We start from the raw sequence: 144,179 nt of genomic DNA, 5'->3' as shown, positions 1-144,179 counted from the left end.
TCAGGTGACGATTGCTTCCTGCCTTTTAAGGATAACTTATATCGAATTTTCTTTTTTTTTTTTTTTTTTTTTTTTTTTTTTTAACCCCTGGACTTCGTCCAGCTTATACCTCCTTTTCCCTGGACTTCGTCCAGCTTATACCTCCTTTCCCCTTTTTTTCTCCTTTATTCTCTACTCCCTAAGCATCAAGTGGTAGCCCATTTTTATAAGTTAGCTCACAGTGTTTAGGCTTATAACTCACTCTTAATGTGGGGCTTCACAACTAGGTTATCTGAGGCTTTTTCCATCGTCCCAACTTCATCCAAACCATTCTGAATTTATTAGGAAAAAGGGGCATCAAAGTTGACATATATTCTCTCTTCAATCGCTCTTACTAAGGGAAACTTGCCTTATTATCTTACTAATTCATGCGAAACACGCAACCTAAAGACTCTAAGACACAAAAACAGAAGCTATACTTACTCCCCCCCTCCCACTTCACTCGAGCTTGTCCCCAAGCTTTCCTAGTGAAGGGGGGAAAAGAAGTAAGAACATCAGACAACAAAAACAAACAAACAAACACACAGACAAAACAAAACAAACTTCTTACTTAGACCGAACATCGTGCTAAGCGGGAGAAGAAACAACATACAACACAAAACATGCTATGACATAACAACCCCCTTCTCACACCATGCTTCTTAAGTCCACTGGAGCACAGGGTCCAGGAACTCAAGAGAACATACAGTGCTTTAGTCGTTGGACACTCTCAACTCCCCTTTCAAAAAATATATATAAATCCCTCAACCCGAATACTATGAATTAGTGTAGGGAAGTGGGGTCGATCCCACAGAGATGGACTCGCAAAGTAGTGCTCAGAGGCTTTGGACAAACAAATGGCTGCTGCCACGCAAAAGGGTTGAGAATTTTAAACTAACTCTAGACCTAGGCAGGAAATGTAAATGCTAGACCTAGGACATGTTAACTTGTAAATTCAGACTTCGACAGCAAGAAACACAACCACTTCCTGGACAGTGTAAACAACTACCTAATCTAGCTAAACAGAATATAACTGAAAGTGGGGACCATCATTCAAAAAGTGGCAAGTACAGAAAGGACTGCAGACAACAAACTTTGACGCTAGCTCGTAGCACAATGCATCCTCTCAGCTGGATTAAACTTGCAGATGAACAAAACAGAACACAAAGCGAGATTCGAACAGAATATAGAAATTTGCTCGTCGGAAACTTGCCACAAAATGGAAACACATCAGATCTGCGTACACTAGACGGAATGAAAGAAAAACACGTAAACTAGGCATAAAAATCAGATCGAAACTACTTCAGATTCACGCCAGAATACTTGATCCACTCCGGATCCAAGACATCCGAACTCAACAACAAACAAATTCAGCAGATCAAACACGGATTCCTCTACAATCCAACTCCAATCTCCCAGATCTGACCATTAACCTGCAATGACTCAAAAACAGCTGGGAAACGCATCCAACTCAGACAATTTAAAACACCAAAATCTCAACAACGAAACAATCAAACTAGAAATCAACACAATTGCCATAACAGAAAATCAAACTTGCATTAAAACCAGAGATTCTTCGGTAAAAACAGCGAACCGAGCTTCGAACAACGAAGCTCGGCAGAGTAAGTAAAATCCGGAAAGCGAAAGAGAAATTGTTTCTTCGCCCCAAATAAGAGCGGTGTTACACACTATCGAAAGCTAAGATGAAACCCCGGACGTGTGAACTGAAATCTCCGCAAATTAGTACCAAGTGTGTGTATGGAAAAATGAACTAAGCAACAGGCTGTGGTGAGGTCTCCACCGAGAAGATCCCTCCAGCTTGCATGCTTCTGCCTTTTATAGATGCAGACATAGCCCTCGAGTCTTCGTAGAAATCCCTATTCTACCCTTCAACTCTAGAGCTTCCTCCGTCGAGCAATTCTCTTCATAATCGTTCACTAAATCGCCATTTCCTCGACCCTGTGATTTTTTGGTCTTCTTTCCTGGATCTGGCGAATTCCTTCACACACCTGGCTTAAAACGTGCGTTAGCCCCAATAAAATCACGACTTAAGTCCCTAGACCCATGCATGAAATTAGCCTTATCAGGGCCCCTTTGATATCTTATGTCGCTGATTACTTGACCTTATGGCGGGATGCTCATGGCTGCGGAGTGAGGCACTATGAGGGAATCAAGATATTGATTGATGGACTACCGACACCTTGGAATAGGTGGGCCGACGAGGCTTCACGGTCATACGTCTGGCATAAGCTTCCCGACCACAGCATGCAGGGAGACATGCATGGTTTTGTGAAGGTTCTCTTGGAAGCACTGGTCGATGCTCGTGATGGACCGCCACCCTATGCTCCTCCTAGGAAGGAGGCGTCCTCATCGAGCCGCAGTCCCTACAGCGGGGGTCGGTACGAGAGTGAGACGCCCCAACCAAACTGCCCTAAGAGGAGAAGACTTGGGATGCGCACCTCCGCACCTCCCGCGACGGAAGTCCTGGTGGTTGATGAGCATATCGACGTCGCTACTGATGTGCGGGAGAGTGATGAGGAAGAGGAAGAAGATCCCCTTGAAGACGATGATGATCCTATGGAGGATGAGGAAGACCCCGAAGAAGAGCCCCTTGCGAGAGAGGTTGAAGTTGATAGCGAGCAAGGGGCGAATTATGAGAGAGCTCCCGAGGAGTAGTGTTCTTTTACTGTTTTGTTAGTTTCGAATGTTTTGTTTTGACGAACTATGTGGTAGTTTCTTTTGACGTTTGTTTTTCCTTCACTGTTTCATAGACCTTGTGAAACACGTACTTGTTGGTTTTAAGATAATTAAGTTTCCGTTGTTTTATCGTTGTGTTCGTTTTACCATGCTGTGTATGGAAAGTTGTGTTATCGTTTTGGAAAGGTTGTGTGGAGTGGTGATGGTAAAGTTGGTTTCTATACTAATGCATGTGTTGAACAGAATGCATCCCCGACGTGCCGCAGTTCACCACGAGAATGGGGCAAGCAACGAGACCCAAAGCAGTGTGGGTCCCGAAGGACAACCACCACCACCACCTCCACCACCGCCACAGCCGGAATGGAACTTCGAGAAAGAGTTCCGAAAGGAACGTCCTCCCGTGTTCGATGGAATGGGAGATCCAACCAAGGCCGAGACTGGATTCGGGCCATAGAACGCATCTTTAAGTTCTTGAGGTGCACTGACCAGGAGCGCCTATCGTGCGTGACTTATCAGCTCACCGGGTCCGCAGAATTCTGGTGGGAGACGAAGCAGCGGACAATGACGCAGGAACAGTTACACACCCTGACGTGGGAAGACTTTAAGGAGGAACTGTATGACAAATACATTCCAAGGAGCTACCGTAAGGCAAAGGAGGCCGAGTTTTACAATTTAAAACAGGGGCGGATGACTGTGACAGAATATGACTGTGCCCTATGTGACATGTCTCGTTATGCACCCGAGCAAGTAAACACCGACGAGAAGATGGCGGAGAAGTTTTGTGCCAGCCTGAGGCACGAAATCAGGATGGCGTTGGCGTGCCGTGGTAGACTCTCGTATGCCGAGTCATTATCTCGTGCATTGGACGTGGAGGAAGCGATGCCACGGGAAAGGACGGTTACACCCACTACTCCAACACCGCCGACCTCACAGCAGAATTTCCGGGATAAGAGGAAATGGGACGGGAACCGCGCACCCTTCGACAACAAGAGGTTCCAGAGTACCCCAAACTCTTCTCAGGGAAAAGGAAAGCAAGCTGCTCTATTCCAAAGTGGAGATTTCCGTCAGAGAGCACCTCCTTGTGCCAAATGTCAGAAGAACCACATGGGAGAGTGCAGAGTCGGGACCAACGTGTGCTACAAGTGTGGTGGGGTTGGACACTTCGCCAAAGAGTGCCCGAGCAACAACAATACTGGAGGTGGGGGAACGCTGAACAGACCTCGAGGGAATCCTACACCACCTCCACAGCAGCAGCAGCGTCGCCAGTCATACCCGACTCAAGCTAGGGCCTATGCCTTGGGACGCAAGCAAGCAAAAGCCCCACAAGGGGAGCCGAAACAAGAAAATCTGGCAGGTATGGGAACATTATTTGACATGCCTGTTGCTGTTCTGTTTGATACGGGTGCGTCGCACTCTTTTATATCGCACTCCTGCGTGAATGCTTTAAGACTGCCTGTTGATGAAATTGAACATAAGATGAATGTGAACTCACCGGTAGGAGGCCTTGTAGAAATCTCACGATCTTGCTCGAATATAGAACTCACGGTGGGAGAACTTAGTTTAGTGGCGTACAACTTGCACGTTATGCCGATGGATTCTGGGGATGGACTGGCTAGCTGAAAACTATGCCACTATCCGATGCCAAGAGAGGCAAATCTCGTTACAAACCCCGAGGAAGGAGCCCTCTACCTTCCACGGAATTTCAATGAATCAACAAACCTGTATGATATCGGCACTTCAAGCAACCACGATGATTAGAAAGGGGCGTCCGGCCTATCTGGTGTATTTACAGGGACATGACAAGAAGGAGAGGAAAGTTGAAGATATGGCGGTGGGACGTGAGTTTCCCGACGTATTTCCCGATGCGTTGGCAGGCCCTCCGCCTGACCGACAGTTGGAGTTTACTATCGATCTGGAACCAGGAGCCGCACCTGTATCGAAAGCGCCATATAGGATGGCACCGAAGGAGTTGGAAGAACTCAAAATCCAGCTACAAGAACTACTGGACTTGGGTTTTATCCGACCCAGTGTGTCGCCATGGGGAGCACCTGTGTTGTTTGTGAAGAAGAAAGACGGGACGCTGAGAATGTGCATAGACTATCGGGAATTGAACAAGTTGACTCTCAAGAACAAGTATCCTCTGCCGAGAATAGACGACCTGTTCGATCAACTCAGGGGAGCAGGAGTATTTTCAAAGATGGATTTAAGGTCGGGATATCATCAACTGAGGGTACGAAGGGAGGACATACCCAAGACGGCATTCCGAACGAGGTATGGGCATTATGAGTTTGTAGTAATGCCGTTTGGACTGACAAATGCTCCGGCGGTATTTATGGACTTAATGAATCGAGTATTCCATCCATACTTGGACAAGTTCGTCCTGGTATTCATAGATGATGTGCTAGTTTACTCGAAGGATGAAAAGGAACATGAGGAACATCTAAGGTTCACACTGGAAACACTCCGAACAGAGAAGTTATACGCCAAGTTCAGTAAGTGTGAATTCTGGCTAAAGGAAGTGAATTTTCTGGGGCATGTTGTGACAGCCGAAGGGATTCGAGTTGACCCCGCAAAGGTGGAGGCCGTACAACAGTGGAAGGCGCCAAAGACCCCAAACGAGATTCGGAGTTTCTTTGGTCTGGCGGGATACTACCGAAGATTTATTGAAGGATTTTCCAAAATCGCAAGGCCAATGACTCAACAATTGAAGAAGGGGACCAAGGTCAATTGGACACCGGAGTGTGAGGCTAGCTTCCAGTTGTTGAAAGAGAAATTGACCACCGCACCTGTTCTAGCCGTGCCGGAACCGGGAGTAGACTATGTGGTTTACACTGATGCATCGAAGATTGGACTGGGGTGTGTTCTGATGCAGAATGGTAAGGTGATTGCCTACGCTTCGCGGCAGTTGAGACCACACGAGTTGAACTACCCTACTCATGACTTAGAACTAGCGGCTGTGGTACACGCATTGAAGATTTGGAGGCACCATCTCTATGGAGTTCGGTGTGAGATTTTTACCGACCACAAGACTCTGAAATACTTCTTTGAGCAGAAAGATTTGAACATGAGGAAACGCAGATGGCTCGAGCTAGTCAAGGATTATGACTGTGGTATTAACTATCATCCGGGTAAAGCAAACGTGGTGGCGGATGCTCTGAGCCGGAAAGCTCAACCGCAATTGGCTGCATTTCTCACTCAGGAAGCGGAGTTGATTCGCGAATTTAGCAAGATGCGATTGGAGGTGGTGAGAGCTTCGAAAACTGTGAAGGGAAAGATTGCCACCTTGGTAATTGCATCCGATCTACGAACTAGGATAATAGAAGGGCAACGCAACGATGAAAATTTGGAGAAAATTCGACTGAAGGTGAGGAAGGGCGAACAAGAGAAGTTTCGAGAAGAGGCTGATAATGCTCTCACCTACGAGGGGAGACTATGTGTGCCAGGCGACGAAGGACTTCGTAATGAAATTTTGACCGAAGCACACGAGACTCCATACACCGCCCATCCTGGAAGTACAAAGATGTACCAGGCCTTGAAGGGATCATTTTGGTGGGATGGAATGAAGAGGGACATAGCTTCGTTTGTAGAGAGATGTTTGGCATGTCAACAAGTAAAAGCTTTACATCAACGACCCTATGGGAAGTTGCAACCGTTGGAGATCCCGGAGTGGAAATGGGAACATATCACTATGGATTTTATGACAGGCTTACCAAAGACCCGGCAAGGGAATACGGCCATTTGGGTAATCATAGACCGCCTCACCAAGAGTGCGCATTTTATACCTATCCCTATAACACATGGATCCGACAAACTAGCTCGGATTTATGTGAAAGAAATCATTCGGCTACATGGAGTACCAGTGACAATCACGTCGGACCGAGACACCAGGTTCACTTCAAGATTTTGGATAAGTTTGCAACGAGAGCTTGGTACACGACTGAATTTTAGTACTGCTTTCCATCCACAAACCGATGGACAGTCCGAGAGAACGATTCAAACTCTTGAGGACATGCTGAGAGCCGTGGTGCTCGACAGAGGAGAAAATTGGGAAGTAGTACTACCATTGATCGAGTTCGCCTATAACAATAGTTTCCAGGCGACAATAAATATGGCCCCATATGAAGCATTGTATGGGAGGAAATGTAGATCACCACTTTACTGGGATGAGGTTGGTGAAAGAAGAATACTCGGGCCAGATTCGGTCGAAGAAATGATAGAGATCATGCGACAAATTCGACAAAGGATAAAAGAAGCTCAAGACCGACATAAGTCGTATGCTGATGTTCGGCGTACGGATTTACAGTTCAATATGGGAGATAAGGTGTTCTTGAAAGTGTCTCCGTCGAAGGGGATAACGAGGTTTGGTGTAAAGGGGAAGTTGAAGCCACGATACGTAGGGCCTTATGAAATCCTTGAGAAGGTGGGACCCGTAGCGTATAGGTTGGCACTACCACCAAGTTTTGGGACTGTGCACAATGTTTTCCATGTGTCACAATTACGAAAGTACGTGTTCGATCCTAAACACGTGGTTCATCAGGAGGAAATGATTCTGAATCTTGACTTGAGTTACGAGGAGAAGCCCGAAGCTATTCTAGACAGGAAAGTGCAAGAGTTGAGGAACAAATCGATCGCATCCGTGAAAGTACTTTGGAAACACCATGGCCACGAGGAGGCTACTTGGGAACTCGAGGATAAAATGAAAGAGAAATACCCGGAACTGTTCGTTAGAAATGAGTAAATTTCGGGACGAAATTTCTGTTAAGGTGGGTAGAATGTAACACCCGTACCTTAAGTTTGAAATTTACTTTTATGTAACTGAATAATTGATAAAATTATTTCGAAATGCTATGCTTCTCGATAAATGTGATATGGGAAAAATTATGGTTTATGGGTTTGATGGGAAAAGGAATGTGTTTTCTTTTTAAAAATGAACGTTGGGAGACACGTTTAAGGTCTCGTTGAAAGGTCGATGATGAAATTGCTATTCTTTAGCAAGACGAATGAATTAAATGGAAAGAAATATTTGTTTTATGGATAACGAGGCGCGTAAAGCAAGGAACGGTTGAATGAATATTATATTTGGAACAACACCAAATATAAATTATGTACGATTTCGGAAAGAAATATATGTTTTATGGATAACGACGCGCGTAAAGCAAGGAACGGTTGAATGAATATTATATTTGGAACAACACCAAATATAAATTATGTACGATTTCTCGTACTTTAATTTTTTGGTTATGAAGAACGAGATAACAAAATTTAATAAGGGACCGTGAATTTTAATTGATGAAGGAAAATACGAAAAATATATAAATGTATGAATTTATTTTGGACTTTCCAAAAATAAATTTGAAGTCCAATTAAATATGAAATAACTTGAATTTTAATAACTCTTTAAATCCATTCTAGCTTGGGCTTGTAATTTAATTGTTGATTTTAGCCCAATTGGAAATTAAATCATGGGAGCCCAAGTATGGATTTATTTTAGCTAAGCCCAAATTAATTCTTCTTCCCCCCACCACGTCCGACGGTTCTTTCTTTTCCCCCCATGATGTTCACGGTTTTCACCTTCCCACTTCCCCATCAATATCTACACCCCAAAAGCCACCCCCACCTTCATATTACACAACAAAAAAAAGAGAGAGAGAGACGCGGCGAGAGGAAGTGCCGAGGAGAAGGAGGAAGCTTTGAGCCATCCATCTTGTGTTTTCTTCCATCTTTTTCAATCTTCTTGGAGGTATAATCTATTCCTATCATAAAGCATGTGTTGTTTTAAGCTTTACATGCATATAACTTTGATTATCCTCCATAACCAATTCAAGTAAGAAACCAACTAAGAATCAACCGAACGATCGCCGCGCGTAACCGAAACTTAGAAAGAACTTAGCTTTATGTTCATAACACGTGTTGCGAGCCATTGCGGAGTGTTTCCGGTCGGGTTCGGAGGGGGAGAAGCCGCCGCCGGCGACGGGCAGCGGCGGACAGCCGCGCTCGACGTTCTCGGTGCGGATGACGGCGGCCGGTGACGAGACGGTGAGGCAGCAACCCCAGCGTGGCGAGGCAGCAGCCCCAGCCGCACGGCAGCGGCGACGTGGACTCTCCTCCGCGGCAGCAGCTCCCGCCGGCGAGCAGCGAAGACAGCAGCTTCCTCGGCGGCTCCAGCTGCGGCGGCAGGCGGCTCTAGCCGCGACGGTGGCAAGCCGGAGGGAGAACGACGACGACGGCAGTGGTGGCGGTCGGCTGATGTGTGATTGCCGAGAGAGAAAGAGGGAAGAGAGAGAGAGTGTGTTGGAGAGGGAGATGATTTTGGGCCAACATTTTTTTAAGTTTGGGCCATGTACTTCTTTTAATTTGATGGGCTTCCTAATTAAATTTTTGGAGGAATAAGGTGGGCTAAGCTTAATCTTATGGGCCGGAAACTAAAATTTAATCGGAAAAAATATTTAATTAATTTCAGGAAGACTTTTTAAAGAATGAACAATTTACCTAAGTATGAAATGATACCTTTTTTTCAATGGTAAATAATTATGAAAATTTAAAGTATACGCTTGAATAATTTTTAGAAATTATTTTCGACGTTATGGAAAATACGAGAAGCCAACGAAGGAAAGAACGAGCGTAAGCGGCCGACCGGCGTCGCACGCGACGCCTTGGGCGGCCGCCGAATAACCGAAAATGCACGGAAATCGAGAAAGAGAATTAAAAGATTTGAATTAGAGTGCATGCATTCCAAATATCGTCGTTACTGAGAATTGATATGAATTTTATGTATTTTCCGAGAAGGTGGTCCGCACGCACTCTAACAGTCGGAACGAGGAATTCTTACGGAAACCATAAGCTTTTGAGGTGGGCTTTATTATTTAACGTTTATTTTAAATAAATATGTTTACGGTGTTATAAGGATATTTCTATAAGTATGTCATGCCGAGTTTATGTTTTGAAACTGCCTATCTGTTTGTCTACTAGAATAAAACTCTACTAGACTTTGATGGTTAACGAATTCGGGTCTAACTAGGGTCTACGCCCTACTTAGACTAGTGCACTGATGGGGATCGTGAGCCGTCCCCTAGGTCGACCGGTCCAGTGATCGAGATTGTGGCCACAGTCTCGTTTCACATGATAGTTCAGATATGGTATATGATGGAGGATGATGTTGGTCCGCGCGGACACTTTTTAAGGAAATGAACTTTAGTGTCTCTCGGCCTTTTTAAAGTAAAACCCGAGATTCATTCGATGATGGCTTGACATATCTTAACGGTGAATGTTTTTGGGCATGAGTTCACTGGGTGCACCAAGTACTCAGCCCCTGCATATGTTTTCCCTATGTGCAGGTTGAGCGGGGTCGGGAGGCGGATGATGTTGAGCGATGATCCAAGAACGTATTAAATCACTGTTCCGGTTACTATTATGTCTTCATGGATAGTAGTAGCTAAACTCTCAAAATTGCTTCCGCTACTCAATGTTTTCAGAATTTTTGTTATTTTCTTTGAACTGTTGAACTCTGTTACTTCCTTTATGGTTGAACTCTGTTATCTTTCATTATGAGACTTGGGTTTTGAAACGTTGATCGATTTAAATGGAATTTCCTCTTTGATTGTTAAGTTGTATTGCCTTGAATTGATTATTCCCCCTTCTTCCCCGCTTCTTAGTTCCCCCACTAGTCACGATTTTCCCGTGCTTCCTATCCTTAGGAAGTGCGGTCGTGACACTAACCTTCCGAACCTCCGTTCTCATTTCTTCCATTTCCGTTCGTACTCCGGCAACTTCCTTCCTCATTGCGTCCACTTCCACGACTGGCTTCCTGGCTTCACCCACGTCAGTAACGTCCTTCACTCCCGCCACCTCTTGTTCCTGTTTGATCTGGGCCTCCGACTTACCAACTTCGTAAAAACAGACATCCCTCTTGTGCATGATTAACAGCCCCTTGTTGAAGAAGTACTCCATATTGAAAACCTCGGGGGGTAGACACATCTTCACTTCCCGGCAAGCCTTGTGGATCTTCATGATCACATTGCACTGCAAATAAGCCCCCAGAAGGTGGCATGTGTATAGATACCGGGAGGGGTTGGTAGTTACTTGGTGGCAGGCTTGAGCTAACCAGTAACCCAAGTGGACACGTACACCCGTGGCCATGCACCAGGTAAAGTATAAGTCTGCGGTTGTCAAGGCGGTGTTGGTTGTGCCCATCAGATTGTAGCTAATGAAGGTTTGGGCGAACCTCAGAACCCTGTCTTCGATATGGTGAGCCTTCGAGCAACTAGTTTTAAATTGACCCACCCTCGGGTGAGTCAAGAACTCCCATGCGCTCTGTGCTTTGAAACCTGGTGTGAGCTTTGGTGGGCCGACCATTCTCTCATTCCATAATCTTTCGTCATCTTCTGTACGCGTCAGCAGACCCATCCGTAGAGTCCACTCCCTGATGCTCATCACATGCTCTTTATTGAAGAGCCTGAAGTTGATGGAATCGGCATCCAAGTCGGTGGTGGATTTAAACCGGAAAGTCGAGAAAAATTCCCGCGCCACGTCTATCGGAACCTCAATGGTGCTATGCTTTAGCAACCAGTCAAAGCCGATTGCCCCTATATACCCCCGAAAATCGTCATTGCTTGAGATCCCCTTAAGCTCGGTCGAATCGTACATCTTCCCAGATTTGGCATATTTCCCCACGGCGCTCTTCTCCGCATATATTGCTGTACGTTTTGGGTCCTAAAACTTCCCCATCGCGTTCAGCAGTTCTAGTGATCCAGATTTCTTTCGGCTCAAAATTGAGCTCCACTTCTTGTTCTTCCTCGGAGTCACTGGACTCATTAGGGTTTTCCAACTCGGCATCGGACGGTACTTTAGCTGGTGGAGAGGGAGAGTGGTCAGCGGACTTCCCTTTTGCTTTTTTGGTCGAGGAAGGAGCAATCTGCTTCCCCTCCCTCTTCCTCTCGACCGCGTGTCTGCGCTCCTCCTCCGGATTTACTGGCGAATTGGTGTCCCCCAGTTAGGTCTACGAGCAAATTCAACCCGACATCGACGGGTTCTTGAGCATTCTCAGCATCGAGGGCCTTTCCCTCCTTGTTCAACAATGGGGTTGCCCCCGAAATGTAAACAGGGGTTTCTGTCCCCTCAGACTTCTCAGGGGTTTCCCTTCTCTGACATCTTTCTCACCAATTTGGGCTTCGGCGCCCCCAACCACTTCTGAAACATTACTATCAACAACAAGGGTTTCCCCCATAGCAAATTCTTCCAAAACAGGGGTTTCCCCCTCTGTAACTCCTACAGCCGGAGAAAGATCTATACCCACAGATGCATTCAGGGTTTCCTTCTCAGCAAATATCACAGTGGCAATAACAGGATTTACCTCCTCAGTGACAGAACTTAACCTGGGTTCACTTACGGCCAACAACTCCAACCCCGCGGTCAGATCTGCTTCTTCTTCGCGAGTTTCTGCGGCGGTTGGTTCTTAAACAGTGACGGCTTCTTCTGGTACAACGGGGGTGGGTTCTGCGGCAACCACCGGTTTGGGTGTTGAAACCCCTGAAGTTTCCGATTGTGATACGACAGATGTCGAAACGGCTGGTATAGATTTCCTCATTACCGCCGCGAACATGGCAAACGCCTCCATTGCCTTGTCTGGCCCCCCAAATTTTTGTAGTATATCCGCCATAAACGCCGCCGCACTTGAATCGGCGGATCCTGAAGTGTTTCCGGTACTCTGCTTGTTATCCATGAAGAATTCTGTAGAAGTTTTGACAAAAACTTGGACAGAAATTTCTTTGATTAGGGTTAGAGAAAGAAAACCTAGAGAGAAATTTGGGGAATTTTGGATGTAGAGAGATAGTGAGTAAGGAAAAATAAAAGGAGAACACGGTTATTAGCCGATAGGTATGGGAGAGGACAATTTGCAGGCGGTTGCAGGCATGACGCTAGCGACTGTACGCCTCCCCATAAAGGTGTCCTTTGAAATTTGAATCGGTGCCATCTCCCTCCAAAATTTTACTTCTCAACTCCTTGCCCTAGCAAATTCCTTCTGCGAAACCATACTTAGGAAAAACATTAAATAAAAAAAACTGAAACGCCAGACTCCCCTTTTCTAGGATATAATAGTATCAAAAACATTCCTAAGGAGTCTGGTATTTCGAAAATATTTTTGGAAGATTATTATTATTTTTTTTTTCTGAGTTTGTTTGGGTTTTTCTTGATTTAAAGAAAGCGATTAAATATTTACAATTTATGTTCAAGTGTTCTCAAGATTTCCTGGGTCAGGGTATGGTAAAACTTCCTTGAATACTGGACCTAGGAAAGCTTTTAAGAACACTCACTTCCCAGACTGATTAGGCGAATTCAGGGAGTGCGTGTAATGGCATTTCGTCCACTACACGCATCTCCGAGTTATCCCTAAATACCTTTACCCTATGACCATTGATAAGAAAAGGAGTAGAGTTTGAAAAACTTCCTTGGATCTCTACTGCTCCATTTGCACGCAAACTCACAACAGTGTACGGCCCAATCCATTTGGATGTTAACTTATCGGGCATTAACTTGAGTCGGGACTGGAACAGGAGAACCTTCTGCCCAACTTGTAGTTCCTTGGTCCGGAGATTTTTATCATGCCACAACTTGGTCTTTTCCTTGTACCACATTGCTGACTCGTAAAACTCAAGTCGCAATTCTTCCAACTCCTGGAGCTGCAGTTTCCTCTCTCCCTCACAAGCTCGAGGATTCATATTAATCTCTTTGACCACCCAGTACGCGCTGTGCTCAATTTCCACCGGTAGGTGACACATCTTGCCGAATACTAACCTGTAAGGAGACATTCCAATGGGTGTTTTATATGTTGTTCTGTATGCCCATAATGCATCATCAATTCTCTTGCTCCAGTCTTTCCTCGACGGATTCACCGTCTTTTCCAGGATCGCTTTGATTTCTCTGTTTGATATTTCTCCTTGGCCGTTGGACTGAGGATGGTATGGTGTGGAAAGGCGATGGTGAACTCCGTACTTTCTCATTAGAGCTTCAATAGTCCGGTTGCGGAAATGTGTCCCATTGTCAGATATTATAGCTCTGGGCACTCCGTACCTGTTGAAAATGTTAGCTCTAAGGAACTTTGCTACCTCTTTAGCTTCACACGATGTGGTTGCTTTTGCCTCTATCCACTTCGAAACATAATCCACTGCCACAAGTATGTAGGTGTTCCCGTATGAAGACGGAAATGGACCCATGAAGTCCATCCCCCAGACATCGAAGATCTCACATACAATTATGGGAACTTGTGGCATTTCGTCCCTCCTGGAGATTCCCCCAGTCTGTTGACACCTCACACAGTTCTGACAAAATTCAAAAGCATCCTTATTCAACGTAGGCCAGTAAAACCCATTGTCCAACACCTTCCTTGCGGTCTTCCTAGGTCCAAAGTGACCTCCACACGCTAGGGCATGGCAATGATTCAGCACATCCCTCTGTTCCCACTCCGGGATACATCTCCGGATTACTTGGTCGGCTCCCATTCGCCACAAATACGGGTCATCCCAGAAATAGTACTTGGCCTCGCTCTTCAATTTCATCTTCTGGGCCCGGGAGATTACTTGGGAACTGGGCACCTCTCCAGTGACTAAGTAATTTGCCAGGCCCGCGAACCATGGCTCAGCATTTGTCTGACATTTCCCTTTCTCGACATCCCCTGGACCTATTAATGCCATGAGTTTTTCCCAATTGATGGGTCTAGGAAATTCTTCCAGATAGTACAAATGTTCCTCGGGGAATGCATCTGGAATTGTTTCCTCGGTCTCCCCTTGAAAAATACGACTTAGGTGGTCAGCCACCTTGTTCTCAGTTCCTTTCTTGCCCTTAACTTCCCAATCAAATTCTTGTAAAAGTAATACCCAACGGATTAATCTTGGTTTACACTCCTTCTTCGCCAGCAAGTACTTAATAGCTGCGTGGTCCGTGAAAACGATCACCTTCGACCCCAGCAAGTACGGGCGAAACTTCTCAAATGAGTATACCACCGCCAGCATTTCTTTTTCGGTGGGGTCATAATTCTTCTGAGCTTGATTCAGTGTTTTGGATGCATAAAAGATCACATAGCTTTTTCCATCAATTCTTTGACCTAACACCGCTCCCACGGCATAGTCGCTTGCGTCACACATAATTTCAAAGGGTAGATTCCAGTCGGGCGCTCTAATAATGGGGGCAGATATTAGTCTATCTATCAACAACTGAAAAGCCTTTTTGCACTCCTCATCGAACACAAACTCCACATCGTTATGCAATAAGTGAGTGAATGGTTGAGCAATCCTCGCGAAATCCTTTATAAACCTCCTATAAAATCCTGCATGCCCTAGGAATCCTCTCACCTCTTTCTGATTCGTCGGGTAAGGCAGTTTTGAGATGACATCGATTTTTGCTTGATCTACCTGTATGCCTCTTTCCGATACCACATGCCCTAGGACAATTCCTTCAGGGACCATAAAGTGGCATTTCTCGAAATTCAAAACCAAATGCTTTTCCTGGTACCTCCTCAGCACTATATCCAAACTTTCCAAACACGAGTCAAATGAATTCCCGTACACCGTGAAGTCATCCATAAAAATCTCAATGCAATCCTCTAGGAGATCCGAGAAAATACTCATCATACACCGCTGAAAAGTCCCTGGCGCATTGCAGAGACCAAACGGCATCCTTCTATAAGCATACGTTCCAAAGGGACACGTGAAAGTTGTCTTCTCTTGATCCTCGGGATTCACATAGATTTGAAAATACCCACTATATCCGTCCAGGAAACAGAAATATTGCTTGTCCGCCAGCCTCTCCAACATCTGGTCAATGAAAGGTAACGGGAAGTGATCCTTCTTAGTAGCCTCGTTCAGCTTCCGGTAGTCTATACACATCCTCCACCCAGTAACAAGTCGAGTGGGGACCAATTCATTTTTATCGTTCTTAACTACCTGTATACCTGACTTCTTGGGTACCATATGTACGGGACTAACCCATTCACTGTCTGGTATGGAATATATGATTCCTAGGGATAACAGCTTCAATACTTCCTTCAGCACTTCTTCCCTCATGTTCGGATTCAACTTGCGTTGCGGATCCCTAATGGCCTTTGCTCCTTCTTCTAAACGAATGTGATGCATGCACATATCTGGACTGATTCCAACCAAGTCAGAGAGCGTCCACCCAATGGCTTTCTTGTTTCTCCTGATTACATTCAACAGTTCCTCTTCTTGTCCCTCGGTCAAGCTGCTGTTAATAATCACCGGGAAGTTTTCGTTCTCCTCCAGATACGCATACTTGAGCCCAGGTGGAAGTGTTTTCAATTCTTTCTTGGGGACATCTTTTTCCTGGGGCAAGGGGTTTTGTTCTGTTGTCATTCCCTTCTTAGACTCAGTAGAATTGTCCATGCTCGCCACATAAGGTGTCTTCCTTGACCTAGCTAGCTCCGGACTTGAACAAAATTCCAGAATTGCTTCCGCTAGTTCCTCATCCGATAACTCACTTGTGTTCATCGTTTGACACCAACTGGCTACTTCTCTATCAATGGCATGACTCATCTCAGAATTCTCGATCTGTTCCTGCATTAACTCTGTCTCAAGATATTCCTGGACCAAGGAGTTAATAACATCTATAGCATGCAAATTTTCAACGTCAAGAGGTCTTTTCATTGCCTCATCTATGCTGAATGTATATTTCTCCCCATTGTAATCAAGGCAGATAGTACCGTCAAAAACATCAATGATAGTTTTAGCGGTACGCAGGAAAGGTCTCCCTAGAAGTACTCCGCCAGACTCTGCAGACTCATTATCACTCATCCTAATCACATGGAAATCAGCTGGGTACAAGAAATCATGTACCTTCACTATCACATTCTCAAGCACTCCTTCAGGACAAATGCATGACCTGTCTGCCAATTGGATCACAACTTTCGTGTCCACCATGCCTACCCCTACTAACTTCTTGTATATAGACAGTGGTAACACATTTATCGACGCACCTAAATCACACATAGCATGCTCGATCTTCACATCACCAATAGAGATGGGTAAGGTAAACATACCTGGATCATTGCATTTCGAAGGCATCCTCCGCTTCTGAATCACTGCCGAGACATTCTCGCCTATCAAAATTTTCCCACTGGGTCTAGCCTTTCCAGCTATAAATTCCTTGATGAACTTGCTAAACACCGGCAATTTCAAGGCATGCAGGAATGGTAGATTAATTTCTAGTTTCCCAAAAATGTCCATGAAATCCACCGGCTCTTCCTTCTTCTTCTTGGCTTCCCTCGGCTTGGGAAAGGCTTCAGTCGTTTTCCTGCTCCTGGAGAGCCTTCGGCTGAGAATTCTCCAGTCTCCTCCCTTACTGCCTCGTTCTCAAACACTGGCTCTGGATCGATGAAGAATGGTTCAGTTGACTTAGGCAAGGGTTTCTCCAAATCTCCTAAGGTCATCCTTGACCAAGGAACGTTCTCCTTCCGAGTCCCTAGATCTAGGAATTGTATCCTCTTCCTTACCTTCCTTGGGGCTTATCGCTTCCTTCGTTCTTACCACTGACCCATCATATGCCTTCCCGGATCTCAAGGTAACCTGACTTATATTCGCCCTATCTGGTGGCCTTACGGAGGCGGGAATATTTCCCTCATTTCCCCTCATATCACTCAAAGAAGTGGCTATCTGGGACAATTGTTTAGCCAGCATATCCATGGCTGCCTTTTGCTCCCTTGATTATTCTGATTTCTGTTCCCCCAGCTTGAGTGGTCTCCTTGGTTACGATTGATCCAGCTGCCCTGCCCCTCTTGATTCCTTCCTGACCAGTTACCTTGCCTTTAGGGCTGAGGTGCAAACTGCTGACTTTGTTGTGGTGCTGGCTGATTCTGCTCATTGTCAGTCCATCTGAAATTCGGATGATTCCTCCAAGGTGCATCTCTCTGTCTTCCTGGATTCCAGCTCCCATCGGGATTCCAACTACCCATTGCACTGACCTGGGCCTGATAATCTCCTTCCTGGGTCCCGTAATATTGCTGAATTTGATTATCTCCTGGACTAGGAGATTTCTCCTTCCCTTGTGAAGTCAGTGGATTCGTCTTCTCAATCCTATCAATCCTTGCCTCCACTTTATCATCTTCTCGCTCTCTTACGGCTTGCACCGACCCTCTTCTTACTCCATTCCTAGGGTTATCGTACGCCTTCTTAGCGTCGATCAACTTTCCCAGGATTTCCCTTGCTTCACTTCCCCTCTTTCTTGTAAAATTCCCCCCCACTCGAGGAATTCATTAAGTCCTTTGACTCAGAAGTCGCTCCTTCGTAAAACAGAGAGTAGGTCTCTGCCTCTATCATTCGGTGGTTCGGGCATTCATCCAACAACCCCTTAAATCTTGACCAATACTGACTCAAGGATTCGTCGTAATCCTGCTTACACTCTAATATTTCTTTCTTCAGTGCATTCGTCTTGTTGGATGGGACGAAATAATCTAGGAACTCCAATTTGAAATCCCTCCATGTGCGGATAGAATCCGGGGGCAACCTTAATAACCACGTGTTAGCTTCCCCCTTCAAGGTAAACGGAATCGCACGTAGGCGATAATCCTCCTCTGTTGCATCATTCGGCCTCTTCTGAATACCATACAACTTACTGAATTCATTTAAGAACTCATACGAACACTCATTTCTACGCCCAGAGAACGTCGGCAAGATGCCGAGCACGTTTGTCTTGATCTCAATAGTTCTCTGGCGTGGATTCATCACTATGGCTTGTGCTGGCTCTCCATCTAAGTGGGCAGTGAGAGAGCCGATCTCTGGATCTGGATCTACTACCTGCGCCATGACTACTTCCTCTGCTTCCCCTGTTTCTGACTCTGTTTCTGATTCGGATGGGGACTCTAGATCTTCGCGTCCTGACGACATCCAAGATTCGTCGCTAGTGAATTCACTCGGAAACGGATCTCCTGTGGTGAACCCTGATCTGGTGGTCACAGTAGAGGTTGTGTCCTTAACCCGCCAATTAAACTGGCCGTGCTTCCTCCCAGACGAGTCGCTCCAGTAGGTAGATCCTGAGGCTCTGCTCATAAACTACAAACAAAAGAGAAAGAAAACAAGTAAAAAATTATTTACACCACAGACTCTGAACACTAACACTAAGCACGCCCTCCATCCCCGGCAACGGCGCCATTTGAAGTGGGACAAGTCGGATCGTGTCTTCGTGTGCTTACAGGGAAAACTATGCAAGTGCTTGGTCAAGACACCGCGCTTCTTAAATCCGCTTGATCACTAGGTCCAGGAACTCAAGGAACACAGAGTGTTTTTGTCGTTGGACACACTCGACTCCCATTCAAAAATTAAATCCCTAAACCCGAATACTATGGATTAGTATAGGGAAGTGGGGTCGATCCCACGAAGATGGAGTCGTGAAGTAGTGCTTAGAGACTCTGGAAACAAGCGGCTGCTGCCACGCAAAAGGGTTGAGGTTTAAACTACCACTAGACCTAGGCACGGAAATTAAATGCTAGACCTATGACACAGAACACTTATAAAATCAGACATCAACGCCGGAAGAAACAATTACTCACTAGACCGTGTAAATGACTGACTAAATATGACTAGGCAGAGAGAATTAAAAAATGGGGACCATGACATTCAAATAAGGTAAGTACGGAAAAAGCTGCAACTAACAAACTCATGCAATTTCCTAACCAACTCAGACGCGTAAATGAAGAAAACAGAGCATACTCCTAGATTCGAACAGAATATAGAAATCAGGACGCCGGAAACTTGCTACGAATCGGGCGTACGTCAGATCTACATAAACTAGGCGAAATGAAATGAAAACACGTAGGCTAGGCATAAAATTAAATCAACACGGCTCAGATTCACGTCGAATGCTTAATCCACTCCGGATCCAAGCCATCCGAACTCAACACCCAGCAAAATCAACTCCATAACTCCGATTCTCACAGATCTGCTCAGATCAACTCCAAATCCCAACAATCACAGACAGCCTTACAACATCAGCAAGTTAAAAACCCGATTCATCCACAAACAAACTCCATTCTCCCAGATCCAACCACGAACCTGCAATAATCCAGAAAACAACCTCGAAAACAACCAACTCCAACAATCCAACTCAGAATTCAAGTAAACATAATCAACAAACAAAGACCAACACAATCGGCATAAGCTAAAACGAAACTTGCATAAAAATAGAGAAATATCCAGAAAACAAAGTGGTCCGAGCTTCGAACAGCGAAGCTCGGCGAATTCAGCAGAAATGAAAACGGAAAATAAATTGTTTCTTCGCCCTAAAGAAGGACGGTGTTACGACCAGATCGAAATGTATGAAAACTAGAGGTGAACCCCAAGTACGCCCTGAATCTCCCCACGAAAGAACCCAAGTGTGTGAAAAAGTGAACTAAGCTACAAGCTGTTCTCGAGGTCTCCCACCGAGAAGATCCCTCCAGCGTGCATGCTTCTCCCTTTTATAGACGCGGACATAACCTTCTAGAGTCTTCGTAGAAATCTCTATTCTACCCTTCAACTCCGAGGCTTCCTCCGTCGAGCAATTTTCCGCATAATGTCCACTCTTTCGCCTTCTTCCTAGGTCCACGCAACTGTCTCCCTCCTTTGCTGGACCTGGCGAAAATCTTCACACACCTGGCTTAAAACGCGTGTTAGACCCAGAAATTTCACGAATTAAAGCCCTAGACCTATTCATGAAATTAGCCTTATCAGTCACCTTGAGAACATCATCTCAACGAGATCCTTTAGGGATCATTAAAAGTCATAGACTTAACCTCACCACTAGGCAAGTTTTTCAACACTCTATTGCTCTCTAGGGAATAAATATAGATGGGTGTTTCACACAAACTCTCATAGCTTAGTTTTCCCATTGAACCAAGTTCTTGGGATCTCCAGTCATCATGGTTGGGTTACCACTATGACAATTCTTTAGTTTATGGATTTCAAACCCATTCCCTCTACCAATTTATTCATTTGATCAAGATTTAACCTTTTGGTTAGCGGATCCGCTAGATTATCCAATGACTTCATGTAGTCAATTGTAATCACCCCTGTTGTGATCAAATGTCTCAGGGTATTATGTCGTCGACGGATGTGTCGAGACTTACCATTGTACATGCCATTGTTTGCTCTCCCAATAGCGGCTTGGCTATCACAGTGAATTAACACTGGAGGCATGGGCTTTGACCAATATGGAATGTCTTCAAGGAAGTTTTTAAGTCATTCGGCTTCTTTCGCAGCTTTATCTAAAGCTATGAATTCAGATTCCATGGTGGATCGGGCTATACTTGTTTGTTTCATGGATTTCCACGAGACAGCACCACCCCCAATAGTAAAGACATATCCACTTGTCGAAAGTGTGTCTTTGTTATCGGATATCTAGTTTGCATCGCAGTACCCTTCAAGTACCAGGGGGTATCTCGAAAAGTGTAGCCCATGATTTTGAGTATATTTGAGATACCTCAAAACTCTTATAAGATCTTTCTAATGCTCTTTGCTTGGATTGCTCGTATAGCAGCTCAACTTGTTCAGGACGCAAGCAATATCAGGTCGAGTGCAATTAGTAAGATACATAATGCATCTAATAACCCGTGCATAATCTTCTTGTGCAACGGGCTCACTCCTGTTCTTCCTCAAGTGAACATTGAGCTCTATATGCGTTTTATCCGGGATGCCACCACTGGCATTGAACCTCTTTAATACTTTCTCAACATAATGAGATTGTGTTAAGGTGGTTCCTTTGGATGTTCTTTGAATTTTCATTCCAAGAATTACATCGGCTAGACCCATATCCTTCATGTCAAAGTTTCTCTTTAACATGTCTTTCGTGTCGTTAATCACTTGGGTGTTACTACCCATGATAACTTATCATCAACATAGAGACTCACTATAACGTATCCATTATCAGTGTTCTTAGTGTAGACACATTTGTCACATTCGTTGATTTTAAATTCATTTGATAACATCACCTTATCGAATTTCAAGTGCCACTGCAACGGCGCTTGTTTCAATCCATAGAGGGATTTAACTAGTTTGCATACCTTTTTCTCTTGTCCAGGTACTACAAAACCTTCAGGTTGTTCCATATAGATTTCATCTTCAAGGTCACCATTTAAAAATGCAGTCTTAACATCCATTTGATGAATCTCAAGATTGTGTACAGCAGCAATCGCGAGAAGCACTCAAATTGATGTAATCCTCGTTGTAGGTGAGTAGGTATCGAAGAAATCGTACCCTTCCTTTTGTTTAAAGCCTTTGACTAGCAGTCGAGCTTTATACTTGTCCACTGTTCCATCGGCCTTAAACTTTCTTTCAAGGACCCATTTGCATCCTAAAGGTTTAGCCCTTCAGGTAGATCAACCAACACCCACGTGTGGTTTAGCAAAATTGAATCAATTTCGCTTTGAACGGCTTCTCTCCAATGCAACCCGTCTGGGCCAGCAAAGGCTACTTGTATCAATGTTGGTTCTTCATCCAACATAAATGCAATATAGTCAGGACCAAATGTCTTCGGTGTTCTGACCCTGCTACTACGTCTTGGTACCGCATCGTTTGGATCAGGCCTTGTTCGCTTGCGCGATACTGGCTCTTCATCCACTGATTTAGAACTATTGGTTTCATCCTCAATTCTTGTTGTCTCAGAATTGGGTGCAATATTTTCCTTGTCTTTGCGAGGAAATATGTTTTCAAGAAATACAACATTTCTTGTCTCGATTATTGTTCCCATGATCACAGTCGGTATTTCAGGACTTATGGACAACAAATCGATATGCACTACTATTAAGTGCATACCCAATGAAGATGCAGTCAACCGTTTTAGGACCGATTGTAACTTCTTTGGGCGGATGAACCATCACCTTTTCCAAACATTTCTTTGAGGTATTTGCAGGATGGCTTCATTCCCTTCCACAACTCATAAGGAGTAACGTCCTTACCTTTGCGTGGGATTTTGTTTAGGATGTAGTTGGCTGTCAAAACAGCTTCCCCCCACATGTTCTGGGGCATCCCCGAACTGATCAGTAACGCATTCATCATCTCTTTGAGAGTTCGATTTTTGCGTTCTGCAACACCATTAGATTGTGGTGAATATGGTGCAGTCATTTGATGAATCATACCACTTGCGTTGCATAATTTCTCAAACGGGGCTACGTATTCACCTCCTCTATCACTTCGAATCATTTTGATTTTACATCCAAATTGATTCTCAACTTCGTTCTTATAATTTTGAACGCTTCTATTGCTTCGTCTTTACTTCTTAAAAGATAGACATAACAATATCTTGTGCAATCATCTATGAATGTGATAAAGTATTTTTTACCACCTCTTGTTTGCACCAATTTTAAGTCACATACATCCGTGTGAATTAATTCAAAGGGTTTTGTGTTCCGTTCAACCAATGAAACGGTAACTTAGTCATTTTCGCCTCAAGACAAGTTTCACATTTGTTTTGAGTTTTTACTTCATTTGCCTTTAGTAAGTCTAAACTTACTAATCTTTTAATGGCATTTCGATTTACATGTCTCAATCTATTATGCCACAAGTTAGGACACTCAGCCAAGTAAGAAGAAGTAGATGCATTCTTATTATTAGCCAACGGCTTAAGGACATGGCGTGTAGCTACACTAAGCTTGAAAAGTCCGTCGGTTACAAAACCTTTTCCGAGTGACTTTCCAAACTTGTACAAAGAAAATCTATCGGATTCGAATACAAGTTTAAACCCCTTATTCACTAGTATTGATCCTGACACTAGGTTCTTGCGGATGTCCGGGACGTGCAGCACATCCTTCAAAGTGTTGGTCACGCCGGACGTCATCATGAGAATCACTTCCCCAATGCCGAGGACTTGAGACGAGGCTTGATACCCCATATTGATTTTCCTCCCTTCAACAGCGGGTAGGAGGCGAACTTGCTCTTATCGGCACAGACGTGGGCAGTAGCTCCAGTGTCGATGTTCCAGCCACCTTTGTTATCAACAAGGTTGACTTCTTCCGTGAACACAGCAACAATGTCACTTTCATCCCAGTCCTTGAACTCTTTTTCAACAACGTGGGCAGCCAGCTTCTTCTTCGGCTTGCGGCAGTCTTTGGAAAAATGGTCAGGTTTGCCACAGTTGTAGCAGTTGCCTTCAACCTTCCTCGCAGGTTGCTTCCTCTTGCCCTTGTCCTTTGCAGTTGGACGGGAGCGTTTGTTGGAAGGACCGCCCTACTCCAACAGATTGGCCTTTGCAACAGGTGGGCCATGACCCTTAGCTAAATCATCGCGTTTGCACACGTCTGACTCGATGCACATCTTCACGATCAAGTCTTCAAGATTCATCTCCTTTCGCTTGTGCTTAAGGTAGCTCTTGAAGTCCTTCCAGCCGGGTGGAAGATTTTCAATGACCGTGCCCGCCGTGAAGGCTTCAGGCATGGCCATTCCCTCGGTGGCGAGGTCGTGGATGATCAGCTGGAACTCTTGCACTTGGTCCATGATTGGTCGGGAATCGACCATTTTGTAGTCCAAATACTTGGCTATTACAAATTTTTTAGTGTCTGCATCATCACTACGATACTTCTTATCTAGCATTTCCCACACTTGTTTTGATGTGGGAATCGTACAATACAAGTTGTACAGACTATCGTCTAAAGCACTTAAAATAAAGTTTTTACAAAGATAATCTCCTTTGCGCCAAGCATCATACTCGACGTACATCTCAACACGTGCCTCGTCCTCACTTGGTGGGGTTGGCTCGTTCTCCTTGAGGAAGTTCACGACGCCCAATGTTGTTAGGTAGAACAACATTTTATGTTGCCATCTCTTGAAATCCGTTCCCGTGAACTTCAATGGCTTCTCGGCGGGTGGCATAATCCTTGGTGCCATTGGTGCCGAGTTTGTCCCATGAAAGGGACCAAGTCCGTTGCCCCCGTAGAAGATAACAATTGGGTGGGACACAGTACCCCCCATAGTTGCATGGAGCATGGAGGCCCCCGTATTTGTGCCGACCCCGAAGGATCCAGCACCCGTGCTGACCTTGATGGATCCAGCACCCGTGCCGACTCCGGAGGATCCAGCACCCGTGCCGACCCCGAAGGAGCTAGCACTCATGTTGATCCCGAAGGATCCAACACCTGTGCCGTGCTCGAAGGCCACGACACTCGACCCCAAGAAGGATCCAATGGAACCACTGAAAGTGGAACCGACCGATCCACTCGAGGTGAATCCGGTAACCGTCCCAAAGGGGTTGTCAAACACCCAAGGGGTTGTTGGGGAAGAAGTTGAGAAGCCAGGAGTCGGAATCATCGTTATGTCCGACGACGTGTTAACGGGTACAACGGGGGACACAGTGGATGGAACGGTGGCAGTGGCGATAGACGGGTCAGTCGACATCTCCGAGCAAAGGTATTGGTTAAGTTCAGTTGGTGTGTGTAAACTCCTTTAGTGGCAAGAATATCTCGTGTTGCGATTGTTGGAAAATTTGAGATACAAACTTGCCAGGCGAAAAATACACGGAAATAAAAACAAGGAAATTACACGGAAACAACTGAAAACAAAATTACACAGAAAAGTCTGTGGAAAGCGGTAAGCCGAGTCGAGGAGTCCTCTTTCCACAAGACGAGATACGCCCTGGTAGCAGCACCGCTAGCAGCAGAGCTCCGGTGAACGGGAGTAAGGCCGGGGCAGAGCTTCGACGAGAAGATTATGCAGAGAGGGAGAGAGCGTGTATGCAAAAATGCTTGTGTATGTTCTGTATGTTATGGTTAGTATACTGAAAAGCATGTTTCGAGCGAGTTTACGATGTTTCGAGTAAGTTCGCACGAATAAAACGTTGCTTGTATACGGAAAAACTCTACAATCCACTTTTGACCCGATTCAGTATTATTCGAGCCGTTTGCACGAATAGAATCAGTATATTATTACATTGTGTTTGCTTGTGCGTTTATAAGATGTTTTATAAATATTTAAATGCATAAGAAGTAAACAAAGCCTAAGTCTTTTGCTTAGTAGACTGGTTGTGGGCGTCGTCCACTTTAAGATAACTACAGTCGGTTCTATGCAATGCTTTGCAAAAGAAAAAGAAGAATTTCACAACCTAGATGGGCTTTGGCTACCTTTCGTGAAAGGTTGCAATGTCAGTCCGATTATTTCTAAGCCTTATTGAAATAAGATGACGCTGGTGTGGTATAGCACTGAAGGGATCTAACAGCAAGACGTGTCTTTATGCTATCTACTGAAAGACGAGGTCTTGATAAATATCTATTTCTTAATCAATGTACGTTAGCATTGAGCATAGGATATTGAGTATCTACTACTTTGACTTACCAAAGGTGCGGGTTTTTCATCACCCAATGATCCATGTATATTGGGTAGTGGTGATCATTATCTAGCGGTGCTAGGATTGCTATTATGTTGAATCGTGCGCGAGGTGAGTCTCGTTTGATAACGTCCTCAAGAGGAGCTTGAACAAGGTTTTATTATTCGGAAACTGGCCAGTTGGAATTTAATTATTCCATGAATAATAAATAAGTGTTTCTTGCTAAGTCCACTCTTGGAATTAATAAGATGTTAATTAATTAAGTCCATAGCAGACTTTAATTAATTAATGGACATTTCTATCTTAAGCGCCGGAAATAAATAATAAACGAAATGGAAACTCGGATTACTTGTAATTTCGGATTTGGAGAGGGAGTTCAATATTACGTCTGTAGTGGTTGCTCGTAATATTCCAATATAAGCTTGTATTAAATTGTGGGTTCAATTTAATTAGTAAAAAGCTAATTGGGGGAACCCATATCCAAAGCCTTCCATAGATCTCTGACTGGGCCCAATATGAACTATTATAAATAGGAGATTAATTGAGACAGAAAAACACAATTAATGGACATGAAAATTTCGTCCATTCCTGATTAATGAAAGGGACGATTTTTTCAAAGGGAAATTCTCCTCCGTGAGTTTTCAGCTCCTCCTCCGTGAGAAATTTGTGTCTTCTTTATTCGAGTCCTAGTATTTCGATAAGATCAGCCCACCCTGATGTCGAGATACAGTTCGGGACACCAGTCAGAAGATCTGTGGTCTAGTATTGAAGATCATCGTGGAGAAGGCGCGAGCAATCGACGATTCTTTGGAGAATTAAATCGGTAACTCTAAATCGTAGAATTCATGTTTAGGATTTATATTCTATGAGCATGAATTATTTGCGTTCTAGCATGCAATTCTGTGTTAACATGTAAATTGATTAATCCCATAATCTGTCAAATAGATTCTACGTCTGATTTATTTGTTTTGTACAAGTCTTCCGCTGTGCAAGGGGCTCAAAACCCCAACAATTGATATCAAAGCCAATTTTTGGCTCTGATTATGTGGATTAATTTCATGTTATGTGAGTTGCTTGAGTGCGTGTTTTTCTTCGTTGCGTGGTTGTTATTTTTTGAATATTTTGACATAACGCCTAAATGATTATATGAATCTTTGCGCCTAAGGATTACATCTCATTCTTATATTAGTTTTGACGGATCAAAAAAATTCCCAAGTAATGATTACATGTAATATTTTTTTTACCTTTTCTTACGTGAATTGGAGATGGAAATTTTGGGAATTGTGATCAAAGCGATGGGTTGGGCACTTTCAAGAACTGCCATGTTCGGCTTGATTGGAACGGCTGCTCTGGTTAATCGTGGCAGCAGCGACCGCTGCAACGATGGAGTAGCGGCAGCCGCAGAAACGACGCCGCCAACAATTGCAGTCCGAGTGGGAGCCATTCGGGGCAGTTCCCAGGCTCGAAGGACAGCGTCCCTTCGTGAGCAACGGCGTCGGAGCAGGCTGGGAGTCATCGCGAAAGCACAACAGGCTGCGCAGGCAGCGACGCAGCAGCAAGGCAGCGGTGAGGTCGACGTCGCAGCTGCGACGACGACTCAGAAGCAGCGCTGGCGAGCAAAGTCGACGCAGCGGCGTCGGAGACGTCAGGCTCGTCGAGCTGGCGAGACGAGTGGGAGTACGATGACGCAAGATGAGGGTTTCCCTATGCGTGATGTCGCATCGTCTCATTCCGTGACTTCGCTTTCCAAATTTGATTAGGATTTCCAAATCCTTGGATTCAATATTGGAAATAATTCAAGATAAATATGAATATAAGATTTGAATATATCTTTTGTGGATTTTATATATTATATAAGATTTGATTTGGTATCAAATCATGGATTAATAAGATTCTTTCCTTATTTAATGGATATATATGGATTTTATTCCTAGATTAATCCTAGTTATATTTGGAAAATAATAATCTAATATTTATCTATATCCTATGGATTTATTCCTAGATATATCCTAGTTGGATTTAGATAATGATAATATTATTTTATTCTTATCCTATGAATTTATTCATAGATAAATTCTAGATGGATTTGGATAGTGATAATATAATATTTTATTCTTATCTTATAGATTTATATGGATTTATTTCTAGATAAATCTCATATAGATTTGAATAATAATAATATAATGTTATCTTATTCTATGGATTTGTATGGATTTACTCCTAGATAAATCCTAGATGAATTATGATAAAGATTTATATTAATTTATTTTATCCTATGGATTTGAATAGATTTAATTCTATTAAGACTAATCCTAGATGGATTAAAATAAACATTAATCCAAGTTATCCTTATCTTTTGGATTTACATCCTAGATGGATTAGGATAAAGATGATATATAAGAAAATCCTTATTTAATTGGATTTAGATAAACTTATTTATCTAAGAAATCCTAAGTAATGTTCGATATATTCTAGATGTCTATAGAATTAAGATTTGTATAAATCTTTGTTGATTGGATTTTATTTATCTTATGGATTATGATGGAATCATTTCTATCTAGTAATATCCTAGAACGATTTAAATAATGATAATCCTAGATCAACGTTATCTTGAATTGAAGGATTTGATTTTATCGAAATAAAATCTAGAATGATCCTAAATGGATTTAGATAGTTAACACTATCTTGATAAATCCTAAATGATTAAGGATAATAATTATCCAAGATAAAACATAATTATTTAATTGATTCTCCCTTGACTAGATTAAATAATTGTCGTTAATTATCCAGTGTGTTTAAATGCCATGCATTAAATGGATTTATCTTTTTATTTGGTGTTTATCTTTATAAGTGGATTATCTGCCTTATCTGCTTATGTGATAATTATACAAAAACCATATAAAATATCTAAGTGATAATTACAAGTGCGTTGTATATGGTCTCCATAAATTGGTCTGCAATTTATGAAGCTTTTTTCTAATATTATCGCCACCTGCACTGTGGGGACAATAATCCTAAGAAATAGCGAGTTCATGAGGGCGGATTTCTCGAAAATAAATAGTATGAACTAGAATGTGGTTTCCAATATTATCGCCACCTGCTCTGTGGGGACAATAATCCTAAGAAACTGCTAGATTCAGGAGTTCACACAGAATTTATGAGATAGCTTGATCTTGTTAGCAGCACATGAGCATTGTTATGGGAGTGTGTTGTAGAAATGAGACTCTGTAATGCTAAATTCGGTGGTCTTGCTTAGGCAACATTAGGCGGCCATGCCACACTTGTGGTCTCTGGACTATTCGTCGGTGTTGTGACCAGTAAAATTGTAAGATTTTAATGCGTATTGACTTCCTCTAGAGGGTACAAAATTTTAATTTTACAGTTGCAAAATATATAATTGTTTTGTGGTTATTTGCGATTATGTATTGAGCATAAGTATGTGATAATAAGTTTATTTGCCAAATCTTCATTATGTCATTCATATTTTGTCTGCGATCTTAAAGGAATAAACTCGAATGCCAAAATTATGTAGACTGGAAATGTAAATGGATAAGATTCTCATCGCTAAAACTTGGAGTTTATACTCACTGATTCATGTCCTCCATTTCCTCGACATAGTTCCACGAAGATTGTTCGAGAATGCATCTTGTATGTACTTGACAAGTTATTTGGGGAATAAGGTCAAGCTATTTTTTTTAAGTAGCACGACAAGTCTTGGTTAGTGACGATGAAAGATGGATATCAATAGAATCTATCAAGATGATTCGATTGGAATATCCCAAAGGGACAGAATATTTTGAGGAATCTTTTGATCACTCAAATAGTTTCTGACTCAAGCCATCTCCTGGAGTAATAAGAAATGACTAAAAGAAGGTTTAACCGAAAAGTAGAAAACCTTCAGAATATTAGTCGTTATATTACTGTTAGAGGAAAGTAACATGACAGATGACGAATTCGTATAGGCTACATTTTTCATAAGTCCTAGTTCATTTGAACAAAAGACTAGATATGGAAATGAGAGAGCCTGAATTGTCATCAAAATTTGTTTAAAGCGAGTGAAGATGCTTTGTAAGTTGGATTGACCTCTTTTAAAGAAGGACAATGGCTTACATAACAATGCAACTTCTAAGTAAGAAATCTTGATCCAGTTAGGTTTTGTTGCAGTGGGAGCTGTTAATGCTCAATTATTGTTTTATGGTTGATGTTTAAGGCATCATAGTATTGAAACGATATAGATGCAACAAGATTGAGTACTAAGCAACACATCAACTTCTTATACCATGAATGATAAAGTATTTATGGCTCTTAGTCTTAAGGCCAAGAAAATACTTAGCTATTGTTCAAACTGATCTAGACTATCAAGATTTTAACAATTTGTTAAATAGCTTGAAAGTCGAGAATGTCTATTCGATGCACTATGAGTTAGAATCATTTGATTCAGAATACTTATAGAAGTGCAACGTAGAAAGACTAGCAAGTCTCAATGGTTTACACCAATAAGGAGACGAGCAAAGCGTTAAGATCAGTAGTGGGAGTCTAATCTCCATTAACGAATCCAAGCATTCTTTCAAAGAATGAGATAGTTATGTAAGAAGGAATCGAAGTCTTTCTAAGACAAGTTTGATCAAGTGATGAGTTGTACTCATGAAAATCTTATCATTGATGGGATAAGCGTTAGATATAATGAGATACACCTTAAAGAAACTACCATCATCAGTATCTTCTACAAAACACGAGTTGTGGACTAGAGTGACTCTACTCTAGCACATCTCAAGGTGTAATGTTGTTCCAACGCATGTTGGAAAGGTATCCAAGTAATTGGAGTTGAGTACTGAGGTATGTTTTAAGGTTCTCCCAAATGATGTAAGATTATAAGTTCTGTAATCTTCAAAGATATAATTCTTGTATGAAGATCAATAAAGGAACTAAAAGCCTAACAGCGTGATAACTCTCAGGACAGAGAGAGATATCAAATTTTCCACGTTACCAAGGACTAATACCATTAGAAGCTTATGCACTAATAAAATCAACTTCAACACCTAAGATTGTTAGAACCATGTCGTAGTGGGAGCGTTCCTAGGAATATAACAAGTTCATGGGTCTAAGAGTGTCGCAAGACTCGGTCTTAGATTAACTTGAACATATTCCCTTTAACTACAATGTAGAATTGGTTCATTAGGATATTCATCCTTGGAAAGGTGATAGATTCCAAACTACAATCTTAGATAGACAACATGTTTTACAAGACTTGCAATACTACCTACAGGCTGTGTCAGTCAGTGGGAGCTAGTACATTTGCAAGTGTAAATGTGGATCTCAAATGGCTAGACAATGACAATGGGCTATGCCCATTGAGAAATATCATCTTCTCGCTGTCGTTGTGCCAAGATTTGTTCGATCCTTCTGTCTATCAGCACTTACATAATTAGAATGTATGTATCATGATTGTCAAGACAGCTTTCTATTAATAGAAGTCTTGAAGAAATCATCTATATGGAACATCCTAATAGGTATGTAATAAAGGGCCAGAATCACATGATTGAAAGCTTATGAAGACATTTGTGGTCTTAGGCATGCATCTAATTCAGGGTATGTGTTTTAGCGAGATTGTCAAATGTTTGGAATTTGACATGTGCCCTTAAGCGTGTTGTAAGCACAAGGAAGTTGAAAGTGCATTAAATATGGTATTATTGGTACTCTACGATGATGAAATCTACAAAAGTTGCAAATAACTAAGATTGACATCTAGCGTAGGAAACTAGTTGTCTACCCAGTTTAAGATAAAGGATTATAGAGAAACTAATTACATTCTAAGCATCTAAAGTCTTTAAGATTGCTAGAAAGAATGTTGAGATTCTCTTAGCAATCTTATATCTATACAATGCTTGGAACATTTTAGCATTGGAAATTCCATGCAAAGGTTTTTACCTTTCAAGATGGAATTGTCTTGTCTCTAGTCAAGTGTCGTTTGATGCTTAGTGAGAACAAGAATTATGAGACTAGTTTTGGAGATAGATGTCTCATGTATGCTATGATGTGTTCCAAGTTTGATATTAGTTGTGCTTTTGCATAGCAAGTATATATTATATTAACCATGGCAAAGGACTTTGATTGAGGTAATGAATATACCATAGTACTTGAGAAAGACTAATCGCTATATTCTAATTTACCAGTCATTCATGCAATGTCCTTGGGGTTACACTGACTAAGTCTTATGACTAATCAGTGATCGAGCAAGTCATCTTCAGTATATGTGTTTACATTAGGAGTATACTCCTAGTAACTTTGATCGTAAGTTTGAGTATGCCTATGAGTATTTTTACTCTAGCAAAGGCTAACTCAAAGGACACACGAGATCATAAGCTAAGAATTCACATAGAGAGATGAAATTAATTAAAGATCAAGTATGCAGCAAAGACATAGTGATGGAAAAGATATTATCAGAGAACAACCAAGCAGATTTTTCACTGAAAAATGCCTTTGTGGCAACATGTTTCAGACATGATGTGAAATGAATGGTAGTTCGATATATCTAGCTCCAATACCTGCTTTGTGTATAAGTGGGAGAGTTTTTGGCAGTGGGTATACTCGAAAGCATGTTTTGAGTATAAGTGGGAGATTGTTAGGGTTAATACACTGAAAAGCATGTTTCGAGCGAGTTTGCGATGTTTCGAGTAAGTTCGCACGAATAAAACATTGCTTGTATACGGAAAAACTCTACAATCTAATTTTGACCCGATTCAGTATTATTCGAGTCGTTTGCACGAATAGAATCAGTATATTATTACATTGTGTTTGCTTGTGCGTTTATAAGATGTTTTATAAACATTTAAATGCATAAGAAGTAAACAAAGCCTAAGTCTTTTGCTTAGTAGACTGGTTGTGGGCGTCGTCCACTTTAAGGTAACTACAGTCGGTTCTATGCAATGCTTTGCAAAAGAAAAAGAAGAATTTCACAACCTAGATGGGCTTTGGCTACCTATCGTGAAAGGTTGCAATGTCAGTTCGATTATTTCTAAGCCTTATTGAAATAAGATAACGTTGGTGTGGTATAGCACTGAATGGATCTAACAGCAAGACGTGTCTTTATGCTATCTACTGGAAGACGAGGTCTTGATAAATATCTATTTCTTAATCAATGTACGTTAGCATTGAGCATACGATATTGAGTATCTACTACTTTGACTTACCAAAGGTGCGGGTTTTTCGTCACCCAACGATCCATGTATATTGGGTAGTGGTGATCATTATCTACCGGTGCTAGGAATGCTATTATGTTGAATCGTGCGCGAGGTGAGTCTCGTTTGATAACGTCCTCAAGAGGAGCTAGAACAAGGTTTTATTATTCGGAAACTGGCCAGTTGGAATTTAATTATTCCATGAATAATAAATAAGTGTTTCTTGCTAAGTCCACTCTTGGAATTAATAAGATGTTAATTAATTAAGTCCATAGCAGACTTTAATTAATTAATTGACATTTCTATCTTAAGCGCGGGAAATAAATAATAAACAAAATGGAAACCTGTATTACTTGTAATTTCGGATTTGGAGAGGGAGTTCAATATTACGTCTGTAGTGACTGCTCGTAATATTCCAATATAAGCTTGTATTAAATTGTGGGTTCAATTTAATTAATAAAAAGCTAATTGGGGGAGCCCATATCCAAAGCCTTCCATAGATCCCTGACTGGGCCTAATATGAACTATTATAAATAGGAGAATAAATGAGACAGAAAAACACAATTAATGGACATGAAAATTTCGTCCATTCCAGATCAATGAAAGGGACGATTTTTTCAAAGGGAAATTCTCCTCCGTGAGTTTTTCAGCTCCTCCTCCGTGAGTTTTTCAGCTCCTCCTCCGTGAGGAATTTGTGTCTTCTTTATTCGAGTCCTAGTATTTCGATAAGATCAGCCCACCTTGATGTCGAGATACAGTTCGGGACAACAGTCAGAAGATCTGTGGTCTAGTATTGAAGATCATCGTGGAGAAGGCGCGAGCAATCGACGATTCTTTGGAGAATCAAATCGGTAACTCTAAACCGTAGAATTCATGTTTAGGATTTATATTCTATGAGCATGAATTATTTGCGTTCTAGCATGCAATTCTCTGTTAACATGTAAATTGATTAATCTCATAATGTGTCAAATAGATCCTACGTCTGATTTATTTGTTTTGTACAAGTCTTCCGCTGTGCAAGGGGCTCAAAACCCCTACATTGTATGGAATGCAATGAATGCATTCCGATTTATAGGCCAAGTCCACCCCCTGGGGCATTGAGAACATGACGTGGACCAGACCCGTCGGGGATAGCGTGGAGTTTGGGGTGGTCTAAAAATAATAAGCGGGGCTTGAACCACGCTCAACGACCAGCTCCAAAGAACAACCTAAAGATCCAAGGCGCACGGCACATGACACCCGACACCCGGCGCACGGGGCACGGTGCACGGTGCGCGGCTCGCGGGCGGGCTGCGGCGGCGCGCACGTGTGCGCGCGTGTGGGCTCTGTCACCCGTCTTGTTCCACGATAATTATTACACATAATAATTCATCTTATTAAATACTTCATCAAAGAAGTTTATCATCCCCAATGTGGGATAATTAACACTTAGTTAATTAATCCCATACTTTTTCCCATAGCTATTTTTGGCTTTATTGTGACCAACTTTAATATATTATTTCTCACTCACCGGGAATCAGATTTGAGAAAATGAATATACTACGGTCATCTACTCGGAACGTAGATCGTCGCTATTGCATTTAATTTCACAAAATTAAATGTCTTGTAACATTTATTATTAGTCAAAGTCGTTTGACCAAGCACGATTCCAACATAAAGGAGTATATTTTTAGCACTGCTTTCTTTCTGTGTCAACCCCTCTCTCTATCATCTTCGATCCATCAGCATACAATCACATCCGACGACAACAATTCAATACTTTTGCTCTATAGCTTTAAATTTATATTTACGTTTCTGAAATAAAACAAAAATTACACTGACATCCTATCGCTATTCTTCTCATCATTGCAATTGTTTGGATGAATATATTGAATGAGAGAGAACCGTTATGAATTCTTGGTGTCGAAAGATATAATTGGAAATTTATGAATAAATATATTTTTTTGTAACCCATTTTTTCGAACAGTTCGAGAATTAAAAGCATTGATTTTTTTTATTAGGGCATCCGCACTGCGGATGTCCCGGCGGAATTCCCCGCGAAATTCTCACTACTACGTCATAAGAACTTCTCACTACTCTGCCACGTCATACAGAATTCTCTTTGCACAGTGGCGGAATTCCCCTGCGGAATTCCTGACGGAATTCCCACATAAAAAACATTCACAAATTCACAAATTAACCAATTTCCGGAAGTAAAGAATTTACGAAATTAAAATTTCGACGCGAATACGGAGAAAACGAACACACGTTATTTTTAAAAAACATACTTCATTAAAAAAAATACATAATTAATTTTTAAAAAGTACATTATTTTTAAAATAAAAACCGGCTCCTCACTCCTCGGATTTCTCGCCGCCGGTTCCCTCGCCGTCCCCGCCGCCACCCCTCTCGCTGTCACCGCCGCCGCCACCCTCGCCGTCGCTATCTGTCATCGCGTCGAACCCCAAGTCGCGGCGCATAGTGTTGAGGAGGGGTCTAAGCTTCCGCTTGTAGTGGGGGTCGGTCGCCGAGCGTCATTCCTGCATCGCACGTAACAAGGCGTCGTGTGCGGTGATGCGGGCATAGGAGGGGTTCTCGGGATCCGGCTCGTTCTGGGTGGGTGCTGTCGATTGGGCCTCGGCGGAGGCGGATCTTCTGGGACTTCCCCTCGACAAACGTGCCGCGGCCCTTTACCCAATCGGGCGGCGGGCGGAGGATGTGGGAGTGGGGAACTCTGAATCGGCGGGGGAGAGTTCAGTGGAACTAGCACTGCTGCTGTAATCTCCGGATGCGCTGATCCTCGTCCGCTTCGGCCAGCTGGATTCCACACCCGCACTGAACTTGGGCGAATCCTGCACCGCGAGATACACATCCCAATATTTGAATTCCCCGAAGCCCTTTTCGGAGTCGGGGAACTGCTGGTGAGACAGCAGCTTCACATCCTCGGCGGACATGCCGCTGGTTGCCGAGCGGAGGTAGTTTGTGTAAATGCCGGCAAATCGGCTATAAGGCTTCTTCAACCGATCCCACCGTTTCCGGCATTGCTCGGAGTTGTGGGGCTTCCCCGCCGCTGGTTTGAACTGGAGGTAGCTCTGGCTAATGCGCCACCACATCCTGTCGATGTGCTGGTTTGCCTCGACATATGGATCCTCAACAACACTGATCTACGCCTTCGCTAGCGCGACGCACTCGTCCGAGCTCCAGATGGTCCGCTTGGTCCCGCTGGATCCCTCCTCCACGTCGGCAGCGTACGTCGGGACGCCCCATCCTTGCCCCTCCCTCGCCCTAGCCTCCCCCTCCTCTCTGTCGCCGGCGGAGTCTCCCGGATCGGAGAAAGGCCCAACTCATCGAACGAGAACGTGTCGACACCAGCGAACTGAGTGTCGAGAGGAGGACTCACCGGGTTGTCCGTCGACAGTAAGTCCATAAAGGGCGATAGACGTTGTCCACCGGCGATTGGGGGACCGGCGGCCTACTCCCCCCGAAGCGTCAGGCGATCCATGCATCATCCCGGGCATCATCATCCTCGGCATTTGGGGCATCATCCCCGGCATCTGGGGCATCATTCCCGGCATCTGGGGCGTCATCCCATACCACTGTGGGTACATGTTGTAGTACCCCGGCATCATACCCAATGGCATTTGAGATTGGGGCAGCATCCCCGGAATTTGGGACATCGACTCGGAAAATTGCGTACTCCTGTTGATGGGAAAATGCGGCACTGGTGAATCTCTCGAGGCGGGAGAAGAATCGCTATCGTGGTGCTCCTTTGATGATTCGAAAGAAATGTATTTAGAGAGAGATACTCGTTAAAACAAGTGGTGCGAATGAAATGAAGTTCAACAGGATGTATTTATAGAAAATCAAAAAAAAAAATTTAATGCAAAGGCCAGAATTCCGTGCGGAATTCCGTGACAGTCCACGCAATGGCGGACGTCAGGACGGAATTCCGCACGGAATTCCGCACGGAATTCCGCACGGAATTCCGCGAAAGGCCGCGGATCTGAGACGTCCTCTTCCGAATTCCGTATCCGCACGCGTGTGGCTTAATGGCGGACGTCCGCCACGGAATTCAGCCACGTCCGTGGGAATTGCGCGTCGAAGTCCGCCATTGCGGATGCTCTTAGAGTATCTGCGCCATTAGTCCCTAACCTTAAGATTGTTACACCACAGACCCTTAATAAAAAAATATCCCCATAACCTTAAGGTTTTGTATAATCATGAATGCGATTTTTTAGCCACTTTTCGAATGAAAATGCCTAAATCACTTGAAGGGCATTTTTGGCAATCCTTAAATTCGCTAACATACGAATTTTGTCATATTTCTGTCAACAACTTCTTATTTGATTTCCTAATAAGTTTTGATACTTCATACATGATTAAAGTTTTGTCATTATTTGCACAGAAAAAAAAAACTTCTTATATCCTCTATTTCTAGTTGGTTGTAACAATATAATAGTCATATTATGTAGAAAATTCATTGAGAAACAACAAAAATTATGGAAAAGTGAAGTTATTTATGCAATAAAATTTGAATCAATACTACACAAAATAAAAAATATTTTGCATTAAATTAAATTATACAGTAATTATTTTCTTGAAAACACTGACATTTAAAATATTATTTCATATATAAATTCGAACTAATTTGTTACTCTAAACCTAACTTTAAGACGATTTTTTATGGGTAATATTTTATTGGAAATTTTAATTTCGCTTCAACTGAAATTTTCAACATCATATACATTCAATATTTAAATATAAATTTGCATAGTTTCTTGTCATTCATTATAAAACTAAAAAATGAGTAATAATTTGAAATATTCAAGCATGAGATATTAGCTATTTAGCTCTTGGGAATATTTTTTATTAAAACTGGTATTTAAAATTAAGAGAATGTAAATTATCAATTAATACAAAAAAATTAGGATCTTTTCATTATAAATAAAATTGATCCGTAAATTCAACTAAAAACAAATAAAAACTAGGAGAAATAGAAACGTAGAAAAATACGAGTAAATGGGTTTTATAAGGATGAAAGGATGTCATTTTATTATTTTCATATTAATTAATGCAGATAATGATAAATCATAGTACTATATTATAAAAAAATCGAAAGTATAAATAATGACTAAACTTTAATCATGCATGAAGTACCAAAACTTATTAGAAAATCACATAAGAAGTTACTGACCGAAATGTGGCATAAATTATATGTCAGTAATATAATGGAGTGATAACAATTCCCTTATAAGGCCTGAGAATATTTTAGCTAGAAAAAACCTCATTCGTGATTATATAAAATGTAAGGATTATTTGGAGATATTTTATATTGTTAGGGTTTATGATGCAACAATCATAAAGGTCAAAGACTATTGGAACAGTTCACTCTTCTTATTAAGTTTAAAACAAGAACTATATTTCTTTAGGTCTATTCCATTCCCAATTCCCATCGTCCTTTTCTAGCATCATCTAGAGGAACTAATAGAAATTCAGGACTTCGTTTTTTAGTAGTTTGTCAAATGATTCTTTTCATTTTTTGTTTACATCTTCATGTTCACAAGATTTAACTCACAACTTTGTAATCGAATCCGTTAATCATGTATATATACAATGTTGAGAGAACAATGAAAATATTTATTTTTTCATGAGATTTTCTATCCAAATTTCATGCGAATATGACAGACATGGGAATTTTTTTTATAATAATGAATAAAGTGGAATATGAATAATGGAAATCATAATGGTTTTCAATTGATTCGTTAAATAAAGGATGAGATAAAGTCGACTATAGAAGCAGAAGAACTACAAAAATTGTCACATTCCGTTTTCTGAAAAAAAAATTAGACATTATTTAGTACACTAAACCACTCTCTCTCTTTTCATTATTACTTGAATTTCCTTTTTCTATCTCTATTCATGCATTCAACTACTTTACCTCTCTATTCAAAACATAAAACAACATTTTCTAAAAATCTCAGATTATCACATAATTGTGACATATATTCTGATTAAAGGGAGTAATTTTTATTTTATCATGATACTCATAAATCATTTTTTTATTATAATCAAATTGTTATCATATGTTAATATACTAAAGGAGTAGTAAAGCTCCTTCTAATCTAAAGAGTAGTTAGAGAAAGCCTTATGTTTCTGTTCTCTTGCTAGGTTGCAATCAGACCAATTCAATTCAGTAAAGCCTACAGGACAACCCAAAAAAGTAAGAACAATTATTATTAAAAGAGAATATAATTTTCTTAAAAACTATAATTGCTCATATTTTTTGAACTTCTAAAATGCAAACATATTAGTGAGGTATCTAGAGCAAATGAGTAGTCTTGAATTACTACATCTTAATTCACATAGCCAACTAACATATTAAATGTAATTTTCTAGAGTAATGGGAAAAAAAGATTATTGCCCAGAGATGGCTCACCACAACTTCCAAGATAAGGCCTTGGACGTTCATCATGTCCAGAATTTCTTCGGGAAGGGCGTCTGCAATGAGAAACATAACAATAAAAGGACAATGGAGATAGGAAGTGCAGTATCAAAAAGTTAGAAGATCTCACTTTCAATTTCCAAATGGTTAACTGATTGGACAAACATCAAGTAAAGCTCTATAGTCTAGACAAACTCATGAGCTTTTTGGCCTGATCCCTCAATCTATTCTTGCTTATTAGGATTGGTATACTGAAAAGCATGTTTCGAGCATGTTGCACGGATAAATATGCATGTATACGATAAACTCTATAATCCCCAACTCTGTAAGAGTCCCACCATTTCTATGGTCGACAGCGCCACAATACGGCATTTGAAACAAGCCTCAATGATTTCTTCTTGTACTCTCTTGGACATAGTCGTGTAAGCATGTTTCTTGAATGGAAAATTCGTGGCCAATATTGGCAAGGCAGTTGAATCTTCGTAGTCGAACTTTGGAGCAAATATTGGAGCAGGACTTCAAAAGGTTTTTGTAGAAGCTGTTCTGACTAAGATATGGATGTAGACCTTATTATCGAACCAAATGAAAAATCCCTGAAGTATGCAATATCCAGTACTCCTTAAAGCCAAACATTGTGTTGAACCACTCCATGTCTTCCAATCTATATAGTTCGATTATTCTATTCTATAGTTCTTTGAATTGATCTAGTTATAGTAGGTCTCTCCAAACACGTGCATTGAATTCTTTCTTGAAATAATCATCCTTGAGTAACCTGTTAGGAACCTTGGTTGCCAACTTGTACATAATATGCCACATATACCATCTATGTCGAGTGGCAACAAGAACCTTCTCAATCGCTGATCTCATTCCCAAATCTTGGTCGGTTATAATCATTTTTAGTGCAACACCCATGCACTCAACAAAATATTTGAATAACCACGCAAATGAGCATGTTTTCTCGTTAGAAACCAAACCAAACGGGACTGTTACTGGTTTCCCGTGATTGTCATTGCAAGTGAATGGCGTGAATGTCATACAGTTCTTGTATTTGACAAGCATGGAATAATGTAAACCTTTAATTTATAATACAATCTACAATATGGATGGTTTTAAATTACTACGCAAGTCTGTTTACATTATTCAAAATTAAAGGTTTACATTATTCCATGCTTGTCGAATACAGGTACTGTATGATATTCACGCCATTCACAGGCAAGGACAATCACCGAAAACCCGTAACATTCACTACTGGTTAAGTTTCTAACGAGAAAACATGCGTTTTTGCGTGATTATTCAAGCATTTTGTTGAGTGCATGGGTGTTGCACCAAAAATTATTGTAACCGACCAAGATTTGGGGATGAGATCAATGATTGAGGATGTTCTTGTCGGCACTAGACATAGATGGTGTATGTGGCATATTATGTACAAGTTAGCAACCAAGGTTTCGACCAGACTACTCAAAGATGATGATTTAAGAAAGAATTCAATGCATGTGTTTGGTCCGACCTACTGTAACTAGATAAATTCGAAGAACTGTGGAATAGAATAATCGAACGACATAGCTTGGAAGACGTGGAGTGGTTCAACACAATGTTTGGCTTTAGGGAGTACTGGATACCTGCATACTTTAGGGAGTTTCTACTTGGTTCGATGATAATTACTGCGTCCATATCTAAGTACAACCGCTTCTACAAGAACCTTTTGAAGCCCAATCCAATATTGTCGAATTCTACTTAACTTTCAATAGTGCTTTGAAACTTCAATGAAATGCTAATGCAAAGTTGGACTACGAGGATTCAATTTCCATGTCAATATTGGCCACGAAATTGTCATTCGAGAAACATGCTTCCGTGTACACTACACCAACAGTATATTCAAGAGAGTAGAAGAAGAATTCGTTGAGGCTTGCTTCAAATGCCATATTGTGGTGTTGTCAACCACGAAAATAGTGGACTCTTACAAAGTTGGGGACCGCTTTCGCAACGCATAAGTTGTGACTCATGACAAGAATGACGAGTCATACGCATGTCAATGCAAATTGTTCGCTAGGCAGGGAATTTTGTGCATACATATATTTTATGTGTTCAAGAACAATGAATCGAGGTGGATACTGCGAAAGTAGATGGATGAAGACTCTGTTATCCAAAGCTATCCACGGTGAGTTTGATGACATTTTACCTACTAGTTCCCGCGTCGACGTGAATCTGATTGTTTCAGATCAAGCGATTGGGGATGTTTTACGGTTTTCTTTGACGGTTCGAGACAGACATTGAAGTGTTACGTGCTTTTGTAGCTTGTGTTAAAGATGCTTGTAATTCTCTTCAATCTGGTACACCTACTACGTCTGCCTCGAAAAAGGGTTGAATGGTTGAAGAGTTTTATGGAGTGGCAAGACCTGAAGTAGTTAATGTTCACTCTCCAGATGTTGTGAAAACTAAGGAATTAGGTAGTTACTCTGATGTATCATTTCAACGAGGGAAAAGGCTATAAAGGAGGCGAACTCAATGCGGGTTTAAGAAATATGAAGGAAAATGGGTTGAAAATGTCTCACAATATATATTGATTTTATAATAGAATATGAATTTCATGAGTTAGTGGAAAGGAATGTCCGTTTACCAAAAGTATCTTTTTATAACGTGGATGGCCAAAATGCAATACAATTTGTACCTTCTTCTTTTTGAATTATTGAAGCTAATGTTTGTTTCAGCTTTCGACGCATACTGTTGGAATAAGGAAATCAATTAATTGGAGAACAAGAAGGCAATGGATGAAGTTATGGCAAAAATAAAGAAGGAAAACAATTAAAGATTATGAAAAATCAAATACAAAGGATATTAGTATAATTAGAATATATTTTCCATGTATAGCTAGAATTAGAGACTATAAAAGGTTGTGTAACCATTGAGATAATAAAAAATTCAAGTCATTCACAATGTAGTCTTTGAAGTTCTCCCCTTCTTTTACTTTTTGCAATAGTCTTTTATTTTCCGCATTGTATTTTCTAACATGGTATCAGAGCAGCTAACGATCCTTCGCTAATTTGTTCAAAACCAAAAAAAAAATATCGTTGGTATTCATCCTTGAACCCCAAAATCTCCAAAAAGGTTGCACCAATTATCATCACGATATTCTGCTGGTGAAGAAATCAATTTTACACTACCACATACTCCCCTTTTCACATTCAAAGCCGAGAGCAGGAGAGTAGAAGAGAATGAAAGGAGCTGCTTTGCAAAAAATCAAGTTAAGAAGCCTCAATCAAACTTTCATCAAGGAGAGAGGGCTTAGCTTCGTTTCCTTGGACAGCAAGGCCGGACACCAAGCAGCAGGTATGGACGACGGTGCGGACCGCAAGCAAAGGAGACCCTGACAAACAGCGATATGACCACTTGTTCTGTTCGAGCGGCAATGGAGCCCAGAGAACTAGCAAGCAAGGGTCGATTGGCCGCTGGTGGGGAGCGTCAATCAGGAGGAGGCAACAAGCAAGAGATGATGGCTCCAAAGATGGAGTTAGTCAATTGTCCAGCCGAGGGGAGAGAAAGCACACAGCCTAATGATTCCTCTTCGAACTGAGGAAAGAACCATCTATGGAAGAACAACCACAGTCAAGAGTCGCTGGTGGTCGCTGATGGAGCAGCATCGCACAGTCAAGAGAAGAAACAAGGAGTCCAAGGTTTGTTTGGCGCGAGGGGGAGAGGAAATATCTGACAATTCCTCTTGAATCTATGTTGGTAGAGAAGGCCAAAGACACCCCCGATGAGAGGGTGAGAAAGCTGCAGATAACGAAGCCATACCCCAATGCCTGGAATGAATCTTGGAGATGCATTCTGAACTAGACCAAAGAAGAAGAAGCCAAGGCTGCCAGAAAGGGAGTCGAGAAAGCAGCCATCTAAGAAGGATCGGAGAAGGAGAAGCCAAGCCAAACCTTATATTTGGAGGTCGTTAGATCCAAAATAAAGTCTTTATATTCAATGAATCATCCGAAAGAGAGGGAGAGCACTACCCTTGTCGGATGATTCCACCTACCGCCAGAGAAGGCGAGGGGTAGGCTTAAGGGCGCCTGGAAGAATGCTGAGAAGAGAGCAGCAAAAGGAGCCAGTAGAATATGGACCGCCGAGAAGGGCGAGGCGGTGACCGAGTATATGCAATCGAGAAAGCTGCAGAGCTAAGGGCCGGCGATTCTCCCATATGCAGCCAAGGAAGCAGTCACCGAGGAGGAATGACCAAGAATGCTGCTAAATGAAGACCAAAGATGACCGCCGGTAAGAGGGCGAGAATGCTGCTTAAGTACAGCCCACACGCCGATGGAGCGTCAAGAATGTGACGCAAAATGATCGATGGAAGAATGGCCCCAAGAGAAAGCTTAATAAGAGAAAATAGTATATTAACTAGATCTGTGTCACAATATTCAATAATGCAAGATGAAAGGTCCAGTATTAAACATCTCTCCACATCAGTAACAGCACTCTGCAGCATTCTCCCAGAGACAGCTTTCTCCTAAACAATGAGGAGAAGCTCAGAGAAAGCCATGATGAAAGCACCTCAGAGAAAGCAACATGCTACTATAATAAGCTAGCTGTAGTAAAGCTTGCCATGAAAGAAAGCACAACCGACAAAATGACCAGAGAAGTCTCCCAGAGACAACTCGTGTCAGCTTCTAGAGTGGAAGTCATCACAGGTTTTCCCTGGAAAGCTAAGGTTGTGGAAGCGGTCACTAAGAAGGGGACCAACGGCGGTGGGGATTGTCTATGGCCGGAGAAGAAAGCAGTGACCGGAGGAAAAGAGCTACGGCTACTCAACCATAGAATTATCATCCACTGAGAAAGGAGACATTGATGGAGGAACCAACGAAATGGTTGACAGAATCTTGAGAAGATGTTGGCAAGTGCATTGCCGCCGGAGAACAGGTTGTTCTCCGAGATGAGCAGAGGAAGGAGACGTTGTGATATGTCTGCTTCATTGTTAAGTTTCCAAAATGAAAAAGTAAATTTAGGCCTAGTAGTTATTAGGCTCAAGAAAGAAAAGAAATGAATGGGCTCATAGTTTGAGCTGGAATGTGGGCCGAGAATGGTCTAAATTTGGCTCCTAGATACGAGCAAAAACTGTCTAGATTAGCTCCTTGACATGAGTCAAAACTGTCTGGATTAGCTCCTCGACAAGAGTCAAAACTATCTAAATTAGCTCCTCGACAAGAGTCAAAACAGTCTGAATTATCTCCTCGACACGAGTCAAAACTATCAGACAGAAAAAAAAATGAAGTGGCTCCTAGATACGAGCTAAAACTATCTAAGATGGCTCCTTGATATGAGTTAAAACTGTCTAAGATGGCTCCTGGATACGAGCTAAAACTATCTAAGATGACTCCTTGACACGAGTTAAAACTGTTAACCAAAAATTGAAGCTCCTTGACACGAGTTAAAACCGTCAACAAAAATTCAAGAGCTCCTTGAAACGAGTCTAAACTTTCAATAACTTTTTGATACGAGTATAAACTATCAATGATGAATTGAAGAAGCTCTATGATACGAGCATACACTATCAATGGAAATTGAAGAACTTCTAAATACGAGTATAAACTATTTATCAAACTAAAGATCGTGCAAGTTAAGTGTCGAAAAACTCGATACTTAACTTGAGGGGGAGTGTTGGAATAAGGAAATCAATTAATTGGAGAACAAGAAGACAATGGATGAAGTTATGGCAAGAATAAAGAAGGAAAGCAATTAAAGATTATGGAAAATCAAATACAAAGGATATTAGTATAATTAGAATATATTTTCCATGTATAGCTCGAATTAGAGCCTATAAAAGGTTGTGTAACCATTGAGATAATATAAAATTCAAGTCATTCACAATGTAGTCTTTGAAGTTCTCCCCGTCTTTTACTTTCTGCAATAGTCATTTATTTTCCGCATTGTATTTTCTAACACATACTCTGTCATAGGTACTCCCCTTGTAATGATTGTCTATTATAGACTTTTTATCTCACATTTTTCTCTCTCCTTTTGGCTACAAAGGGTAGCAACTGTTGTGTTTTAATAGGGTTTGGTTTGGGTTTGAAGAATAGGTTAAATTACAATTAATAAAATGGGTCTCATTTATATGGTTATGAACTTATGAAATTAAATGGATCTAGCTTTACTAAAGTCATATTATATTTTCTATCCTGTCTATATTATTTCCTAATTTATTGATTTAATATTTAGCAAACGTTTTTTAAAATGATATTCTATCCAATAATATTAACAGATTTAGTTGTGTTTGTTATGTGAAAGGTCTCACTCATCATTGTGCCTTTCTGGTTATTTTAATACCATGCGTAGTGTATTTTCCCCTACACATTTCTACCATCACTCATACTCATTTAGAATCCACACATATCAGCAATTCAACAGTCAGTTCAACTTTTTTGTTCCTATGAGTAGTCATTTACTAGGCATGCATTTTTGAGCTGATCAAACAACAATTATTTTACCTCATCTGACCTTTTAATTTGTTTGCAGTTTTGTTCCCTTGATCCTACTACCAATTGTTGTTCCTCTGCCTTGATATGCCTTTTCATATATTGAAGTCATTTTTGTAGTTTAGTCAGCTCTTTTGGTGAGTATATGAATAGATTAGAGATTTGTTAACAGTAATCTTAACTAATCAATTACTGTTTACCTGATATCAAATTTGCATGCTATGTTTCTTCATTTTTGCCACCGACATTGGTTATTTCTGTACAATATTTCCAGCAGAAAGTATTAATTCCGAATTATATATACATGAAATTTTATTTGTTAACAGAGAAGACACACCTTTTGAACCTGTTTAATGTTGCATAGAAGAATGCATCATCTTTCCCTGTTGATTTCATTGATTTAAAAATCATTTCCTGCACAGACAAATTAGTTTTTTTATAACATATTACTGCTCCTGATTGTTCTGAAAAATACAAAATTAAGGAGAGAACGCAAAAATATTAAAATTAGTGGAAGAGAACATAAAAATATGGAGTATGGGGGAGAACTTGAGGGAGAGAATATGGATGCAGATTGTGCAGAGAGTGTTGAAAACCGATGGTGGTAATTTTGGGGAGGCGCCGCTTTAACCATGGTGAAAAAATGATTTTATATATATAGGGTCGGTCATTTTAGGGTTTGTATTTGTGTTGGGCTAAAGTTTTAAACCCTAATCCTTATCCTAATCGTTATTAATGAATATTGATAATTCAAAACTTCTACTACCAGATTTTTTTGTCCAACTCTCATTACTTGCAAAATTTGTTTTCCCCGAATTTCACTACTTTCTTTATAACGTTTTTATTTAGTTTATTTAGACACAAAAATAAAGATGGGAGACTATAGTTTTGTAGAAATGTATATATCCATACAGAGTGGTGATCTGGGGAAACCACTACTTAAATGCATAACTAGAGAACACGGATTTAATTCGCTATAAGAGTGATTTAGTTCACTACAGGAAGAAGTGAACCAAAACACCTTTACAGTGAACTAAACCCTTCACGAAGTAAATACTTCACTATAATGGCATTTTAGTTCACTCCTTCCTGTAGTGAACTAAATCACTCTTATAGTGAACTAAATCGCCCATATAATTAACTAGATCATTTTGATCTAATGGCTGAGATTTGTTCTCTAGTTATACACATAATATTAGTTATACTTTGATCATCTCCTTATTCATATGGCCTAAATTATTGGCTTTTATCATTAAATTTAATACATTTAAAAACCAGCAAGGACAAAAGAGAGAATCACTAATTTGGTTGTTATGGAAATTTCCATGATTTCCTCCTTTGAAGATCGTTGAGGTTATTTTTTACAATCTCACGCTCTAGAATTTTTTCTCTCCCTACTCCCTCTCTGCACTATTTCTTTCGCCCGTTTAGACGTTGCAATTCGACGCATGCTCAGTATTATAACCTTGTTTTGTCGGCGTTGTGGCAATCGTCTTTCTCTCAATAATGGAAGAAGGTAATCCGGCGGTTTCCGTTCTTGTTTATGTATCGGAGGTGTTAAATTCAATTCAGATATGTCCCAGTATTCGCTCGTTGTAGAGCAGGCAATTAGTGTATTGCGTTGTCGTGTCTCACTATGTTTTATTGAAACATGATTGCCAATTTTTTATAATGTGGGGTTTAGGGTTCATTTATTCCCCTAGGGTTGCCCAATTCTGGGGGCTAGGGGTGTAGTATAGTGTGAGAAACACAACCTCTACGAAGGACCGCGAGATGAGGCATTCCTTTAGGATTTAATTTTCGGCGTGGCTAGGTTAGTAGTTTAAACCGCTACAAATAATGCGCCAAATGTTAGTAGATAATGGATGGTATTGATTATATAATGCATGATATGTGAACGGCAATGTATAGGTTTTATGAGCGGGTTTGTTTGTATATGTTATAGAATTTCATGAATAGGTCAGTCGTTAAGGGTTTAGGGTTCATTCATTCCCCTAGGGTTGCCCAATTCCGGGGGCTAGTGCGTAGTATAGTGTAAGAAACACAACCTCTACGAAAGACCGCGAGTATTAGTCCGTCCTTAAGGGTTTAAATTTTGGCGTGGCTAGGGTAGTAGTTTAAGCCGATACACATAATGCACCAACTGTTACTAGATAATGCATGTTATTGAATATATAATGCATGATATGTTAACTGCAATGTATTGATCTTCTTAGCCGTTTTGTCTGGTTTTGATTATTTGGGGTTTATGGTTCATTCATTCCCCTAGGGTTGCCCAATTCCAGGGGCTAGGGTGTGTTGTATAGTGTAAGCAACACAATCTCTACGAAAGACCGCGAGTATTAGTCCGTCGTTAAGGGCTTAGATTTTGGCGTGGCTAGGGTAGTAGTTTAAGCCGATACACATAATGCACCAATTGTAAATAGATAATGCATGTTATTGAATATATAATGCCTGATATGTTAACTGCAATGTATTGATCTTCTTAGCCGTTTTGTTTGTTTATGTTATACAATTTCTTGAATAGCTCAGGGTTGCCACTGTTTGATTGTTTGGGTTTTTGGTTCAATCATTCCCCAAGGGTTTAGAAATCTGTGGGGCTATGGTGTAGTATGGTTTAACCAACCCATCCTTAACTACAGTCCACTAGGATTAGTGCTTCATGTAGTGTGTAGTTTTAGTTGGTTTTTGTTTTACAATAGCTTTTATGGTGTGTGATTTGTATGTGTTTATTTTTTGCAGCAATTTTCATTTTGATGGGGTACGAACTAAACCCTAATGGCAAGCCCAATAACAGTGACGGCCCATCAGCCCAGAGCCCAAGAGTATCTGTTCGGCACCAAAGAGTTCGGACTCAGCCTACAGCTCGGTAAAAGCCGATCAGTCAAGCTCTCCTCTCAGATCGGCAAGAGCTGATCGGTAAAGTCCAGCAGCCCGGTCTCAGCATTCGACCGAACTAGGAGTTAGTGGACTCATGAAAGGCCTCCACGACCTCCACTATACCCACGATCTATTTAGTGGTATGAAGCAGTTATTGAGCAGTTATTGCTCACCCACGATCTTGTTAGTGGGGCTGCAAACCACGATCTTAGTTCAATGTATAAATAGAACTTAGATCAGATAGAAAAGGGTTAAGCTCTCTAGAGATAAATTACCATATAGCAAGTCTGTGTTGTAAGCTGTAATCCCAGATCAAGCAATACAATCTTGCCCTCCCTTCTTCCCGTGGACGTAGATTTACCTCAGTAAATCGAACCACGTAAATTCTGTGTCATAATCTTCATTCTCTACCAGCATTTATTAACATCAATAATTCGCGGATTCATCACTGGCGCCGTCTGTGGGAATCGAACCCACGACCACGTGGTTAGGGTTTAGGGTTTAGGGTCGAATGCTGAGTCCACTAACTCCTAGTCAAAGATGTTTATTTCATCAGACCAAAGACGAGTCCGGTCAAAGATGTTTATTTCATCAGACCAAAGACGAGTCCGGTCAAAGATGTTTATTTCATCGGACCAAAGACGAGTCCGGTCAAAGAAGTCTACTTCATAAGACCAAGGACCAAGTCCGGTCAAAGAAGTTTACTTCATAAGACCGAGGACAAGTATGATGAAATTTTTTCGCTAAGCTGTAAATACAGTGTTAGAAGCGAAAACAAAATTTCATTTTTCAAATCTTGTTCGGCATACAACTCCGCTACCCTACAAAATGGCGTTACGCTATTACAAAGGACTATTCTACTGTCCAGGGTTGCTGAAGTTAAGCCACCTATCTGCAAAACCCTCTGGAAGCCGAGTTCGGTTGTTCCGAGCAGATGAAGAATAAGCAGGTCGACGAGATGCTATCCTCGACCCAACGCCTCTTCCCCGAGCCCGAGAAGTCCTAACACCTCGGCGATGAAGAGTCTCTGCAATAAGCATCTGCTGATCGTGCTCGCTCATAGTCACAACTCCTCGGCGAATTTCAGTCCGTCCCTGTCTTGACGATTCCGGTTGCTCTTGAGCCCGTTCTCGTCTTGACGTTTCCGGCTGTTCCGGAGTTCGTTGTTGACTGGGAGTAGGATTTTGAACAAGGGAACCAGAGGTTTGATCTGGAGTGCGAGCATCTGTTGCCACGATATGCCGAAGGAATCTTTCTATGGAGGGGCGCCGAGAAAGAACAATGTCGTACCGAGAAGCCCAGCGCCGTAATGATTTCACAACTTGTTGGCAAGCCGAGCTCTCCAGCGCATTGTTCCTCCGGAGTACATGATATTCCTCCCACAGTTCGTCAACTCGACTCTGAACATCTGATATGGTCAAGCCCCCGCGCACACGGATGTAATCCTCGTACGCAGTCCTCTCAGCAATGGTCGTATTCAGCTCGGCCTCCAGATCCTTCTTATCGGACTCTAAGTCCTTATTATCGGCCTCCAGCTTCACTAAACGAGCCAGAAGCTCGTCATTCTTCGTCTGATCGGCTATAGCTCTTTTCTCAGCTTCGTCTAAAGCCGAAGAGTACAGCCGTTTCCAGTGAAGTATCTCCATCTCCTTGAGTACAAAGCAGCTATATTAGTTCGGCAGATGTACCGAGCAGATAGTAAAATACTACAGGAATAAAGGCGAGTACGAAAAGCTATACGAAGACAAGTGTAGAGAATTTTTCATTCACAAGGAAAATTTTTACACTAGGGGGGCTTCAAGGCCATTTTACAAGGAAGAAACTAGACTAAGAGAAGGGAGACGAAATCATACTTCGCCAACTTCGTCTCCGGCTCCTTGGTCTGGTTCAGCTTCTTTCTCCTGAACTACCTCAGCCCCGGCCTCGTCTCCTGCCGGCCTCGCCTCCGCCTCCTGATCGGCCTCCTTCTCCGGATGCCCGGCCCGCTCGACTTCGGCCTCCAGCTCCAGCGGCTCGGCCTCACCCTCTCCGTTGTAAGTCGAAGCGGGTGAAACGGGTCCCACGGAGGCAAAGATAGCCTCCAGGTTCTCGTCCCGATCAGCTCGACAACTCCGGACTCGGTCTGCAGAAAGCAGGACCGAGGATGAAGCGAGCTCCTCAAGGAGCGGCAGATTCTGAAGCCGAGCTGCTATCTCTCGGCTGTACAGAGGCAGCACGACGTCGGCCCCCTGCTCGCCCTTATCGGCAATTAGCCTTACCAGGCTACCGACAAAGGCCGAGAACTGGCTGCTCAAAAAGAGTTTCTCCGTGTAAACACGGAGAGCCTCCCCTTGGGCAACCACGGCAGCAGCATCGCTCCGCTTCGTCTGCTCTCGCTGGATGACGAGCTGGTTTTTGGCAAACTGAGCTTCATCCTGGGCCGAAATCCTAGCAGCTCTGGCCTTCTCAAAGTTAGCCTCAGCCTGTTCGGCCCGATGACAAGCAGCCGCCAACTTCCTCTGCATCTCGGCATAGTCATTGGACGCTTTGGAGAGTTCGACGGCGACGAGCTTGGAGAGCATATCGTTCCTCTGAAAATGGATAAAGAAAAAAGTCAACAAAGGGGCCACAAAAAATACAGAAAAAAAAAGCAAGGCCAGAAAATCAAGAAGAGAGTTCACCTCGGCGAAGTCCGTGGGCCATAAAAACGGCTCACAGATATGTTCCGAAGGAGGCGCCAAGACCACATCTTTCTCTGGCACTCTCGGGGGCTTCTGGGCCCTCCCCTTCCCCTTTGCCGAAGACGACTCCGGCTTCTTCGGATCCGAAGAGGTTTTTTGCCTTTTCGGAGTCCTCTCGGCATCAGACGCCGAGCTGGTCGTTTTCGGCCTCTCCGGCTCCTTGGACTCCGAAGATTTTCGGGTAGCCTTACTCAGCATGTACACTGCCAAAAAGCAAGAAAGCAAAGTCAGGTTTTCTTCGTTAAAGCAGTAGAGCATAAAGATAAAGAGAAATCCTCACCCTCGGCCTCTTCGTCCGAAGACGAGATGTCGAACACGACGTCGCCCTTGACGAGCTCAGACTCCGGGTATTGTTTCCTAACTATGGGAATCTTGTTGAGCTCGCCATCGAGCTCGTCCAACGGTTCAGGCCGAGGATGACGGATAACGGACTCCGGCCCTCTCCAGGGAAAACTAGGAGCCGCGGTCCTATCATAGTAGAAGAAGCGATTTTGCCACTTCGGCCACTTCGTTTTACAAAAGGCTCTAAAGGGCTGTAAAGGGATCAAGTAAAACCAAGACCCCTTCCTCTTAAATTGAAAGAATTTAAGGATCGCCTTCAAAGACAAATCCCTTCCTAACCTACGGAGTTCGGCAGCGAAGGCCGACAAGTGCCTCCAAGAGTTCGGAGTCACTTGGCCTAAAGGAAGCTGAAAAAAATCTAGTAAATCTATAAAGGCAGAAGGGAGGGGGAAACGAAGCCCGCATTCTAAGCAGGCCTCGTACACGGTGGCGTACCCCTCCGGCGGGGAGTCAGCCCTATGATCACCGTCAGGTACCACCGCCTTCCCCCCAGGAAAAAAGTATTTTTCGGGTAGGGATATCACAGTATCCTTACTCAAAATACTAGGGAAATACTCTACGGTCTTCTCCCCGGACTCTTTCCGGCCAGAAGACCCCTTATCCCCTTTCCTACCGCTACCCGACTCCGAAGAAGAAGAAGACATTTTTCTTACTTTTTGAAGATGAAGAAAGTCTGAAGAAGCTCTTGAAAGCGGAAGAAAATTTCTCGAAAAAGAGAGAGTATAGAAGACGCAACAGCAAAAGTGTTCAAATGAGGAAAAAGGAGCATACTTATCAGATTCGGGAAAGATTTCGAGATCGTTGCGCCGTTTCGAATCCCACCTTTTCAGGATTCAACGGCCGGATTTTACTGTCGCATTTAATGCAGGCACGCGCAAGGCACGTCCCCTGACGTCAGCCTCCCCCTTACCATTATCCAGAATGCCGAAGTGACTCACCTCGCCGAAGTGATTCACTTCGCTTTTCGGGGGGGGGTAGTGATGGGGTACGAACTAAACCCTAATGGCAAGCCCAATAACAGTGACGGCCCATCAGCCCAGAGCCCAAGAGTATCTGTTCGGCATGACCAAAGAGTTCGGACTCAGCCTACAGCTCGGTAAAAGCCGATCAGTCAAGCTCTCCTCTCAGATCGGCAAGAGCTGATCGGTAAAGTCCAGCAGCCCGGTCTCAGCATTCGACCGAACTAGGAGTTAGTGGACTCATGAAAGGCCTCCACGACCTCCACTATACCCACGATCTATTTAGTGGTACGAAGCAGTTATTGAGCAGTTATTGCTCACCCACGATCTTGTTAGTGGGGCTGCAAACCACGATCTTAGTTCAATGTATAAATAGAACTTAGATCAGATAGAAAAGGGTTAAGCTCTCTAGAGATAAATTACCATATAGCAAGTCTGTGTTGTAAGCTGTAATCCCAGATCAAGCAATACAATCTTGCCCTCCCTTCTTCCCGTGGACGTAGATTTACCTCAGTAAATCGAACCACGTAAATTCTGTGTCATAATCTTCATTCTCTACCAGCATTTATTAACATCAATAATTCGCGGATTCATCACATTTATTTATTAATGGTATAGCTTTTCTTTGAGTCAAATGTGTAGTACGTATTACGTAACATAGCGATAACCAAAAACTGATTCAAGTAGTGTACATATTTGACTGTTTAATGGATGTTTTATGACTCTGTAATGGACGTTTTATGACTTATAATGCATAAGTACGCTGAACCATTTTTAATTTGTTTTTTTATACAGTTATGGTTGTGCCTGAATGTTCTCCGGAGTTGAAGCCCGTCGTGGGTCAGAAGTTCCAATCATTACATTTCACATTCACGTTTTACGATGTATATACCGGCGTCGTTGGTTTTGATACGCGCAAACAAGGGAAGAGGAAGATGGACAATGTTACAACATGGTATTATGTTGTACTCCCTCCGTCCCAAGTTACTTGAGTTGTATTCCTTTTTAGGTTGTCCCAAGTTACTTGAGTCATTTCTTTTTTGGCTAAAAACAAAACATCTAATCACACCTACTTTATTCTTTCTTTTCCTTTACTCTCTCTTCTTTCTCTTACTTTATTCTCTCTTCTACTTTATTTAACTCACTAAACACAACTTTCTTAAATCCCGTGCCGAAAAGAAACGCCTCAAGTAACGTGGGACGGAGGGAGTATGCAATAGCGATACAACATAATGCCTAAAAAGTGATAAATGATGTACTAATAAATAATACATAGAAATAGCCAAATAATGTACAGATTCAATCAAGTAATGAACATACAAATAATGCATTCACTCTTTGCACCATTTATAACAACAGTCACATAATGGCTAAACCAATATAAATAATGCATAGAAATAGCAACATTATATACAGATTCAATCAAATAATGAACATACAATTATTGCATTGACCCATTGACTCATGTAAAATAGCAGGATTATAATGCCTAACACATGATAAATAATGCATACAAATAGGCAAATAATGTACAGATTCAGTCAAATAATGAGGCATTTTCTTCCGGAGTTGTACTAGTCCCGGCACCTCTGATAATCGCTCTCAGAATTTCTTGACAATTCCTACTGGCAGTATATCATCGACCGCCTCATCGATCTCTAATCTTAGCTGCTTTGATGTTGTATAACATAAAAAATAATAACATACAATTAGTTACATAATGTACAGACTCAATATATTAATGTGGACAGGAATATTGCATTCACCTTTACACCCTTGTACTGATGCATCAAAATAATGCCTACAAAACTGATAAATGATGCATTTTACTAATCAAATAATGTTCAGAATAAATAAAAAAATGCACACATGAATAATGCAATCACCCATTACCCCATGCCGAACAACCGTCAGGTAATGCCTAAAACATGATAAATAATGCACTCAAATAGCTAAATAATATACAGTTTCAAACAAATAATGTACAAGCAAACTTTTGAGTTGTGGTAAACATCAATTCACCCATGTACACAATTATTCTCATAATGCCTACTAGATTGCAAACAATGACAACTACTTGATACCTAATGCACAGACTCGGGTAAATAATGCACATATTTATATTCCATTCACCAATTTTCCCACAACCGCCAGGAAGCTAACACATAATGCAAAATACTTGTCAAATAATGCATCCCAGAACAGAAATAATGTAAATTTTTAATCACCAAATGCGCACTTTGAATCTTCACTGAGTTAATTCACCCATATATACAATACTTCTCATAATTCATACTATACTGCAAATAATGACAACAACTTGATACATAATGCACAACCTAAATCAAATAATGCATATATATATATTCATTTCACCAATTTTCCCACACCATCAAGTAATCAGACACATAATGCAAAATACTTGACTAATAATGCATCCCGGCACATCAATAATGTAAATTTTAGATTAACTAATTAGCACAAACCAGTCATGCAATTACCCATCCGGCAATTTACCAGATTTGTAGATGAATGCACAATGCAAGCTAATTGATGTCGAACTACTGACGCAATTATACACTCAATCGACTTGTTTGGTTACCTGCCGCTTGTGTAGGTCGAGAGCGTGACGGACGACCTCTTTTAGTCATGGTAAATCTGTCATAAAAACAAGAAACTAGATACCCGAATCCATCATTGTAAACCCAGAAAAAATGTCTGTTTTCGGAGTCAGAGAAAACCCTGACCAAAACGACTACCAATTTTTTGATTTCGAAAGGTTGCAACCAATTCGATGTTAAAATCATTGAATTTCATGACTAAAAATTGATGAAATGGACTTGTAGTCGGCCTATACCGTCATCTACCGGGTTCAATCATCAACAGGACCAGTTATTGTAGACCTACCTTGTCGACGCCGTGAACAATGTACACACCCGCTTCCTGAGTTCGAGTAGGACGGAGAAAACGACGACGAACGGAGGTGGGGCTAGGGTTTGACGTTTAGTGGAAGTTGGGGAGACAGGACGGCGGAAGATTGGGGAGGAAGTTTTGTGTTTGGAATGAGAGAGAATGAATCGAAATTGGGACGTGTATCAATAGACCGCGTAAAATTCGCACATTCCATTTTTTCGTGTGGCTTTAATTTGGAATTTTTACTACTTTACCCTCATAATGCACAGACTCCTATCTATAATGCAACACGGGATTATAAAACAAGAGTCAATCCGGACTGTTGATGAATCGAATCTAACGGCCTATATTTAGAAGAATGAAGGATCTAAGGGATGAATAGGAGAATAATGCCCCCATATATATATATATATATATATATATATATATATATATATATATATATATATATATAGGGGAGCACTATTCTCCTTTTCCACTCTTAGATTCTTTTCTCTTCTTACTAATAACCGTTAGATCTTTTCAATCAACGGACCACGTTAATCCTTAATAATGATTTCCGCGTTGCATTATAGAACCTTTAGTTGTGCATTATGGGGGTAATATAGTAAAGTTAGTAAAATGGAACCGCCATATTTTTGGCAATAGCGAATTTTAAGCGATTTGCAATCTTATGCCTCTTCAGTTTTCTCCAACTTCTCTCCAGCATACGATTCGACTCTCCCCACTCCTTCCACTCTCTAAAACCCTAGTTACATCTCCCACAAATCGATTTTGACAGCCTCCGTGACATATTTCGGCGATTACACTCCACCGTGGTTACATCTGCCACAAATCGACCGGCCTTGACTCGTTTCGACGAATATTCAACAAATCTTGCAGGTATGTAAATGGAAAGCATTCAACTTTGCAAATGCCTACGAGAGGTCGACCACTCTCTCAAGCATCAGAGGATGCAGGTGAAATTTCCGACGCTATTCAATATCTTATTTGTTGCTTGCGTGAAAGGGTATTTGCAACTCTGTTGATTGCTCATTATCCAGTTTAAAAAGGAATAACTTTACAATGTTCTTTAATCTGTTGGTGTATATGTGCTCAGTCCGGATGGAATAGGTTTATCAATTTGTGTGGGTAATGCATTATGAAACTGTAATTGTACATTTTTTGGAGTATATTGTGCATTATATGATTGGTATTCTTTATGTGCAGTAAATTATGCAATGTGCATAGTGTCGTGTGTTTTGTGTTGTGTTGATTAAACTCGTGAAGTAGTTTGTATGTGCATATTTTAGTGTAAACTATGCATTATGAAACATACTTTATGCATTATGGTAACTACATTATGCATTATTAAGGGTGTTGGATGTGTTGTCATATTTGCTCAGTCTGGATGTGTTTTTTGTATTATGTTGTGTGGCCAATGCATTGGCAAACAGTAAAATTGGATTTTTTTTTCCTACTATTGAATGCATTATATGAGTTGTATAATGTATATAGTTTCAAACATTATGTGTGTAACACATGTGCGTTTTCATGTTGAGACGCTGCACTATCAGTTCGTTTGTGCATTTAATAGTGTAGACTATGCAGTATAGAACATTATTTATGCATTAAGTTAACTAAATTATGCATTATTCAGGGATTTGGATGTGTTGCCATAGATCCTCAGTTTGAATGAGCTTCTTTTATTATGTTGTGTGGGCAATGCATTTTGAAACTATAATATTGCATTTTTTGTAGTATTGACTACATTATATGAATGGTATCATTTATACAGTTTACTATATTTTATGTATAACCCATGCGCATTATCATGTTGAGACAATGCATTATTAGTAATATTATATGCATTATCATGTTGAGACAATGCATTATCAGTATTATTTAATGCAGTATCATGTTGAGACAATGCATTATCAGTAATATTTAATGCATTATCATGTTGAGACAATGCATTATTAGTAATATTTAATGCATTATCATGTGAACATCTATAAGTATTATATAGACTTTATTGAAAATGTTATGATAGTTTTCTTTGTTTGTTCTATTTCAGAGAAGCGGCTACAATCAGAAATAGATGATACAGTAGATGATGTTATACCAGTTGCTTTGGCTAAGAGGTTCAGGGATAGGTTGGCAGAGGGCGCTCCCAGTGCGGTCGCAGGTGATGCTGAAAAGAAACAGCTAAAGGGACGAAAGCCTAATCGGCTGTACTGTAGACGACCACCGCTGGAATTTTTTAACTACTTGAAGCAGTTAAATCCAAGACAGAAAAGGGCGGTTACGGAGATTGGTTTTGGGGCAGTACTCTGTTTTTGAGAATATGTTTTATGACTGTGAAATTTCAAACACGCAGCCGAACAGTTTGTGCATGTCGTTTATTCGGATTGCCTTTATTTTAAATGCAGTCCACGTTATTTTACAATGTAGTGTGTATTATGTTATTTGTCCATATACGTGTACGATTAACTCTCATATTGCTTAACATAAACCACATAATTTACAAATCCTAGTGCATAATGCAATGCCTACACCAAATAATGCGTTCGTACATTACACAATAACTATACTAATCCATATAAAGAAAACAGATCAAAATCTTGTGCATCATATCTGCATGTCATTGCATTATTTGTACTGAATTATGCATTATATAACTTTTTGTGTGTATTTGAGAATATGCTCTATGACTGTGAAATTGCGCATTTTAGTTTCTGTAATGCATTATTTGTGATATGTAATGAACATTTATCCTGATCCGTTTAACTTAAGTTGTGTCGTGTTTCTATGTTTGGTTCACGTTTCTTGTTTTCCCTAAGGGTTTAACAAGCCTAGGGGCTAGGGTGTAGTACGTTCTAAGTCTACATAACGTTGTCCAAATACACGAGCTGCAGTAATTCGTCTGGGGTTGCACGTTCATAGCGCGTAGACATTTTTAAAACAGATGTACGTAATGTACATTTGTTGTAGAGTATAATGCGTAGTTTAGTTTCTGTAATGCATGTTTTGTGATATGTAATTCATATGTATCCTGCCCCGTTTAATTTAAGTTGAGCCGTGTTTAGATGTTTGGCGCACGTTTCTTGTTTTCCCTAAGGGTTTAACAAGCCCAAGGGCTAGGGTTTAGTAAGTACACATTAATAACAACGTTAACAAAGACCATTAGTTTGATTTATAAATAGACCCTAGACCCTAAGGGTGAGCCGAAGAGCCGTAGAGGAAGAAAGGGCCCCCTCGTCTCTTACATAATATGTACATTATGTAAATCAGTCAAAATTAGTGCATATCCGCGATTATAACTAAACACTAGTTTTATAAATCAAACTAATGGTCTTTGTTAACGTTGTTATTAATGTGTACTTACTAGACCCTAGCCCCTGGGCTTGTTAAACCCTTAGGGAAAACAAGAAACGTGCGCCAAACATCTAAACACGGCCCAACTTAAATTAAACGGGACAGGATAACATATCACAAAACATGCATTACAGAAACTAAACTACGCATTATACTCTACAACCCAGACGAATTACTGCAGCTCGTGTATTTGGACAACGTTATGTAGACTTAGAACGTACTACACCCTAGCCCCTAGGCTTGTTAAACCCTTAGGGAAAACAAGAAACGTGAACCAAACATAGAAACACGGCACAACATAAGTTAAACGGATCAGGATAAATGTTCATTACATATCACAAATAATGCATTATAGAAACTAAAATGCGCATTATACTATATAATATGTACATTATGTATATCAGTAAAAAAAACCTACGCGTTATGAATGTGCGACCCCAGATGAATTACTGCAGCTCGTGTATTTGGACAACGTTATTTAGACTTAGAATGTACTACACCCTAGCCCCTAGGCTTGTTAAACCCTAAGGGAAAACAAGAAACGTGAACCAAACATCGAAACACTGCACAACTAAATCAAACGGACCAGGATAAATGTTCATTACATATCACAAATAATGCATTACAGAAACTAAACTGCGCATTATACTATATAATATGTACATTAAGTATATCACTAAAAAAACATACACGCTATGAATGTGCGACCCCAGATGAAATACTGCATCTCGTGCATTTGGACAACGTTATTTAGACTTAGAACGTACTACACCTTAGCCCATAGGCTTGTTAAACCCTTAGGGAAAACAGGAAACGTGAGCCAAACATCGAAACACTGCATAAGTTTAATTAAACGGGTCAAGATCAATGTTCATTACATATCACATATGATGCATTACAGAAACTAAACTGCGCATTATACTCTACATATCAGAATTCAACAAAGTATAGCATCTCCTTTCACGCAGCGCTCCCTCTCTCTTAGAAAATTCTCCGTCACCGTCAGCCATTGTTTAGGTCTGCTCTCCCTCCTTCGTCGGCGTTCCGTCGCTGAACTGCTGCACGGCTGCTGTCCTTCGCGCAGCTACTACCCATGTTCCCAACCTCGCTTTCTGTGCCCTCCGATCTGTACTCTGTCGTCACCGTCGGCGAGCTCAAAAGCTCAGCTCTCCGCCTATCTTCTTCTCTCAGCGCCGCTGCGATTCGTCGCAGCCGCGACTCTCCATCATCGCTGTTGATCAGCCACCGCTGCCACCACTAGGGTCGCCATTGAACGGATGTTGTTGTTTTCCTCCCGCCATGGCTGTGCGCGATCCAGCACAGAGCCGACGTCGCATCAACCTCTGTTCCCCGTCGCTGCCTCTCATAAAGCACAGATGTAATGGAGAAATTCACGTCAATGGCGTTTGGCAAGGAATAATAACCGTGAAGATTGAGTTGGAGTAAATTTAGGAAGTTGCCATAACCAACCAAATTATTGATTACCAATTAAGCCCTTTTCGTTTTTTTTAATCATTAAATTAAATGATTAAACACACTAATTTAGGCCATTGGATACAGGAAATCAACGGCTAAGATCAAGAAGGAAATAGGAGGAAATATGAGAAAAGGAAATGAATACATCCATATATATATATAAAATTAAACATATCACAACTAACAATCATTTAAAAGTATAAAACTAAACACAAATTATTAATTTGTGTGGACAAAAAATTATAGATTTAATGTATAACAATAATTAATGTTCACAATATTTCATTAAAGATCATGTTGTGGAGTGGCAGAGATGTTGGTATCTTACCTAGAGGTCTAGGGTTCAATCCCCTCTAGTCTCGCATTTTAAAGATAAAAACCGGTTCCCGGTTTCCGGTTCAACCGGTCTGACCGGCCGGTTTCGACGGTTCAAGACGGCCTAACATACTAACGGTTTTTGGGGCCAAACCGGACCGGACCAGGTGCCGGTTCGCGGTCTGACCGGTCGAACTGGCCGGTCCGGACCGGTTTTTAAAACACTGATTACAACATATAAATTGAGAGGGAGCACGGAAAGAGAAAAATGGAAGGAGGGGAGAGATAAATTGTGTGAGGTTATAAATAAGAGTGTCACTCCCTCCCTTCTAAAATGTCGTTAGACTTGATTTTTTGAAAAGGGTATAAATGTTACTCCTTTCGTCCGCGAATAGGAGTTTCGTTTTTCCATTTTGATCCATTTATAAATAGGAGTCCTGGTTCATAATTATTATAAATGGTAAATAGGTTCACACTAACTTATTTCACTCACATATTATTTAATAATACTATATACATGTGGCACACATATTCCACTAACTTTCTTCTACTCACTTTTCTTAACATTTCTTAAAACACGTGGCTGAAAAGAAATGTGACTCCTATTCGTGGACGGATGGAGCATAAAATATTACTCCATCCGTTCATAATAGTAGAGACATTTCTTTTCGGCACATGATTTAAGAAAAATTGTGTTAATTGAGTATAGTAAAGGAAGAATAAAGTAGGAAATAAAAAAGGTGGAGAGATGAAGAGATAATAAAGTAAGAGAGAGTAAAGTAAGTGAGAATAACTTTGTTGACTTTTACTAAAAATGAAAATGACTCTACTACTATGAAACGTACCAAAATGGCAAAATGATTCCACTACTATTGATCGGGAGGAGTAAAAAATGATAGAAAAATGTGATTACGTACATTGTCCAAGTAGTAGTGGTGCAATGCAAATGCAATTGTTAAATACTACTCCCTTCGTCCTATCGAAGATGATCCAATATTTTTTTAGTTTGTCTTACCCAAGATGATTCATACTAAAAATAGAAATTTTGTTATCTCTACTTTATTCCCTCTCACTTACTTTATTCTCTCCATCTAACACACAAATAAAATTGTATAAAATCTCGTACCCAAGGAAGAGGTCATCCTCATCGGGACGGAGGAAATAGTACCTTTTATGTACTTCAAACCATTTGAAAATTGCTAGTTTTTGGGTGACTTTCATTTAAATAATGTATTAAGTGAACATTTTATTGAAAGATTTATAACAAATTTGAAAATAAACAAGTTTGTGTAAAAGAGAACGAAAATTAATAAAAAAGGGGAAATAGATGAACAAATTTTAAATACGAGAGTTTTTTACCTTTGATTTTCTAACATTTTACTTTTCTAAGGGTTCATAAATCATACCCCATTTGTCCATCATTTAAAAACTCTTTTGATTCAGCGATGGTTTTAATAAATTATTTGACTTTGTGAAAAAAAATAGAGGAAGAAAATGAGTGAGATATGAGTCCCTTTTAAAGTATTAATTTTTATGATTTTGGATGTGTGTGTAAAAAGTTGATAAAATGTGGAGTCCATATGCTAAAAATAGAATAAATTAAATGATTTTATAAATCATGGAGAATCTAAAATGACAAAATAGTTTTTTAAATGATGAATGGTGGATAGAGGAAGTAAAAATGTCCTCGTATAATTAGGTAAAAATTCACGAATCAACCTGAATCATTAAACTTTGTATGATATATACTTATCGTGAAAAAAAAATTATATAATCCAGGCATCAAAAGAAGTTATAATAATTTAAAAATCGTTGAAAATATCATATATATTTTGTATTAATCTCAATAATCACACATTACATAGAAATATTAAATGTTAAATAGTCACAATGGGAGTGTAAAGTACAAATACGTAAAAGTAAAGGGGTCAATATGGATTAGTCAAATAAACAAGAGAATAAATTAAGCAAAAACCCCAATCAAGAAAAAGAGAGGTTTTCTCCAATTGTTTCGTGAAATTCTCACATTCACAAAGGTAAACAAAATTCTCACTTTGTTATGATTCTTATTTTAGTTTTTATTTCTGGTATGTTACCATTTAAATCAGTTTTTGCTTGATGTTTCTGTATTTCGAGAATGAAGGTGTGCATTTTTAAAAATTCTTACTGATTTGGTTGGATTCTGCAGCAAAATTTGTATTTACCCTCCTTTTTTTGCCTATTTTTCATGGCGATCTAAATCAGGTGTTTATTGTGTCATTTTTGCTTCGAATTTTATGCTGAGTAAAAGAGCTAATCCGATTACAATTGCTTATTTGTCTATACACCATTAATTGCTTTACAATTGACAAAAATTTCGAGTCACATTTTCAGAAAACTGTTGTCGTTTTTTCATACTAGAATCATATGCTGAGTTCTGGGGATGAAGGAAACAAAATTGCTTTTAGGATCATGGCCCTTTTTTAGCTTCTTCTTGTTGTTGTTTGATATTTGGGATGTTCTTGAATCAAGATGTTGTGTATGCCTCGTGTTTCATAGTATTTGGTATTGTGGCAAACTGTTAGATGTCTGGCTGCACAACTCGTTCGAAGAAAGCTCAAGAGGTGCAGCAGCCGGAGAATCAGTTGCGTGCTAAGTGGACAGCATCGTTGACAAAGGCCTTGGTGGAGTTGATGGTAGAGGAGATTCACAAGGGAAACAAATCAAGCAAATCATTTAGTAAGAAAGGGTGGAAATTCATTTGTGATAACTTCCGCATTCAAACCGGTTATTGGTGGGATAACGAGCAACTAAAGAGTCGTTATGTTGCCCTAAGAAAGCAGTATGTTAGTGTAGCTTTGCTACTCGACCAACCTGATTTTCAGTGGGATGAGGCAACAGGTGCAATCATGGCTTCGGATGAAGCATGGGACGGATACATTAAGGTCTTAACTTTTCTCGTGCGTGTGTTTATTTCAATGCTTATCCGTTGTCGTTGCACCTTCTCCACTTCACATCATTTACAGATTTTCAGCTTGATCAATGCATAATTAGGTACCTGAAAAAATAAAATGTGTGTTTTACGTGCTAGTGAATCGTGCTACGAGCATAAAAGGCTTGATTTTTCTTGTGTGTGTGTAGTTTCTAAACATCTGTATTCTCTTGAGCATTGTGTATCTAATATGATAGCAATTCAATTGGAAATCTCAGTAAAAATATTGTGATCAGGCACATCCCGATGCGGAGATGCTGAGATCTACCGGCTGCTCGATATACAATCATCTGAGGACAATATTTGGAGAGCCAGATACATACGGTGCACAAAATGGATCGGCCACAGACGATCACGGAATATCCATGTCTCCAGAACATGCGGCTGTAAAAGAGGAGGAACTCTCGCCGTCAGAGTCAGATAAGTACGTGGATATGGCAAGCCGCAAGAGGGGCCGGAGAGGATTAGAAGATGCTATTGCAAGAGGGATAATGGAGATGGCTGGCGCGGCAAAGCTTAGGGCGGAAGCCGTGAAAACGGTCCACAGCAAGTTCTCAATCACTGACTGCGTTAAGGCACTCGATGAATTGCAAGGCGTCAGTGAGCAAGTTTATCTAGCTGCTTTAGATCTGTTCTGCAATCGGAATGCAAGGGAGACTTTTTTGACTCTGAAAGTCGACAAACGCTTGATTTGGTTGCAAAGGAAGTGTTTGGTATGTTCTCTCCCATAGAGGTTTGTAAGTTAGTTTTGTGTGTATATGATCTTTGGAAATCAATCAAACTCTCCTATGGTATTTTGGATGACTAATTGTTACTCAAATGCTTAATCAATTTTTCATAGTACTACTCCCCCCTCCCACTCCCAAGATAAGCGAAACATTTGTTTTTTGCACTCGTTTTTTAAAAAAATAATACTCCAGTTAGAATGGAGAGAGAGTCTAGTAAGAGGAAGAATAAGGTAGAGAAGAGTCCTCTAACCGTGAAATAGTTAGAACTATAATTAGTTAAAAAAAATGGTAATGTATTCCCTCCGTCCCTGAAAAGTATGATTCGGCACAGATTTTAATGTATAATTCGTAAAGCAAGAGAGATAAATGGTAATGTAAGTAGTGCTAGTGGAAAGTGATCTTCACGTCATTAGTAGTGTAGTGTAATAGTATAAATTGTAAATAAAATGATGTGTAGGGATAATGTGTTGTTTAACTATTTCTGAATTATAAAGTTCATATTTTTCAGGGACATACTATTGAGGAAATAGTTTATATTTTTCCATGATGCAAGGAGTATCATTTTCTCAAAACGGTTGTAAAAAAAGTAGCGTCTCGCTCATCTTGGGACGGATGAAGTACTTACTAATTTGATTGAAGGTCGGAAATGCTCATAAATACTCCCTCTGTCCAAAAAAATAAGGATATATGAGACGGCACGAGAATTAATATATAATTGATAAAGTAAGAGAGATGGAGAAAAGAATAGTTAAAATAGTGCTAGTGATCAATAGATAATAGGACTCACATTATTATTAGTGGATAATATTGGGCCCTAGTGGTATAAATTATAAATAAATTAATGTATATGAATAATGAGTTTGAGAAAACTCATAAATGAAAATGGAATATTTTTATGGAACTGAGGAAGTATCATGTTAAATGATTTGATGAATATCTACTAAAATAAAAGCTTACAAGTATCCTAAATTCAAAATTCTCAAAAACATGGATCTCACACTTCTTAAAAGGACACAAAATACAGGTACAATCAAGGTGAAAACACCAGATTCTACAACTGAATCTAAAGCAGATATCTAAAAACTCAACCTAAATACTACCACAACCAAACAATAATTACACAAGCTAAAAACCGTTTTAAGCACTAAGACAAAATGTGATTGCAGAGACAGGGTCTGCATATTATTAATTTCAAGGTAATATCATCTTCACATTGTGCAGATGATCAGTGCTCTTGGTCTGGTTGTTCACGGACTCAAAAGCTTGCGTGCACACATTGGCGAAACCCGTCATTGCCTGAAAAACGTGGGGCAAGCCCATCTGCAGGTTGTTCATGGTCATCCCCCTGGTCACGTTGATCGACTTCTCATACTTGGCCTTCTCGTCCTCTGCCTTGGACCTCAAGGCCTCCACCTTGGCTCTTTTCTCCCGCACGGGATCCTTGCTTGTATCACCGGAGGTTTGTGACCGGCCGTGCTTGCTCTCCAATGACCGGAGCTCGCCTGCCTTCTTCTCAAGTTCCTTGAACACCGACTCTGACCTCCTCTTCTGTTTCTGCTCTTCCGCTTGCTGCACTACAATTGCGTGGATGACTGTTAGGAAACTCTTGATTCCCTCGGACGCCACCTTGTCAGGAGCGTTGTTGATTGCGAGCTGCCATTCTTCACAGAGCGAGTAAATGGCGGAGTCTTGCTTGGTTTTGTTGATGGGATTGTTACCTACTTGAAAGAGGCTGAGACGGAGCCAGCCTGTCAACGACTGGATATATTCGCGCTGAGCTTTGATGAGGCTACAGAAGGAGAGGTGCCACTGCTGAGCTTCGAGCTCGAGCTGAAGTGTTGATTGCCGATGGATTTCAGAAGTGGGCTCCACCGAAGGGATGCAGTTGAGGTACTTGAGCTGCTGGACTATGTGTGTTTGTACCTGGTGGAATTCATACATGCTTCTCCACATTCCCATTAACCTAAACAAGATGATGATTATTATAACACACTGAAAAATTTCCAACATTCTTTCAATCATTAAAAATAACCAGAAACTTTGTGAATAACAGATGAAAATAAACAGATAGTAGCACAAAAGTTTCCCCTCGATACTTGTTCAAGGCACGATAGAGAGGACTTACCCCTTAACGAGCTGAAGAAGTTGAGGATGAAGCTCTGATTCCCTCAATTTGATAATCTCGATGGAGGTAGTCTCAATCGCTTGCACAGCAACGGTCATCTGCGATTCCAACTTCTCGACTTCCTTTTTAGCCTTCTCAGTCTTGATATAATCAGCATTCTTCATCTCTAGCTTCCTCAGAGCCGCTACTCTTTTCTCATGCTCTAGTTTCAAAGACTCGGCATTCTACAATGTCGAAAGCAAATCAAGGATACGAAAACAAATGGTTTAACAAAGGCATTGAAAGAGCATAATAGTCAAAAAAATCAAACTAGATAATTGAATACCTTAACCTCCTGGAAGAGTTTCTTCTCCCACGCGTATAGCCTCTCAACCGTTGAACAATGAGTGGCATTTCCGTTGGCAGCAAGATGACCACCCGTGTTTCTGATAGGATCCTCGCAGAACTTTCCAAATGCATTCCATTTTGCACCGCCCGAACCCCAACTCCAGTGCAGTGGACTCAAACTCTTCCCGTATCCGTAGTCCTTACCTGCAAACAAAACAACATGAAAACTATGCATATCAAAAATCTAATCATATTCACAAATAGTGTCGTAATTACCCAACGAGGATTGGCGATTGAAATTAGAAACCGGGACTTCCAGCAACGCGGAGAGCGAGCCACCAGCATTGGCAGCTTGCAAGAAGTAGTCATCGAGCTCCTTAATGATCTCGACCAGGTCTTTACCCTTGGTCGACACCACCACCGCCAGCTCGCTGCTGGCAGTGGCTGTGGTAGCAGAAGGCGGGGCAGCCACATTCTGCGCCGCAGCCCTGGTGATGATGGGGGTGGCGGGCGTCTCGGAAGCCGTGGCGGTCGTGGTCTCCCACTCCTCCTCGTCCTCCGGCCACCTGGTGGTTGGCGGCAAAAAGGGGTCCCAGAAATCCCAGGTGGACGCGGGCGGAGGAGGAGGCGGAGGCGGCGGGCGGATGGCTGAGGAGGTGGTGGTGGTGGTCCAGGACATAGGGCTGAATGGAGGAGGGAGTGGGTTGTTAGGGAGGTGCTGCTGGGGTGGGGAAGGGTTGGGCGGGGGGAGGGGGTTGTGGTGGTGGAGGCTGGTCTCCGCCGTGGCGAATTGAAGAAGAGCCGAGCCGTTGTTGCGGAGAGACCTTATGTACATGCTGTGGGCGGCGGCAAAGGCGTGCCTCGCCTTCACAAACTGCTTCATGTATCTCTTTCTAGCCTTACATCTAGACACCATTTCCTCCCTCTCTAACCTTGAATACCAACAACCCATTTTTCCCTCTCTACTGTGTGTGTGAGAAATTGAGGTACAGAAAATCAATGCAACTTTAATATAATCGGAATTTGCACATACGTTCCTTCAATCCCCTTCAATCCGAGTTAAATACACCAGAAAAAAAAAAATCAAAAATAAAGGAAAAAGCTTAAATGCTGTGACTAAGTACTGCACTTTCTTTGCTCTGAACAAAAACAATAATCGTAGATATACCGTAAATCTAGTGGGAGAAAGAGCAGACACAGGGAATTAGAGATTCAGTGCAGAATCAAGCTGAATCTTCAGCTGCAAAAAAAAATTAACAAATTTTTTTTCAGATTCACGAATCGATCAATTCAAATAATTAATTGCACAATCCGAAAAGGAAAAGGCAGCGGAAGGAAGAAGGAGACCTGTTGGAAGAGCATTTCTCGGCCAATCCATCGCCATTTTTTAGAGAGGGATCAGTGAAGGTTGAAGGTGAGAGGAAGAAGACAGTGTATATGGATACAAAAAGAGCAAAAGTGTGGCAAACTGCATTTAATTTTATTTACTGGTTTTATGTTTTATTCCTATTTATTTTTTGTGTTTGGCTATAATGCCCTCGGATTCTGTTATTTTACTAACATTCTCCGTTTTCATTTAATTTTTAAATTAATGCTGCTCAGTATTTAATCGTATTATATCCAATTAATGTATGAAAAAATAGTTCTAATTTCAAATAAAAAATCTAATTACGTAATTAGTTCATACTTTCAGAAAAAACTGAGCAGGGGTAATTTGGAAAATAAGAAATTATAACGGGCCGTATACTTATTTTTGAAGTGAAAAATTCAAAATAGAGGGAGGTGGAAGGATCATTTTATTTATTGCCGCATTTTCAGTGTAATGTAACATAAACAGTAAAAAAAAGTTAAAATCACAATAAAAGACAATTAAAAGATTTTTCAAAAGGCGTAATAATTATACTAGTAATAATCTCTGGCTACAGATTTAATTTAATTGTACCTGATTAGGATCTAACCATTGAATTTTAATTTTATGGTTAACGGGAAAATGCTTTTTAAATTTGTTTGTTTCCATATTGTAATAAATGTCTCACGAATTCCCACTACCTTGTTTTGATTGTCTATTATGCTTTGGTAACAAAAGGTAAAATATAGTAAAACATTACATAAAAAGTGATGAAATTAGTAAAAATTCAACCAAAAGTAGAACTACAACTCACATGCAGGATCGAAAATTATTTGCTGCATAGTACTTTTCAAATGTGTGGTATGGGTAAATTGAAATTATAACGATTATAGTTTGTATTTCATAATTATGTTTATTGATACTTTTATATGGAGACATGTATTAATTTTTAAAAAATACTATATAGTACGGATACAAGAAAAAACAATATCATTGCTCAATCTCTCAAAAAAATCATATGGTAAGGTAAAACTAGTTTATTAGTATTTCCTAAATGCTACTCATAGTGTTATTTGTCATGCACATTCAATTTTCCAATTATGCTAGCATTAAGCATTATCGAATTGAATTTTTTTAATTTTGTTTACATGAACAACACATAATTAATTATTTGTTTGGATAGTTTACGAAATGATTTTAAATTAAAATCAACCATAGTCCAAAAACACTATGTTTTCGAAGCTTTAAAATGGACAAATTTGGGGCATCTTTTTTAGTACATCAACTATCTCAAATGATCAAATTTGGTCAGTAACATTTTATAATATCTTTTAAGGTCCATTAATTATAAGTTAATATCATTTCAACTACTTTTTTGTCATTTCCAATATTTTCATGACCAAAGTACCCTTAAGGCTAATGGGGGTAATTCAATCTATTTATCCTCTCATTTTCATTAAAGTATGTAATTTGGGATAATTGATGAGGAGTACCAAAAAGATGTTCCCTCTAATTTTAGTCTCAAAATAAAAATATCTTAATGATATTAATATTCTATTACTATTAATTATTTACGTTTAGTTTTATTTATCTGTAATATTTTAAATCATTGTACTATATTTAATATTAATAGTTAAATAACCTAGATATAAATATATGTAAACATTATACTTATAAAATATTTGTATATAAAAGTAGTTCAATTTAATAGATGGAATATTAATTTTTCAATCTTAAAGCTATACATAAAATATATTATTTTTAAGTGCAATACAAAATCGATGATTACAAATAAATTAAAATTTATTAACATACATATAATCTTAAATAATTCAAAGAGCTAAGTTTTATTTTATCCACTCTTATGTAGTAGTAATTGTAGTCTAAAACAATTAATTGAAATTATCAATAATCAATTTAATAAAAAAGACAATGACATTCTTAGTTGAATATATGATTAACTTAAATCTATGATTGTTTAATTAAATAAAAATTAATAGTTATTATCAATTGTTTAATATCACCATGTCGCGTCTTAATATTATCATTAGACCATTTATAACATCATGAAAACCGTTCATAGTTCTCATATATATTCTCTTGACTATTTGTGAATCATATTTTTTCTACTTTATTAAATTTTTATTTCAATGTAGTATATATAATATATTATGATTAACTTAAATTTTCAGTTTAATAAAATTACGAGATTCATTAAAATAAAATATTTATCTTAGTTTTATCTAAATAATTGAGAATGTAACCATATAAAAGTATTAACTAGCACTAGAAAGTAATATCATAATATCAAAATAAGGTATGGTATATATTAATAATAATAGTATAAGATCTATTAAACTTAATCCAAATAAATTAGAAGAAAGAAAAAAGTGGATGAATAAATAGATTGAATTGCCCTTCATGACCTTAAGGGTATTTTGGTCATGAAAATATTGGAAATAGCTAAAAAGTAGTTGAATTGATATTAACTTATAGTTAATGGACTTCAATAGATATTATGAAATGTTACGGACCAAATTTGCTCATTTGAGATAGTTGATGTACTAAAAAAATGTTCCATCTTTCCTAAACGCTACTCATAGTGTTATTTGTCATGCACATTCAATTTTCCAATTATGCTAGCATTAAGCATTATCGAATTGAATTTTTTTATTTTGTTTACATGAACAACACATAATTAATTATTTGTTTAGATAGTTTACGAAATGATTTTAAATTAAAATCAACCATAGTCCAAAAAAACTATGTTTTCGAAGCTTTAAATTGGACAATATGATGAAGTTGATATATATAACAATTGACCTTGCATAAGTAAAAATATATAGTCGCAGAAATATGCTAATATTTAGCGTTTTAAAATTCGAATCTCTTAGGATGATCACATCCGAATATCCACAAAAAGTTTAAAAATATTTTTTTTAAAAATTGTAAATTGTATAAAGCCAACTTGATATGTCAAACCATCCAAGCCCCCTAGCTCAAGTGGTTGAGAAGGGTGGCAAGGATATGTCACCATCCTGGAGGTCTTGAGTTCGACTCCTGGTTGGCGCAACTTTGGGATTAATTTCCCTGTGGGTCTGTTCAAGGTTGTTTCCTTGGGGCTTGACAAGCTTTCGAGCCTGGACGCGTCTGAGGGTGGCGGGTAGTCTACCACAAGCTTTCGAGCCTGGACGCGTCTGAGGGTGGCGGGTAGTCTACCGGGGCTGAACTCGTTGGAGGGAGTGCAGTCTACGAGCCAACATTGGCTAGTTCACGCCCGAACCCGTCGGAGTGAAGCTAAAGTATTCAACTCCTGAGTGGCCCAACTTTGGGATTAATTTCCCTGTGGGCCTGTTCAAGGTTGTTTCCTTGGGGCTTGGCAAGCTTTCGAGCCTGGACGCGTCTGAGGGTGGCGAGTAGTCTACCGGGGCTGAACTCGTCGGAGGGAGTGCGCTCTACGAGCCAACATTGGCTAGTTCACGCCTGAACCCGTCGGAGTGAAGCTAAGGTATTCGAGCCTTGAGGGGCTGTGGCGGGCTAGTTCGCTTGCTGAATGTATCTCGAACTCCTATGTATGAAAAAAAAAATCCTATCTATGAAAAAAAAAATGATGTGTCAAACCCAAAATATCAGGTCAAATGATTAAAGATACATATTTAAAATAATAGTCGTCAAAAATACTTGTCGACGCAGGTAAATAAAACCAAATTTAATTATAAATATAATTTATGGAGCACAGTCAAAACTTAGAAATGTATGCATGGCCGTTTAACAAAAAAAGGTAATTAAGCATCAGAAAATAATTATAAAAGTAAATTGTATGGTTAAAGAGTGGAATCGCACTGCACTCTCTCTGACACAAAGTATAACAATCCAAATTCACTGTCATTCATTACACGGCTACTATCTTTTTCGGACAGAACTGCCGTCACATATGAATTAGAATAACATCTACTGTGAGTTGCATGACCATAGTATATATATGTACGCACCCACTAATTTGTACTCTGCCTATTTCTATATTTTCATTATTCTTTTCACTCAAAAAAAATTTATTTTCGTTTTGATGCCTATTTATCTTCCTCTGTCCCAACTCCCAAGGGAGTTAGAATTATTTCTTTTTTATACTCATTTAGTAAAAATATATTAATAAATATTTTCTTCATCTCACTATGTCTATCATTCATTTCTAGTCTGTCTCACTCACGATGTCCACTTTATATATTTAGAAATAAATCTTTTTCTCATCTCTTATTAAAATATTCAATCACATTTCATTTCCACTCTACTTTATCACACACACATTTACTCCACTTAAAATTTTATGTCATTCAAGAATATGAACATTTTGAATGAGACGGAGTTAGTAGTTAAAATGGAGAGACTGCAATGTATAGGTACATTCTCTCTTATAAGATAAACCTAATTTTTCAATACTTTAATTATTTTTTTTTCTCTATTTCTCCTATTTTACTAATATTGCTATAAAATTATATTCCTTCGTCCTTGAAAATTTAACACTTCTTTTTATTTTCGTTCTGTCGCTAAAAATTTGTCAACTTTCACTTTTACCTTTTTTGGTAGTGGACTCCACGTTCAACTAATCCATTCCCACTAACATTTTAAAACTAATATAAAAGTAAGACTAATATGCCACTAATTTTTTCAACCAACGTTCTATTAAATTTTTTTAAAACACGTGTCAGATCAAAGAGTGACACATTATTAGGAAAGGATGGAGTATTATTCATCTCTTTATTTTTAAAATGTAATCATATCTATCAATTATAGATTTTTAAACGTCTCAGTTCAATCTCAATACACAGTTTAAATCTTAAGATAAAATCGTTAAGGATTCTGGAATAAACCTAGAATTTGAAATAAAATTGGTTAAAGATCAAAATTTAATCATTAATCCAACTATATATAACTTGGATATTACATGATAATCATGTGATTAATTGCTAATTCAACTTTTAATTGCTAACTACAACTAATTTAAAACAATAAAATTTTTAGAAATATAGTGGTAATAGCCATGTGTAATTTTATTTTTTATTATTTAAATTTGAAAAGATAAGATGAACTACCAAAGTAATGGTCTTGGATCAAACTGTCAATATAGTATATTAAATCAATACAATTCCTTGGATATGTCAACACAATTGTGCATTGACATTGATAACTATGTATTGTATTTACATATTATGATAATTATGTTGACATTAAACTGCTTCTACAAAAATACAAAAATATAGGAATTTTTTTTCAAATTTTGGCATCGGAACATATGCAAATGAGATCGTTAGAATCCTTATAAAATTATATTTAATTTGATATATGTTGTGAAAAAATAATTTAAATTGAGATAGTTATAATAATCATTTAAAGTGTTAAAGATATTTTTCCTTAGATTCCTGACTGGGCCCAATATGTGACTTAATATAAATAGGAGAATAAAGGAGACAAAAATAACAATTATTATTGCTCCCAATTTTCGTCCCCCCTTTAGAGCGAGAGAGTTCGAAAATTACTTCTTCCGTGAGCTGAGTTCTGTCTTCATTATTCGAGTCCTAGTATTCTGGTGAGATTCGCCCACACAAATATCAGTATACAGTCCGGGACACCAGTCAGAAGATCCGTGTCACGACCGCATTTTCTAAGGGTAGAAAACACGGTTGATCGCGACTAGGGGAGGATTAAAGAAGCGGGGAAGAAAGGGGGAAAACACAAATCGACCATAGCTCGAAACAAATGGGAATAGCTTGAAATAAAATCAGAGTTTTGAACAAAATTAGACCTAAGTATTTTAAGATGCACAACGGAAGCAAATGAACGCGGTTCCATGTGTGAAGACATGAACCTCCGAGAGTCAAAATCTGACTGAATTAATGTCTTGTCTCAATAGCACTTCCTCCACCACTTCGCTGCTCAACCTGCACATTTAGAAATATATGCAGGGTTGAGTACAAAAGTACTCAGTGAACACATTGCCGAAAATTACACATATACATTTGAAAATATTGTCAAGCCATCATCACAGTAATACTCGGGGTTTTATTGAAAAGACCGGAGCTTACTAAAAAAATATTCACATTGGGCCCTTTTTCCTGTACTTAGCCATATCTGATCACATTGTGCCGTCGAGATGGTGTTCTCGCACGGTCACCTACTCTGCCCATCATGTCAGAGGTATCCTTGTGCCGGGAAGGTGGCCACCTTCCTCGGTCACCTGCTCTGCCCAACATGACAGAGGTAGCTTGTGTACACTAGTCCGAGCGGGGACACCACCCTCACTGGGACCCGAATTCGATTCACATATATCATCATTCATAATTTCTTTGGCCTTAGCCAAACAGATAGGCATCATACAAAAACATTTATGGCAAGACAACATCATTAAAAGTCACGAACATGTGTTCGTGTTTTCATAGAATACGATTTGTATTTTTAATATAAGAAAGCTCACCTTGATCGTTTAGTTCCCTTAACTTGAATCTTTCGTTCCGACTCCACCCTTAACTCACGGAGATAGCCTTTTGAAAACAAACAACGTACTTAATAGAAATTCACATACTTATAGAAATGCATGCCCCTACTTTATTTCTTTTATCATTTGTTCACCGTTAGAAAATTTTAGAAGCTTGCATATTAATTAAATTGGGAAATTTAATTAATAGCACTTCTTTATTAAATTTAATTATTTCTGTGACTTGAGAACGTCGTCTCCCTCTTTCTTTCCATTTCCTTAGCGGCCGCCCGAGGCGTCGCGGGGTAATGCCGGTCGGCCGCTTACGCCCATAATTCCTCCGTTGGCTCCTCGTATTTTCAACCACGATGTCGAATTAAAATTCCAAAATTAGAAAAGTACATAATTAAATTAACGCGACCATTTCCCTTCGAAAATATATTTATTTCGGACTTAGGATAAAATTATTCATCCTCCAAAATATTCTGGGATTAATTAAATATTCCTCACCATTAAATTATCGACCCAAAACTTAATTATTCCCCCACCTTATATCTCCAATTTAATTATGAAGCCCAAACAAAAATTTAGATTCGAAAAGGGCCTCACATTCTCTATGTATTGCAGCCCCAAAATTAATTTGAAGGAGATTGGGCTCGGATTTATTTTGCATGGCCTAATGCTAATTATTTTAATGGCCCAAACCGTTTAATTCACTAGCTCAAAACTTAGGCCCAATAAAAGAAGCCCTATGTAACCTAAGTCTTCTTCCTCCCCCTTTTCATTCACCAAATGAACGAAACAGCCTCTCCCTCTCTCTCGTCTCTCTCTCGTCTCCGATCCGCCGCCCTGCCAGCGCCGCCGCTCCGGCGGCGTCCCTCTCCGGCGGCGTCCCTCTCCTTCCTCTCGTCTCTCACCCTCTACTATCACTCTCTCTCTCTCTCTTCTCTTCTCTCTTCACCGTCGCGCCGCCATCCTCACCGTCTCTCTCTCGTTCCGCCGCCGCCCGCCGTCGCTATCCTCAGCACCACCGTCCGCCGACGTCTCCTCCCTCTTCTCTCTCTCTCCTTCTCTCTCTCTCTCTCGGCTATGCTCACGCTGCCACCACCGCTGCTGTACGCGCGGCGGCTCACCGTCGCGGCCCTCCACCTCCCTCTCTCGATTTCCACCGCCATCGCATCATCGCTGCTCCACCGCCTCAGCCCCCCTTCCCCCGAATCTGCCGCCGCCACTGTGCATGCACAGGCGGCGGCTCCGCCACTTCTTCTCCACACCTCGCAATGCCGGAGCAGCTCCCCGAAGCCACCACAGTCGCCGCCTCCTCGCCGGATTCCCGAAAGGTAAGGATTGATTTATTGCTCTTCCCCTTTTTTTCAATTTCTAAGAATTTATAATCTTAGATCTAAAGTTTTGGAATTTAATTTGTGAAGGTTGTGAAATTAGTGACGTATCGGGGTGTGGGGCTGTCCTCGTCGTCTCCGGGCTGCCAAAGACCCATTGCCGGAAATCCTGCAGATTCTTATTCTAGAGATAAGTTTTTCTCTTTTTTTTTCCCATTCCCTCTAGTTAATTTAAGTGGTAGGATTTTAGTTTTTTGTATTTACTGAATTTGACGAACTTGGATATTATGGATCATGCCTACTTCTTGGTATTGTTGGTGTCACTTAGGCAAATTCTAGATTTAAGATGTATGCATGATTCGTATGTGTAGAGAGAAGGGGTTCTTGGAGTTTACCTTTTTTATGGTGAAAAAGTGTTGTTGGATTGAGGGCTTGATCCTACAATTATCTGCAACTCTCCCTTCTCTATTCTATGTGGAAGCTTTGTAAAGCTTGATTGTGATGAGGGTGGGAGAAAGTGATTGTTTATATCTACACATATGTATACAAGGATGGCGGTGAAAGTGGCGTTGGTATCAAGTTGCCTAACACAATCTTATCTCAAATTATTCTCTTTTGTTAGAGGAGGGGATAAGATTTGCCTACTTTAATTAAATGCAACATTTAATGTTGTGTCTGAAAAAAAAAACGATTCCTTGGATCTGCCCTCTCTCTTTTTTTTGTCTTTTTATTTTATTTTATTTTATTTGTTTATTAAAGTAACTATTTGAGTATTTATTCACTTGTTCATTTAATTTGGTGTAGGTATGATCGGTTCAAGTTCGTGGCTGTCAGCATTGAAGCACCCGATTTTCTTACAACGCATGATGTATAAATTAGATTTTGTTGGATTTTTGTTGAATGTATCGGACATAAAAAAATTTTGATTATGAGACTTTATTATATTCTTATAGGTGTACTATTTTTACGTGTTCTATTTACTTTCCTAACGTCAAAACAAACAACGAAAATCTATCGTAGCTCGGATTTAGTCGCATAAAAGTCAATTATATAGACAATCAAGCTAATAATATTGTTTCCAATAATATCGGTTTAGCGGGTCGTTACATTCTATCCCTCTTAAAAGAAATTTCGTCCCGAAATTTAGGAAGTACTTAGACAAAAAGCTCGGGATATTTCTCTTTCATTCTCTCTTCTAGCTCCTATGTTGCTTCTTCCTGTCCGTGGTTTTTTTCACAAAACCTTTACAGTAGTAATCGACTTATTCCGAAGCTGCTGCACCCTTCGATCTAGTATTTCCACCGGCTTTTCTTCGTAACTCAGGTTAGGCTCTAGGTCGATTTCTTCGTGGCCAATCACAGGTTTTGGGTCGAACACGTACCTTCGAAGTTGGGAGACGTGGAATACGTTGTGTACGTTCCCAAAGTTGGGTGGTAATGCCAAGCGATATACTAATGGGCCCACTTCTTCCAGAATTTCATAGGGTCCAATAAATCGTAGTTTCAACTTTCCCTTGAGTCCAAATCTGGTTATTCCTTTAGAAGGTGTTACTTTCAAAATAACCTCTTCGATGTTAAATTTCAATTCGGTTCGACGTTCGTCGGCGAAGAATTTTTTTTTTGGCGTTTTCTACAGTGGTCAATGTCTTGCCTCCCATGAGGGTCTCACGTGAGGAAATATAGAGTTGATCTAACCTTTTTAACTTTGATAGGAACTGAATTTGGGATTCCAAGAGAAATATTCGAATCGTTCTTGCTTTGGGTAGGCTCCAAGGTAACTATGAAAACAAAACGATTATAATTATTTCAATTACGTGAGTGTTTGGTTCACCACAAACTCTCACCAGTAGCTTGTAACAAAGGTTTTTATGAAATGCGAAGACTAGGCTCAATTGGGCTCATTATGCTCACCCGAGAAAAGAAAAGATACAACTTCAAAGGGCTTGAGCTATACCCATAATACTTGAGAATTTTATTGTGGGAAGAGCTTGCCAAATGGAATAAATTGCGAAAGTGGGGGTATGATGAATAGAATGTCGATGTCAATAATAGGTTGCCAATAATATAATCAAAATGAACGGTGAAGTAGAAAAGTTTCAAGTATCACCAGATGATAACAGGAAGACCTGAGATGGTTGGTTACCAATGGATTTGAAAAGGATAGGAAAACAAACAATTGCAATTTGCTCGACAACATTGTGATAGAAGATCGTATCAATGAATTTTTTTTTAGAGTTTATAGGCAATTCAGGGAAACTAACTAATAAAGAGGGCAACAAGAGGAAACTAGCCAAGGGAGAAGCAATGTGCCAGCTTTAACATGGAGCTTGCAGAAAAGCTCAGATCAAGAGACAACAATCATATTTGAATTCAGAAGATTAGAGTCCTCATGTAAAACAAAGAGCTTGTCAATAAGTATGTCTGAAAACACAAAGGGTCAAATTAAAAGGTTTAAGGTCTCACCAGATGGCTGCTCCAAAACAGTAAGACTGAAAATGATTGGGCTTAAGTGGATTTGAGAAGCAGAATAACAAGGAACTACCCTTTTGGATCAACAATATCGTGATACTATATCACGTTAACGAATTCACAAAGTTTATAACCAAATCACGGAAATTAACTTGTAGAGAAGACAACCAGAGCAAACTAGTTCGGGAAGAGAGCAAATTACTTTAGACTTGGAGTTGCTAAAGAGCTCAAAGCATGATGGAATAATTATAGTGGGATTAAGAAGAGGTGACAATTCTTTATAAATTAATGAGTGTCAGCAAGCACATTTGAAAACACTAAAGGTCTACTAATGATCTTTGAAGAATAAATTATCATTGAAGAGACAATAGTTTAGGGAAACATGTTCGTTCTGAAGGCTATAAATAAAGCAACTCCTAGTATAGGAGTTTGGTGGTAAGAATTCAGAGAGTTAATGTATTGCTTTTATACAGAATGAGTAAAGAAGGACCGTAGTCACTGGAGGTTATTAGAAAACATGAGAGAGCAAGCTCAAAACTGAAAGTGATTCACAACCTTGACATAGAAGAGGGAAAATAATGGCACATTACCTTGCAAAAGGAGTCATTTAAGTTCTTAATTCAACAAAAGTATTTTGATCAAGAGGGATGCGAGAAAATGAAATTCACGGGAATCCAAGTAAGCGTTGCTGATGAATCTTCCTGGTTAACTACGATGGTGATACTCCGTTGTTTAACTCTTTATAGAGGATGGTAAATGAGTTGTGGGAAACCTTGGTCACAATCTACTTTCACCTTACGATCACGTCAGATGACCATATGTGGAGATTATGACTCCTTGGTACTCTCGGTTCGTCAGAACGCTCATCCTCGTAACACGCCGTTTCTGTTTACTTATTATTGTAAAGCCAGGTTCTTTGTTTACATTGTAATCATATTCTCTTGCTATGTATGTGTACATCGCTTAGTTGGATCAAAGGTATGATCCTTTGGAGTGATTGGATTGTCAAGAAAGACAATGGCTAACCCAGATTATTCATGTCATTGGGACGTAGAAAATGGCATCTACCATCTTTCTAGAATCATCGTTTTGTTCTATGTTGGATTGCTTTTCTCGAAGTTTCTTTCTTATCGCGTCCTTTTTCTTTTCGTCGCTCGGGAAAGCGAGAAATGTTCATACTGTACTTCTAAGTTCGAGTTCATATTGTGTTCTAGAAGGAACGCATAACTAAGTATTCTAAGTTCTTGGAAATTTCGACTTCCCCATACTAGCAACATGATTCAATGACTAACTCAAAAAGAGGTATCATTTCACAAACTCAAAAAGAGACATCCTTTCAACAATTGGTACCAGACTCATATACTTTATATTTTCATATTTCAGTACCTATTTACATTTAGGAAATTTACTTCTTTTATTCATACATTCACAGTCTTTAGCCAAGAAAAGACATATTAACTCTTTCTTTAAGCACGCTACCAAATCAAGAAACATCAACTCTTTCTTTAAACTTAGTGTTTTCATCTGTTCACTCAAATTAACTGCATGAGTTATTTCTCCATTTCAAACTTTTAAACATCTTGACTTTCTTTTGAAAAAGAACAAGTTACCTTTTTCCTCATTGAGCGCGATTGGTGGGAGTGCTAAGGGCATTTATTAGACAGTTTAGTGGAACAAGGCTAGACCAAAGATTTTCAAAGAAGACTCTCGGGTTCAAAGCTAGAAAGAATGCTCTGATACCACTCTGTCACGACCGCATTTTCTAAGGATAGAAAACACGGTTGATCGCGACTAGGGGAGGATTAAAGAAGCGGGGAAGAAAGGGGGAAAACACAAATCGACCATAGCTAGAAACAAATGGGAATAGCTTGAAACAAAATCAGAGTTTTGAACAAAATTAGACCTAAGTATTTTAAGATGCACAACGGAAGCAAATGAACGCGGTTCCATGTGTGAAGACATGAACCTCCGAGAGTCAAAATCTGACTGAATTAAATGTCTTGTCTCAATAGCACTTCCTCCACCACTTCGCTGCTCAACCTGCACATTTAGAAATATATGCAGGGTTGAGTACAAAAGTACTCAGTGAACACATTGCCGAAAATTACACATATACATTTGAAAATATTGTCAAGCCATCATCACAGTAATACTCGGGGTTTTATTGAAAAGACCCGAGCTTACTAAAAAAATATTCACATTGGGCCCTTTTTCCTGTACTTAGCCATATCTGATCACATTGTGCCGTCGAGATGGTGTTCTCGCACGGTCACCTACTCTGCCCATCATGTCAGAGGTATCCTTGTGCCGGGAAGGTGGCCACCTTCCTCGGTCGCCTGCTCTGCCCAACATGACAGAGGTAGCTTGTGTACACTAGTCCGAGCGGGGACACCACCCTCACTGGGACCCGAATTCGATTCACATATATCATCATTCATAATTTCTTTGGCCTTAGCCAAACAGATAGGCATCATACAAAAACATTTATGGCAAGACAACATCATTAAAAGTCATGAACATGTGTTCGTGTTTTCATAGAATACGATTTGTATTTTTAATATAAGAAAGCTCACCTTGATCGTTTAGTTCCCTTAACTTGAATCTTTCGTTCCGACTCCACCCTTAACTCACGGAGATAGCCTTTTGAAAACAAACAACGTACTTAATAGAAATTCACATACTTATAGAAATGCATGCCCCTACTTTATTTCTTTTATCATTTGTTCACCGTTAGAAAATTTTAGAAGCTTGCATATTAATTAAATTGGGAAATTTAATTAATAGCACTTCTTTATTAAATTTAATTATTTCTGTGACTTGAGAACGTCGTCTCCCTCTTTCTTTCCATTTCCTTAGCGGCCGCCCGAGGCGTCGCGGGGTAATGCCGGTCGGCCGCTTACGCCCATAATTCCTCCGTTGGCTCCTCGTATTTTCAACCACGATGTCGAATTAAAATTCCAAAATTAGAAAAGTACATAATTAAATTAACGCGACCATTTCCCTTCGAAAATATATTTATTTCGGACTTAGGATAAAATTATTCATCCTCCAAAATATTATGCGATTAATTAAATATTCCTCTCCATTAAATTATCGACCCAAAACTTAATTATTCCCCCACCTTATATCTCCAATTTAATTATGAAGCCCAAACAAAAATTTAGATTCGAAAAGGGCCTCACATTCTCTATGTATTGCAGCCCCAAAATTAATTTGAAGGAGATTGGGCTCGGATTTATTTTGCTTGGCCTAATGCTAATTATTTTAATGGCCCAAACCGTTTAATTCACTAGCTCAAAACTTAGGCCCAATAAAAGAAGCCCTATGTAACCTAAGTCTTCTTCCTCCCCCTTTTCATTCACCAAATGAACGAAACAGCCTCTCTCTCTCTCTCCCCTCTCTCTCGTCTCCGATCCGCCGCCCTGCCAGCGCCGCCGCTCCGGCGGCGTCTCTCTCCTTCCTCTCGTCTCTCACCCTCTCCTATCCCTCTCTCTCTCTTCTCTTCTCTCTTCACCGTCGCGCCGCCATCCTCACCGTCTCTCTCTCGTTCCGCCGCCGCCCGCCGTCGCTATCCTCAGCACCACCGTCCGCCGACGTCTCCTCCCTCTTCTCTCTCTCTCTCCTTCTCTCTCTCTCTCTCTTGGCTATGCTCACGCTGCCGCCACCGCTGCTGTACGCGCGGCGGCTCACCGTCGCGGCCCTCCACCTCCCTCTCTCGATTTCCACCGCCATCGCATCATCGCTGCTCCACCGCCTCAGCCCCCCTTCCCCCGAATCTGCCGCCGCCACTATGCATGCACAGGCGGTGGCTCCGCCACTTCTTCTCCACGCCTCGCAATGCCGGAGCAGCTCCCCGAAGCCACCACAGTCGTCGCCTCCTCACCGGATTCCCGAAAGGTAAGGATTGATTTATTGTTCTTCCCCTTTTTTTCAATTTCTAAGAATTTATAATCTTAGATCTAAAGTTTTGGAATTTAATTTGTGAAGGTTGTGAAATTAGTGACGTATCGGGGTGTGGGGCTGTCCTCGTCGTCTCCGGGCTGCCAAAGACCCATTGCTGGAAATCCTGCAGATTCTTATTCTAGAGATAAGTTTTTCTCTTTTTTTTTTCCCATTCTCTCTAGTTAATTTAAGTGGTAGGATTTTAGTTTTTTGTATTTATTGAATTTGACGAACTTGGATATTATGGATCATGCCTACTTCTTGGTATTGTTGGTGTCACTTAGGCAAATTCTAGATTTAAGATGTATGCATGATTCGTATGTGTAGAGAGAAGGGGTTCTTGGAGTTTACCTTTTTTATGGTGAAAAAGTGTTGTTGGATTGAGGGCTTGATCCTACAATTATCTGCAACTCACCCTTCTCTATTCTATGTGGAAGCTTTGTAAAGCTTGATTGTGATGAGGGTGGGAGAAAGTGATTGTTTATATCTACACATATGTATACAAGGATGACGGTGAAAGTGGCGTTGGTATCAAGTTGCCTAACACAATCTTATCTCAAATTATTCTCTTTTGTCAGAGGAGGGGATAAGATTTGCCTACTTTAATTAAATGCAACATTTAATGTTGTGTCTGAAAAAAAACGATTCCTTGGATCTGCCCTCTCTCTTTTTTTTGTCTTTTTTTTTTATTTTATTTTATTTGTTTATTAAAGTAACTATTTGAGTATTTATTCACTTGTTCATTTAAAATGGGGTAGGTATGATCGGTTCAAGTTCGTGGCTGTCAGCATTGAAGCACCAGACTTTATTATATTCTTATAGGTGTACTATTTTTACGTGTTCTATTTACTTGCCTAACGTCAAAACAAACAACGAAAATCTATCGTAGCTCGGATTTAGTCGCATAAAAGTCACTTATATAGACAATCAAGCTAATAATATTGTTTCCAATAATATCGGTTTAGCGGGTCGTTACAATCCGAGGTCGAGTACTGAAGATCTTCACGAGGAGACGGAGCAAGCCATCATCAATTCTTGATTGAATCAACGAGGTAAATTGGCTAATTCCGTAGTAAGCATGTTTTAGGGATTTTATATGCTAAAGCATGTTTTAGTTCAAGTTATGAGCATGATACATGTGATAATTACGCGAATAGATTTTGTCTATATAATCTGCTAAATAGATCAAATTATGTGATCCGTTAGAACGTGCACGCTTCCGCTGCCAACCCCTTCAGTACTCCCTCTTTCGTCCTTTAAATTGATAAGCTTTGTATTTTAGAGAAAAAATCTATAATTAGGCTGATTTATTCTTTATTAATTATATTTTAATAACTTTTTTATTTTAACAATTACTTCGTCCATCCCTTGAATATAGTCACAATTTGACCGAGCACGAATTTTAAGAAATGTAATAGAAAGTGAGTTGAAAAAGTTGATAAAATGCGGGTCCTACTTCTATAGTATTAGTTTTATAATAAAATGTGAGTAATAATAAATTAGTGGAACGTGAGGTTCATTATCAATAATAATAAAAAGTGAAATATGACAAATTTTGTAGGACGAACGAAAATAGAAAATGTGATAAAATTTTAGAGATTGAGAGATTATGTATTAATAAATTAGTGTTGTTTCAAAATTTTTAAATTTAAAAAAAAGTATACTTTGTAGTATAAACCATTACACAAAAATAGCATAGCTCTTATTAAAACGTTATAAGGGCGCACATGCGATATACATATATGGATTTTGACGGCCATTATTGAGAGTGAATGGATTCGCCAAAAACTTTGATGAATAAATTAGAAGACAATTTTATTCCACCACGAATCACATGGAGAAGGAGAACAAGTTCATCTCTAACCCCATAAATTAACATTTTAAACTGGAACTGCAAAAATTAAATTAAATTAAATTAAATTAAATTAAATTAAATTAAATTAAATTAAAGGATGGCGTTATATCCTGAAACACATCGCCCTCTCCTCCCAACACCGCCGCCATTAACGCATCCTTGCTATCCGGCAATAAATCCGCCAAATCCTTCCGATCTTCGCCGAGTAGAACGGCTGCGCGTCGATGTTTAGATTCAACAACACACTGTTATCATTAGCACTATTCTTCCGATTAATCACGATGTTGCCGCTACTGACATTCTCATCCGCGAATACCGGAGCTCTCCCTGCACGGCTGAGGCTGCCAGATCGCGGAGGAGCCTAAGAAGGCGTCGAAGAGCTTGCTCTGCTCCACGCGATCGGCGCCGCATTTCGTCATATTCTCCGATTCGAGATCGGTGAGCATCTGCTGAGCTCTCTCGTTGGCCTTTAGGTGCGAATCGACGCCCCTGGGGCCGTCCGCCACCACCGGCTTCACCCTGCGCAGCGTGCCCTTGGCCTCGCCGATTCTGCGCTGCTTCATCAGGCAGATCCCGAGATTACACATCTTGTTGTTGTCCGGCGCCAGCACGAGCGCACGCCGGTACGCCTCCTCCGCTTCGATGTAGTTGTTCTGCTGCATCAACGCCCACCCTAAGTTCCCCTGCACCATCGATGAATTATAATTGGGGATTTCCGAACCCTAATTTTTATAATTGGGGATTTCTGAACCCTAATTTGATTGTATTTAATTTAATTAAGCGCGCGTGTGCGTGTGTGATTTACCAGTAGTCGCGTGGCCTCTTGCTCGACGGAGACCTGGAATTTCTTCCCCTGCGATCGGGCTGTTTTGGTGCGCTTGCCGTTGAAGGCAATGCCTTGCTGGATTAGGAACAGCTTGCGCCTCAGAAGCGCGACTTGGTCGTCCAATCTCCCACATCTCTGCAAATAATTTTATGCATAACTAAAAAAATAAATATTGTTACTTGCTCAATGTCCTACATCGTAGTTTTTGGCTGAGTTATCTTGTTTGATCAGTATCAATAACGAACCTTGTAGAGGTCTAGTAAGATGTTGTCGAGGGATTCCTGGGCATGATCGGCGCAACGGGTGCGTACTGATTTGATAGCTTCGATGGCTTCTTGAGCCCGATTTTGCTGCTTCATAACAATGGCCATGTCTTTGAGGGCGCTGTCGACTCTGTCGCCAGCATTAATGGCGGCCCAGAAGAGAGGTATTGCCCTCTCCGGATCCTTGTCGACAAGCTGAACGTTTTTGGGGGGGTGTCGCCGACAGGGACCTTGTGGGTGACGTGGAAGGTCTCGGAGCGAGAGAGGAGGGGCTTGGCCGGAGACGTGGAGCTGATTTTGTTGGCCGGAAATCGGGCGGCGCATTCCACATTTCTTTCATAATCTTTTCTTTAATAAAAAGAACGGTGGTGAAATGAGCAGCTTTTACACACACTACAAGAGAGAGAGAGAGATGAGGAAAGGCAAGAAGGGGGAGGAGAGGGTCGGCTTTAGACGGTCTTCTGAAGGCATATTCGAAATTCCGACCGTTGGAGTTTACCGTTTATGTAAACTAGCCGTTGCGCGCGGATATGAACGGGGAAGGTGCATTATTTTTTAACTATGTTCTGACCATTTTTAATAACTTTTCTACTATATAATTAAAATACTTCCGGGCCTCTTAGAGTTAAATTGTAAAATAATCAAATGGATAAGAACTGAGACATTTATAAAAATTAAATACTCGAAATATAATTTATGTGCAAATTCTTATATAATCATTTCCAATCACAAAAATTAAGTATTAGAGCATCAGCAGTGTTGCGGAATTCCCGGTAGAATTTCCAAAAACACCTCCTCCCACGTCATACGGACTTCCTACTGCACTGCCACGTCATAAGGACTTCCCACTGCACAGTGGCGGACATCCCCAAGGACTTCCCAAAGGACTTCCCACAATTAAAAAAACAACAAATTCACAAATTAAACAATTTCCGGAATTAAACAATTTACGGAATTAAAATTTCGACACAAATAGGGAAAAAATTCCATTAAATAAAAAAAAGAAAAGTACATTTCACCAAATTGAAAAAAAACATTTCAATAATTAAAAACTACATCAACGACGACCCATCCGCTGCCATACTTATTCAATAATATCGTTCTGGAGCCGAACATGGGCTTGTCTTTGGCGCATGTCGGCAAATGCACGGACTCGATCGACATCGTCATGGGGTATCCCCATGCGTACATTGCTAGTGGCCACGCCGTGGCTTGGACCCGCAGCACCAGCATAATCATTGGTCCAATCAGTCAGTGCTGGACCTTCATCTTCGACAATCATGTTGTGCATGATAATACATGCGTACATGATGTCGGCGATGCTGTCAACATACCACAGCCGTGTTGGACCCTTCACTGCCGCCCATCGAGCCTGGAGCACACCAAATGCCCGCTCCACATCTTTGTGCGCTGCCTCCTGGCGACCCGCAAAATATATCTTCTTTTCATCTGCTGGGCATCTGATCGTCTTCACAAAGACAGGCCACATAGGGTATATCTCAACCGCCAAATAATAGCCCATATTGTGTTGGTTGCCGTTGGCGACGAAGTTGACGGCCGGACCAATGCCCGTGCACTGCTTGTTGAAAAGGGGCGATGATTGGAGGACATTGATGTCGTTGTTAGACCCGGCTACTCCAAAATAGGCATGCCAAATCCACAGCCGGTAGTAAGCTACCGCTTCAACGATCATCGTGGGATTCTTGGCCTTGAAACCAGTAGTGTACATCCCTTTCCAGGCAGCGGGGCAGTTCTTTCATATCCAGTGCATACAATCTATGTTGCCTAACATCACCGGAAACCCGTGCTGATTCCCGTGCATATCCAGCAGAGCCTGACAATCTTCGGGGGTAGGCCTCCGAAGATACCTATCTCCCGAATATCTCCCTAACGCCCTGACAAAAATACTTCAGGCAATCGCGGGCAGTCGTCTCGCCGATGTGGAGGTACTCATCCAACATGTCGGCCGCGCCTCCGTATGCCAGCTGCCTGACTGCGACAGTTTACTTCGGAATCGGCGTGTGGCAGGGTTTACCAGTCGCATCCTCCCACACCCTGAAATACCCGTATCGACGCTCTAAAGCGCCCACGATACGCAGAAAGAGCAGACGATGCATCCTAAACAGTCGCCGGAACAAGTTCTCCCCAAACCGTGGCTCCGGCGCAAAGTAATCCTCATACAACCGAGCATGGGCAGCGAGGTGGTCCCGGGGTATTATAGTTCGACGATGGATGGGTCGAGGTACCCCGACGCCAAGGTCGCTTGTTCCTCCCTCTCACGTGAATGAATCAGACGCATCATGTGTTCATAATGCCCACCACTACCACTACCACTACCACTACCAGCCATTCCGAATATATAAAAATTTAAAAAAAAAATTAAAGCAATAAACGGGAATTCTGCGCGGACGTCCGTGGGAGTCAACGCAATGGTGAACGTCTGCACGCCCGTCGCGACGGAATTCCGTGTAACGCCGCGGAGCTGCGGTGTCCTTGGCGGAATTCCGTATCTGTGCATACCAGGCACAATGGCGGACGTCTGCCGCGGAATTCCGGCACGCCGGTCGGAATTCCGCCAGGACGGGCGCCATTGCTGATAATCTTAGTATAAGAAAATGAAAGCAATCACCATCCATCCTAGATAAATATATTTGAAAGGGGTTAAATTCGTTGACCTTTCGTAATTAGGGATTCAATTCGCAGACCTTTCGTAATTTGGGATCGAGGCATGCGTATTCTTCAGAATATGGGATTTGTGATATTTTATCTTATTTATGTTCTTTTTTAATATTATTTCCCTCTAACCATTTATCAATTGCCTAAATTACCCCTTCAAATTTTTACCTAAATTCTACTTCATAAAAAATTCAGCGACCTAAATTCTACTTCACAATAAATTTAGCGTCGTTTCTGTCCCAAATCACCCTCCTTTTTTATTCCAAACCTATCTCCACTCTTCACTGCCTTCATCGCCTCTTTTCCTCACTCCAGACCAGTTTCCATCCTCTTTCACGGGTGCCTCCACTGTTCGCCGCCTCCGCCTGTACCTTTCTCTTCAGTCTCTTTAACACAAAATAGTTGTGATTCTGTAAGGAATTCAAACTACACATATACATATTTCTATTTCTGTATATGTAATATGTATATGTACATGGTTTTTATTTTTTCTGCCATATATACACGTCTCAAAAGTAGAGATATTGATAGTATATTAGTGTGTTGATATTAATTTGCTTACGCAGTTGGAAAATTTGACATGCAATTGTTTGAAATTTTATGCAGCAGAGTACATATATATGTACATATTTGTTTGTGGCATAATACATACACATACAATACATATATATATATATATAGGAAAATGATCAATACAAAACTTGATCTTAATACAAAATCCAGACCAAATCTTGACCATGAGATTTGACAATCCAATGGTCAATAATTAAACAAAAACACGGAGGGTCATTGTAAAGCAGTTTTAGGTCATATTATAAACTTTGAGTTTGAGGTCATGTTAAGATCATTTCATGTCATCCTTACTAAAATGACATAAAAATAAGCTTAAAATGACCTAAAAATGACTTTTGTATGCTTGGTTCTGCATTTTTGTATTAAGAATGGTTTTGCATGGATCAAAACCCTATCTATCTATATATATATATATATATATATATATATAGATGTGTGATCAAATACAAACTCTATATAATACAAATTATAGAGGGTTTGTAGTTTATCACACCCCTATATATCATTGTATCAACTCAGAGTATCATTCTATCCGCCAAAACTATCATTTTATGTACATACCTACAAATTAGTAAAAGTATCATTGTATCAACTCAGAGTATCATTCTATCCGGAAAAACTATCATTCTATCCGCCAAAACTCTCATTTTATGTACATATCTACAAATCAGTAAAAGTATCATTGTATCAACTCAGAGTATCATTCTATCCGCCAAAACTATTATTTTTATTTCTTTTTAATTATGTCGTGGCATGTTCCTACTACTGATATGGAAATGGAGTTATTTTTTCTTTTGTTAATTCGAACGAATATATTTAAGAAATAATTCTCATATTAAATCACAATTATCATACTAAATCACAATTGTAAGTTTATATTGATCTAATTTTTAAAATTAGAAAATAAAATCACAACGTATAGTAATATTTTTGCAATTATCTCACGATAGTCAAAATCTGGCAATACAATGGTGGGATAGTCATCATTCTTAAGAATTTGTTGGAAGATTTGAAGTTAATATGTATTGAAAGCTACTAAAAATTCAGAGTATCATTCTATCCGCCAAAATTATCATTCTATTCGCCAAAATTATCATTCTATTCGTCAAAACTATCATTTTATGTACATACCTACAAATCAGTAAAAGTATCATTGTATCAACTCAGAGTATCATTCTATACGGAAAAACTATCATTTTATCCGCTGAAACTATCATTTTATGTACATACCTACAAATCAGTAAAAGTATCATTGTATCAACTCAGAGTATCATTCTATCCGCCAAAACTATCATTCTATCCGCCAAAACTATCATTCTATGTACATACCTACAAATCAGTAAAAGTATCATAGTATCAACTCAGAGTATCATTCTATCCGCAAAAACTATCATTCTATCTGCCAAAACTATCATTTTATGTACATACCTACAAAACACATCACTCTTATTATGATTTTACTTCACTCTTGTTCACAAAACACATCACTCCTATTATGATTTTACTTCTCTCTTGTTTACAAAACGCATCACTCTTATTATGATTTTACCTCACTCTTGTTTATAAAACACATCACTCTTATTATGATTTTACTTCACTCTTGTTCACAAAACACATCACTCTTATTACGATTTTACTTCACTCTTGTTTACAAAACACATCACTCTTATTATGATTTTACTTCACTCTTGTTCACAAAATACATCACTCTTATTATGATTTTACTTCACTCTTATTTACAAAACACGTCACTCTAATACATGTCGGCTAACTAGCATTACTTATACTAATTAACTTGATGTCTTGTTTGTTTCTACACCAATTGATTGCTCTAGAAATGTCTAGCAAAGTCAGTAGATTTGTTTCCAACATTAGATACGTTTATCACTTTTGCTATGCAACAACCCTCTAATAATCGATTTAAGATAAAAATGACTTCAGTCTGAATATAAAACTGATAAATGAAATCTTCAATCGTTTTATTGGACATTAAACATGATCTTTTGTGTGCTTTCATTGCATTATCTTAGAGTTTATGTCCATATTTCACTATAAAGGTGCTTTGATGAGTTTATCTAGTGTTTGAAGTTAAAATGGGTAAAAAATGGTCAAAATGAGCCAAGACAAGGCTGGGGTCTTCTTCAAACGTTACTCTTCCTATCAAGATGGGTCCAAATCCTATTTTGAGACTACCATTGTCTTCATCATCGAAAGAGCTTCGCGTGGGTACCTCACACGCCCCAATCGGAGATCGGATGAGAGAGATATGGCTGATCTACGAAAGCCGCGCGCGACTGCCGGGTGTGCTACCCGACCGAGTGGAATTTATGTTGAATAATTCCACCCGGCCGGGTCGCCAGTTTTGTTCATGAAGACTCCAGAGAGTTTCACCCGACCGGGTGAATACTCAGTTCAATAATTCCACCCGGCCGGGTCCGTCAATAATTCCACAGACGACTTCTATGAATCCAGTGATGTCACGTCTGGATCTGATGACGATCATGGCTCCAACGCTGAAGCCGATGATAAGCAGGAGCAGAAGAATTCTGGTGAAGATGATGATGATCACAAGGATGAGAAGAATTCTGAAGAAGGTGATGATAAGGAGGAGAAGAAGATTTTCGATAAAGATAAGGAGGAGAAGAATTATGATGATGAATCATCTGACTCTGAAGAAGATGATATGGAGATGTGGATGGCCAGAAATACATACAGACTGAAACGACTCTTTACCTATAGCAATGTAAAAGATGTTAAGGAGGTGGAGACGACGTCGTTGTCCAACGCTGATGAAGATGATATGGTAACGTGGATGGCCAGACTGAAACCATTCCAATGGAATGGTTTCAGCAGTAGCTATGGAATGAGGGCACCCCAGCAAGTATCCACCACTGCCACCGGAGGAGAAGAAGATAAGGAGGTGGAGACGTCGTCGTCGGATGATGACCAGTCCAGCAATGAAAAGCAGAAGAAGAAGGTATCTGATGATAAGAAGGCTGAAGGAAACTGATACCAACTATCATTTTATCAACTCAGAGTATCATTCTATCCGGCAAAACTATCATTTTATCAACTCAGAGTATCATTATATCCGGAAATTGAGCGAAATTCAGAAATTAGATGAGGGAAATGACATATTTACCCCCTGCGCCTTTTTTATAAAGTAAATCTAAGTTTGAATCTCAGCCACAAGATTAGAAAATATGTGTGGTCCAGATTTGGTTATAGGGTTATCACACAAATTGGGGGTTATCATATGATCACAACTCTCTCTCTCTCTCTCTCTCTCTATATATATATATATATATATAGTTGTGTTCATATCCTTTTCCCATAATTTCTCCTATCTCCTTCTAGATCTCATTCGTAGATTTAATCAAATCCTATGGTCTAAATGATTTGCTGAAATCATTAAATTTAATCAATTTTAAAAACAAAAAGGGCAAAATAGATAATCAATAATGTGGGTTGTTATGGAAAATTCCATGATTTCCTTCGTTGTGGATCTGTGCGGTTTTTAAACAAACTTGTATAGAATTTGTTCTCCCCCTTCTCCATCACTGCACGATTTCTGTCGCCCGTCGAGAAGATCAATTTCGCAGCGTCGACCTCTTTGAATCAACCTTGGACAGAATTCGTTTTTCAACAAACTGTTTGTTGTCGGCTTTGAATCACCCGTCGACGCCTTTCGATTAATAATGGAATAAGGTAATCCAGCGGTTTCCGGTCATGTTTATTGTTTGGAGGTTGTAAATCATGTGATTATTTTCACACGCTCCAGACGTGATTGTCTCCCTAATCCATCTCTGCACTTTTTTTTCGTGTAAATCCTCAATTCGTTCCCTCTTTCCTCAATTTCATCGGAAACCGCGTGGATGTGCTGGAGATACGGTTTCAGAATCCTCCGCTTATCCTTCTTCCTAATCCTCAGCACGAAGCTCCGGCTTCCGCCGTCTCTCTCCACTCGATTCAGCCATGAGACTCGCGCTGAGGAAATCGTCGTGGATCGTCTGATTGTCGACGAGCGATAAAACGATGTCGTTTGATTTTTTGCCGGCGAAGAGGTTGGTGAAATCAGAGTCCTCGAGCCACAGGAGGGAGGTGAGGTAGAGCAAAATGCGGCGGTAGAAGAGGTTGCGCTGGTGAGTTGAATGGTTCAACTCGGGGACCTTGAAGTGCTGGTGAACGTGAACTCGGTCGTCGATCCACATAATGTACACATAATGTACATATTGTATAGTATAATGCGTAGTTTAGTTTCTGTAATGCATTATTTGTGATATGTAATGAACATTTATACTGACGCGTTTAATTTAAGTTGTGTCGTGTTTCGATGTTTGGCGCACGTTTCTTATTTTCCCTAAGGGTTTAACAAGCCTAGGGGCTAGGGTGTAGTATGTTCTATGTCTAAAAAACGTTGTCCAAATACACGAGCTGCAGTAATTCGTCTGGGGTTGCACATAATGTATATTTTGTATAGTATAATGCGTAGTTTAGATTCTATAATGCATTATTTGTGATATGTAATGAACATTTATCCTGACCCGTTTAATTTAAATTGAGCCGTGTGTCATTGTTTGGCGAACGTTTCTTTTTTTCCCTAAGGGTTTGACAAGCCTAGGGGCTAGGGTGTAGTATGTTCTAAGTCTAAAAAACGTTGTCCAAATACACGAGCTGGAGTAATTCGTCTGGGGTTGCACATGCATTACGCATAGGTATATTTTAAAACAGACATATTATGTACATATTATGTAGTGTAATGTGTAGTTTTAGTTTCTGTAATGCATTATTTGTGATATGTAATGAACATTTATCCTGCCCCGTTTCATTTAAGTTGTGCCGTGTATCGATGTTTGGCGCACGTTTCTTGTTTTCTCTTAGGGTTTAACAAGCCCAGGGGCTAGAGTCTAGTATGTTTTAAGTCTAAAAAAAGTTGTCCAAATACACGAGCTGCAGTAATTCATCTCGGGTTGCACATGCATATCGCGTAGGTATTTTTTAAAACAGACATACACAATGTACATTTTAGTGTAGTATAATGCGTAGTTTAGTTTCTGTAATGCATTATTTGTAATATGGAATGAATATTTATCCTGACCCGTTTAATTTAAGTTGTGTCGTGTTTCGATGTTTGGCGCACGTTTCTTGTTTTCCATAAGGGTTTAACAATCCTAGGGGCTAGGGTATAGTATGTACGACAACAACCACGTGATGCATAAAACAAAATAAATAATGCATTCAAATAGCCAAATAATGTACAGAATTACTCAAGTAATGAACAAACAAATATTGCATTCATTCTTAGACTCGTGTACAACAACAGTCTAATGATGCATAAAACAGGATAAATAATGCATAGAAATAGCTAAATAATGTACAAATATTGCATTCACTCTTAGACTCATGTACAAGTTCCGTGACGGCTTCCTTCTGCCGTGGAGTTAAACTCTTTATACAATTCAGAAACTCTGTAGGGGTTAGTCGACAATACAGATGGTCGACGTTCCTACCCCTTGGTTTCCTATCCTCCGTCTCTTCCGGAGTTGTACTAGTCTCGGCCTCTGATAATCACTCCCGGAATTTCTGGGCAATTCCTACTGGCAATATATCATCGACCGCCTCGTCGATGTCCAATCCTAGCTGCTTTGATGTTGTACAACATACATAATAATAACATACAATTAGTTACATAATGTACAGACTGAATAAAATAATGTGGATAGTTATACTGCATTCACCTATACACCCTTGTACAGAAGCATCAAAATAATGCCTAAAAACTTACACATAATGCATTTTAATAATCAAATAATGTTCAGAATAAATCAACAAATGCACCATGAATATTGCAATCACCCATTGTCCCATGTCCAACAACAGTCACATAAAGCATAAATCATGATAAATAATGCACTAAAATAACTAAATAATGTACAGATCTGGTCAAGTAATGAACATACAAATATTCCATTCACCCTTTCACCCATGTACAACAGCAGTCACATGATGCATAAAACAGGATAAATAATGCATTCAAATAGCCAAATAATGTACAGATCTGGTCAAGTAATGAACATATAAATATTGCATTCACTCTTAGACTCATGTACAACAGCAGTCAAATGATGCATAAAACATGATAAATAATGCATAGAAATAGCTACATAATGTACAGATTCGATCAAGTAATTAACATACAAATATTGCATTCACTCTTTGACCCATGTACAACACAAGTCACATAATAGCTAAACCATGATAAATAATGCATAGAAATAGCTACATAATGTACAGATTCAATCAAGTAATGAACATACAACTACTGCATTCACTCATTGACCCATGTACAACAACAGGCCTATAATGCCTAAAACATGATAATTAATGCATACAAATAGGTAAATAATGTACAGATTCAGTTAAATAATGCGGCCATGAATATTGCATTCGCCCAGTACTTCATGTACAGAAGCAGCCAATTATTCCAGGAATTGGACATGCAAATGGAATTGAATGCTCACCTTCAGACTGGGATGGTTGTGAAGTGGAAGGACGTCCTCTTTTCGTCATGATAAATCTGGGAGACGAACCAAAAAATCAGAACCCTATCGGATTTCATCAACATTATAGGTAACTAAATAATTGTAAAATAGAAAATAATTACAAAATCAATTAAAGACCCAGCCCTAACCACAATGAATACGAAATAATTATTTAAGAACATCTTGTCCAATAAGATTTTGAAAACCTCATTTTTTCTGGGGAAAAATTTGTGAATCGTCGAGTTGGTGGTGTGGTAGGTGGATAAACGGTGGTTGGACGCAGAAATTAACCTTCTTCAAACCCGAACTCTTCTTCGACTTCAGGAGATGCTCGCACAATACGGGAATGACGGTTGGACGGTGAAACATACGACAATCAATGCTCTGTGGAGATTGAAAGTCCCTTGAAGATGCGGCTAGGGTTTTGATAGTGGATGGAAATTGGGGAGACGAAATGGGGTGAGAGATTGAGGGAGAGTCGTTTGGAGTGAGAAATTGGTAGAGTAGATTGAAGGTCGTGGCTATATGGCGCTTAGATTTCGCGCCTACCGTTTTTGGGCGGTTTTGGTACTGTACATTTACTAATTTGCCCATATAATGCACAAAAGGGCCCTAATAATGCACAGACGGGATCATTAGTAAGCTTATCATCCGGATCGTCCATCCCTCAAATCTAACGGTTCCAATTAAGAAGGAACTTAAATCTAAGGGAAGAAAATGAGATTAACACTACCCTATATATATATATATATATACAAATTTGTTTATATATACATATATATTTGTTTGAAATTTTATATAATTATGTTGAAAATTTTGATATATTTAGTTCTTTTGTTATTTGGTAGAATGGATCACATAGATGAAATTGATGCTATTGATTGGGATCATATATAAATTATTCCACTTGAAGAATCACAAATTGGTGCTCCCGAGAGCTTGATGGATGAAAAAACAATGTTTGCTTTTGTTGGTCTAACCTTAGAGAAACCTAGTGATGCAGTAGAGAAAATGAATTCTGATCCAATTGTTGATGAGATAATGGACATAACAGTTGATGATCATATTCCTAATGAAGAGACTGTATTTCATGATATGGAAGACCCTCCGATGGATGTTGGAACCGTATATGCAAATATGAATGATTTCAGGAGAGCAGTGAAGAAACATGCTATAAAGACTCAATTTGAACTAGAAACGGAGAAATCCAATCCAAATTTGTTCAGATGCTTCTGCAAAGCAAAGAGTTGTCCATGGTCAATTGTTGCTAGGTTGATGAAAGAAGAAAAGCATGTCAAGGCATATTTGCTAACTTGTTAATAATGTGCACTGTTAATGTAGTTAATATATTTCCTAATTTTAATTATGTGTGCATTTCTAACTAATATATTTGTGTCCCTGAAATAGGTTACTTTGAATAAAGGTGAGCATATTTGTTCATCCACTGGTAGAGTGGGTACTAAGATGGCATCGTATCATTGGGTTGGAGAAAAGACAATCTCTTTTTTAAAGAAAGATCCAAACATGTGAGCAAAGAAGTTGCAAAATGAGTTACAGGAGAAGTATGTAACCACAATTAATTATTCAACTATATATGCTGGTATGTAGATTGCACGTGAAAATTTGTATGGAACATGGGAAGACAGTTTTGGGAATTTGTTTAACTTTAAGGCAATGGTTGGGCTTAAAATGCTAGGGAGCGTGGTTGAGATAGGGTTGAAAGAGACCGAAGATGGGGTGTACTTTCAAAGATTTTTTTGTTGCTTCAAGCCTAGTATCAATGGCTTCCTAAATGGGTGTAGGCTATATTTAAGTGTAGATGCAACGGCTCTTAATGGTAGATGGAATGGACAACTAGCTTCAGCAACTGCATTAGATGGAAATGCCCATATTTTTATGGGACAACTAGCTTCAACAAATGAGTTGAAATAAATTGATGTATATAGGTAATGAGTTAGAAACAACTTTCCATTAATGGAAATGCCCATATTTTTATGGGACAAACGGAAATGAAAAGTACATATATTTTTATGGGACGGAGGGAGTATGTTTTGTAAAGTATATCAACTTCTGTAATACTTATAGGCCTGGTAAGAGCTTAGCGAAATTGTCACATTCATTTTATCTCTGCAAGCATTTTATTTAACTACTATTATAAACGAATGTCTATATGTGTGTGTGAGTTAGCCAAGCAGTAGAGAGGTTAATACTCGAGACCAAGTTCGAGTCCTCCATGGCGAGCGGCCTTTAAAATTAAATTCATTTACTCGAATGCCTATGAATAAGGCTTTCCACAACGTTGTCACTATACCGTCCTTTAAAACACTATTTGCGGCCCCCAATGTACCTTTTTACTCCATCCCTTAACTAAAGGACGGAACCTACAACCCTCCGTCCCTTAACCGTCCCTTAAATTACTATTCAATCAATTTCATTTTTTTTCCACCAAATTCAATTAATAAAAACACAATTCATTAAAAATAAAATAACATTACAACATGAAATTCGTAAAAAATTAAAAAAAAAACATAATTAAAAATCCTAAAAAAATAAAAATACATAATTTAATTTCCTCCACCAAAGTTTGCCCAAATGTGCTCCATGAGATCATCTTGGAGTTGTGCGTGGGCGGAAGAGTCACGTTTCCTTGCCCGAATAGACAATCGTTCTTGTATAGACGGATGCACTCCACTTTGAGGCGGACTACTGCCAGTTGAGCTTCCAGGGGCTTTGGGGTCGAACCAATTTCCCGTCTCGGGTCCTTCGTCTTGGACAATCATGTTGTGCAAGATTATGCACGTATACATGATGTCGACCATGTTCTCCATGAACCACGAACGAGCCGGGGCTTGATAATGTTGAAGCGCGCTTGGAGAACCCCGAACGCCCGTTCCACATCCTTCCGAGCAGCCTCCTGCTTCTGCGCAAAAAGCATCTACTTTGCGTTCACATGCCTAGCGCACGTCTTCACGAAGGTTGGCCACTTCGGGTAGATGTCGTCGGCAAGATAGTACCACATTCTATAGCGTCGGTTGTTAGCGGTGAAGTTGATGGCCAGCGCTTTACCATCCAAAACTTCGGCGAAGAGGTCGGATTGCTGGAGCACGTTTATGTCGTTGTTCGAGCTGGGGACCCCGAAGTACGCATGCAAGATCCATAGCCGGTAGTCGGCGACGACCTCGAGTATAACGGTGGGGTGGGTGCCTTTGTGGCCGCTCGTGTACGACCCCCTCCACGCCACCGGGCAATTCTTCCATTGCCAGTGCATGCAGTCGACGCTGCCAAGCATCCCGGGGAAGCCATGCACTTGTTCGTGAAGGCAGAGCAGGAACTGGCAATCTGTCGTGCTTGGATTCCGGAGAAATTCGTCGGTGAAGGCTGCCCGGACGCCTTTGCAGAATTGGAGCAAACACATTCTCCCAGTGCTATCTTCAATGTGGAGGTATTCGTCGAACACATCCGCTGTTTTTCCAGTCACAAGCTGACGGATTGCTGCAGTACATTTCTGCAGCGTCGTGTGGCTGGGACGGCCGACGGCGTCGAACCTTTCTTGGAAGAACTCTTCCCGGCCCGCCAATGTATTTGCGATGTGGAGAAATAGCGATCGCCGCATGCGGAAACGGCGACGGAAGTAGGTATCTCCCCACACAGGATTATCGCAAAAGTAGTCGCGGACTAACCTTGCGGCGGCTTCCTCCCGGTTACGATGGATGTAAGTCCGGGAGTGTCTTTGGGGCAGCGCGGCTTCCTCCGCTTCCCGGCGTCGATCTTCTTCAAGTGATTCTTCTATTATTTGACGCATTTGCTCATATGGATCCATGAGATCGATTAAATTTTGGGGAAGAATAAAAGAGAGATGATTTGAGATGAAAATTGGAGAGGAAATGGAGATGATTTGGGAAGAATAGATGTGTAGTTGTGTATGAAATGAGGATGAATTAGGAGTATTTATAGAGTAAAAAAAATGATAAATAAATAAAAATTGGAAACGGCTATAAAAAAGGTAACATTACCGTTTTCACAATTTAATTTAATTTTTTTTATTTTGATTTTTTTTAAAAAATGAATTATTGCGTCAGCGTGACGAATCCCACTCGCGGGCCGGCGAGTGGGCGTCATGCATCGCCTGGGAGCTCGCCACGTCGCCTCGGCGCGTGGCGAGACGTCACGCGATTGGTCACTGTGGGACGGGTTGCGGGGCGTGCTGGGGACGGGCTGGTGACGGGACGAGACGCTGCAACGCGTCCCGTCCCGGTCCCGTCACTGCGGAACGAAACACGGGCCACCCGCGTAACGCGTTGCGGGTGGCCTAAAGACATCTGCTCACAGAAGATTATGCATTTTTCAGTGAAGTTACATCGGTAGTAAAAGTGCATACCCTGATTTTCAAATACGATTCATGTAATTATCAAACTTGAATGAAGAGTTACATGCATAACATCCCATCTTACATAATGTCCTCTTTAAACTTAGATACCCATAGCAGAAAAGAATGTTATTTCATGAACAGTCCAGTCACACTTTCACTCCTGCATCATCTAAATGCACTCTCGGAAACAGAGGGTGCGCTTGTAACGTACAAAATGCTCTATTATCACGGTGTGGGGAGTCGTCTATATGACACAACGGATGAATGCAGACATATGAGTTCCAAGGTCACTATGGTTCATTTACATATATTCACTGAAGATGATGAAGGAAGAGCAGGAGTAAGCCAGCTTCATGATGATGGCGACAAAATCATTAGCAATGAAATCTCAGACTGCTCTAAAACTATCTGCCTTGTCAAGCCTTGCAGTGCCTGAGCTAGACGATTCTCCCATAACATCAGGAGAAGCGGCTGTGTGAGATGGTGCCTTTTTCAGTGAAGTCGGCAAACCAGATATCTCCTGTATGTCACAAGAATATGTTCCAGAGAATGAGACCAACTTGTTTTGTTGTCAATTAGCTTATTTTTTTATTTTCACTTTGGGCAGTTCAACTTCCAGTGATATATATGGAATTTAGCTAGAGATAATTGACATAATTAAAACATCCAATCGTAGAATATCCAGACATAGTTAACACAAATAAAGCTGAAGAAAAGGGAATGTGAAAGGAACCCTATCTTTTAGACTGGAATATAATGGCTTAATTTTATTAAGTCACTATTTCACTGGGAGGATATCTGATAATCGGAACATTGGCTTGTTAAAATATATATACATTCCTCGACATTTTTATGTATGAAAGAGGTATTTCTTCCTTCCCATCACTTTATAGTGGGAGCTACTAAAGCAAAATGCTTTTTAGATGTTGATATGGCTAATATAATTTTCACTAAGCACCTAGCCATTCAGCTTCTTGCTTCGTATTCTTAGCCAAAAATAGAGAATGACATATATGCTTGCAGTTATCTAACAAAAATTAGCAGTTATTTGTAAATTTATGTCTAACATTGATATTTTAATATTTGATTCAGTTCTTTTCTGCTTGGAGAGTTAAAGTTTTATGCACGTGCGCACGCGCACACACACGGTGCAACCAAAGAGAGAGAAGGACATGGTGGAAAGAAATGGCCACATAGCTCAGATTTGAAATTCATTTCTCTGTATTTTGTATCGCTAGAAGCCTAGAAATTTATTTTAGTGTTCTAAGATCTTCTGCTATCAAATATAATCCACTATTAGTACTCGATTAATGTAAGATCTTATTCAAGAACCAACTGATTATTTTGCTAACGATATACAGTAAGTTTCTGCACTACCCAGTTTCAAATCCCTCTGCCTGACCCGATGACATAAATTAAGGCAAAGTACCTCAAAAACACATATCCCCCAATGGTCTTATATAAAGATATTCCGTAAAAGACAAAACAATAGAAATAAAGTTTTGAACCTAAACAGTCCTAGAAGAACGCATGGTTGTAGGGGAGATTACAAGACCCGGGAATCCAGATTAGCATAAAATATGGAAAAGTTACAGAAAAAAGGGTAAGAGCATACCTTCATCAGATGCAATCTTAAGTCACATGGCCGAGTCTGGTTTCCAAGACACGCAAGAGCAAATTTTGAATATTGAAACATGACATCTGAAGCAGCTTGCTTCTTTTCTTCAATCTACAATATAGTTCACAGATAATTAATTCAAATATGATAATTCTGCATTTCTTACTGATCAAAGGAAGCATAACTTTAGAAAGTTGAAATCTTGGGGAAAATGATCTGATTTGTTGCACAAAATAAATGAGTGTAACTATAGAATGGCTCTTCACCACCATTAGGATATTATCCCCAACCAGGATAACAGAGTATTAGGGTATCATTGTTTTTTGGTCTTCGTCAATATTCACATTCGCTGCAGTAGAATTCTTATGAGGCTCCAGCTTGTCTAGCATTACCAGATTAAGCACTTAGAGTTGTTTTGTACTCAGGTTATCAACAGAAGAGTAATAGGCAAAAGCACCGTAAGCATTTGCTAATATCTCAGCATAGGAAACATATGGTATGTAGGCATGATAGATGATGAAGAAGCTGCTGGAACAGAAATAAAATAAATAAAACAAAAGACAAACACTCCTCCTGTGACTAAGAGGCCATCCTCCGAAAAGGCCGCAGCAAAAATAGTTGAGTTAATTTTATTTCTCAATATTTCAAAAGTAGGGAACATAGCTATTCATAAGACTCTACCAAATACTCCAACTTGAATAAAACTCTAAACGATAGACCTATCTCTAAGACTCCACTAATAGCAAGACTCTTAACAAACTAAAAGATATCTTTTCTGCATATTGATATCAAAAGCATATCCTAATTTTGATATAACCCTTTTGCTTTCGAGTATACTCTGACTGTTGTAAGGGTTAAATTAAGCAGAGCCTTTGGTTTGGAAGTGTCGTTTGCCTTTCCTAGGTGAGGCCACACCTACAAGACGTGCTGTGAAGAATATTTGATCCTACAATACGGCATGAAATTCCTCAGAGAAGAGTATGCAATCAGTTCCAGACTCCAGCATACTCCTCTTTCAGCTTGATCTAAAATGTTCAAGCTTCAAAGGGAAGATTCTTCAAGAAATCAACTTATCCATCAGGATCCAGGAAACGTCTCTAGCTAGCCGATATAGACAAGACCTATAGATCCCTTACACCAAGACGAGAACATTGTGTAACTTGAAGATATCAGCTCATAAAAGATGGCATGATACGGCCATATGGAGTGACCAAAAATGCAGTAATTGATCCTAAAACACAAAACTTCCCTCAACGCGATGAGTACCCTTATCTTCATGGCACTAAAAGAAACCAATCACCAAGCCCATACAATACAATTAAACCATTAACCAAAAAATCTACATCAAGCAGAATATCAGTTCATTACCAATCTCAACTCTCTACAATTTAGTCATTAAAAATGTATAGATGTTGATTGCATTTCGATTCTGATATCCATTCATGTCGAAACCCTCATTAGCCAATAAATGATCACATAAAACTCTACAGATAGTTAGATTCAGAATCCTGGTACACAAAAGTGACTTTATGAAGCTTTTCCCCAAATTAAAGAAGCAAAATTGAAGCTAAGAGATTTGGTTGCCAGAGTCCAAATCCAATCAACAAACCAAATTCACAGAATTAACAGAGGAAATACACGAAAAGGGTATAACAAAACCTAGGAGAATTGAACAAAACCAAATTCCATACAATTGGTGGTAAATATAGGTATAACAAGAATTACCTCGTAATCTTTCATGGCTGGAACTATAAATTCCTCCAAATTCCTTTGCTCAACGATTGATTTTTCGTCTGACGACATGCGAAACAACTGCCAGTTTACTCAAACAAATACGAGTACTTCACATAACAAAACAAACATCTACATATAATGAAAGTTTTGTAAACAATCATCAGCGGCCTATTAGCTCAGTTGGTTAGAGCGTCGTGCTAATAACGCGAAGGTCGCAGGTTCGAAACCTGCATGGGCCACTTTTTTTATAATATTCATCATTCCACTTTTTTTATTGGTAGTAATAATTATTGTTAAGTTAAGTTAACTTATTATCAGTTTTTTTATAATATTCATCATTCCACTTTTTTTATTGGTAGTAATAATTATTGTTAAGTTAAGTTAACTTATTATCAGTAATTAAATTTATGAATTTTCTCACTTAGTCAATTACTCCCGCCGTCTCATAAATTATGTCACATTTTTTATAATATTCATCATTCCACTTTTTTTATTGGTAGTAATAATTATTGTTAAGTTAAGTTAACTTATTATCAGTAATTAAATTTATGAATTTTCTCACTTAGTCAATTACTCCCGCCGTCTCATAAATTATGTCACATTTTGATCGGACACGGGTTTTAATTAAGAATTGTAATGAAAAGTGAGTTGCAAAACTTAGTCAATTATTCCATCTGTCTCGTAAATTTTGTCACGCTTTGGCATGAGTTGAAAAAGTTAGTGGAATGTAAGTTCTACTTTTATATACGCTCTCTGTCCTACCACAAGTGATCAACTTTTCATTTTGGGTTGTCTCACTACATGTAATCAATTTCATATTTTAACAAAAAATAAAACTTTAACCGTCTCTTACTTTATTCCCTCTTTTTTACTTTATTCTCTTTTTCTCACTTTATTCTTTCTTTATCTCTCTTACTTTTCTGACTTTCATAATTTATTCTCTCAACTTTAATTCAATATACATGTATCATTTTCTTAAATCTCATGCCTAAAAGAAATCAATCTCTTGTGGTGGGACGGAAAGAGTACTACTTTTATACTCCTAAAATGTGAGTGAGAATAAGTCGATGGAATATGAAGTCCACTGTCAAAAATAGTAAAGAGTGAAATGTGATAAATTTTATTGAATTGGCGGAAATGGAAAATTTTGACAAATTTACGGATGAAGTTCTTAATAGTATTGCAGTACAAGTTGTATATGAAAAATATTAAAAATTTATCAGGCAATGATACAAAAATGCAATAAAAATGTTTACACAATCAAGATTTTTCGAGCCCAGATCCAAATAGCTCCAAGCATTGACAAATATGGCTGAGGATTCAAAAGGGCAAAAATACAAGCATATACATACAAATAGAGACCTTAGTCTGCATCTACCTCACTGCAATCCAATCCACAATACAATCCCAACAAATTTTCACAGTTTGGCATCAAAACCTTGAGCTATTTGCTTTCGACTTCTTCACTTCTGCTGCAGCGGATTTAGCAGCAGACTTGGCCAAACTGGTAGGCTTCAACACACTTTTTGGATTCAATGCCTGCCTTATCTTGAACACTGCCCACGCAGTTCCCACTGCGTGCCCCGCAGCATCCAGCCCCTCGCTCGTTGCCTTGGCTGCCTCGTCACCATACCTGTGTGAGACGAGTCCAGTTGTCACTGTGGAAGACGTGGACATCACATTCTTCCCGGCCACTTCAGCAGCATCGCAGATCTTACCTGTTGTCACAAAAAACATAGATCCATAAACACATATGTTCACTCAATTTAAGCTAACCAAATCCTAACACAAGTTGAATGAAACCCTTAGCAGCCAAGCCAAGGAAACTCTCATTCATGAAATCTCAACCTTTCAGTGTTTCAATGTGATCATCGCTGCTCGTCTACTTGGACCTCTATGTACACTACATATGTTAATCCCTTTCAACAATGATAATCCGACCGCTTATTTCACTGACACGAATGAATTCACACACATACATATATGCATACAATAGGAAAGATCAATTACAAACTACAAACAGGAACTTGCTAATCAGTTAAAGATATAATGCTTCATATATGCCACTTTAATAACAGAAAGCATACAAGCAGAAAGCAACGAAACAAGGATTATTCGACGTACTGAATCCATCAAGAGAAGCAAGAAGAACTTCCCCTGGCAAGTACTTAAACAACTTCTTCCCCATTTTTGAGTTAGCAAGGGAACCAGTAAAGTATCCCGAGACCTTCACAACTCCGGTAAGAACCCCTGTAGCTACTCTCTGAGTCATCTTCGTCACTCTCTTAACCCTGTACACAACAAATTACACACATAAACACACCAACTCCAACATCAATTGACCTTTTAAACGTATAATTAGCGATGATAACTAATAGTAATGGATTATAATCACAAACAAACCGTTTGATTCTCTTCAAAGTGCTGGGATCAATCTCAGCTTTCTCACTAGGACCCATCCTCTTCCTCATAGCCTCATCCCCCCATTTTAACCGATCAATTGTGACGTCTCCGCACCATAATATCCCCTTAACGAGCTGCCCTGACCCCATCGCAATCAGCCTTGCTGCTGTTCCGCTATATTCCTCCACATTTGGGGCCAGCGTTGTCCAATACACCGCGCATTGACCCTCCACTTCCTCCCTCTTTTTCGCATCCGTTTCCCACTCCATTGGAGTGATCTCTGCTGCAGCAGCGCCGACCAGCGCCTTCTCATCCACCTTCCGCACAGAGAAATTACTGCAATTTTCTAAGATTGCGTCCAATTCCTTGAGCAAATCCTCCTGGCCTTTTGAAACTATTGTGAGGCCGTAGCTTAAGACGTCGACGACGTCGTTTTCCTTCTTCTGATCTCCTTTCTTCTTCTTCTTCTTCTTTTTCTTATTCTTTTTGTTCTTCTTCGATCCTTCCTCATCGCTGGAGTCGTCGGAAGAGTCGCCGTGGCGCGGGGGTTGGAAGGAGAAGAAGTAGTGAGAAGCGTCGAGCTTGACGGCAGCTAGATCCTTGGTGAGAGGCCACTCGATCTCGTTGGAGACGGCGGCGAGGACGGCGACGGTGGTGTCGCCCTGGCGGAGGCGGATGATCTGGAGATCTCCGGCGGCGAGCTCGACGGAGTAGTGCGTGTCGATCAGGTGGAGGATTGCGCCGGGGATGGTGAAGTAGGACTCTTCGGCGGAGTCGGGCGGCGCGGAGGGGGAGTAGCCTTCGCTGCGCGGCGAGGGGAATAGGTTGTGTAGGTCGTTGGTGTCGACGGTAGGGTAGAGAGGAGGGGCGGTGGGGTTGATTTGGGGGTACATTGGGGTGCGATTAGGGTAGGGATGTCGGGATGCCATTGGAGTTGTGGATTTGGGGAAAAATCAACGATGAAATGAAATTTAAGGAAATGCAGATTGAGACGCGTGAGAGAAGAGAGACTCCCGGGCACGAAACGCGGGATCTTTATTTATTTATTTATTTATTTTAATCAAGTGTTTATTGTAATCTAGTCTAGTGTTGTATAGTCCTAAGCTTTTGAGATTTTTCATTACTTGCATTTCATTTCGTATGATAGGGGCTGATTGATTGTATAGAAAAGCTTATATACAGAAAGTTATCTATGCTTTTACATATGTTTGCTTGGGAGGGTTGTCTACCCGGGCCGGGATACTTTTCTTGACCTCCTCAATTTTGGATTTTTATCTTCCTTAGCATAGATAAGCCAACCCCACCTCCACCCGTACGATTGTGTATAACCCAAAAATCTAGATTCAATTTTTTAGCCTTTCCACACCAAATTGCCCCCAATTCATCTTTTTCTTCTTCTTCGTGTGTTCTCACCCAAAATGCAATTAAGGTAATCAAACACCGGGTTATGATTACTAACACTATCCAAATAATCTAGAAAAGCTTATTTCAATCATGTCTTATACTCCACCCGTTCTCAAAGAATATGCACTTTGGTTCGACACGAGTTTTAATGCAAAATTGGAAAAGTAAAAGAGGTAGAGAGAAAAAATAATTAAAATATTATTAGTGGAGAATGGGTCCCACCTCATTAGAGTGAAAAGAGTTTTCAAAATTGAAAAGTGCATATTCTTGTGAGACGGATTAAAAATGAAAGAGTGCATATTCTTATGGGACGGAGAGAGTATATCTCTCGTCTTAAAAATACGAACAATTTCTTTTTTAATTTGTACCTAAAAAGTATGAACACTCTAATTTTGAAAAATATTTTCTCTCTAAAGAGGTGAGTCTAGTAACAATACTTTAATTATTTTTTCTTTCTATCTCTCTTATATTTCATCAATTATGAATTAAAACTCGTGCCGAACACACAAACCAAATGTTTATACTCTCTCCGTCCCACAAAAGATGTCACACATGTGGGATGACACAAGATTTTAGGAGGTTTTATTTTGTGTGTTAGGTGGAAAGAGAAAATATAATATTTATATTATTGTAAGAGAAATTTTTTTCTAAAAATGGAAATTTGATATCTTTAGTGGGACAAACTAAAAAGGAAAGTGAGACATCTTTTGTGGGACAGAAGGAGTACAATTTCCGTTGTGTTCGCAAAGCAGTATATTTAATTTAACTATTGAATTAGTAATATTCCCTCCGTTCCAGCTAAGATTACACATTTTTTTAGTCAGTACAAGATTTTAGGAATTGTTGATTAATATGGTTAATTGGAGAGAGAAAGAGTAGATGTAAATATTAAATGGAGAGAGAAAGAGAATCGAATATTAAAAAAAAGAGAAAAAAGCGGTTGGTGTATTAATAGGAGAGAAAAAGTTACCAAAAATAGAAATATGTCATTTAGATTGGGAAGACTTGAAAGGAAAGTGTGTCATTTTAGTTGGAACAAAAGGAGTAGTACTATAAAACAACATTAAGTATCCATTCGTCCCTCATTAGGTGAAACATTACTTTTAGAGCATCAGCAATAGGGCGGACGATAGCACGCCCGATGCGTCGTCCGCGCCCGATGCTTTGTCCGCGGACGAAGCGCGGACGATATGGCATCGTCCGCCCATTGTGGGCGACGCGGACGATGGCGCGGATGATGCAACCCGTTTTAGTTTTTTTTAGTTACGAGTTTTTAAAAAATAGAGTTTTGTTAGTTAAGTGGAGAGAATAAAATAAAATAATAGATGAAAAAGTAGCTTGTAAAAAAATATAACTTACTTCACTAGGAAAGAGTAAATATCCAATTGTGCCGTTATTCAGAAAAAAGAACAAATAATAAAAATGAAAAGAAAATTGCTGACATGAGCTCCACACTCATGCGCTTAAATATGGCTGATAAGGCTCATTTCATGCATCGGTTTAGGGGTAAAATGTACGCTACTTGATCAGTTTATCGCGCAAAGCAAGTGTTAAATATGCAGGAATGCCGCTTGACCAAGGCAACAAGGCCAAACTGATCAAGCGAGTACAATAGGCGAAAAAGGCCAAATATCCGGGGAGTTGATCAAGAAGAGTAATCAAGCAGTCAAGGAGGGGACCACTGTTTCCAGAAGAAAGACACATGAGGCTATGAGCTGCGCATCATTCTGTTATCAAGGACAACGTTCTAGAAGGGGACACGTGCTGATATATGAGACGCAAGGACGGAGCTGAGTCACGAATCTGTTACTGAAAAGCGTCGTCATTCTAAAAGGAGAGCACGTAGCAATCAATGAGTCGCTCACTCTCAGCATGAGCTAATATTCTCTGCCAAGATCGTTATCCAGCTGGAGGTCGTGCCGAGCCTATAAATAGAGGATGTGCCACCACATTAAAAAGAGGGGGATCCTTTACTTTCCGTCTTTAGTTTAGTTTAGTTTAGCTTTCTAGTTCAGTTCCCTAGATAGCTTAGATAAAGTAATGCTTAGTTAGAAAGGGCGATTGAAGGAGCGCTGCAGAATACTTGATATCTGTCGACGTATTCTTAAGTTTCCTACCGAGGATCTCCTCGGTTTACTTGCTTTCGTAGTTCCGAAGTGTTAGCTTAGTTTAAATTTCACGCTGTACTGTTCTGAGTTTTAGTTTTAATCAAAGTTGCTTTCGTTTTCATCATCGTGTTTACTGTTCTGAGTAGTTAATTTTCATTCCAGTCTGAGATTTACTTGGCCTAGTAGTTAAAGTTCCCTTGAGCAAGTAGTTAGTTACTTTTCCGCCTAAGTTAAAATCAGTAGTTAAAAACTCCCAAAAGTAAAGCGTGGCAGCAGTCAACCCCCTGTTCACTACTCACACACTTGATACACTAGCTTCTCTGTGGGATCGACCCCGAACTTGCCGCTTTACTGTTAAAGTAGTGCAAAATTAGGAGTTTATAAATTACATTGGTGGCGTGTGAAAGCGAGATCAACTTGTTCAAGTGGAAACGACATTTGCTAACTGATTCATCCGGTTCAATTATCTCTTCCATATAACTTGAATCAATCAAAAAAAAGAGAAAAATCGTATTTTCGCAGCCCGCCAATGGCGCTCAGCTATGAGCTCCTTACGTGAGCACCACTCTCGTTTGACGTACGTTTAACATTGTTTGTTTCGATTTATATATTTAGTTTGATTCTAATACATTATAAAATGTTATTGAGGTTTTTAATTTCACAAAATTCATAAAAATCAAATCTCGATTTGCTCGTTTATTAACTTATTTGAAGTTATAGAGAAAAAGAGTCAATCGAATTTTGATTTTTATAAATTTTGTGAAATTAAAAACTTCAATAACATTTTTTAATGTATTAGATACAAACTAAATATATAAATCAAAATGAAAATGTTAAACCTGCGTCAAACGAGAGTGATGCTCACATAAATAGCTCATATAAGGTAGATAGCATATCATTCCTCTCTAAACTCTATATGCATAAATTAAATACTCCCTCCGTCTCCCGATTACTTTTGCGCACTTATTTTATAAAAATTATAATAAATAGTTAAAGTAGAGAAATGCTAAAGTAAGAGAGAATAATGTAAAAAAGAGTCTTATATACATTATTCTCTTTCTTGGTTTACCATTTCTCTACTTTAATTATTTATTATCATTTTTACAAAACAAGTATAGAAAAATTATTCGGACTGCTAAAGCTTGACGGAGGGAGTACTACATGAAAGTTGACTTAAAAAAAAATAGTACATGAGACTCTTACCCATTATATCAATTACATTAAAATTTTACTCCATATAAATATTCCAAATTTAGAAAACCAACCCAAAACAGCTAACTCTATATATTTGCAAAATGCAAGTTAAGACAAACACCAAACATAAATTGGAAAGTATTTTAAGAGTTAAAAATGACAGATGAAAACCAGTGCTGCAACAACTCCTTCAGCTTTATTATTTGCTGTTTCTGTTTTTTCAATTGTTCAGCTAGGAAGAAATGACAGACAGCAGGTGGGGTGGTGTGGTGTGGTGTTATTGAAGAAGTTCAAGCAAAGGAGAAAATGCTGCTTTCCTTGATCATAATCAACATGTGTGTCGTGTCGTGTCGTTTCAGAAGGTTAAGATGAAGGTCCGGATCTCCATAGGAGCAACTTGGACAAGAAGAGTAGCTGCATCCACCGAAGCACCTCTAGTCGGAGCAGGAGCAGCAGCCTCATTCTGTGCCGTGCCTTCCACTTGCCATGTCGTCCTCTTCATCTCCGACTTGTCTTGATTCGCTGTTAAGCTCGTTTCCCTGATCTTTGTTATCTACATAAATACCAATAGCATTAGTACCGATACTGATAGAGGATTTCAGGTGGCGCGAACTTACCGTTTTGCCCCTAAACATTTTCTTCAGCTCAACCTTGGCTACTTTTGAGTTGTCAGGAGGATCTTCACCAGCCTGCCCTACACCAACATAATGGCATGAATAGAGAAAATGATTTACAAAGCTTCTTTTACTTCCGATTTCTCGGTATTGAGTCACCGGCTTCACCTCATACAGATTCGCCAGACGGAGGAGGACACTCCCGTCTCCCATCTCCTGAATCAATCACCACCACATACAACAAGATCAGACAAAACAAATCTAGCATAAAACTCGATGACGCCTATAGTCGATTACCTGGAGAGTAATTAGTGCAACGTTCAAAGGCAAACTGTAGTTTGATGCCATGGAACTTCCATCCACCTGATACGAAGAGCTCCATTTCTCCGACTCCTGCAATGTGCATAGCAGCATTGTTAAAAAACTTTTTAAGTTTTATACCTTTCCATCCGCTAATTAGTACTAACCTCGTGTGAAAAGGCTAACACGAGTGGCGAATAGATCTCCTGGCCTGCTCTTCGCCTCCAACGTGCTCCAGATCCAAGCTGGTCCACGCTGACATAATAGTTTCCTCGAACCTAAAGATAGGCAACAACACAAAACAACGTCTCTTTACTCCATCTTCTGAAAAGATGAGCAGATTGTAAGAAATGAGTTTTACCGTGAGTCCTTCACATGTATTGTTGTTGATACACACAATTTCATCAAGGGGTTCGCCTACTCCTCTCGAATCATCTTTGAGAATGCGCCTGATGGATAGTATTGATCAGAAATGCTGCTAAAATGAGAAAAAATAAGAAACGAAAAAGATTTGCATTGTATCTATACCTATGCAGCATCAACTCGATTTCTCCATCACTGATGCTGGATCCTCCCGTGGCCCGATCTACAAGGACTGACAATTCTGATTTCTTATCCTCGATGAAGATCCCAAGATTTATCTGCAATCAAAAAATGATCAATCTATGTAACAGGCATTAGAAATGAGTTAGATTGAGAAACTTACTGGATAATAATTGCCCGCAACTGGTTGAGTAACTGTGAGAGGCCAGTCGGCTCTGTAATCTCTAACCTGGAATTTCAGAGGGAGAATAATGGTACGTCAACATTCCCAAGAACAAAAAAGATAAACTAAGCTGTGTCAGTGAAGTGCAACGGGAAAATAATAGAAGACGAACGCGTTTTAGAAAGTCTCTGCCATTGGAATCGGTATAAAACACTTGATCAGTGGCCATATTAGCTGATAATCTCGTGATAACCTCTTTCCCGATACTATCATCTGTGGGAATTGGACCAATCTATAATTGTCGAACGATGCACAATTAGAGAAAAGAAGAAAGGAAAGCATCAATAACTCCATGCCATCATATACGAAAAACTAGACCAACAAACACACAGTAGAGACACGTATCACTCACTGTAAATTCGAATTCAGCATGATCTTTGTCTTTGTAGACTCTAATGATCTGAAAAATATGAAGAAAATGAGCACAACGAAATCTAAGAGCAAAATGAAGAAAGACGGGTGTTTATCAAATGAAGGCGCGTGCGACTAGGTCGTAAAGGAACACATAATGCTTCCAAGTGTGAAAAGGAAAGGTTAGATATACTGTACCTGGTAGATCCACGAGTTAAATTGCTGATGAACTTCATCAACTAGTGGCCCTCTAATGATCTTCAACGGAACCTAAAAGCAGCAAATGACCATTAGATTTTCTCCAAAAAATATAAAGTTAAGCCAACAGAAGTGATCACTCACTGATCTAGAGACAACTGAAGGAAGTGATCCAGTGGGACGGAAAATGTAAGCACCAGAAGCCTACAAGGTTTGATATGATTCATTATTAAACAATGGTGATCGATGATCTGTGACATTCTAGTTACCGAGCAAATAATATACCTGAGGATCAGCTTCTCCCGGACTTGAAGCATACCACAGATAGCTTTGTTGCACAGGTATATCGACCTGGTATAAATGCAAACAGGTGCAAAAGCAAACATTCTTTAGGAATCACGATGAAGAAACAAATAGATCGAACTTTGAAAGCTAAAGATAGTGTGTTTTTGCTGGTTAAGAACATGAAGCCATTAATGAAATAGTAGCTCTAACAAGAACAGATCTTACTCCTGTTTTAGAATTGAAAATGCGCGTAAGTTGCCCCGATGTGGTGGAAAATGACAGTTTCAAGTTTCCTGGTCCAATCTCAATAGTTTCATTCTGTGCAATGTCCCTGCTAGAAAATTTCCGCCTCCTTCCTGTGTCATTGAAATACAAGGAAATCTTCAGAAACAGATGTGTATCTCAAACTTCTGAAAAAGGATACGAGTATAGAGAAGCGCATCAAGAAGTAGTGAATATTGATAAACAGAATTCTAGCTTGAAACCTGTGAATATTACCCTTTTGAGTTCCTCTAGAGATGAAGTAAGTGCTCCAGCCCAAGGGTGGCACAGATGCCGGAAACACGAGCCAATATTTGGCAGGACTAGTGTCAGAAATCCCAAGATATGCCTTAAGATAGAATTTTCTAAGTTCATCTGTCACACTATCCATTTCTATGTATTGAGACTTGACAACATTCCCTGATGAGTCTTTGACAACAAGATTATGATCATTAACCTGTAAATTACAAGTTTGTTAAATTGTAGAGATAAGAAAAGATCTCGAAGATCCTGTATAGTATAGAGAAGATGGACAAGTCATTAGAAAAACATCACAATGCAGCTTTTCAAGAATATAACTCTAGATTCTGACAATAACAGAAAAGAATTGAGAGAAGAAACACGTCATCATAACTCACCGGAATCCTGATAATATCAGTACGGCCCCATCCGAGTGAATTGTATGCGACAACAACCTGATATACATGGTAAAATAACTTTTTCTATAGATGTGAGGATTGGTGCATAGACAGAGAAATAAATTGTTACCAAACTCTTCCCATTGGGAACATCGTCTTCTGTTGATGGACAGTAACTTATGTTCAGTAACTGGCACTGTAAGAGATAGAGAAACATTAGATCGAATGAGGATTGAATTGCCGCCATTAGCCCCAAATATCGACAGTGAAATTCAATGCAGAATTTTGCAAAGGAAAGCAAGTTCCAAATGGTTGAAGTCCAACCAACCTGGTTAAATTTTAAAGTAGATGCAGTGCAGTTTCCATTCGACTTTGAATCAATCAGACACGACAAAGCTGAATCCACCACAGCTTCTGCCTATACAATTAACCATAGCAACATAATTTATGAGATGAAAATTATATAGACAAGTCTGCAAGGAGAGAGGGTCACTGTGGTTATGGAACAAAGATGCATAAAAACGGACCTCTGAGGATCCAATAGCTAAACGTTTTGCATAGTCGTTCGTGGTATGCTGTTTAGCAGTACCAGTAACAGCATCATGGTGCTGTGCAATCCCTAAAGCATCACCTAAGCTGTCCGTATTAGCACCATTTGATCTCTTTCCCACCAGAAATTCAAGTTGACGAGCTGCCTATAAATTCATAAACTAAACATACTTCATAATTGCTTGTAAAAGAGATGAAACGAGAAGGTTTTTACTACATTTATGCTACTTTCTTTATTCTTCTATACTGAATCCAATTAATCTAACAACCATATAATATCCGCTCGACAAACGGATGTATCGTTTGAGGGCTGGGCGACTTGTGAAAAAGCCAGTCCAGTAGGCACTGGCACTGTCTGCATATCTATTAAACAAACATACTTGATTAGTTTCATTTATCAAATCAAACAGAATAGTTGCGGAAGAACCTAAACTAAGTTGAGCAGTGCTCACGGGAAATAATCATCGAGTTTTAGAGGCCATGCTTGGTTGGCAGCCTTTTTCGCATCTGTGTATATGGATGGCGTGGAATATAATGCATTAACCCGTCCATCCTGTTTCAGTAAGATTAGTTACTTCAGCGAACGAACGAAAACTCAACATTTTTATTCTAATAAACATAGACAATCTTAATAAATAGAAAAAATAACTACCTTATTCACATAATGTATAAGTTTGTCCATCTGCTTGAACCAAGACTCAGCATATTGATACTGGAAGTCATCTCCCATAGTCCACATAATATGATTAGTTCTAGTAACATTAGCCTGTGCATCAAAGCAATATTAGCACGTTCTCAATATCTCTTCAATCGCGTGTGTTTTTTTCGTCCAGACTCTTTACTTTTGGTGATTATTACAGAAAAATGAATTTTAACCTGAGTCATGGCAGCAGCAATGAAATCATTAACACGTTGCTCGACATTAAAGTCAAACAGGAGATGATTATCCTGCAGTTCAGCAATACGATAACTGTAAATAAAAATGCACTAGAGAATAGCGAAGACTTTGGTCTTGACTGTGGATTCTTGGTCACAGAACCTGGACAGGATCAAAGGAATTGCTGACTTCAAAATTGAAACCATCAGGTGCACTATAATGACGAGGAAATGCATTTGCAAATATCTGCAAGAAAGAAAACAAACGTCGAAGGTGACAAGAGTGAGCAGATGAACAGACAGACAGACAATCTAGTTGAGCACTTGTTTCTTTTCTAACCTGAGAAGAGGACCCAAATGTCCTTGAGGCTTGCCATATGACTTCAAGAGATTTATCCCCCTTGCGCTTTGCTCTGTCTTGGTAATCAATTCGAGCAAAATGAATAGAGTCGAATCCTAGCTACATGGTGCACACAGTGAAGATTAATAAATCAGAATAAGGCAGAACATAAATCTCAACCATTAAAGCTCGTGTACCTCGGCCCCTAGAAGGTAACCTTGCACTGCAGAGTGCCCAAAGGGATCGATCTGCCATCCAGCACGAGGGGTCGTATTAAATTGACTCTTTATCAACTGATGGCCTAGAGTTGTTTGGTCAATCATGTCGATATAATGAGTAGTTGCTTCATCATGCATGCACCATCCTCCGTTCCTGCAGAGACGAGGAGTTGAAGTCGCCATGTCAGCTTATAGAAGTAAGTTTGAAATATATCAGGTTGAAAGCAATGACCATACACGAATTCCAACTGGCCTGCATCGACCAACTTTCTTACTACTTGTTGAATTTCTGGGCTTTGCTCTCCCCACCATCTAGTGAAAAATGCCTATTTAGAAACCCAAGGTAGAGACAAGTTAACATCCACTGTTGTTATACTTTGAGAAGCTGTATCTGTTCTTATATCTAAATATGATTAAATAAGTAGACAATAGCTCATACACTGCATTTCTAACTCCCTACCAAGTTTATGGCTTCCAAGAAAATGAAAAGGAAAAGGAACCTCAACCTAGAAAAAGATGGGTCAAACAGTTTAAGCACAGCAAGTTATACAAATTTCACCATCACAGCTACAGAAACAGTGCCATGGAAATACTAGTCATCAAACTTGAAGAAGAAACTTTCTTAAAAAATGCGGGTTGTTGCGCTTAAATACCCGAACTTTCACCAAATTCTGGTTTTGCACGTGAACTAAAACATTACGCTTCCAAATACACAAACTTTCAATTGCTTTGATTTTTCACAAGGTTGTCAGTTATCTCCAAATTAATGTTGAGGTGGACGCCCAACGGCCCAAGATGTCTATATGACTTATATAGTCGAGATACTGAACATTGTAGTTGAGTGTCTACGCCACTTCAACTAGTTGCACTGGCATTAATTTGCTACTTTGGCATTAATCCAGCAGAAATTGCCGCATGCAAATAATAAAAAAAAAACATCAAAAGTTCGTGTATTTGTAGGACTAATTTTTTGTTCGTGTGCAAAACAAGAATTTGGTGAAAGTCCGGTATTTAGGCACATCTAACCCCTTTGCAAATTAGACCTGATTTTCGCAACCAACAATATTCATAAGTATGCCTCAAAAAGAGTAAAAAAACAAAAGTAGAGAAGACACCATTCTGAAGTAAAATTTTCTAGTCCCACTCAAGATGTTCACTTTCTATATTTGAAAACAAATACCTTTCTACTCATTAAAATATTCAACTACTCCACATTTTTCTGTCTAATTACTCCACCTAACAACTCTTCCTAAAATCTTGTGTAAGAATGTGGACATCTTGATGGGGACGAAGGGAGTACATAATATCAGCAAATATGAACATGAGAAAGTCTAGAAATAGATAAAAATCATCATGATCATGATGAAGAAAGGAAGGTTACCATCTCAGCGAAAATGAACTTTCTATTAGGATCACGAAGCAAGGAGACAACAACCGAGTCCAGAACATTCTCCACGCACGCACCCTGCACCGACACAACAAAGTGAGAAGTGAGAAGCAACCAAAACAGCCCCACTCACCAAGTCAAAAACAAGAGCCACCTGAATAGAGTTGTTGGAGCCAACGTAGTACTGATCGATTGTCTTGAGCCAGCCCACATCGTCGTGGGAGTGAGCAACCAAGTGCACATTCAATTTCCCATCAACAACACCACTCCCAGTATCGTACCCTCCAACTCCATTCCAACACAAAACAGCCAAAATGCAAAGTAAAGTTGAGAAACCCATCTCCCAACTCAATCAAGATTTGACCTTTGAAGGGGTGTGAGAGTAACTAGGCAAGAAAAGGGGGAAGATAATCATTGGTGTCTTTCTTGTCTTGTCTGAATTGGTGCCGGCTATGTGATTTGGAAATGATTACATCTGGCAATCCGAGGCCGGTTTTTGGAGTGTAGTTAGAAGCTGTTTTCTTTGCGTTGGTAGTTATATATTTGAAGGAAGGAAGCAAGCAATAGGGTGGGGTGACCTGAGGGCTACAACTAGAAGACACAGACAACAAATAAAAAGAGAGCACTTTTACATTCCACTTCACTGCATTATTATCTACTTTTTTTATATGGAATGCAATTTCATATCGATTTCTCCACTATCCAATTCAGTTTTGTCGTGCACCCAAGATTTATCCAACGACAGATTTTCGTCATAGCCCCTCGCACCAAATCGTTATGTTTAAATTATCTGCATCGTTTCCATCTTCCTTTTATTTTCTGAAAATACTAATTTGACTTCTTTCTCTGGTGAATTATTCTGAAAGTGATATTAATAGCCCCACCCTACCAATTACAGTTGAGAAGATTCTTCTCAAGACAACTATATCACCACAAATCAAACATTGTCGGCAGAACATATATTAAAGTATCACACACATAAATACTGCATTTACTAATTAAAGTAGGAGAAATTAAAAACAAAAATGATTGAAGTATTGCTTAGTAAGAAATATAACGAAAAAATAATGTTTGTTTTTATGGGACGGAACAAAATGTAAAAGTAGTCAATTTTTATGAGACGGGGTGTATATAGCTACAGCTACTCATGTGCGTGTGGTGTCTCACCAAGTGACCTTCCACGACCAAGATGCAGAAAAGAGACGACAACAAAGAAGATCATACCAAAGAAATCACAACACGAAAGACAGAGTTCCGGATAAGAAAAATTGAGTAACCCATGCCATATATCCATCCACAATACCACCTGAAATCAAATGCAAAAAATTTGACATCCAAATTCACTAAGTAATGCTAGATCATCAGTTCATAACATGTAGTCTTTCATGGCCTCTGACTGACTGACAACAATCATCATCCCATCCTCAGTGCCAACTTGAACACTTCAAAACCACTTTCTGCATAAGAGATACCCTTGACCTATGCAACACAGTACCATTCAGCCAAGTGATCAAGTGCTCGCTAACATTAAAAATAGCAAGTTCACTGCAACAAGATCAAAATTGACAACACCAGTGAAGGTTGGAAAGAAAATAAACCTGACGGTGATGGCCGACGAATTAAAAGCACGTTCACTTCTTTTCCTCTTCTTTTGGTTCTTTGTCTTCTTCCTTCTTCTGCAAGAACTGGGGATGTTAGAAATATATGAAGAGTATGTAATACTCCATAGTACGTACAAACTACAAGAACTTTATGCAAATAATTACTAGTTGATTTTATCTAGGCAATACATATGCTTATACTTAAGAGTGATTATAGATTGTGTTTTAATTCCACTAGCAAAAGAAAATGAGATTGTATTCAATCATGTCATAAAGTACAGATCAAGAGAATATATGTATACAGTCCAACAAAGTAACACACCTCCACTCTGTAACTAAATGCACTTTTTGGTAAAACAGGAAAACTCCACCTTAAATGAAGATATGATCAAAACAGAGGATACAAATAGCAAAGCATATCGCAGAAGGAACTAAAATAGAAGGCAGAAATATAAATCACCAGCCATAATATACGAAAAATCTAATTTGTATAGAGTAAGACTTATGTAATCAATCAAACATCATCATCTCCAATTCGGCATGAGAACTGGTAACAGATCACTTTCATATACAAGCAGACAGAACTGCAAGAAGAGTACACACCAGAAGAGAAAAAACCCTATCTCTTTCACACACACAAGAGAGGTTATCAATATAGAGAAAGAACCACATAAGATCTAATTTAAGATCTACTTTGACCCTATTCTTCTACCAATTTTATTTCAACTCACCTCAGACTGATTCTGGATGGAAGCAAGCAAATCTTTGATGGCAGGGTCATTTGGATCGACTCCTGGAAGCTGTTGAAGCAAATCTAACATTAAATAAATGATAAACCAGCAGTCTAATGTCTTGAATTTGTTTAACATGTAACGACATACTTTGATAATCACTCAACTCAGGAACCTATAAAATAAAATAAAATACTAATAACTTTAACATTACTTGAGCCAGCATGGAGGACATATAGGACTGATCTGGAAATATCTTATTCACGTCATTTGGGTTTGATTGATCACCCTGACTGTCTTGCACAGACAATTGAAGAGCTACAAGGAAAAAAGTAAATTTTGTATTAAGTGATCTGCAGATTATTCAACCAAGATCCTGAATATAGAAAGAAGTTAATTTGGAAAAAGAAACAAGTCAATGCAAGATAATGGCAAATGGTCATTTAGCTCTCACCAAGTTGTAAATCATGGTCATCAGCAGATGCATCTGACATGTCAGTGTCCCTCACAGCAACTGTGGAAGAAGAATCGTCCATTGACATAGCTAGGGCTTGCTGTAACAATGCATTCTCATCATCCTGTAAGAAGATATCTTATGTTATCATAAGTTCATTGCATAACGAATTCTGAACAAGTCACATGCATTCAAGAGAATCTCTAAATTATTTTTGACAAATTCAAAACCCAAAAATAAATAGACAAAATAAAAGGAATTCGTCAAGCATTTTTCCCCTTTTTGTGTATATATACATGACAGTGTGAAACTTTTTTGGCATAAAAAAAGAACAAATTTATGGTACTTTATTCCACAAAGACAATTGACGTTCAATCTTTCAAAAGGATGGTTGCATGGTAAATAAGGAAAATGTGAACATTCAAAAAGTTGTAAACATGCTACATCAGATTCGCACAAGATCTAAAACCTTATATTCTTGTGTGACACCTTACTATACAGCGCGGAGGGGTACTTGAAAATTCCAAAGGTACCAAGCTACCAAGCTGTATAAAACTATAAAGTAGAAAGCTGAGATTGATTGTTGACTATCACACAGAAATGCTAAACAATAATTCAGTAAAAAGAGATCTCCTACCGTTAGATCATGGGTCTTCTTTTCAGGTTCAGATGTTCCAGGGTTCACATTCTCGGTCATGGTTACATCCTGTGAAGTAGATTGCTCGCCTTTTTCACCTGTTGCAGTTTCCTCTGCAGCCTTCTTTGCAGCTGCTTCTTGTCTTGCTCTCTCCTCTTCCATTGATACTCTAAGTGCAAGAGCAAGTTCAGGATCCAAGTTTGGATCCACGCCAAATTCGAACCCTAACCCGCCACCACCAGCAGCTGCAACATAGCCACTTGATCCTTCTCCATCACCTGTAAATATTGGGGTGCTGCAGAAAAGAAATATTTTAGAAGATATAGCATGATAGATTCAGTTTCATTGACAGAAGTTTCCATGTGAAGTAAAAACCTGATAAGCACATCAGAAAGAGCACTGGGACCAGGAGGAACATGTACAATGTGACTGCTATCGTTGTTATTTACAGCAGCAAGTAATGCCTCGAGCTTTTCTGTCTTCTCTTCATCTTCTTCACCAAAGTTTACAATATCAAGAGCTACACTATTCTTTTTCAATTTTCTTCCAATCATCTCCAATACCTTCTTGTCATATGTAACAGGACTGCAACAAAGTACATGACTCCCTCAGAGACTAATGAAAAAAATTAAACTTCAAAAGCACATAACTTAATGGTTTGTACCTTCCCACAAACACGATGATCCTTTGCTGCTGCTTCTTATTTTGGCGATGTTTGAGGGCCAACTGTGCAACTTGGATTCCAGCTGCTAAGTTCATCTCACCACCTACTTCCATACCTACACAGATCACCAATTTACTATGCTAAATAAACTAAGGTAATCACAGAAAAATAGATATTATGGCATGGAGACAACAATTTTTGACAGACAAACGCTTAGACAACTGACTAAAACAAATCATGAGCCTTCAATCGTACCATCCACATACATAAGAAACCAAAAGCTCATTGAGTTCCATCCATCGTCCTAAACCCAAACTCCTCAACTAAACCAACAAAATTTCAACTTCCACACAATTTAAATAAACCAGTTCACACAACTTAGAATTTTCCAACCACAATACCGATTAAGTTAATTGCCTAATACAGACCGACACAATGATAGATGCTAACCGTGTGCACAGGCCAAGATCTTGCCAAGATCACTGGTTGGAGTGACCAAGACACGAACCCCCTTTCCAGCCATTGTCAACACTCCCACTGTATTCTCTGGATTTGCCTACAAAATTAATAATAAGAAGAAAGATACGCACAGCAGAGCTAAAAAATTAGCAAAAACTAACCACTAAAACTAAACCTAAACCTAAACCAAAACCATTATCCCAAATCAATACGTAGCATAGAAATTGATACGCTTATCAACAGCAAAAACACATAAGGAATAACAAAAATGAACCCGAGAACATGAAATAGCTGAAAAAGTGGAAGAACCAGAAAAAACCTGAGTCTTTGCTCCAGAAATTAAGCTAACAGCGTCCTTTTGAGCGTCGAAGCGAGTGGGGGAGTAGTCGCCGTTACGCATCCACTCCGAATTGTCAATGCAAATCATCGTAGCCTATTAATCCATTAAAAAATCGAGCAGTTAGCGATTCGTAACTACGGAGAGGGAAGAACTGAAACCTGATTTGTAAATGCAGCCAATTGAAATGAAGCGCAGACCTCGAGCACCATGATTGCAGAGAATTGGAATCGAACTGGAGGGATACAAATTACACAGCCAAAAAAATGAGGAGAAATTAGATTGTTTTGTGAGAGAATTTGGTGTTACTTGGAAGAGGGGAAGTAAATATGAACATTTTTCCAAATATAGAAGAAGGGTTTCTTACTTACGTTATTTACTTTCCGGTTTGATCAATTTGACCTCTCATTTCTAAAGAAATTGTGATTAGACCCATCGGCTATGTGTATTTATACTTTAGTCCATGAAAAATCTAAGAAATTAATAAACATTTGAATTGTAACTTGGCTACAAAAATACTCACTCCCGTTTCATTCAAGATGTCCATCTTTCCTTTTTAGTTTGTTTCATTCAAGATGTTCACTTTCTATATTTGAAATAAAATTTCTCTCCTCACTCCTTATTAAAATATTCAATTATTTTTTCCACACTGCTTTATCACAAACAACTATTCTACCTAAAATTCTATGCCACTCAAGAATGTGGTCATCTTGAATGGAACAGAGAGAATGGAACGGAGAGAATTTCTTAAGTAGCTTCTATTATGAAATAGGATAAAGAGTTGCGAGGTAGATTAAGAAAGCAATCATTTCATTATAAATTTATACATTTGGCATGTTCAACGTCCCAAATATGTTTATAAAGGGAGAACCAAAAATGTATTAGTGTTGGGATATTTATCATTATTACTAGGTTATATTATTGGTCAAAATATAAGCATGTATTTTTACATGATAAGACTCGTTTTATGTATTGATTTTTGGGTGTTTTACATGCTTGTTGGGGAGATAATATACAAACTTCGAGTTTAAGTGTGCATGTTATTGCTGGATCAAGTAGATCGTGTAAACTGACCGAGCAGACGTAGATTGAGCAGAAATGGAGTGAAAATGCCGAAAAGTCGTCTAATTGATCAAGGAGAATTATCAGAAGGAGAAGGCAGTGCAAGGAGTAGGACAGAGGAGAGATAATTCAAAATACCCTTTATTTTAAGGGTACAAATGTCAAGTCAAGGAAGGCATACCCTAGGGACTGGAGCATCAGGTCGTCCTATAAATAGGGAGCAACATGGAGAATGAAGGCAGTCTCTTTGGAGCCTCACACAGCTCACCATTCCACACAGTAGTTCTTAGATAGAGTCCTTAACTGCAAGTCCACTCCAACTCCAGTTTCAAGCTCTCTGCCTCCCAGCTCGGAGGGGGAAACATCTCAGTTGCGGTCGTTTCAATCATTTCATCGTGTTCCACCGCTCCTATGAGCGAAGATACAATCTTTATATTCCTGTTTTGCATCGTTTGGTTTCATTTTCTCAAGTATTTCTAGTGTTTGAACATCGTAGTTGTTGAATCTTGTAGTCATTTCGTTGTTAGTTTTGGATCTTGTCTTTGGAGTTTCGAATCTGGTTTTGAATCTGAAGTTATGGAAGTTTTTGTTGGATCTTGTGATGTTGAGCTTTGTTTCAGTTTCATTGGATGCTTTTCGCAATTGGTAGTTGTTTAGGACCTTAGATCTAATTTATGTTGAAGTTCTTGTTGGATCTCATGACGTTGAGTTTGGTTTATGTTTGTTGGATGTTTTTCGTAATTGGTAGTTGTTAGGATCTGTTAGATCTAGCTTGTTTAACGTCTGATTTTGTAGATCCATGCTAGTTAGTGTTTGAATTCGCAGATCTAGTCTGTTCTATTTTGAATCTACATGATTATGGCTTGTTTATGCTTGTTCGTCGTTCTAGTTGATCAGTTAGCGTAGATCCAGTAGTTCTTAGCTTAGATTTTTCGTTTACATTTTGTCTACAGCATGCTCTGTTTTTCTGTGTCTATGGTGTCTCCATGCTCTGTTCTTGCTCTGTTTTTACTTGGATGTTTGAAGAAGATGAAGTAGGAGGTAGTTAAATATTAGATTTGAAACTTGATTTATGCTTTTTACTTTTACTGCTATTCTGTCAACTCAACCAGTTTAGGAAACAGGTCGCCACTTACTTTTGCACTTTGTATGCCTATTTTAGGAAAGGTTTGAGCATGATCTTTTAGTTGCAGGTGTTCTTAGTTACTTTATTTCAGATTTAAATATTTGTTTCGTGTTTAGTCATTCATGCATGATTCCGTACGTTTCCCATCTAGTTGATCAGTTAGATAGATTCACTGTTCAGTCTTCCAAGTCAAGTAGGTAAAACTTAACTCACTTAGTTGCGTGGCAGCAGCTAAAACCTTCCAAAATGTCACGAACACACACTTCACACCTCCATCCTTGTGGGATTCGATCCTTACTTCCATGTGCTAGGTTTTAGTACATTGTGGGTTAAGGTTTTGATGGTAGCTTAGTATTGCGCGTCCGACGACACGCAGATAAATCTAGGGAGTTTGCCGGATCAGTTGGGTCCAGTCGGTCTGCTTATCCGTCTGCGATCTATTTTTTATTCTCATTTCAAAGCACGCGCATCAAAGAGCTCGTTACACATGTCTATGGTTCAAAACTGTCGGTTTCTTTTAGAAATGTCCATGGTTCAAAAACCGTCGGTTTGTGGACGGTTCGGCGGTTCCAGAGTTTTTTTTTGTTGTCACTTGAAATTTTGAGACTTTAATTAACTATACAAATAAAAGTGCATGATAAAATTCAAACAAATTAATAAAGATGACAATTGCAATTTTATTAGCTTGAATGCTAATTTTAACAAGACTACAGTACAATTATACAAGTTACAGCTTACAATGATTGCTATTTACAATTTACAAAAGACTTCAAGTTGAAGAAGTCTTTGAACAATAAATTTAAATATAGTTGAATGTAAATTTCAACGAGTCTATAACGAGGTTATTACAAATTACAAAAAAATGAAGTCTTGAACAATAAATTTATAAGTATATACTCCTCCGTCCCACCACAAGTGATAAATTTCTCTTTTTAACAAAAAACAAAACTTCACTTTTCTCTTACTTTATTCCCTCTCTGTTACTTTTATTCTCTCATTCTACTTTATTCTCTCTCTATCTCTCTTACTTTTCTCTCTCATACTTTATTCTCTTCATTTTAATTCAATATATATCATTTTCTTAAATCCCTTGTCCAAAAGAACTCTATCACTTGTGGTGGAACGGAGGAAGTATATAGTATGCACTCTTAGTCGACGAAGGAGATGTTTCTAGATGATTAAATTGAGGATACCTTTAGCAAATTCAACTTTAAATGTTGAATTTAGTCTAACAATCAACAATTATGGTCGAATTGTCAAGTCTCTCGGATATAGTCTTATAGAGAAGTCTTCATCACTGACTAGAGTATATATAAATACAATTATACAATTGTATTTGCATATTAACTTTAAAGTTGAAACAAACGAAAATAAATAGATTAAAGAAAAAAGACTTGAACTCAATTTAAATTTAAAAATCAAGTTGAGTTTCTTACGTATCCGCAATGCCCAATTGCATTGGAAAATTAAAGCCTACGTATCTGCAATGCGCAATGCTCAATATACAGATACAATTATATAACTACATTTGCATATTAACCACCACGAGAAGAAGAAATATTGCCAAGCGAAAGTAATATTATTAACTATCAAGTATGATAAATAATGAGCACAAGAACAAGTTAACAAGTAAACAACTTGAGCAAATTGGAGAGAATAGACGTAGAGAATAGAAAATTTGAGATAGAGAAGAGAAATCCTTGTCAACACAAGAATGGAGTGAGTAGAAATGATGCGGAAGTGGGTATTTACAGGAGAAAAATTGGGAGAATATAGATGTAGAGAATAGAAATTTTGAGATAGAGAAGAGAAATCCTTGTCAACACAAGAATGGAGTGAGTAGAAATGATGCGGAAGTGGGTATTTACAGGAGAAAAATTGGAAGAAATAAGATTTTAAAAAAATAATAAAAAAATTTAAAGAACGACGGTTTCTTAATGGTTTTCAGGCCTACTCCTGCTGCCCTATGCCTGTTAGGATTGATATACTGAAAAGCACAGTTCGAGCATGTTCCACGGATAGAATTGCTCGTGTACAATAAACTCTACAATCCACTTTTAACCCAATCCGAGAAGAAGTAATTTTATCGCATTGGTGTTTGTTTGACTTTCATTGTGCAAGGGGCACCAAACCCAGCAGTCTTGGCCATTGGTTACTTGATCATCCGTTTCAATCCACAACATATCATACTTCCGGCTCTGGATCAGAATGCACAAGATCTTGAAGCTCCTCGTTGGATGTAGGCAGCTCGTTCTCCCGAGAACGCCTCAAGGAGCCATTTTGATCAGAATCCAAGCTGTGTTCGGGCATGTTGGCGCTCCTTTCTATGCTTCCAGTGGAGTTTCTAGTGTCGTTAAAGGATAGCTTGTTGGGACCGGGACAGAGTTTGTGCCTAGCCTTCACCTTCCTTCGCCATCCATGAAGCGATTGCCTCACATTGGCGGACACAATGGTCTTCTTGAACTTGGACCCCATCTGCAACGCAACAAGGTGGCGTGCATGTCTTGTAACAAAAAATCGGAGATGCGATGAAAATGGATGCAAGGGCCGAGTTGTACCTGAGCCACAATGACATAGAGAGGGAAAGTGATGAAGCTACACCAGAACTGCGACACCACTCTGCGCAAAAATTCCCTTTAGACTCCATCTTTACACAAAATCCAAAACTGGAAACATACCCAAATGTCAATCGAATTGCTAGCAATGCATGATCTTCGGTGTAGCATGATGCTGCCCTTATCTCCCACTAGACACCAAACACAAATGATGTGTTACTATCACAATCCGTTATAGTCCCTCCGTTCCAAAAATTTTGTTACACTTTGACCGGGTACAAGTTTTAAGAAAATGTAATGAAAAGTGAGTTGAAAAAATTAGTGTAATGCAGGTCCTACTTTTATATAGTTTTATAATAAAATGTGAGTGGAAATGGATTAGTAGAATATAAGGTCCACTACCAAAATAGTAAAAAGTGAAATGTGACAAATTTTGTGGGACGGACGGAAATGGAAAAATATGACAAACTTTATGGGACGGGGGGAGTACCATCCTAACATTCTAAACTTGTTTACGAAGATCAAGCCTTACCAATGACCATATATATGTTGTCATCTCGAATGCATTCTGAAAAAAAAAGCATTGTTACCTAGAATACTTATAGTCTTTGGGGTGTTATCAATTGCTAAATATTTAAGTTGCTAACTCCGGTAACTCATCAACGCAGTGTATTAAAAATGTCAACACATTATTTTGTTGAACTTCAATATACTGTGTTGACATTTTAATGTCACCGTGTTGACATTTTTAAATAGTTAGCAATATAACGCACACCTATAGTCTTTTGAATCTAAATCCTAGTAATGTAACCTAACCTGAAATGATATGAATTGTATCAACCGAAGAAGCAGCCTGGGCTTGCCAAACCAGAAGAGCTCGTCCCTTAGATTGAACGTCTGGATTTCTATCCATTGGCTTGGCTCCATGATTTCAACGGCCAGCTTTACAACTATTTGGTGTAGCTTTGTGCCCAGTAGAAGGATCAACTGCTTAAGCATAGCGTAAGCTATTGATACATGAGGAAGGTTCGCAAAAAAAAAAAGTCGCAAACTTACAATGATTGGAAAGAAAGAGATCCAGAAGTACACATTTGTTCCTGATGCCAGAGAACGATACACATTAGAATAGTAACATAAGAGCACAATTGATCACAAGAATACATGTAAATTGCTTTACTGCAGATTCATAAACAATATTTAGTCTATTAAGAGTAAAAGGATCTTACCATGAAATCCCAGAGCAATGCATGTGATAGCGAAAATCCAGAGCGGGATGCTGCAAACGATGGGAGGAAATGTTATACGCTCTACAGACGAACGAGTCATTGCAGCATTTTAAATTATTCTAGTACCTAATGCCTACAATATCTCGAAACTCTTCCTCCATGCTCCGAAGCATGTAATTATGGAAGTCGTAAGTGAACGGTAATTGATGAGTCTGCAAAGATAAAAGCCAAAACAACGAAACGAAAACTTATACATTAATTCCCTTTGTGAACACCAGTTCATTTAAACTATGTTACAACAATTGACAAGAGAATTTAACAACTTACGGTAATGAAGCCGAGTCGCAGTGCCATATAGTCAGCTTGGTTTATCGAACTCCAGAACTGGCGACTGAAACAAAGCTGAAACAAAGCACACGAATTCATTGGTAGACGGACGGTTTTGTCAATCGTGAGAGTTTGTGTTTTCATACCAGCCAAACGAGAAGTCTGTTCCGACTCCAAGGATGAGATGTGTGATGAGCAATAAAACTCGATAGGCGCCTTATTGGCTCGCCATCTGTTCCGACATCTTCAGTATCAACTTGAATATTGCAAGGAAAGAATTCCATCAGTTATGGATATAAATTTCGCTAGAAATATAACAGTATCATATCAACTACCAGCAGATGTATCCTCAGTTATCAGGCCTCGAAGAGCGAATTTCTTGGCATTATTTTCCCATGTTCTCCAACTATATATCTGCATCCAGAACAACAAATTTTGCACATGCGGTCCAAAGTAATATGTCGAGATTTAATGTGGAGATGAAATACCGACCTTGATCATGGCTAGTGCGATGGCTAAGAAACTGTACGAGACATGAGTAACGCCCAAAACGAACAAGAACCGACGGAGCTGCTCAAGGCTCTCGGATGAAGTGAACGGTTCACGATCCTAGGAGAAAGAGGTGGATTATGAGCGCCTCCCTTCGGCATTTGATTTAGAGATTGGAAACATTCATCTGAACATGATTCTAGTATGGTTTCTTAAATTGAGAGTCTTTTGTATGATCACAACATATTCAGTTTAACATTCAACGAGGGAAGCAAACTCACTATCAGACCGATCACAACGTTAAACACCGAAAACCTTAAATAATCGTGACGAATGAATACACTAAGCCATATAACACCACATAAAGCAAGGAAGATATCCAACAACAAACTATCGTCGTACCTTGGGGCAATAGTCATAATCCAGGTCTTCCAACAACAAGCGTGAAATCGAGGAATTAAAACGACCAGGCCTAAAAGCAACAGTATGTCTGTCAAGAGCTTCTTGCTGTGCAGATTTAAGAGAACATGGATAGAAGCGGCTGCTCATCAATGTAGACGGCTTGATGCAAATTTTGGCGATAAACGCAATCCAAGGAGTCATCAACACTGAGAGTAGCCCAAATAGCATTAACTCTGGTTCACACAAAAGAAGCAGTTCATGACACCAAAACACAAGAACATCAAAAAGACTACTACTAATATGCCACAAAAGAGCACCTTCTCTGATCTTGTCCAAGGCAGCAAGAAGATGCTTCCTTTTAGTCCTATCCAACCACTACACACAAGAATACATTCAATAATAATAGTGCTAGTCAAAAATTTAAGAATCCATTAAAAATCCACCATTGTCACAAACACAGAAAAATAAAGAGTTGGAAATGAATACTACTTACCACCCCAAACTTCTTCAAACCTGTATGAAGCAAAAAGCTAATGGAAACCAAAAAGGTGATAACAGTGGCCACAGTCCAGGTGGGTATCCTTGCCAAAGATCTTTCCTCCTTACTTTCCATCAATAAAAATTGAATCTTTAACTCATACAATCATAATGGATCTGTTTGAATAGTCACCATGACATCTTCAGCATTAAAAATTGGCATCATGGGGTGTTGTACAAAAGGGTGGCACAAGGCAATATCGGCCCTTTCATCAACCATCAAAATTTATACAAACAAATACAGAGATTTGAGCTCAAGAAAGTTTGATGTGGGAAATCAATGAACTGCACAACTATTTTTTTTTATTTTTTATTAAATTATTGCTACAATACTGTATCTATTTCATGACCAGGTCAGCAGTAGGTTATGTACTAAAAGTTTGCATTAAAATTCACTATTTATAGAAAAAAATATGTTAATATATTATTTTACATTTTTTTTTGTTTAGAATAGACAAGTTATATCACATATGGCAATTTTCATGTCTTGTTTCATTCTTTTATTTTTTTAGCTTTCACGATTAAAAAAGTATACTTACTTTCAATAATAATAATAATAATAATAATAATAATAAATTAATGGTTCAAATTTCTTTACATTCTTACTTTTTTTGACTTATTTAAAAGAAAATTATTTAACTCCAACGTAAAAATTACATTTTCACTGAATTAAATGTTTTAGTGAATAACATATGAATCTATTTATATTCGAACCGAAATTATAACAAGTCACATTATAGCTTAGTATTATTTGAATGAGAAAAATGTAATTATAATCACTACTTTACAAATTTTGAATCTGAAATTGTGGAGGATCAATTTATTATTACTTTCCATGATTTTTAAACTGACATTAGAATCCACTGCTTAGTGTCTAGTAAAGTACTTATGTTTCTATGCATTAACTTGCAAATTACATTTAAAGAAAACTAGTTTTTCTTTTTCATGCTATTAATATCTGACATTGATGCAATCGGATTTGTAGTTGGAATCTATCATCTTTGGGCGGACTATTTCTTTGCATACTGAGTTTCTTTTTACATTATTTGGTATTAGTATCGCAGAGTTTTAATTGAATTTTATGCATTAAAAATTACATCTAATTAATATGTAGTTTTTTTTCTTTCATTATTTTGCATTAATATATAGTTTAAGTTATTGTTCAAGAATTAATATAGGGTGGCTGAACTATTTTTTGCTTATTATAAATTTGGAATTTATTGATTTTATCACAATTTACTCAATTGTACGTAGTAGTATCAATTTATCATCGGAATTTTTAGTCTATAATAGTTGACGTGTGACATGATGCATGACATATGATCAGGATAATATATTATTATACTTAACAAAATTATATTGTATATAAGAATATAATATTCTACCATTTTTTCCTAAGTACAATTACCCATAAAATTGATGCAAAATGTAATTGATAAATTGAAAAGTTTATAATGCACTTGAAACAATTACTAACATTGTAATTTGATTGATAGGTTTAACCTTTCATAAAATTTCATATTATATTGTTAAAAGCCTCCTTTTAGCCCTACTGCTGTATAAACAATCATGCAAAAAAGTAAGATGGATTGCGAATTGTCTAATGTATTTGGCACTTCAATTAAAATGAACATCAAATAATGTTTGCTCCAAATTAAAATAGTACTCCCTCCGTTCCACTGAAGATGACTTACTTTCCCTTTTAGTAAGTCTCATCCAAGATGATCTATTACTAAAAATAGAAATTCATATACCTCTATTTTCTTTCATCCTTCTTAGTATTTTATTTTCTCCACCTAATACAGAAAATAAAACTACATAAAATCTCGTGTAATCCAAGAAAGAGGTCATCTTCACGGATGGAGTAATATTTTTGCTCGACAAATTGAACAATATCAAGATCTGACGAATACAAACAACTGAATTCATGAATGTCCCTATAATTTGTTTAAAAAATCGATATATATGGTCTTCTTCTTTCTCTTTGTGTTGTTCTTGTTGGCTCAAATATCACTCACATAAATTGTTCTGACATTCTTATCTTTTTTTCCTCTGAGTCTGAAATGATTCATACCATTTTGTCCTTACGTTTTTATTGAAAATTATGGGCACAGAATAATAAAATTCCTCATTAACCAAAGATGCATTTGATTGCGATTGAATAGCTCGTATTCAATTGTTTAGTGAACTTATTATAACCAGGCAATCATATTCAATAAAATGAGTTAAAAAATAAAATTAATTTAATAAGCATAAATTTTTTGTCTTAAATTAAGAGTTCCAATAATTGAGGTGTTGAATCTATACTTATAATCCCCCCATCATCACTCATTTCCAATTCTAATAAAACAAATGTTGTACTATTAAATTAGTACTTAACAGGTTGGCATATATATATGGCATCTAATTCATCTCTCACTAATTAATTAAGTGAAAGGTAGAGTCACACCCCAAATCCCCACTATTATAATTAACATCATATAGTAGTAGTATATAAAACGCAACCAAAAACTCTATCTCCATTGCTTCATTTTATCAGCTGGAAATTTCAAATACCTTCTTGCATTTTCATGGATATCATCAAGAAAAGGTTCTTATATGCATACAAATACACACACACACACACACACACAAATCAGTTTTCTAATGTGTCTTCTCACCTTGCAGTGCGTGTATTTTTTTTTAAAATTTTTGTCAGCGTTGGAAGTGAAGTTATCACTGTGGATATTCAGGCAACTAAAGATTTGCTCACTCTTGGCCACCGCTATCTTGATGTTAGGTAAGAAATTAAATTTGGATCAACTACAAAATAATCAGTCACATCTTAATTCAATTAAAATTTTTGTTTTGATTTGAAATTTTATATACTATATTTAATCAGGACTGAAGAAGAATTCAAGAAAGGCCACTTAGAGAATGCTTTGAACATTCCATATATGTTTACTACTCCAGAAGGTGGACATATTTTTTTCAAATTGTATTAAATAAAATTATAACCCAATTTATGTTATCTTGATTTTTTTTTGAAATTTAATTTAATATTTGAGGGCTTTTGATCAGGCAGGGTAAAAAATCCCAAGTTCCTGGAACAGGTTATGGCAATTTTGGGAAAGGAAGACAATCTTGTTGTGGTATATCAATTAGTAAATTTAATTCTTTGTAGTGTTATTATTTTTATCTTATTAAATTTTTTAAACATATACAGGGTTGCCAAAGTGGGGTTAGGTCTGTGTATGCAACTACAGATCTTCTTGATGCAGTAAGTTTAATTAATAAGTTTAATTAATCCTTTTTCTTGTAATTTGTATTTTTCGATTTTTTGGTTAAATACATCTATGAAGCTATTTTTTTTAATCAATGTAGAATTTTTGTTTTTATATATTATTATTTGTACATTACAGGAATTCAAGCATGTGCTCAACATGGGTGGGGGATACATTGCCTGGGTCGGAAATGGATTTACAGTTAAGAAGTCAGTTTGATGTGAAAATATGATTTGAATAAGTATTTAGTGTACCTTTATTGCACCTACAATAATAGGATGCAAACATTTTATTATAAAGTATTATATTGTTCAGTGGAAGAAATGCATACTGTTCGATAAGCTAATGAAGCGTGTGTAATAAGAATATTGTTGATTCAAGAAATATATGTTGCGTGAGTAATATGAATATTATTGAAATATATATTTCTCAAAGTGTCTGTTCTTACAAAAATTCCCTATATCTTAACAAGAAATAGAATAATAAAAGATGGAATAGATGAAGAATATGATGTGTCAGTGTATGTCTCACCATAAGCGATATATTTTTGTTTGCACACATTTTGGAAATATAATACTTCTTCCGTCATAGTAGGGGGACATTTCTTTTTTACATGGAGATTGACAAAAGGTGTGTAATGTATTAATTAAAAGATAATGAAGTAGGAGAGAGGAAAAGTAAAAATAATAAAGTAAGAGAGAGAGGAGTAAGAGGGGGAAAATGTGTTACTTTTGATTAAAAAAGAAAATGACTCTATTACTATAGAACGCTTAAAATAAAAAAAATATATGACTCTACTACTATGCAACAGATAGATATAAAATAGTTAAAGTGGTGATAATGTCAAGTAAGAGATATAATATTGTGAAGACAAGTCCTATCTACATTATGTTATCACTTACTTTACATTTTCTCCACTAACTATTTTATACTCAAGTCTGCCACGTGACGACTAAGATTGAATCTGCTCCTAAATCTAAGGAACCTCATTGGTGATATGGTGTAATTTTAAATATGGTTGTCATTTTAATACAATCATCATTAGTATTTATTCATGTTAGAGTTTAATCATATGCCTAAAAATATTCACAATATATTAATGTTTTATATTTTATAAATATGACTAATTTTCATTATTGTGCTTCAGATTACTCACATGTTTTTTTATGCATAAAAGGCTCAAACCAAAGATGACGAGCAAGAGTCCAACAACAACACTCCAACAAAAGTATAAACCTGCCACGACCAACAAGATAACGCTAAACCAAAAGCAAAAACAATCACGCTCAAAGCTCACACCACAAGCATCTAACCACCAAGCAAGCAAGGCTAAAAAAGCTTACAACAAACCGAGGGCAAGACAAAACCTCTTTAGTGGTATTTGATTGTAACCTTAGCCTTATGCTTGATGTCAGTCCATCTTCTAACCCGGCTCAACACCTCATATATTTGCTCTTGTATAAATGGAAACTCTAGACACCATCCTTTTTAGCCCAAGAACCTGACCTCCACAATAAGAGTGTCTTACTTCTTGGATTACTCACATGTTAATTTTATTATTAGCAACCCGATTAAGCTCGCTATGCTAGCTTGAAACCCGAACGTTTAAATTATGATTGAAATTCTTTAACTCGTTAAAAAATTCAGTTCAATTAGTCCACACCCGATTAACCTCTAAATCGGGTAGGACTATCCTAAAACCAGCTGGGATTAGCCCGCCAATAAACATGCTATGTATTGAATTAACACCATAATTTGTAAAATTGTGGATATCTAAATATGTACATTGATGGGGTACGTACTAAACAAGCCCAATAGCAGTGACGGCCCATCAGCCCAAAGCCCAAGGAAGAGTATCAGTTCGGCATTACCAAAGAGTTCGGCCCCAGCCTACAGCTCGGTAAAAGCCGACCAATCAAGCTCTACTCTCAGATCGGCAAAAGCTGCTCGGCAATAGTTCAGCAGTTCGGTCTCATTATTCGACCGAACTGGGAGATAGTGGACTCATGCAGAACCTCCACGACCTCCACTACACGATCTATTTAGTGGTGTCAACTCATGCAGGATCTCATGCAGGATAGCGGACCAAACAAAGAGATAGTGGACCCATGCAGGATCTCATGACCTCCACGACATCCACGACCTAATTAGTGATGATGTAAGCCACGACCTAATTAGTGATGATGTAAGCCACGACCTAATTAGTGATGATGTAAGCCACGACCTAGTTAGTGGTGATGCAAGCCACGATCTTAGTTCAATGTATAAATAGAACTTAGATCAGATAGACTGGAAAAAGAGAGCTCTCTAGACATCAAATATCATATAGCAAGTCTCTATTTGTAAGCTGTAAACCAGATCAAGCAATACAATCTTGCCCTCCTTTCTTCCCGTGGACGTAGATTTACCTCAGTAAATCGAACCACGTAATTCCTTGTGTCGTGATCTATATTTTTTACCCGCATTTGTTACCATCGAAAATTCGCCCAGCCATCACTGGCGCCGTCTGTGGGAAACAGAGAACCAAATTTGTGATAAAGCGAATTTTTGACCCTTTTTCCACCCCAAAAGAAAAAAAAAATGCATACCAGATCACGTAACACCCATAATACCGTTCGTGATAACCATGAGGAAGCTAGTCCAGCCCACAGGTCTGGAAAACAGCCTCGGGAGAAATCTACTTCCAGTTCTCACGGAGAAGGAACAAGCCGCTCAAAGACTCATCGCACCGAGTCTTCCCAGCAGCCCGATTTGAACGAGGCTGTCAAGTTGTTTTTGGCCGAGAAGCAGGAAGAGTTCTTAATTTTCCTGCAAAAGGGCCAAAAGCCGGAGACGAAAACGGTGGATTCTCCCTCCTCATCCAGACATGAAAGTCACTACCGCAGTAGTGCCGTGTCTTCCAGGAAGAAGAATCCTCAACCCCGACATGTTCCTGTTCCTCCTCGGTACCGGAATCACAGGAGAACTCCATCTCCTCCATACCGAAGAGATGTCGGGTTCGCCATGTACGGAGCATTGAAGACTCCGTTCTCGGACGATATCACCCGAACTCCCTTGCCACAGAACTACCGAACTCCGTCGATGACTTATGACGGGTTAGTGAATCCTCATGACTTCCTGGGACGCTATCAGTATAACATGGCGAACCAGGGTCTCAATGAGGTCCATATGTGCAAGCTGTTTCCCGAGCTGCTTATCGGGAACGCAAGAAGGTGGTTCGATAGCCTCCCCCAAGGCAGCATTAGATCTTACCGAGATCTAATGGATGCTTTCCACAGGAGGTTCTTTCAGAAAGCGGAAGCCCGAATCACTTCGGCTCAGCTGCTTTCTATACGTCAAGGTCGCGACGAAAAGATCAGCGACTTTATGACGAGATTCCACAAGGAATGCCTACAAGTAGATGATCTCAATGATCTACTTGTCATTTCGGCATTCCAAAATGGAATCCTGCCCGGAGCTCTCTACAGAAAGCTCGTGGAATGCAGTCCGCAAACAGCTCAAGAGATGTGGGACATTGCGGACCAGTTCTCCCGTGCCGATGAGGCAGACCGTCGCAAACGGTCTTTAGACAGCTCATCCCGAGGAGACAGGAGGAAGCCCGATCATAGCGATCAGGGACATCCTCGCCGAACTCCTTTTGGCGATCAGGGACATCCTCGCCGAACTCCTTTTGAAAGGATTCAAAGGACTCCGGTGCAAGACCGATTGGGGCCACGTCTCAATCCTGAGAAGCCGCCCGCTCAGTTCGTACCATTGAACAAGTCGAGAGCGGAAATTTTCGAACTGCATTCCGATATGTTCGAAAAACCAAAGCGGATGACGAAATCGGCCGCGCGTCGACCTCAGGATCAATATTGCTCCTTCCATCAAGACCACGGTCACGATACCGAGGAGTGCCGACATTTGGCTGCAGGTATTGATGCTCTTGTGAAAGCAGGGACGTTAAAAAAATACCAAAGCAAGCAGCCGAAAAAGAACAAAAAGCAGAGAGGTGCGAACTGCGCTCCTCAGGATCTGAAAAAGCAACAGGACCCCGAAGACGATGACGAGCTGCAATATGATGGAGTAATCCTGACTATTGATGCTCTCCCTGCCGGGAAGACTAAATCGTCCCTGAAGTCAGAGCGCAGAGGCTTCAATCGAGAGGAGCCAACGCATAAAAGGCTGAAGCAGGACGAAGTGATTACATTTTCAGATGCAGATCCCGTCCCGGCCATCTCTCCTCATCAAGACGCTATTGTCATCCAAGCCGGAGTGGCAAACAAACTGATCCACAGAGTGTTTGTGGATACCGGAGCGTCAGTCAGCATTCTTTTTAAAGAATGTTTCGATAAACTAGAAGTGGATCCAGCTCGGCTCAGTCCGGCTCCACTTCCTCTGAAAAGTTTCGCCCACGAGGACACCCGCCCTGAAGGTATTATCAGCCTTCCGATCACGGTGGGAAAAGCGCCTACAAGCTCCAGTACGATGATCGAGTTCTTTGTGGTAAAAGCTCGGTCCCCGTACAACATCATCTTGGGAAGAGACTGGCTCAACGCAGTTCGGGCCGTTTGCTCTACTTATCACCTCACCATCAAGATTCCCACTAAAGGTGGGATAGCGGTCATCCGAGGTGATCAAAAGAGAGCAAAAGAGTGTCTGCAGATTGCGCTTAAAAGTGCCGAGCAATCAGATCGGCATCATCAAGCATAGCAATCACAGCAGCCGGAGTCAGAGGCAAGCGAAATGACCGAAGTCACACCAGAGTCGAACTCAATGACCGTTCAGTTATACGAAGATGATCCATCCAGAACGGTCAAGATCGGTTTCGCGGGAACGCCTCTACTCCGGGAAAAGACCATCCAGCTCCTCAAGGAGTACAAAGATGTCTTTGCATGGTCTCCGTTGGACATGACCGGAGTGCCCCCTGAGGTAATCACTCATCGGTTAAATATTGATCCTTCAGTCCGGCCTATAAAACAGAAGCAAAGACTCTTTGCGGCAGAAAGAAATCAAGTCATCCATGACGAAGTCCGCCAATTATTGAAAGCGGATGTATTATTCGAGGTGAAATATCCTTCTTGGGTGGCCAATCCTGTGATGATCAAGAAAAAAGAAGGAGGATGGCGGATGTGCATAGATTTTACCGATCTAAACAAGCACTGTCCTAAAGATTGCTATCCCCTTCCGAACATAGATAAAAAAGTAGAAGCTTTGATCGGCTTCGAAATTTTCTGTTTTCTTGATTTATACAAAGGCTACCACCAAGTTTTAATGGATGAGAATGATGCTTCAAAAACGGCTTTCATTACTGACTTCGGCATCTTTGCTTATAAAAAGATGCCATTCGGTTTAAAGAATGCCGGAGCCACATATCAAAGGATGGTAGATAAGCTTTTTCGGCATTTGATCGGAAAAGAGGTTGAAGTGTATGTTGACGACATAGTCGTCAAAAGCAGAAGCACTTCGGAGTACGAAGACAACCTCAAATCCACCCTCGACGTGCTCAAAAAAGCCAACCTCAAACTCAATCCCCAAAAATGTACCTTTTTGGTAGATTCGGGAAAGTTTCTGGGTTGTTGGGTTTCAAAGGACGGACTCAAGGCAAATCCCTCAAAAGTTCAAGTTGTTCAGAACATGGCGATGCCGAAGTCCATACATGATGTGCAAAGGCTAACTGGATGTCTAGCCGCACTGAATAGATTCCTTTCCCAAGCAGCCGAAAAGCAACTGCCGTTCTTCAAAGTGTTGAAAAAGGCACCAAAGTTTGAGTGGGGAGCCGAGCAGAAAAAGGCTTTTGACGAGCTCAAAAGTTATTTAGCCAAGCTTCCAATTCTCTCTGCTCCAACAGATGCCGAAGTGATATTCTTATACTTAGCGGCATCAGATCAAACCATTAGCGCGGTGCTTGTACGAGAAGAAGGCCTAAAGCAGCTTCCCATCTACTTTACAAGCCGAGCATTAAGAGGTCCAGAAACAAGGTATCAACCTCTGGAAAAAATTGCTCTGGCGTTAGTAAATGCAGCAAGGAGACTGCGGCCATACTTCTATGCTCACAAGGTATGCGTCTTAACCGATCTGCCACTTCGGCAAGTTTTGACCAAGCCAGAAGCATCAGGCAGAATCGCCAAATGGGCCATAGAGTTGGGAGAACACTCAATCGAATACCTACCTCGGAAAGCCATCAAGGGACAAGCCTTGGCAGATTTTCTTACAGAGGCAAAGTTCGATCAAGTAATCCCTGTCATTGCCGAACAGAAAAATTCTGCCAATACCGAACTAGCACAGCCCCTGGAATCCGAAGTAGAGCCGCCGGATTGCTGGAGCGGATTCGTAGATGGAGCTTCGAATAAAACGGGAAGTGGAGCTGGTATTCTACTTATCGCTCCCGACGGACACGAGGTAATTTATTCACTTCGGTTCTTATTCCCAACTACTAATAACGAAGCCGAATACGAAGCCCTCCTTGCCGGACTTCACTTAGCGCAAAGTCTATTTGTCAAATCTCTCAAAATCCATTGTGATTCACAAGTCATAGTGAATCACATGCTGGGTACAAGTGAAGCCCGAGATGAGAGGATGAAAAAATACTTGGACAAAGCACAAAGCATTAGCCGAAGTTTCTCTTATTTTCGGATAATCCGCATTCCCAGAGCGGAAAACAGCCGAGCAGATACTTTAAGTAAGTTGGCCTCATATCCGAGCTCAAAGGTGGAGGAATTACTACACCGAAGCATTGATGAAGCTGAGGTACATTCAGTAACCAGCTCGCCGAACTGGATGACGCCGATCTTACAGTATCTAGATCAAGGACAACTGCCCGAGGATAAGAGAGAAGCTCGGAAAATCACATGCCGAGCACTTCGGTATGAACTTCATGAAGGAGTCCTATACAGAAAGTCCTACCTTCAACCGTTATTGCGATGTGTAGGACCAGAAGAGACGGACTACATCCTTAGAGAAGTTCATGAAGGATCTTGCGGTAGCCACATCGGAGCTAGAGGTTTAGCTAAAAAAGTTCTGAGATGGGGATATTATTGGCCAACTTTGGTACAAGAAGCAGTGCAGCTCGTCAAGACATGTACGAAGTGCCAAATCCATGCAAATATCCCAAGGATGCCGCAGACCGATCTATGTGCTATGCAAAGCCCTTGGCCTTTTATGCAATGGGGCATAGACATAGTAGGACCACTACCACAAGCTCCTCGGCAAATGAAATTCCTTATCGTTGCCGTGGATTACTTCACGAAGTGGGTGGAGGCTGAACCATTAGCTACGATAACGAGCTCGAAGGCATTGGAATTCGTCTGGAAGAACATAGTGTGCCGATTTGGCATACCCCACATCCTCATTTCGGATAATGGGACTCAGTTCACCGACAAGACATTCAAGAATTGGTGCCAAGAGCTGAATATTCAACAGCGGTTCACTTCGGTCTCCCACCCACAAGCAAACGGACAAACGGAGGTAACAAACCGTATCTTGGTGAAAGGGTTAAAAGCTCGGTTAGAACAAGCCAAAGGACAATGGGTAGAAAATCTCCCTCAAGTCCTATGGTCCTACCGAACTACACCCAAAACCTCCAACGGTGAAACTCCGTACAGTCTGGTGTACGGCACTGAAGCCGTGATTCCGGTTGAGATCGGCGTACCCAGTCCCCGAACTCTAAATTTCTCCTCAGAAATGAATGATGACGGACTGAGAGCCGAACTAGATCTGGCCGAAGAAAGAAGAGAATTGGCCTGCATAAAAGCAGCCAAGTACAAGGAGCAAGTAGCCCGGTATTATAACCAAAGGGTGAAAAAGCTGCAATTTCAAGTGGGAGATCTCGTCTTGAGAAACAACGAAGTAAGCCGAGCAGAAAAGCTGGGCAAACTCGAACCCACATGGGAAGGTCCATATCGGGTGTCAGAAGTCCTCGGCAAAGGGTCTTACAAATTGACTCACGTGTCAGGAGAACAAGTACCCCGAACATGGCACGTTTCCAACCTTAAGAAGTTCCATTTGTAAGAGACAGTCCGGTCAGTCAGTCTTGTGTCTAGTTCGGTCCTAGAGGTATGTGCTTTCTTTGTTTTTTTACTTGTTCTTTGTGCTTGTTTTATAAAAGTTTAAAATCTTGTTCGTCCTTTTTATTTGTCTATGTGCGTTTTGTCTGTCTATGTGCGTGTCGTCTCTTACAAATGTTACTGAGGTATCTTGTTCTTCGAAGGCTGATCCCCTTTTTAGAACATATATAAGCCAACGATTGTGAGTCCAAGCTTCTAAGGAGGATACAAGACCACAATTCAGCTTAAGAAACAAGCAGTTCGTCTGAAACGAACTGCAACAAAGGGAAAGTCCGATCCACGCGATAAAACTCGCCGAATAAGGACAAGGGAAAGTCCGATCCACGCGATAAAACTCGCCGAATTAGGACAAGGGAAAGTCCGATCCCCAAATTAGGACAAGGGAAAGTCCGATCCGAGCGATAAAACTCGCCAAATTAGGACACAAGCTTAGTCCGGTCAAAGAAGTTTACTTCATAAGACCAAAGACGAGTCCGGTCAAAGAAGTTTATTTCATAAGACCGAGGACCAAGTCCGGTCAAAGAAGTTTACTTCATAAGACCAAAGACGAGTCCGGTCAAAGAAGCTTACTTCATAAGACCGAGGACGAGTCCGGTCAAAGAAGTTTACTTCATAAGACCGAGGACGAGCACGATGAAATTTTTTCGCTGAGCTGTAAATACGCAGTGATAGAAGCGAAATGAAAATTTCATTTATTAAATCTTGTTCGGCATATAATTCTGCTGCCCTACGAGAAGGCGTTACGCCATTACAAAGGACTATTCTACTGTCCATGGTTGCTAAAGTTGAGCCATCTATTCACAAAATCCTCGTGAAGCCTGAGCCCGGGAAGCTCTAGCACCTCGGCGGCGAAGAGTCTCTTCACGAATCATTTGCCGATCTTGCTCACTCATAGTCACCGCTCCTCTGCGAACTTCAGTCCGTCCTCGTCTTGACGTCTCCGGCTGTTCCTGAGTTCGTTGCTGACTTGGAGTAGGGTTTTGAGCAAGTGAATCAGGGGTTTGAGCTGGAGTGCGACCATCTGTTGGCGGGAAATGCCTAAGGAATCTCTCGATTGAGGGACGCCGGGAAAGAATGATGTCGTACCGAGAAGCCCAGCGCCGCAATGATTTCACGACTTGTTGGCAAGCCGAGCTCTCCAGCGCATTGTTCCTCCGGAGTACATGATATTCCTCCCACAGTTCGTCAACTCGTTCCTGAACTTCAGAGATGGTCATTCCCCCGCGCCTGCAGATGAAATCCTCATACGCAGTCCTCTCAGCGACGGCAGTGTTCAGCTCGGCCTCCAGATCTTTCTTTTCGGACTCTAAGTCCTTATTGTCGGCCTCCAGCTTCACTAAACAAGCCAAGAGTTCGTCATTCTTCATCTGGTCAGCTATGACTTTTTTCTCAGCTTCGTCTAAAGCGGAAGAGTACAGCCGCTTCCAGTGAAGTACCTCCAGCTCCTTAAGAGTTAAGAATACAAAGCAGCTATGTCAGTTCGGCATTTCATTTTACTGAGCAGGTAGTAAACCACAACAGGAGTAAAAGAGAGTACGAAAAGCTATACGAAGACACAAGTGTAGAAAGAAGAATTTTTTCATTCATAAGAAAAATTTTTTTTACACGAGGGCTTCAAGGCCATTTTACAACAAGGAAGAAACTAAACTAAGAGAAGGGAGACGAAATCATACTCCGCCAGCTTCGTCTCCGGCTCCTCGGTGAGGTTCAGCTTCCTTCTCCTTGTCTGCCTCAGCTTCAGCCTCGGCCTCCCTGCTCCCCCCAGCCTGCTCGGTGCCCCCATCACCGATCAGCAGCACCTCTTGCTCGGCCTGCCTGTCTCCGGTCTGCTGATCAAGCTGCTCGGTCTCACCCTCTCCGTGGAAAATTGGAGCGGGTGAAACTGGCCCTAAGGAGGCAAAGATAGCCTCCATATTCTCGTCCCGGTCAGCTCGGCAACTACGAACTCGGTCAGCAGAAAGCAGGACCGAGGACGAAGCAAGCTCCTCAAGGAGCGGCAGACTCTGGAGACGAGCTGCTATCTCTCGGCCGTACAGCGGCAGGACGACTTCGGGCCCCTGCTCGGCTTTATCGGTCATCAGTTTCAGCAGATCACCGACAAAGGCCGAAAATTGATTGCTCAGAAAGAGTTTCTCCGCGAAAGCACGGAGAACCTCCCCTTGGGCAACCACGGCGGCAGCATCCCTCCGTTTCGTCTGCTCTCGCTGGATGACGAGCTGGTTTTTGGCAAACTGGGCTTCATCCTGGGCCGAGATCCTAGCAGCTCTGGCCTTCTCAAAGTCTGCCTTAGCCTGTTCGGCCTGGTGACGAGCAGCCGCCAACTTCCTCTGCATCTCAGCATAGTCGCTGGACGCTTTAGAGAGTTCGACTGCGACGAGCTTGCTGAGCATGCTATTCCTCTGAAAATGGAAAAAGGAAAGAGTCAACAGAGGGGCCACCAAAAAAACATAGGAAAGAAGCAAAGCCAAAGAATCAAGAAGAGAAGTTACCTCGGCAAAGTCCGTTGGCCATGCAAAAGGCTCACAGACATGCTCCGAAGGGGGCGCCAAGACGATGTCTCTCTCCGGCGCTCTTGGGGGCTTCTGGGTCTTCCCCTTCCTCTTTGCCGAAGTGGACTCCGGCTCTTTTGGATCCGAAGAAGAGGTCTTCTGCCTCTTCGGATTCTTCTCGGCATCAGGCGCCGAGCTGGTAGCCTTCTATTTCTCCGGCTCCTTAAGCTCGGAGGATTTGCGGCTAATCTTATTTAGCAAGTTCACTGCCAAAAAGCAAGAAAGCAAGGTTAGTTTTCGCCACAAAAGCAGTAAGGCACAAAAAAGAATTCCTCACCCTCAGTCTCTTCGTCCGAAGACGAGGAGTCGAACACGAAGTCGCCCTTGACGAGCTCAGACTCCAGGTACTGCTTCCTAATCATAGGAATCTTATTGAGCTCGCCCTCGAGCTCGTCCAACGGTTCTAACCGAGGATGAGGAATCACGGACTTCGGCCCTCTCCAGGGAAAGCCCGGAGCCGCTGTCCTATTATAAAAAAAGAAGCGATGTTGCCACTTTGGCCACTTGGTTTTGCAGAAGGCCCTAAAAGGCTGTAAAGGGATCAAGTAAAACCAAGATCCTTTTCTCTTAAACTGGAAAAAATTAAGGATTGCCCTCAGAGACAGATCCTTGTCTAGCCTACGCAG

At 39.8% G+C, this 144,179-nt stretch overlaps 9 protein-coding genes, 1 non-coding gene and 1 pseudogene across 12 annotated transcripts; 4 read left to right on the top strand and 7 right to left on the bottom strand.

Annotated features, from left to right (window-relative positions):
• Positions 1–62,971: 62,971 nt before the first annotated feature.
• On the top strand, positions 62,972–68,491 carry LOC121771895 (L10-interacting MYB domain-containing protein-like). 2 transcript variants are annotated; one of them, XM_042168791.1, is made up of 4 exons: positions 62,972–63,059; positions 63,588–63,947; positions 64,231–64,707; positions 68,447–68,491. In XM_042168791.1, the coding sequence occupies exons 2-4, from the start codon at positions 63,588–63,590 to the stop codon at positions 68,474–68,476; spliced, it is 867 nt and encodes a 288-aa protein (XP_042024725.1). In that variant the 5' UTR covers positions 62,972–63,059; the 3' UTR covers positions 68,477–68,491. The 2 variants fall into 2 exon arrangements, with proteins under 2 accessions (XP_042024725.1, XP_042024724.1); XM_042168790.1 differs by lacking the exon at positions 68,447–68,491 and adding an exon at positions 65,231–65,284.
• LOC121771894 (protein ALTERED PHOSPHATE STARVATION RESPONSE 1-like) lies at positions 65,699–68,661 on the bottom strand. Its single transcript, XM_042168789.1, has 5 exons — positions 68,522–68,661; positions 67,451–68,414; positions 67,173–67,378; positions 66,848–67,071; positions 65,699–66,685 (listed from the first exon to the last, which is right to left on the bottom strand). The coding sequence occupies exons 2-5, from the start codon at positions 68,124–68,126 to the stop codon at positions 65,914–65,916; spliced, it is 1,878 nt and encodes a 625-aa protein (XP_042024723.1). The 5' UTR covers positions 68,127–68,414; positions 68,522–68,661; the 3' UTR covers positions 65,699–65,913.
• A 15,985-nt stretch (positions 68,662–84,646) lies between these two features.
• On the bottom strand, positions 84,647–86,229 carry LOC121769936 (annotated as a pseudogene).
• A 4,971-nt stretch (positions 86,230–91,200) lies between these two features.
• On the top strand, positions 91,201–91,944 carry LOC121770396 (myelin transcription factor 1-like protein). Its single transcript, XM_042167131.1, has 2 exons — positions 91,201–91,235; positions 91,407–91,944. The coding sequence occupies exons 1-2, from the start codon at positions 91,201–91,203 to the stop codon at positions 91,942–91,944; spliced, it is 573 nt and encodes a 190-aa protein (XP_042023065.1).
• A 7,912-nt stretch (positions 91,945–99,856) lies between these two features.
• Positions 99,857–103,280, bottom strand: LOC121770565. Its single transcript, XM_042167299.1, has 3 exons — positions 103,189–103,280; positions 101,461–101,574; positions 99,857–100,365 (listed from the first exon to the last, which is right to left on the bottom strand). The coding sequence occupies exons 1-3, from the start codon at positions 103,264–103,266 to the stop codon at positions 100,234–100,236; spliced, it is 324 nt and encodes a 107-aa protein (XP_042023233.1). The 5' UTR covers positions 103,267–103,280; the 3' UTR covers positions 99,857–100,233.
• An 82-nt stretch (positions 103,281–103,362) lies between these two features.
• Positions 103,363–103,436, top strand: TRNAI-AAU. Its single transcript has one exon. It is a non-coding gene; the product is annotated as a tRNA-Ile (tRNA).
• Positions 103,437–104,394: 958 nt separating this feature from the next.
• Positions 104,395–106,639, bottom strand: LOC121769768 (protein EARLY-RESPONSIVE TO DEHYDRATION 7, chloroplastic-like). Its single transcript, XM_042166522.1, has 3 exons — positions 105,601–106,639; positions 105,322–105,488; positions 104,395–104,915 (listed from the first exon to the last, which is right to left on the bottom strand). The coding sequence occupies exons 1-3, from the start codon at positions 106,527–106,529 to the stop codon at positions 104,629–104,631; spliced, it is 1,383 nt and encodes a 460-aa protein (XP_042022456.1). The 5' UTR covers positions 106,530–106,639; the 3' UTR covers positions 104,395–104,628.
• A 3,679-nt stretch (positions 106,640–110,318) lies between these two features.
• On the bottom strand, positions 110,319–118,192 carry LOC121772581 (alpha-mannosidase). 2 transcript variants are annotated; one of them, XM_042169730.1, is made up of 29 exons: positions 117,244–118,192; positions 117,084–117,167; positions 115,940–116,028; positions 115,682–115,856; positions 115,485–115,604; positions 115,308–115,391; positions 115,145–115,216; positions 114,921–115,034; positions 114,721–114,821; positions 114,538–114,631; positions 114,247–114,414; positions 114,048–114,137; positions 113,850–113,915; positions 113,720–113,776; positions 113,319–113,538; positions 113,046–113,176; positions 112,821–112,886; positions 112,680–112,739; positions 112,536–112,607; positions 112,339–112,386; positions 112,099–112,218; positions 111,927–111,992; positions 111,749–111,861; positions 111,582–111,669; positions 111,388–111,498; positions 111,218–111,313; positions 111,089–111,136; positions 110,924–110,995; positions 110,319–110,859 (listed from the first exon to the last, which is right to left on the bottom strand). In XM_042169730.1, exons 1-29 carry the CDS (start codon positions 117,427–117,429, stop codon positions 110,662–110,664), a joined length of 3,009 nt encoding a protein of 1,002 aa, XP_042025664.1. In that variant the 5' UTR covers positions 117,430–118,192; the 3' UTR covers positions 110,319–110,661. The 2 variants fall into 2 exon arrangements, with proteins under 2 accessions (XP_042025664.1, XP_042025665.1); XM_042169731.1 differs by having other exon boundaries at positions 110,718–110,859; positions 110,924–111,000.
• Positions 118,193–118,341: 149 nt separating this feature from the next.
• Positions 118,342–122,306, bottom strand: LOC121772583 (26S proteasome non-ATPase regulatory subunit 4 homolog). The gene is made up of 11 exons (XM_042169732.1): positions 122,173–122,306; positions 121,955–122,068; positions 121,627–121,732; positions 121,177–121,291; positions 120,888–121,097; positions 120,513–120,807; positions 119,876–119,999; positions 119,636–119,739; positions 119,422–119,490; positions 118,688–118,765; positions 118,342–118,568 (listed from the first exon to the last, which is right to left on the bottom strand). Exons 1-10 carry the CDS (start codon positions 122,182–122,184, stop codon positions 118,721–118,723), a joined length of 1,194 nt encoding a protein of 397 aa, XP_042025666.1. The 5' UTR covers positions 122,185–122,306; the 3' UTR covers positions 118,342–118,568; positions 118,688–118,720.
• A 4,038-nt stretch (positions 122,307–126,344) lies between these two features.
• On the bottom strand, positions 126,345–129,772 carry LOC121770395 (MLO-like protein 4). The gene is made up of 15 exons (XM_042167130.1): positions 129,653–129,772; positions 129,477–129,534; positions 129,160–129,392; positions 128,761–128,877; positions 128,604–128,682; positions 128,415–128,524; positions 128,269–128,343; positions 128,068–128,153; positions 127,942–127,991; positions 127,772–127,812; positions 127,532–127,702; positions 127,248–127,283; positions 126,839–126,906; positions 126,719–126,779; positions 126,345–126,635 (listed from the first exon to the last, which is right to left on the bottom strand). Exons 1-15 carry the CDS (start codon positions 129,770–129,772, stop codon positions 126,345–126,347), a joined length of 1,596 nt encoding a protein of 531 aa, XP_042023064.1.
• Positions 129,773–132,139: 2,367 nt separating this feature from the next.
• Positions 132,140–133,393, top strand: LOC121771049 (thiosulfate sulfurtransferase 18-like). Its single transcript, XM_042167846.1, has 6 exons — positions 132,140–132,286; positions 132,395–132,475; positions 132,578–132,651; positions 132,757–132,827; positions 132,902–132,955; positions 133,098–133,393. Exons 1-6 carry the CDS (start codon positions 132,267–132,269, stop codon positions 133,176–133,178), a joined length of 381 nt encoding a protein of 126 aa, XP_042023780.1. The 5' UTR covers positions 132,140–132,266; the 3' UTR covers positions 133,179–133,393.
• Positions 133,394–144,179: the final 10,786 nt, after the last annotated feature.

The sequence above is a fragment of the Salvia splendens genome, chromosome 16, assembly GCF_004379255.2.
Source record: "Salvia splendens isolate huo1 chromosome 16, SspV2, whole genome shotgun sequence".
Taxonomy (NCBI): domain Eukaryota; kingdom Viridiplantae; phylum Streptophyta; class Magnoliopsida; order Lamiales; family Lamiaceae; genus Salvia; species Salvia splendens.
The sequence above is the reverse complement of the archived record's forward strand: the minus strand, read 5'-3'. Positions and strand labels throughout refer to the sequence as shown.

Bases quoted from the DNA above. Each gene is read 5' to 3' on its own strand.
- LOC121770396 (XM_042167131.1), top strand. From the start codon at position 91,201: ATGGCTGATCTACGAAAGCCGCGCGCGACTGCCGG. The intron at 91,236-91,406 runs GTGTGCTACCCG...CTATGAATCCAG, and splicing joins AAGCCGCGCGCGACTGCCGG to TGATGTCACGTCTGGATCTG.
- LOC121770565 (XM_042167299.1), bottom strand. From the start codon at position 103,266: ATGTCGTCAGACGAAAAATCAATCGTTGAGCAAAGGAATTTGGAGGAA. The intron at 101,575-103,188 runs GTAATTCTTGTT...ACTATATTGTAG, and splicing joins CAGCCATGAAAGATTACGAG to ATTGAAGAAAAGAAGCAAGC. The intron at 100,366-101,460 runs GTATGCTCTTAC...TGTGACATACAG, and splicing joins TAAGATTGCATCTGATGAAG to GAGATATCTGGTTTGCCGAC.
- LOC121771895 (XM_042168790.1), top strand. From the start codon at position 63,588: ATGTCTGGCTGCACAACTCGTTCGAAGAAAGCTCAAGAGGTGCAGCAG. The intron at 63,948-64,230 runs GTCTTAACTTTT...TATTGTGATCAG, and splicing joins CATGGGACGGATACATTAAG to GCACATCCCGATGCGGAGAT. The intron at 64,708-65,230 runs GTATGTTCTCTC...CATATTTTTCAG, and splicing joins GGTTGCAAAGGAAGTGTTTG to GGACATACTATTGAGGAAAT.
- LOC121771049 (XM_042167846.1), top strand. From the start codon at position 132,267: ATGGATATCATCAAGAAAAG. The intron at 132,287-132,394 runs GTTCTTATATGC...AATTTTTGTCAG, and splicing joins ATGGATATCATCAAGAAAAG to CGTTGGAAGTGAAGTTATCA. The intron at 132,652-132,756 runs GTGGACATATTT...GCTTTTGATCAG, and splicing joins TATGTTTACTACTCCAGAAG to GCAGGGTAAAAAATCCCAAG.
- LOC121771894 (XM_042168789.1), bottom strand. From the start codon at position 68,126: ATGGGTTGTTGGTATTCAAGGTTAGAGAGGGAGGAAATGGTGTCTAGA. The intron at 67,379-67,450 runs GTAATTACGACA...TTTTGTTTGCAG, and splicing joins CAATCGCCAATCCTCGTTGG to GTAAGGACTACGGATACGGG. The intron at 66,686-66,847 runs GTAAGTCCTCTC...CATCTTGTTTAG, and splicing joins CTTCTTCAGCTCGTTAAGGG to GTTAATGGGAATGTGGAGAA.
- LOC121772583 (XM_042169732.1), bottom strand. The intron at 120,808-120,887 runs GTTTTTACTTCA...TCTTTTCTGCAG, and splicing joins CTTTCTGATGTGCTTATCAG to CACCCCAATATTTACAGGTG. The intron at 120,000-120,512 runs GTAGGAGATCTC...ATCTTCTTACAG, and splicing joins AGAAGACCCATGATCTAACG to GATGATGAGAATGCATTGTT.
- LOC121772581 (XM_042169730.1), bottom strand. From the start codon at position 117,429: ATGGGTTTCTCAACTTTACTTTGCATTTTGGCTGTTTTGTGTTGGAAT. The intron at 112,887-113,045 runs GTAAGATCTGTT...CATTTATACCAG, and splicing joins TTTTCAATTCTAAAACAGGA to GTCGATATACCTGTGCAACA. The intron at 110,996-111,088 runs GTGAAGCCGGTG...GGTGTAGGGCAG, and splicing joins GTCTGGCGAATCTGTATGAG to GCTGGTGAAGATCCTCCTGA.
- LOC121770395 (XM_042167130.1), bottom strand. From the start codon at position 129,772: ATGGAAAGTAAGGAGGAAAGATCTTTGGCAAGGATACCCACCTGGACT. The intron at 128,878-129,159 runs GTACGACGATAG...TCTTTCTCCTAG, and splicing joins ATTATGACTATTGCCCCAAG to GATCGTGAACCGTTCACTTC. The intron at 127,703-127,771 runs GTAAGTTTGCGA...ATGCTTAAGCAG, and splicing joins TCTCTTTCTTTCCAATCATT to TTGATCCTTCTACTGGGCAC.
- LOC121769768 (XM_042166522.1), bottom strand. From the start codon at position 106,529: ATGGCATCCCGACATCCCTACCCTAATCGCACCCCAATGTACCCCCAA. The intron at 105,489-105,600 runs GTTTGTTTGTGA...TGTTGTGTACAG, and splicing joins ACTTTGAAGAGAATCAAACG to GGTTAAGAGAGTGACGAAGA. The intron at 104,916-105,321 runs GTACGTCGAATA...TTGTGACAACAG, and splicing joins TGCTTCTCTTGATGGATTCA to GTAAGATCTGCGATGCTGCT.